The sequence below is a fragment of the Sorex fumeus genome, unplaced genomic scaffold (assembly GCF_029834395.1).
Source record: "Sorex fumeus unplaced genomic scaffold, SorFum_2.1 ptg000019l, whole genome shotgun sequence".
Lineage (NCBI taxonomy): Eukaryota > Metazoa > Chordata > Mammalia > Eulipotyphla > Soricidae > Sorex > Sorex fumeus.
Genome location: NW_026606076.1, coordinates 34,568,066 through 34,712,244, shown reverse-complemented (window position 1 = coordinate 34,712,244; position 144,179 = coordinate 34,568,066). Strand labels below are relative to the sequence as shown.

General features: G+C 47.1%; 1 protein-coding gene and 1 pseudogene across 1 annotated transcript; both read right to left on the bottom strand.

Moving 5' to 3' along the window:
- Positions 1-10,885: 10,885 nt before the first annotated feature.
- Positions 10,886-11,812, bottom strand: LOC130022088 (zinc finger protein 345-like; the record flags this gene model as incomplete). Its single annotated transcript, XM_056112820.1, is given in 2 exon segments — positions 10,886-11,559; positions 11,713-11,812. Coding segments are annotated over 2 exon segments (774 nt in total), but the record flags the coding sequence as incomplete, so codon positions are not given.
- An 18,845-nt stretch (positions 11,813-30,657) lies between these two features.
- LOC130022197 (zinc finger protein 93-like) lies at positions 30,658-127,845 on the bottom strand (annotated as a pseudogene).
- Between the last annotated feature and the right edge of the window lie 16,334 nt (positions 127,846-144,179).

The following is a 144,179-nucleotide window of genomic DNA, read 5'->3' as shown; positions in this document are numbered from 1 at the left end:
CCAGGCTTCAAATATTCCTGACCAGGTACTTGCCTGCTCAGGAAGGTTCATTTTTCCTCGTTTCCGGGATAGGATCAGGTGATCCAGACATCTGGGAGTCGCCAGGTTTGGGATAGATGGGAGAGAGATGAGCTGAACAAATAACATGTCGAGCAGAGAGTCTTTGTATTTAAGAAGCAAATAAAATTCACAAAAATACTTTGCAAACAGCCGCAAGACCATCTCTCTGAGTCCCGACGTTCATTTATTTATTCATTTACAACCCTCAGCCACATGCTAGGACCAGCCCCCCAGGATTCCTCCTGGCAGGTGCCAATGAATAATACTGGCTTCAACAGGGTCCCTCACTATTGGGGGCTGATGAGCGGCTGCTCAAAGTGATCTCGCAGTTTTACATACACATGTCTACACAGAAAGCTGCAGGACATGGCCCAGCACAACCCCTGGTTGAGAAGTTTGGGATGGTCAAGACTTCTGCCATCAGCAGGTGCGGCATCCTCAAGACCCACAGCCCCCCATGTTGATCTCCAGCCCGCGCCAAGTTGCTCCATCGCAGAGCTGGAGGTGAAGATATCCCAAGGGTAATGCACTCACACTAGAGAAACCCGTGCCATGCTAAATCCCCCCAGTGCAACCAGCAATGCTCTATATCCTCCTAAAGCCTCTGGAGCAAGGCAGACCCCAGGAACCCACTGGATATGGATGGGGGGAGTAAAAAAACAACTACAAAAGTGTCCCAAGAGCTGGCACAATCTCGTTGGTCACATTATAGGCACTGGAGGTGAGAGGACCTCGTGTTCTGCCACTAATTGGCCTTCAGTGTCCCCCTTCGACTGAAGTATCACTTGTCCTTTAAACGTGTGCCCGGAGGAGGCCTGATCCACTTGACATCACTAGGAATAAAGGTGCCCATGGAAGACTCCCGTCTGTGACATCATCCATTTCACCAAGGAGACTTAACATGCCAGGTTCCAAGTTCAGACAGACCATTATGGCAGCCCAGGTAAATCAGTGCAAGGGGGATGAGCTTGAATCAAAAAGAGGAGAGGCAAGTGCTGGAGGGGCTGGTCACAGAGTTCAGGGCAGTGAGTTAAGGTGGAGTCCCTTGGTCCTGTACTGGTCAAACATAGAACCAATGCTCCCCAAAATGTCCATCAACAAAACAAAAGCAAGGATGATTCAACGTAAAACAGACAAGTAAATTGTGAATGGCTCCTGGGACAATGAGTTTCTCTGAGAAGTCATTAATCAAGATGGGTGCAGAATTTCTGAAACCAGCCCTGAAGATGCAGAGGAACTGGCCTAGTAGCAAACCAGAGAGCTGGAGAGACACTGGACAGAAGCAAAGGCTGGAAAGAATGACAGAGAGCACTGTACAGTGAAAAATCTACCCCTTGAAAGCACACTATATAAGAACCCACAAGGAAACCCCAGGATGCAGCTCTAGAAACACATTTTCAACCAAGAATATGGGGAAAGAGGTTAGTACTGTGGCTTAATGCTTGTGTTAAACATGGTTTTCCCCAGTTCCATTCCTGGCATCCAAAACAACACAAACTCCTAAGAACTGCCAAGTATGGCATGAATTACATAAAACATGTTTCAACAAATAAATCCATGTATGGACCTACCCTAAGAACGGAGGCACATAGGAGTTAATGGGCACCAAAGTGTACTAGATCATTTTGTAGACTTCGTCTTTTGCACAGACCAAAAACAGTTTTAATCATTCTGGTGGCTAGTAGGGTTGAGATTTTACCACTTACAAACGCAATGTGTTGTCGTCTTTTCTCCTAATATAATTGAAATGAGAAGAGTAAAATCGAGGAATGTGACGACCCTTTATAGTTAGTCTTCACAGCTGATGTTTTTGCCTGCTGAGTTGGGAGTTTGGGCATTCTGCCAGGTTCCCACCATTTGTAAAATATTTTGACCCCGATATACTCAGGTCCTTCTCCTGCCTCTTCACTCAGTAATCACTATGGACATGACTAAAGAACCATAGGAGGAATCTATGACTATACCCGGGTCCTATGGATGCAAGGCAAAAGCCCTATCTGCTCTGCTCCCATTGCAGCGGCCCTAGGTGCGTTCTCGATCCTTAATGACCCCATACTTAACATTTAAGCAAAGAGAAGGGCTGAAAATCTTAAACGTGGAAAAATTTTGACCACGAAAGTTATGCTGAAACGCCATGAGATGGATCTGTGAGTGATTCCGTCCCTTTCCAGGACCATTTCTCTGAGAATTTTCCACCCTTAGGTTTGCTTCTGTGTTAAGTATGGGGTAATTAAAGATCAAGCACAGAGCTTCAAAGGGGCAGTGGTCGTAGAGCCTTGAGCGTGCGAGTCTCTCACGTGGGTGACCAGCATTCTATTCTCGCCTTCAGATCTTGTGGGATAAATGGCTGAATCACCTGGGGGGTTGAGTGGGCTGCTCCATCTTTGCCTCTCGACCAAGAGGGGTGCAGAGGATTAACCCTGAGGTGGACAGAGCAAGGCAAACCTGCAAGGTTGGAGCCATAGCACAGCGGGTAGGGCGTTTGCCTTGCATGCGGCCGACATGCCCACCTGCGTTCAATTTCTCCACCCTCTTGGCAAGCTAACAAGAGTATCTTGCCCACACGGCAGAGCCTGGCAAGCTACCCATGATGCATTCGATATGCCAAACACAGTAACAAGTCTCACAATGTTATTGGACCCACTTGAGCAAATCGATGAACAATGGGTGGACAGACTGTGACACTCTGAGCTAAAAAACATCTGAAGCCACTTTGTTATGTCTGTGATGAAACCATTTAGAAATATTTCCTGCTATTGCCAACCCACACCTCATCACCCTATGTTCTGAGGGTACCCAACCCTCTTCTACAAGGAATACGCAGCATGGATACAGCAAGATACAGCTCAGAAACACCCACGTTGGGGTGAGCTAATCCTTCAATAAGGGACTGAGGCTGTTTTGGTTTTATTTGGTTTGTTCATGGTTTGGGGGCCACAAATCCAGCAAGGCGCAGAGGTTCTCCTGGCTCTGCACTCAGGAAGCACTCAAGCATGATCGTAGGCTATATGGAGAGCCAAAGAGTGTGAGAGCTTTCTTTCACTTGGGTAACCTGTGTTCTATTCCAGTCTTCATAACTTGTGGAGTACATAACTGGTACATAACTGGACTCACTATATACAGTGCTCCTCGCCCACAGTTCAGGGGCTTCTCCCCTGGGGCAGTTTATGTCCATGGACTGAGCAGAACAGTCTCTGAGTAGCTTGTCCCAGGGGAGCGCTCCTTTGCAGCATAGACGCTCACTTCCTACTGGTACCCAACAGAAGACATCCCACCTGTCTTGGCATCCTCATGGGGCTGAAGGCATAACTGCTCGCTCGAGATGTTGTCACAGTGTGCAAGACCAGAAGAATTCCACCTAGGCTCTTGCTCCCCGAAGAAAAGCAGAGGATTCCAATTAGTGTGCTGTGCCTGATAGTCTTCTCGTCAAAAAAATTCTAGACCTGCAGGTTGGTTTCTAACATTTACCCGACTCGGTTGCAATTCTGACACGTGGATGGATTTTCCAGGCAACGACCTGACATTTCAGGAAGATGGACAAGCAAAATAGACCAACAGCAGGTCACACAGCTGTGTAATTGTTTTCCAACTCAAAGAACAGATACAGTAAGTGGAAATAACTTCCTCTGCAGAAAATTGAAGCACCAGTTTAGAGGGAAAATAAAAGGGGATGAGACTGGGTTTTGTACTACCTTAGAGTGGAGCTTAGTGGGATAGCTTAGTGGGATACACGTGCGAAGGCAATGATGCATCCCCACATAGCCGAGACAGACCTTTGAAAATATCTCATATGAAGCAAATTGCTCGCGAGGATCAATGAAGTTTTCTGTTATCTTGTTCTATTTACTTAGGTGGGGAGAGGGTCACACCAGCATTGCTCAGGGATTCCTGCTGCTGGAACTCTCAGGGCTGAGAGAGATAACTACGAAAAAAACAGTGTTTTTTCGAACAATGTTGCAATTATTCGCCAACGTGGCTTGGTACATGCTTCAGGCAACCACAAGTGAACGTCCGAGCTGGCAAAGCAATGCAGAGAAGACATCAAGGATGACCTCAAAGACAGGAGAACAGCAATGATTGTAGATGTGGCAGAAGCTGGGAAAAGCATTCGTAATGCCCGGCTGTCCTTCACCAACTACAAGACCAAGATGACTGCCCTCCGACATCCTGATGGATGGGAAGGAATGGCAGGGAAGATAGATGGTCGGCAACTACACCACCTCCACTTTGCTGATGACATCGTTCTAAAAACACCAAACATCAGCCAAGAAACACAAATGCTGACCTACTTCGACCGTGAGAGTAGAAAGGTCGGACTACAGCTGAATCTTACGAAGACAATGTTTATGAGAAACAGCCTCGTTCCTGATGCTCCATTCGCTTTCAATGGAACCACCATCTCCAAATGCAACAGTTATATATACCGAGTTCGTGAAATCAACATGATGACTTTCCTGGCACCTGAGTTGTGCAGGAGGAAGAAAGCGGCTTGGAATGCCTTCAAGAGCGTTGAAGAAATAACTAAGAGGACAAAGAACCTCCAGGTATGAGCACATTTCTTCAATTCCACTGCTCTTCCTGCATTAACATATGACTCAGAACAAAAACAGGATGAGAATGCTACTCGGGTTTCTCAAAGAGGAATCAAAAGAGCTATGCTGGAATATCACGCATCACTCAAATGAGAGATAGAATTCGGAGTTCTGATCTCCGCCAACGGTCAAGAATCAGGGACGCTCTCTCATCTGCCAAGGCATCAAAAATCAGATGGACTGGGCACGTAATGAGGTTTACAGACAACCACTGGCCTAGAAACATTACTGACTGGATTCCACGGGACATCAAAAGATCGCGTGGACACCCACCTACAAGATGGTCAGACTTCTTCGTCAAGACCCTAAATAATCGGTTTGAGGCTCTGTATGTTCCTAGAACGAACAGATGCAATTGGGCTACACTAGCATGCAGCAGACATGCATGGAGATGTTACTGGCACCGACTCCAATAAATTGATGAATAAAGGGGGATCAAGGAATATATTTTTTTAGGTTTTAGAATTACTGCTTTTATGCTTCAACACGGTTAGAACTTGAAGATACCGTCTTGAGTGAAGTTAGCCAGAAAAAGAAACAAAAACAGGATAATGTTCACTCATCTGTGGAATACCGAACACTGGATGAGGAAATGTACTGTAAAGGGGCTGCTTCAATCATCCCTGATTCCAGTGTTTAGAGAGAAAATGAACAAAGAAGGAAATAAATTTGGGGTGGAAGAGAACCAGAAGTTTACAGGGATCAGGGATTCATTTATGCCAGTGACATGAGTGAGGGGTGTAGCCATTTACCCAAAACACAGATGCAACAGAACTGAAAACAAGAGATCTAAGCTGTAATCATGAAACCTAGTCATGTGCTTGTCCAGATGACAGGCGGGGGTAGAGTGGGGACTGGGGTGGGGAGGGAATACGGGAACACGGGTGAGGGGAAGCTGATGCAGGGACTGGTTTTCGGTTATTGTACGCCTAAAACAACTATCAATAACTTCGAAAATACTGGCACTTTAATGAAAACTTTAAAAAAAATACAATAAAATACAGTTCCAGATTTCAGCACCCACTGAGGTTAAAGACCCTCTAGTCCCAGTATTAGGCGCTGATATTTTTCCTGTCATGCTGAGACCATAGATGTGGTTGTGAGGATGGAGCCGGACCCCACCTTTCAAGTCGCATGCTCGGTCCACTGAGCACTGCAATGGCATAATAGTTTTAACAAGAGAATATTATAGCACACTTGTATGCAATACCCCTGTTCTCTAAAGAAACTGCTGTAATGCCACAACCTGAACCTGTGATTTGAGTTCTGAAATCAAACAAAATGTACAATGAGAATTAGTCCAATGTTAAATGGAATGCAGTCGAATGACCAAACAGGTGGAGGACATCTCCATAGTTCTCACAGTCCAAGCAAGCCTACAGAAAGGGAAAATCTGCGGGAAGTGTTGCTGGGAGGAGCTCGGCAATCACCCAAAAACCTTTTGGGTTTTGTTTTTAATCAGATCCAGCGATGCTAGGGATACCATAGGGGATGGTGGACATCGAAGGTAGGCGGCAACTGTAAGGCGAGCACCCTCCGTGATGCATTGCTGTCCTGGTCCTAATTAGTTTCATTATGGGCTGTCACAATTTAACATGCAAACAATAAAACAATTTTTGGTGGGTACAAGCGTACAGCAGGTAGGCATTTGCCTTGCATGAGGCTGACAGGGGTTGATCCTTGAACACTGTCAAAATCAACTTACGAGAACCACCAGGAATAACTGCTGAGCATCCCCAGGCCACAAAACAAAACTAAATTTCTTCCCATATTCAAAAAACCATGGCAATGATCCAAAGGCAAAGATATGCATGGTGTCAGATTGACTGAGCGGAGTCCAGAAAGGGCACCCAACCCTTTAGGTGTACAGTCAAGCTAGTTATACAGCCGGGAACACAAGGATTACTTGACATACCTGAGAGATAAGGAAGAATGACAACAACGTGAAGAAAGCAAAGCACAGGATCTATCCGAAACGAACAGCTCCGGGGAGAAGACACCCCTACCCCATGCCACACCTCCACATCACATGTTCTAAGGATGAGAAGGGGATACTCAATGTCCAATGAGCAACTCAAAGAGGTTGTGGATTGGAGGACTCCTGGGTTGGCCACGTGCAAGGCAAGCATCCTACTTGCCCTAATATCGCTCTGGCCATTTCTAAATAAATGGGAGAAAATGGGGAAAAAATGGGAGAGCAATTACGAAGCTTCCACATTTAATTCTCGGTCATACAATGAAACACCAGTCCCTTAACTGTGCCCATTTCCCACCACTAAAAACCCAAATATACCGCCATTTCACAGCCTACCCCTACCTTTGGGGCAGATAATTTCCACATTCTTCTCTCTACTTTGATTACATTCAATATTTTGACACGAGACCCACCATTATTATTTGGGATTTTACCCCAGCACTCAGATCTGGCGAAAACGCAACAGTAGATAATTCTTTTTCGATTGGTGGTTATAAATAACATATGATTTTGGAATTCTGAAATTTTAATAACTAAATCTGCAGGGATTTATGCCAAAACCTGCTGGGTTCCAAGATTTGTTCCTGAGTCTCTGGGAATACGGCCATTAAACAGCTTTACCACGAGCCAGAGAGGTGGTTCGTGGGAATGACATACGCCCATGTTGGGGTGGGGAGGAACTGGCCGGCTCCACCCCATCCTGAGAGGCCCCACGTATCTTCCTGAGTGTGGGTCCAAACCTGACTTTCCAAAGGCCCTTGGAGGATGGAGGCCACTGAGTCGCCAAGTGGGAGCATTTGTTGGGACAGGACCAATTCCCCCTGGTGTGGACCGGGGACAGTAACCTACTGCAGGGTCCAGACACATTTCTGCTAAAAGGCGCTGGGTTTCGAGATTTTTCTCTGAATCTCTGGGATAATAGCCATTAGGCACCTTGATCATGAGCCACAGAGGTCAATCATAGGTGCCAGACAACTCGGGGTTTTGTTGGGGTGGGGAGAAAAGGGCCGGCTCCACCACCATGCAGTTAGGCCCTGCAAGTCTACTCAAAGCAGTCCCAAACCTAATCGTCCAGAAGCCATAAGAGATGGCGGCCACTGAGCCGCCAGGCATGAAGCCTATTGCCACCTGAAATACCCAGCCTCAGTAACCTCCTGTGTGAACCAGACACATTTCTGCTGCAAGCCGTTGGGTTCCGAGATTTGTTACTGAGACTCTGGGATCATGGCCAAGTGATCAAGAGCCAGAGAGTTTGTACATGTGTAGCAACTCGGGGTCTGTCACATTGAGGTGGGGAGGAAAGGGCAGAGTCCACACCAATCCCATGAGGCTCTGCATGTCTTGTCACTGCAGGCCCAAACCTGTCTGTCCAATGGCCTCTGGAAGATGGTGGCCACCGAGCCACCAAGTGGGATCAGGCGTAGATACACACCCTTTCCCCCTTGTGGTGGTCTGTCACTGGTAGCTCATTGCGGGAACCGGGAGCATCTCTGCAAAAAGCTTCTGGGTTCCGAGATTTGTCTCTGAGTCTCTGAGATCATAGCCTTTAAGCAGTTTGATCAGGAACCAGAGACCTTGCCTCCAATTATATAGCTGACCCGGAAATGGTTTGTTGGTGTGTCACGCACATACCTAACTTTTGTCTGTTTACTTTCTTGGAAGACTTTGCCCAAAGTTTTTGTTGTCTGGCCAAAGGCACAGCATCAATTTCGGAGATCTGGAAGTCTGATGGTTATATCAGGAAGCTGATGCACTCGCCTTACAGCATAGATTGACCTGCTGGTGGTAGCATACACGCATAAAGTAGAAATACTATATATGGAAAAAAACACCAATTGTGTGGTTGGACTCACTGTAAAGCAAGTAGGATGCTTGCCTTGCTAGTAAAGGTAAAGGTAAAGGTAAAGGTAAAGGCCCTCCTGTTGTTCGTCCATTTGCTCTAGCCTGCCTTGCTGATACAGGTCAAACCTGCCCATCCCATAGGAACCCAGAAACACCACAGAAAAATTCCTGAGCTGCAGAACCAGAAATAACCTTGAGCATCAAAGAATCGCTTCCAAATCCTCTGAACAAAAAAACTATTAAAATTAATCTAAAGAGGGACTGAAGTGATAGCAGAGTGGGTAGGGTGTTTGACTTGCATGTGACCAACCCAGGTTCAAATTCCAGTCACAATATGGACCCCTGAGCTTTACCAGGAGTAATTCCTGAGTGCATAAGCCAGGAGCAACCCCATGTGAAACGCTGGGTGTGACCCGAAAAGCAAAAAAAAAATATTAATCCAAAGAGTAAATTTTCAGTGGCAAATACCTCTCACTTGTCCAAACCCAAGCACAGAAGCCAATGAAAATGACTGACCGCAAAAGTGTCCCTTTCCTTTGTGGGCTGCCCGTGAACATATCTGGAGTTATGATAAGTGTTATATCTAGTCCAAAGGCTCTAAACGGGGTCCTGCAGAGTCTCGAATAGGGAGGAATGAGATGGTCAAGACCCCCACTCTCTTAAGTCTCCTCACACCAAGGCCTGAAATCCATGTTCCCACCCTCCAGTGCCATCTTGAACCTGGATGCAATCGTGGCTGCATGGGACCTCAGGATAACGCACCCTCACCCATGACACCTGAGTCACAGAACAGCCACCAATGCACCCCTTTAAAGCTCCACATCCCCTAATGCCTGGATGTCCGGAACAAGTAAAAAAAGCGTGAAAGTGCCCTACAAGCTGGCGTGACCTGCCGTTCAAGTTCACAAACAGGGATATCCAGGGGGCTCAAGCATGCCAAAACCTAACACAGGAAAGACTGAAGAATGGAGGTTTTCCTCTTTTTCCATTTTCAAAGTATTTAATGCTACATCTCGGTTGATTTCTGCCATAACTCCCGCTAACCAGCCCCTCTGGGCCAAGCCAGAAGCATAGCAAACTATAACAAAGTAGTGAGCCATGACAGCTCTGAGCAGGGAGATTTTTCTGTACCTGTTTATTCAGTCATCTTCCTCCTTATTTTCATCACCAGGACCCATTATTTACAAGTTAACACACAAGCAATTCCAAGCACTAGAATACTGGCATAGGTGCAGCCCAGGTGAAAATCAGCAGGTACCTTTCAATGACATGAGGAGAAGCCTGTTCCAAACAGGCAGGCTTACTTCCCTCTTAACTGCACTTTTTTAACACCCTTGACCATAGTGTCCAAAGGAAACTTGCTTGACTGACTTGTTCTGTTCTGTCCTTAGAGACTGTTATTAAGGGATAAAATCATTCAGTATGAACTTTTATGTTTATTAAGGTGTGAGGGTTACATGAAGCCCTTCCCACATTACCGACATATATGCAGTTTGTCTCCAGAATGAATTCTCACATAAAGAGTTAGAGAATAGCACCAAATGAAGGCCTTCCCACAAGTCTGACACTGATAAGGTTTCCCGCAACTGTGAATTTTCCTCTACTTAGAAAGGATTCAGAATGGCAGAAGGACTTCCCACATTCCTCGCATATATAAGGTTTTTCTCTGGCACGAATGCTCCTATGTACACTAAATCTGAGGCTTCTCATAAGGCCTTTCCACATTTATTACAAGTATATGGTTCCTCTCCAGTGTGTATTCTCCTATGTACATTAAGTATTGAGGCCATATATAGGCCTTTCCACATTCCTTACATATACAGTTTCTCTCCAGTGTGAATTTTCCTATGTATACTAATATTTGAGGCTGTAGCAAAGGCTTTCCCACATTCCTTACATATATATGGTTTCTCTCCACTATACGAATTCTCCTATGTACAGTCAATTGTTAAGATGGAGTAAAGGCCTTTCCACACTCCAGACATGTCTAAGGCTTCTCTCCAGTATGAATTCTCATGTGTAAAGTAAGGGAAGAGAACCGTGTTAATTCCTTCCCACATGTCTGACACTGAGGAGGTTTCTCTCTGAGATGAATTTTCATATGTGTAGTAAGTCTTGATGCTCCAGCAAAGGCCTTCCCACATTCTGTACATATATATGGTTTCTCTCCAGTGTGAATTCTCCTATGTACAGTAAGTTTTGAGGCTCTAGCAAAGGCCTTCCCACATTCCTTACATATATATGGTTTCTCCCCAGTGTGAATTTTCCTATGTTCCCTAAGAGTTGAGGCTACAGCAAAGGCCTTCCCACATTCCGTCCATATATGCGGTTTCTCACCAGTGTGAATTCTCCTATGTACACTAAGTCTTGAGGCTGTAACAAAGGCCTTCCCACATTCCTTACATATATACGGTTTCTCTCCAGTGTGAATTTTCCTATGTTCCCTAAATGCTGATGCCCAAGCAAAGGCCTTTCCACATTCCTTACATATATATGGTCTTTCTCCAGTGTGAATATTCCTATGTTTCCTAAGTGTTGAGGCTGCAGCAAAGACCTTCCCACATTCCTTACATATATATGGTTTCTCTCCAGTGTGAATTTTCCTATGTTCACTAAATGTTGAGGCCCAAGAAAAGGCCTTTCCACACTCCTTACATATATATGGTCCTTCTCCAGTGTGAATGTTCCTATGTTTACTAAGTCTTGAGGCTGTAGCAAAGGCCTTCCCACATTCCTTACATATATACGGTTTCTCTCGAGTGTGATTTCTCCTATGTACACTAAGCCTTGAGGCTACAACAAAGGCCTTTCCACATTCCTTACATATATATGGTTTCACTCCAGTGTGAATTTTCCTATATACACTAAGCCTTGTGGCTACAGCAAAGGCCTTCCCACATTCCTTACATATATATGGTTTCTCTCCAGTGTGAATTCTCCTATGTACACTAAGGCTTGAGCCTTCAATAAAGGCCTTCCCACATTCCTTACATATATATGGTTTCTCTCCAGTGTGAATTCTTCTATGTACAGTAAGTTTTGAGGCTGTAACAAAGGCCTTCCCACATTCCTTACATATATGCAGTTTCTCTCCAGTGTGACTTCTCCTATGTACAGTAAGTTTTGAGGCTGTAACAAAGGCCTTCCCACATTACTTACATATATCCGGTTTCTCTCCAGTTTGAATTCTCCTATGTATACTGAGGCCTGAGGAATGAGTAAAGGTCTTTCCACACAACTTACATTTATACGGTTTCTCTCCAGTGTGAATTCTCCTATGTATACTGAGGCCTGAGGAATGAGTAAAGGTCTTTCCACACTCCTTACATTTATACGGTTTCTCTCCAGTGTGAATTCTCCTATGTATACTGAGGCCTGAGGATTGAGTAAAAGCATTACCACACTCCTGACATATATAAGGCTTCTCTCCACTATGAGTTTTCATATGTCTCTTAAGACTAGACATGTGAATAAAGGTCTTCCCACATGTCTGATATTCATGAGTTTTCTCTCCTGTATGAATTCTCCTATGCATAATAAGATGTGATGAGTGATCGAAGGCCTTCCCACATGCTTCACATGCAACAGGTTTCGCTCCTGAATTTATATTCATATGGTCATGATGGAGTAACCCTTGACTCACACTTTGTTCTTTGGACTGACTTTTCTGGGGATTCTGTCCACTGTGGTTTTCTAAGGGAACACCACAGTGCTGAGAACATGGGGAGGCTCCCCCGCATTCCTTACACGTAGATGGGTTCTGCACATGGTGACTGTGGTTGAGGGTATGTTGCTGTGAGGGACTCACTATAAACAGTGCTCCTCTCCCTAGCAGCTTCTGCACTGGGGGATTTTGTGCCTGTGAACTGAGAATAACACAATCCAAGGAACTTTTTCCAGGAGAGGGCTTCTTCTGAGTGAGGTAGCTCTCACCATTCTGATCACCCTCAGAAGACATCCCGCCTGTCTCGGAGTCCTCATGGGGCTGAGGGCAGGATTGCTCACTCGAGACATTGTCATACAGTGCAGGATCAGAGACATTCCACTCGGGGTGGCAGCTTTCCTGTAGAACAACAGAGGATTCTAATTATTGACTTATTCACTGAGTCTTTCTGTCAAAAAACTGAGCACTTCAGATGTGGTTTCACACATATGCACCACACAAATGCAATTACCGACATATGGATTGTCTTACTATAGAATAACGTCATGTTACTGTAAGTTGGACGCACAAAATTGATGGATGCAGCGTCAGTAAATGCTGTGACTTCCCCCCCCCCCTTTAAATTAATGAAGGAATACAACTGGAAACAATTCTTTCTATAGAAAACGGACGCATCCATTTCCAGAGAAAATGAAATACAACCTCATTTGGGTTTTGTTAAAGCTTAGTGTGGAACCTGTGATGCAGGGGTGAAGACAACGCTGCATCGTCACACAGCTGAGACAGACCGCGTGGCCATTGCAAAGCTCTCACCACAGTGATGCCTTTCAGGATCAATGACGTTCTTTGTTCTTTCTGTTTTGTAGTTTCTATTTATTGGGGGTTTTATGGGTGGAGGGGCACACCATGCAGTGTCTAGGATCAGCTCTGTGGGTCTATGGTGTCTATAAGGCATGCTGGGTAAGGACCATCTATCCCTGTGCAAAGCAAGTATATTTCTCACTGCACCATCTCTTGGGCACACAAATTAGCTTTCTAAACAACTACCACTGTCAAGGAAATCAAAACTCACAGTATTTTTCTACATGGTTGATTCCAGCACCAAATAATGCTAAGGGTCCTCTACTCCAAGCATCAGGCTTTTGAATTCCTCACTGCCATTCCTAGCCCTCCACCTTATCAATCACATACTTGGTCACTCCTGCTGTAATAATAATATTTATTCTCAATTAGCGAATCTTACCAACTCACTCGTACTTGCTGACCCCATTCCCAAATCAAAGTGCTGTAATGCCAAATCCTGAAGTCGCGGTTTCAGTTCTAAAACTGAACAAAACATAAGTCAAGCACTTGTCCAAAAATGTAGCAAAATGATGCCATGTAGATAAGAGTACATCTCTGTGGTTCTCAAAGTACAAAGACCCCACACTAAAGAAAAGATTTGAATAGTGGAAAACTGTGAGGATTTTGGCAATTCTACACTAGGTTTTGTTCTTGTTTTTGAGCAGACCTGGTAATGTTTGGGGAAAAAGACTATTGAACAAATTATTGAACAGGTCATCTTCAGGCACTGCAAGGCAATCCCTGCTATACTATCATTAAGATCCAAACTAGCTCTGTTATGGTCTTACTTATTCGAAAGCCATGGAAGCAAATTACAGGATCATTCTGTGACTGACAGTCCAGGGGAATGAAGAGCAGCGTGAGTGCGGCACAGACCCAAGGATCCAGGAGACCAAGGCCCCGGTCTCAGCAGCGTGTTTCATACATGCTCAGGGCACCCATACACTGCACAGGGCCTGAGCCAGGAAGGGTCCTCAAACACTCACCCGCACACACGCCTCTCCTCCCCGACCTCAGGGCTCCTCCTTCCATCCAGGAGATCACCGGAGGCTTCCTCCCAGAGTGCCCTGCCCCGACAGAGACAGAGGCATGGATAAATGACATGGAAAAGGTGATAGGTAAATCCCCATGTTTTCCTGATAACTGGGCAAATATCTGAAAGGCATGAACAGAATGTCCATTTCCAAAATGCCACATATTTCTAGTTATTCAAGAGGTAAGACCCAAGAAAATACCACAAATACTCTAGACATGGCCATGTATATGGCCGACAGGGGGTTGATCAGTACAGTATGTTGTTGGTTTTTGTCTTGTTTGGGGTCTCCCCTGGCAATGCTCCGGGGTGACTCCTGACTCTCTATTCAGAAATCACTGCCTGTGGAGCTCAGGGAAGACATGGCATGCCGGGGATTTAACCCACATGCACTGCTTGCAAGAAAATCACTTTCCTCCGTGTACTATCTCTCTAGGCCCAGCAGCATATGGAGTTTCCTGAGCCCCTCATGAAATTGTCATGGATTTCAGTAAAACTACGTGCATAATAAATCTGGAAATGGCCAAGGGTGGCCAGAGACCCTTATTTTTTAAGCTGAAAAATATATCCAGAAAGAGAGCACAACAGGAGTTTGTCACGGCCAACCCAGTTGTGATACCCGATATCACCTAGGGTCCCTCATGCCAGCCAGGAGAGATCTCTGAGTGCAGAGTCCAGGAGCAAACCTTAAGTCCTGCTGAAGTCTCACAAGAACCATTAGAAGTAAATCCAAGCACTGATATAGGGCAGCGTCAAATGAGTTGAGAGATGAGATATCAAATCCCCTGTTGTGGGAGATAGATAGTACAGCACATAGGACAGAAGCACTGAACAGACATGTGGGTTTGATCCCAGGCAGCCCATATGGTCTTGGAGCAAGGCCAGGTGTGGATCCTGAATACACAGGCAGAAATAATCACTAATCTCTAAGGAGAAAAGAAAATGCAAAAACTGTCTGACTTGAGTAACTGGTGCAAAAGTACTGGGGGTGAGGCACCAACATTTTAAGTTGCCAAGAGGTTTCAGTTCACGGTACCCCATGGCCCCTGAGCACTCTTAGGAGTCATCCTTTAGCACAGAGCCAGGAGAACTGTGGACTGTGCCCCCAAACAAAGGCAACAGCAAAACCAATTAAACACACAAAAGTTCGTGTAGTACACAAAGTAAATTGATGCACCAATGGATGGAACTATTTAAAGGGACCTGAGCGATAACTGGGCAAATAGGGCTCTTCCCATGTACACAGTCGAAACGGGTTGATATGAATCACCCCATAGGATCTGGCGACCCCACAAGAGTAATTCCTGAGGAGAAAGCTGAGAGTAAGCCCTGAGTATCCACAGGTGAACCCTTAAAAAAAAAAACGAGGGAGGGAACAGATACCGCACAGCTAACCAACATCCCAGCCCATCACAGAGCTACTATTGGACACACAGCTGCCTCCCAACCCCAGGGAGCCCACACGGTCTGTTCAGACACCGTTGGCTCCACACTGCTCTCACCGACAGTCTGCAGATGCTGGTAGGTCTCCAGCATCAGGTCCCTGTAGAGCTTCCGCTGAGAGGCCTCCGGATATGACCATTCCTCCGGGGTGAAGTTCACAGCCACGTCATGGAAGGTCACTGCATCCTGAGTCAGCACACGGAGAGGGTGGGGGTCAAAGTCTATCTTTGCCTCATTGCCACTACTGTGAGGCCAGGACTCAGGGTCCTATATTGTCGCTGGGCCTCTCTGCTCCGAATGAACCAGCCTCCATGCACACACATGACTGACGGGCCCCAGAAATCACATAAGGCAGCTGGATCTGCTAAAGTGGGAGGACGTTATACAGAAGTTTCTTGGATGTATCTGCCTTTTCTGGTAACCCCAGGGCCAATTCAAGCACCACTGGTCCAGTGAGCACTGTAGAGAGGATCACTTGAATACAGACTTGTACAATCCAAAAGACTATCGCTGATTGTAGCAAAAACCACTGCATGCTCACCGCTGCGCCCCCACAGCACATGACCACTAGGATTGAGAACTCGACAGTCCATATAGACAACTACTCAGAGCAGTGAATGGCATGTGTGCCTGTAGGAACTCACTGCTCAGGACCGTCCCGAATCCCGCTAAAAGAGGTAGAAGCTTCTTTACCCAAACATCTCTACTGGCCTCATAGAACCTTGCCTCTTTCTCCTTGGGATCGGTGCATGCCCAGAAATCCACACACAAGATTATGTGAATGTAAGACTATACGACCTAACAGGTAGTGTTCCCAAAGTAGGAAGGACAAAACAGGAGAAAAGCACGTCTGGGGGCCCAAGTCACTGTAGTTGCCAGGGAGCAAACGGGGCCAGTACACCCCAGGGTGCTCTGAGGTACATCAGTTGTGAATCCAGAGCACAAAGTCAAGAGGACAGTTGATGACAAAAACAATGCAAAAGAAACCGAAGCAGCAGGTTGGCGTAACAGGACAGCTGTTCCGGGGACAGCACGTAGGACTGGCGATACCCAATATCCCATATGGTCCCACAAGCACTGCCAGGGGCAATGCCAGAGTGCAGCACAAGGAATGGTCCTCTCTCTGCCACCCCAAATAAAACAGAAAACCCAAGATGACCTGCAGCGTGCTGGACCTCCAGCATTCCATTTGTCACCTAGACCTGTCAGGAATGAGCATTGAGCACTGAGCTTTGAGTACTCCTCATGCACCACTGGGTCAGCCCCAAAGCCAATTAAAACAAAACAAACATACACAAAAGCAGCTTCAAACAGCAGAATGGCACGGTCCGATCGGAAGTCTCATCTTGGAATCCGCCCAAAAGAAACTCAAAACAGGTGGCCCAGGAAGCCTGGGCACACCTCATACTACCTCATGTCATTCTATCCGTCTACTCCTACCTTGGGATGGTTTATCAGAAGCCGCGTCACCATCTTCTCCTGTCACTGTTGTTCTAAGGATCAGCAGGAGGCTCCGAGCAAAGATCTGGAGAAGTAAGAACAGTGAGCACCTGAGAGCAGCACCTCCTCCCACTTCTGAGCTCAGACCAGCCACATCCTCGGGCACAGCCTCAGAATTCCACCTCTGGGAGACAATGGCAAAAGCTGCTGTCTCCACTGTGGATGCAAATTTTGTTGGCATCTGTGCTGCACTTCAGGAGAGGAGACTGGGCCCAGGCTACTGGGGAGGAAAATACAGCCTTCTCTGATCCCCGGATTCCTCTCTGGCTCCCACAGGAGAGTCCCCGTAGGACCTTCCAGGGGCCGACACTCAGCCCAAGAGCTCCCGAATACTAGCGCCCCCCTGCAGGCTGGCAGCAGTGCTGCCCCGTGGGTACCGTAGCCTGGAATGTGGCTCCACCATGTGACTTAGAGTGAACAAACCTTCAACACTCACTTACAGGGTGGACAAGGGCATGCACCTGGGCACTCTGTCCTGGGGACCTCAGTATTTACCACAATGGCAGGTGTCATCTGCTCAGGGTGAGATGAAGGGTCGGGGGTGCTTTGCAGCTTGATGTAAGGGAGCTGAAATTCATGAACCAGAAAAAGATACAGTGGTATTGTGGTTAGAAGGCAATAATGTGAACTGGGTGCTTGACTAGATGAACCGATCAATCCTTGGCATGCCATGTGGCCCCCAGTAGCGCCAGGGATAATACCTGAGCTTAGAGACTCGAGTAAGTCATGAGCATCTCCATGTATGTGTTCTCTATCCCCCCTAAAATATAAAGAACCAAAAATAGCCCCCCAAATACATTTTCATTGGCAAACCTCAGCCACCTGCAGGCCCCCTCCCCCCCACATACCCCGCATGATCGCGGCAATCACGGCAGACAATGAAGATGACCAGCAATAGGTCTCCTGCCAATAGGTGGAGGGGCTGAAGCTCTGCCCCTCAAATCTGGAGATTCTACAGAAGCGAGCTTAGGGCCGATGGTTCAAACATTGGACTGCTGGGACGGTTGGAATAGCCAAGCCCTCGAATGATTCTCGCATTCACCACTGTTGCCCCATCCCAGAGCTGGAGACGATAGTGGCGAAAGAGGCATCCCAGAATCACGAACTCACAACTGTCACTCCTGAACCCTGAGACAGCCCCCACTGCACCCCCAAAGTTCTGTGTCCCCCTAAAACCTCCATCACTCCTCAGGATCCACCTGGATGTTGGCGAACAAGTAAAAAACCAGCGCAAAACTGCCCCCCAAGTTCGCTCGGCCCCTCAGCTCAGATTGTGGAAAAGGGAAGGCGCGGGGTGTTCACAGGAGGTTGCTCGAGTCCTGCAACTAAATCCTTCTTCAGAGACCCCCTTCCAGGATGGGGCGCAAACTTACTTGTACTTTGCCAAGTGAGCAACAGCCAAAGTGTCTGATTCAGGGATAGAAAATGAACCATGACATTTATGACATCACTTATGACATCACTTCCGTTTCCATTAGGTACCTAAAAGAGCCAGAGTCTAGGCACTGAGAACCTTTTTGCCACCCAGGTGAATCTGTGCTGCAAGGGGGATGGACTCGAATAAAGGAGTGGAGAGGCAAATGCTGGACTTGTCGGTCACACACTGGGGGCCTGGGGGTAAGAGAAGTCCCCTGATCCTGCATCGAACCAACATCGAACCAATGATATCTAAACACAGTATGTTACCCTGACTCTTGTCAAATGATCCCTTAGCTCAGAGACAAGAGTAAACACTGAACACTGTAGGCTGTGGTGAATAATATAACAAGAAAAAAGGCAAATTCTACTGAAGGGGGTAAAAATGATGTACAAAGACAAATTTGAAAGTGAAACATTAAAAGAGTCAAATTTCTGGTCCTTAAAAATCCCCTATTCTTGGGGCTGGAGAGATAGCACAGCGGGTAGGGCTTTTGCCTTGCACGCGGCCAACCGGGTTCGATTTCCAGCATCCCATATGGTCCCCTGAGCATTGCCAGGAGTGACTTCTGGGTGCAGAGCCAGGAGTAATCCCTTGCATTTCCAGGTGTCATCTAAAAAAGAAAAAAATTCCCTACTTTTGATCTATGCCTGCTACAGAAACTCACACGTTCTCCTGAATCCCTATTGTTCTCTCACCATTGTTCATGCATGTATATGTGTATATATAAGTATGACTTTGTGTGATTCTTGTTTCGTGGCCACAACCAGCAGATTCAGGGCTTACTCCTATCTCTACACGCAGGAATCAATCTGGGACAGACCAGATGGGGTGCAGGGGATAGAACCTGGGATGATTGCTTGGATGGTTAAGTCCTTACCCACTGTACTATGGCTCTGGCCCTATAAGTAAATGTGCTCTTAGCACACCCAGTGGGATTCCTGAGCAAATGTCCTGACTCCTGATAACCAGAACTTTCTTGCTTAAAAAAAAACCCTTTACCCTGGCTGGATTCTAGTTCTAAACAATGTAGCTTTAACATTGGTTCATCATTTCTCCTCTGCTACAAGGAGCTGAGGCTTACTGAGTAACACCCATCCCAATCACTCCCATTTCCTTAGTATTCATCTTTAACTTCCCTGTGCTCTGCTTCCCCTATACATTATTCACCCATTTCCCATAACCACAACATGTGAATTGTAAAGTCAGATTCTTCAGAGATCTCTGGATTTTGTATTTGGAAGTGAAATTTTGACTTTCTCTTTCCTTTATATCCTCTACAGTTTACTTTAGACAAATATCATTTTTTTGCTCCTGAACAAGGACCAGTGCAGTCCCAGGTTGGGAGGATTGTGCTAGGAGGATTGGGATGGCCATGCCCCCATCCCTCAGCTTTGTATAGACAAAGGAAGGCAATATTATGCTTTTGTAACTTCAGAGTTAATTGACTGCAGATACTATATACTCTTGGGCATTTCATGTTTATGAGATTAAGCCTCAGCTGCCCTTTGTTCTTAGCACCCTAAAAGCAAGATACTGGATGGACCCAGGATAGCTGTGAGATACTCTGGCATCAAAAAGGGACAGTTAAACACCATAACATAGGAGTGAATGATCATTTACGCAGATAAACATTTGGAAGAGGAAATTCTCATGGGGAGATTAACCCAAGGAAACACTCTGTCTCCCAGGGAAATCTATATTGCTTTTATCTTTTCCTCTAGTTGTATAAGTTATCAACACTTGTAGTTGTTTGTATAAACACAGTAAGAGGCAAAGATCCCAACACTTAGTTCTCTGGGCTTTGACAGCAAATAAGGCTTTTTTTTTTTTGCTTTTTTGGGTCAGACGCAGTGATACAATGGGTTACTCCTGCCTCTGTACTCAGGAGTTACTCCTGGTGTTGCTCAGAGGACCATATGGGATGCTGGGAATCGAACCCAGGTTGGCCATGTGCAAGGCAAACACCCTACCCGCTGTGCTATCTCTCCAGAACACAGAGCAAATAAGGCTTTTAACACTTACTTCTCTGGGCTCTGAGAGCAAGCAAGGCTTTTACTGTAAATCCCTGACTAAGTCTTCAGGCCAGTTCACCTTGTATTTCCCCATGGGGATCCTGTCTCTAACGTTGTAACAGTTTCATCAAGGCCATGCACACTTGCTTTCTAGAATGTTCCATTTTGAAGCTAGGGTAGTTTTGCCACTTGCCCCAGGTCCATCCAAGTCCCACGGCAGAACGTCCCTGTTGGGGTGTTAGGAAATACAGCAACTGAAGCCTGAGTCAAGTAATGATCACCAAGCAATTATGCCCTGGAGTAGATGACTTCAGAGTCAATCAACTCCCAAATATTAGGAGCATAGCATTGATGGTCTTACTCTGTTTAACCAAAGAACATTCTGTATAGTAAGTAAAATTATAAATAATCTATTGGGGAAATAGAAAAGCAGGTACAAATAAACTACAAAGCATTACAAATACAAACTTAAGAATTACCAGAAAGTTATGGTTTATAAATAAACAAGACTGACCTGGGGAACTGAGAAAACACAAGGGAAAATACAAAGGAAATGTTTAAGGTAATCTTTAACTAAATTAGGGGTGGTAGCAAGGACATGGTAAGCTTCTCTGGGAGGAGGAAAAGGGGCAATTCACAGATGAAGCCTAAAACACTTTGGGTTAATATCTAGCAGATCACCAACAGCCTGGCCCCTGTTTCCTTCTTCGATCCTCTGTCACCCTTCACCGGCCAGGGTGGGGAGACCAATCATGGCCATCAAATGCATGCAGCACATGCCCAGACATTATTTGAACTCAACTCTCAGTACTCAGTGTAATACCGAGTTTTGCCTGATCAGGGAGAGAGGAAGAGTTGGGTGCAATTTTCAAGTTGATTTTAGGATACAGAAATTCTCCGTTAGAAAAAACAACAATGTGGAGTCAGAGACAGTAAGCTGGGAGGGGCGCTTCCCATGTGACCCTGATTGATATTCAGCATCTCATATGACCCCTAGAGAACTTAAAAAAATAAAAGAATTCCAGAGTGCTGCTCTCAAAGTAATTCCACATATGTGCCCAAAATTCAACCAAAAATAGGTTGTAAATTTTCATTTTCAAACCGCAACCACCCCAAGAACCTCGCCCAAGGGATGGTCTGGAAATCAAGGCTACTAATGAATAGTAACAGAGGGCTACAGTGTCATTTGCCATTAGGGAGATGCCCCCCCCACTGAAAAATGAACAGTCCTTTTATAGTTTTGGAGGCACCACATGCGATATGGATGAGGAAATTGACTCTGCACTCAGGCACCCGTCCTGGTCGAGCTCGGAGATCGATTTTGTGTGGGCCAGGTGCAAAGCAAACGCCCTAACCGCTGTGCTATCTCTCCGGTCCTCTAAGTGAATCTGCAGGTTTTGCAGCAGGGAGGTCCGGGCCAAAGGGTCCAGGACAGGGCCCAGCGCAGTCTCCTGCTGGGAGGGTCAGGACGGCCCAGCCCAGACGCTCTGCAGCCCCCGCGCTCAGCCCCGCGCCCACCCGCCACCGCCCCACGGCGGAGCTGCAGGGGATCCCCAGAACCACGCACACAAACCCGCGACCCCTGCGCCGCGGCACAACCCCCACTGCACTCACCAAAGCTCCGCGTCTGCCACCAAACCCTGGCAGGCACAGGAACCACCTGGATATCGGTTGAAAAAGGAGCTTAAAAGTGTCTTTAGAGCTGGCTTGGCCCCGCCCCTCAATGCAGACACCGGGAGGCGCAGGGCCGGGCGCTCACGGGAGGCCGCTAGTGACCTGACACGAAACCGGCTTTTACAGACCCCTTTGACGCCGTTGGGCCTCTTCTCCCTTCACCTGGGTAACAAACGGTTGCCAGATCCAGCAGCTTGCACGCAAACACGGAAATCCCCTGCTATGACATCACTTCCGCTTCTGCAAGCAGCCTTAAAGGGCCAGACACTAGCTCCGCAGAGAACAACTAGGAAAGAGCAGGTAAATGCTGGTTGGCTGGAGTGAAAGCATGGTGGATAGGGTGTTTGCCTTGAACGCAGCTCACCCAGGTTCAATCATCTGGATTCTATATGGTCCCATTTTGGTGTATAACACATTGTTAGGATTTTACTGCTTCCAAAGTGTTAATCTCAAAATATTTACCCTCAATGTTTGTGTAAATCCAATGGAAAGCTGAATACAATGAGTGCAGATATGCTACAGTGAGTGATGTGCTTCCTTGCATGTGGCTGACCTGGACACAAATTATGTACAGCACAGCGGGATGTGACGAACAGAATAGAACACAGAAGGGCCTGAAGAATGGAGCTTTGGCTGTCTATCCAACCTCAAAAGAGCTCACCACAGCATCCTGCTTGATCTTTGCCATGATCCTCTGCAAACCAGGGCCTCTGAGCGAAGTCATAGTCACAGCAAAGAATGAAACCATGGTGAGTCTTGACAGTACCCAGCAAAATGCAATGTTTGTACCTATTTACTTCTTATTTAATTCCTTCCACCTTGCTTTATCACTAAGAACCATTATTTACCAGTTAACATACTGGGAAGTCCACATGCAAGGACATTGTCATAACCATGGTGCAGGGGATAATCAGCAAGTACTTTTCAGTTGTGGTACTAGTATCACAGGAAGCTTTCACACATAACAGGATTATTTCCTTCCTTATAGTCCTTTTGTATCCATACCTCACGCACTTGTTGAAAATAAAATTGTTTTACCTCAGGGCCCTTTTCTGACGCTGGCCATTCTTATTATGGAAGTGATTGACCCAGCATAACTTTTATATTTACTAAAGCTTGAGGGAACAAGAAGGCCTTCCTATAGTCCTTACCTACAGGATTTTCTCCAGGATTCTCTTTAAAGTCACAGGTGCGAATAATGCGCTTTCCACTTTCTTACATAAATACATAGATTCTTACATATATATATATGTATATTTATATATAGCTTCTCTCCATTGTGAATTCTCCTATGAATAATAAAGCCCGAGGATCCAGGAAAGTCCTTTCCACACTCCTGACAGATATACGGTTTCACTTCAAAATAACTTTTCACATGCCCAGTAAGGTCTGAAGACAAACTGAACACCTTTTCACATTCCTTATGCTTATGAGGTTTCTCTCCACTGTGAATTTTCCTGTTCAGAAAGCTATGCCAATTGCATCAAAATTTTCCTGCAGTCCTTTCATATATAAGGCCTCAATCCAGGATAAATTTCTCTCACACAGCAAAGCTTGAGGATTGAGTAAAAATCTTCCCACACCACTACATATGTTTTCTTCGAGTATGAATTTCCCTATGTTTAATAAGGAGTTAGGAGGAAGTGAAGGCTTTACCAAAGTCTTTACAAACATATGGTTTGTCTCCAGTATGAAAATTTCAGTGCCTCAAAAGGATTGCAAAATACACAAATGCCTTGCCACACTCCTTACATATATATATATATATATATATATATATATATATAGAGAGAGAGAGAGAGAGAGAGAGAGGGAGATTCACTGCAATGTGCTTTTTCTTATGGACAGAAAAGTTGGAATAGTAAGTGAAGACCCTCCACAGTAGTGACACGAATAGTGTTTCATTCCCCTGTATGAACTTTCCCATGCTCAGAAAGACCTGAGAGGAAGGAAAGGCCTTTCCACCTACCTCACATATGTAAGGGTTTCCTACGAAACAGAAATTATGAAACTAAGACTTCAGGAATAAGGAAAGACCTTCCTACATTGCTCACAAGTTATCTCTCCAGTGTGAGTTTTTCTGTGTACTAAGGCTTGTGGAATAAGCAAAGACTTTCCACTCCATATATGCATGTGATTTCTTTCCAGTGTGACTTTTTCTGTGAGTACTAAGATGTGCTGAGCGATAGCACAGCAGTAGGGCGTTTGCCTTGCATGCAGCCAACATGGCCGACCCGAGTTCGATTCCTTTGCCCCTCTCAGAGAGCCCGGCAAGCTACCGAGAGTATTTCGCCCAGACGGCAGAGCCTGGCAAGCTCCCCGTGACGTATTTGATATGCCAACACAGTAACAACAAAGTCTCCAATGGAGACGTTACTGGGCCCGCTCGAGCAAATCGATGATCAACGGGAGGGCCTTTCCTTTTACATTTTTACTAAGATCTATGAGTCAGAGAAAGGCTTCGACACACTGCTTACATACATACAGACTCTCCAGTATGAAACCTCCTGTGTATAAGTTATGAGGATCCATTGATGGCCTTCCCCCAGTCCTTAAACTTAAACAGTTTCTCTCCTGTGTGGATGTTCACATAGTCCCACTGGGGTGATGCTGGACTCAAAAGTTTGTGCTCAGTGCTTACATTTCTGGGGATTCTGTCCAAAATAGGCTTTTATGGGTAAGTGATGATGCTGAGCACATGGGAAGAGTGATCTTCTGATCACCCTCAGAAGACATCCCATCTGTCTCGGCATCCCTGGGGGGATGAAGGCCAAATTGCTCACTTGAGCTTTTATCAAAGTGTGCAGGAAGAGACACTCCACCAGGACTGGCTGCATCCATGTAGAACAGAGGATTCCAATTATTAGTCTATGCCATGAGAGTTATCATGTCAAAAGAAATCAAACTCTGCAGGTAGGTAGCTGGTAGGGTACGGGACAATGAGTTTCTTGGGGAAGTAATAAATCCAGATGGGGATGAAAGCAGTGACTCCGAAGCCAACCCTGGGGATTCAGAGAGGAACTGGCCTAGTAGAAACCCAGAGAGCTAGAGACATGGAACAGGAGCAAAGGCTGGTAAAAACATCAGACAACAAGGTCTGGCCAATGCTCTACCCCTTGACAACACGTGAGGAGTGGTTATTCAGCTACAAAGAAAACCCCGGGAGGCAGGTTCAGAAACATGATTTCAAACTGACAGTATCAGGCTAGTATAGTGTGTTGCATGCAGTCAATCTAGGTACAATGTCCAGAATTCCAATTGTTCCCCTGAGCACCATCTGACACATAGATGGATGGAATTTTGCTCTATACAATCATAAAAGTTTCCTTTTTTAACCTCTAATATTAGTAAAGTGACCTGGGTGGGATCCAGGAATGTGACCAACCTAGTGAGTAATCACAGGTAAACGGAATGGTCGGCTGAGATGTGGGGAGATTGGGACCTGACCCATATTCCCACTTATAAAAGATTTCATCAAGGCGCCCCTTCATCCTTTCAAACGGCATTCTGTGCACAGTTATGTGCATCTAAACTCTCCAACTGAGACCAGAGCAACTGTAGATCTGGGAAGGGTGTTGCTTGCACATGGTCAACCTAGGTTCAATCCCCCGGATCCTGGAGAGTCTCCCGAGCACCTTCAGAAATAATACCTGAGTGCAGAGCCAGGAGAAACCACTGAGGATCACTGTGGGAAGCTGGCCCTTTAACTGACCAAGGCATACGTGCCTGTTTGATCATCCTGACCTATGACCACACAGCAGGCACAGCCTGTGCTATGTATGGTCATCTTGACCTACGTGACCCCGCAACAGGCAAAACCAGTGCTATGTATGGTTATCTTGATGTATGGTTATCCTGAGAGAACATCTGTCATGGCTGTCAGTAATAACAAGAAGTAACTATCTCGTGGCTGGTACGTGATGCATGTAAATTTTATAAATCATATGGACATGGCTCTTTGTGTATCTACCTCATGTCTGTTAAATCATATGGACATGGCCCTTTGTGTAATCACCTCGTGTCTGGTACCAGATACACATAAACCTTGTAATGCATGATAGGTGAAAACAAACCTTCCTAACCATATATGGGCACGACCTTTAGTGTAGCTGCCTCACTAATGGATATATACCCTGATTGCCCCCAATAAAGTCTGTCCCTTTTTCTCTCTGTTTCTGAGCTGCATTCTGTCTCTTGTGTTTTGTGTTCATTCGGTCGGTGCTTCCCTGCACCTACGGATCCTAGGGCCACTTCCGCGGGCCGGAGAATGGTTTTGCGGACCCCCCGCAACTGGCGCCCGCGCGGGGCGGTGTCCGGGAGATGACCTCCAAACTCCACTTCAGGAAGCGGTGGCCACCTGGACGCACGGAAAGGTGAGTGCGCACCTAATCAAAAATACCCGTCTCATTCGATGTCAAGTGGGTATTAGCCCCTGCCTCGTTATAGAGGTTGACGGGGTGGTATAAGGGGAGAATTGAGTGTTCAGTCTCATATGAGGTATATGAGACGGTCACTGGGTTGGATAAGGCTCCCCCGTGCTCCTTTGTCGTGTCCTTTGTGGAATGTGTGTGTGAGTGAATGAGCGGTCAGAGGCATCCTCGCTTCTGATTCGAGTCTGTGGTTCCACGACTGGGCACCCTTAAGGTCCCCGAAAAGGCTACGGAACCCAGTTGGGCTGCCTGCGGTTCCACGGGAAACATATGGTCTATGGTGGTGCTGACTTAGACGTCGGCCACAAGTCACCTTTGGCTGATCCACTACGGCTAAGTTTCCCATTGGCCAGGCAAGCACCTGAGTGGGCCCCTTTGTCGGGCCTCCCCCGTGTCTCTCGTCTGTTTCTCTCAGGTATTCACGCGGGGCTTCAGCCTTCCAGTGACCCATCTCCTCTCTCGTCTCTATTCATGTTTTTTCTTTTCTGCCTTCTAGTCCTCCTGTCTGTGTTACAATTGAGTGTTCAGTCTCATATGAGGTATATGAGACGGTCACTGGGTTGGATAAGGCCCCCCTGTGCCCCTTTGTCCTGTCCTTTGTGGAATGTGTGTGTGAGTGAATGAGCGGTCAGAGGCGTCCTCGCTTCTGATTCGAGTCTGTGGTTCCACGGCTGGGCACCCTTAAGGTCCCCGAAAAGGCTACGGAACCCAGTTGGGCTGCCTGCGGTTCCACGGGAAACATATGGTCTATGGTGGTGCTGACTTAGACGTCGGCCGCAAGTCACCTTTGGCTGATCCACTACGGCTAAGTTTCCCATTGGCCAGGCAAGCACCTGAGTGGGCCCCTTTGTCGGGCCTCCCCCGTGTCTTACATCTGTTTCTCCCAGGTATTCACGCAGGGAACAGCCTTCCAGTGACCCATCTCCTGTCTCGTCTCTCTTTATGTCTTGTCTGCCTTCTATTCCTTTTGTCTGTCTTACTCCCTCTCTCCTTCCTATATTTTTCATTTTCTGTTTCGTGATCTGCATATTCGTGTGTATCTGTATTTTTGAACGCTGTTTTTCCTGACCTCTGAAAATGGGTCAGAGTTTAAGCAAGAAGGAATTGTTTATTCGTGGCTTAAAGACCTCCCTTAAGCACAGGGGTATCCGGGTCAAGAAAAAGGATCTCATAGATTTCTTTCTTCTTATTGAGGAGATCTGTCCCTGGTTCCCTCAAGGGGGCACCATCGATGAGAAACGTTGGGGCCGTGTAGGAGACTGTCTTAAAGACTATTACAGGACGTCTGGTCCTGAGAAAATCCCCGTTCCGACTTTCTCTTATTGGAATCTCATTAATGAGGTCCTTCGCGTCCGACATATTCAGTCAGACGCCCACCAGGTAGTCCAAGACTCTGAGACCTTTCTTAAAGATTATCGCCCTTCTAACCCTCACTCCCGCATGCCTTCTCGCCCGCCTTCTGTTTCCCCCAGCCCCCTTGCAGAATCAGAGGAACCTCGTAGGTCCCCCTGTCCCTCCGTGTCCATCCCTACGCCCCCTGAGGAGCCACCCGAGAAACCTCCCGCCGGCTCTCAGCCCGACCCCTCTGAGTTTTTGATGCCACGCTTATATCCAGTCATCAGGGAGCCACCCGAGAAACCTCTTGCAAACTTTCAGTCCGACTGCTCTGAGTGTTTCATGCCATGCTTATATCCAGTCCTCAGGGATCCCCTCCCCAAGCACTCCCCTCCGCTTTCCTTGGACTCTGATGCCCTTCCTCCCGAGAACGTTGCTGACCTCAGGGATGCAGCCACATTCTCTCGTGCATCGGAGAGGCCCCCAGAGGTTCCCCTTGCCTCCCCCCACCGCCCCCCTCCGTACAATCTGGAAGTCTATCTCGGGGTGAGCAATTATCTTTCACCGTCCTTTGTGGGTTCCGACTTTCGTCTTGCTACCCACCGCTTGGCGCAAGAAGAGCAAGTGCTTCACTCCTTTTTGCAACAAAAGAAGGCATTCCTTGACCTCCTGGGTCAAATCAGGCAACTTGATCTATCCCCAAATGCCCCACCTGATTCACAGAGCCAGCCGCTTAAAGCTCCCCCGCAGGCCCCTCAGATCTTTCCTGCTCTCCAGTCTGATAGATCCCTCTCACCTCAAGTCCCTTCAGAGGAGGAGAGGGAGGGAGCAGCCCAAGAGGCAGACTCCCCAGAAGACCGCGAGGGCATCAAGGAGGTTCCTAATCTGGGTAGGGATGCGAGGGATCTCGAGCCAGGGGAGACCCACGCAGAAGCCCATGGGCGACAGCACTATGAAAGACTGAAATTTAGTGATATTAAAGACATTAAGGATGCTGTTACCTCCTGTGGCCCAACCACTCCCTTTAGTCTGAGCCTCTTAGAATCCCTTAGTGAGACCTGGCTCACCCCTAACGATTGGTTTTCCCTGACCCGTGCCGTTTTAAGCCGCAGAGATTATCTGCTCTGGAAGGCAGACTATCATGATCGTTGTCAGGATATGGCCCAGCGGAATCTTGCTGCAGGAGGGTCCTCCTCCTCCTGGGTACTGAGCAAATTCCTGGGTAATGCTCCCTTTTCCTCTAATGAGGTTCAGGCTCAGTTTCACCCCCGGCCTTCTCACGCAGATTCAGGCAGCAGACTTAAAGGCTTGGAAGGGACTCCCAACAAAGAGTTCCGTTGTCACCTCTCTTGCCAAAGTCCGCCAGGGCCCTAATGAGCCCTATAATGACTTTGTTGGCCAACCGGTGGAGGCTGCTGAGTGCCTCCTGGGGGGAGGCGACACTGATAACGACTTTATTGGCCACCTAGCCTATGAAAATGCTAATTCTGTCTGCCAGGGCGTCCTCCGTCCTCACAAACGGGGCAAGACCCTCTCTGACTACCTCCGCCTCTGCGCTAATGTAGACCCGGCTTCTCAAAGAATGGGACTGGCTATTGGGGCGGCCTTTAAAAGTTTGACCAATACTCCCGTGACCGCTCCGGCCAACACTAGAGTCTGCTTTGGCTATAACAAGCCTGGTCATCTCTGGCGCCACTGCCCAGAGCGGGGGAGGGCGCGTGTACCCCAGAAATTATGCCCCAAGTGTAAGAACGGGTACCACTGGGCATCAGAGTGCCGGGTTGAAGTTGTCTCTCGCTCAGGAAACTTGTCGCGGGGCCAGCCCCAGGGACCCATAATGCAGCAGGCAGCTGGGGCACTCCCCTTCCATCCCCCTCAATCCCTCCCGCCCCCAGCCATTGTTCCGCCTCAGGTTTCGATTCCCTCCTGCATGCCATCCCAGGCAGCTCCAAATTGGACCTCAGTACCACCTCCCCCACAATCCTAACCTAGGCACAGGGACCTCAGCCCGTCCCAGTCAATTTCCAAGGGCCCCTGTCTGCTGGAATGGTTGGCCTCATTATCGGGAAGGGGAATCTTATATTGGAGGGATTCCAGGTCCTCCCTGGCACTATAGATGATACTCTCACTGGCCAGCTTAGCGTTATGGCCATGACTACGTCCTCATTCCTGAGTATAGATCTGGGTGCCCGCATTGCTGAATTGCTCCTTATCCCACCCAGCGCTGCCCCTGGCGCCACCGGCCCCCCACCACAGGGGGTGTTCTGGACTCAGGTTATACAGGAGTGTAAGCCACTCCTGACCCTCACCATCTTAGGCAGATCTTTTACTGGCCTTATAGATACTGGAGCTGATACTACTATCATTACTACCAGGGACTGGCCGCCAGAATGGCCAATCTCCCCCTCTTTAACACACCTGCAGGGGATTGGCCATTCAAAAAACCCGATGTTGAGCTTGGCTGAGCTCAAGTGGCGGACCCTCAAAGGAAAGGAAGGCCACGTCCACCCCTATGTCCTCCCCGATCTGCCTGTTAATCTGTGGGGAAGGGACGTCCTGTCCCAAATGGACCTGATCCTAGTAGATACCAAAGGTCTGGATCTCTTACTTCAGCAGGGCTATCTTCTTGGCCAAGGTCTGGGAAGGCACTCCCAGGGCCTCACTGAACCCATGATGCCTTCCCCCTCTGTGGGACGACTAGGACGGGGAAATTTACCATAATGGCTGTTGACTTGCCTGTACCCCACGCTGATAAGATTATCTGGCGATCAGATGACCCTGTGTGGGTAGATCAATGGCCCCTGTCCTCAGAAAAACTGGCCGCAGCGGAGGCGCTAGTGCAGGAGCAGCTCGCTGCTGGACACATAGAACTGACCAATTCCCCCTGGAACACGCCCATCTTTGTGATCAAGAAGAAATCGGGGAAGTGGCGTCTGCTCCAGGATCTAAGGGCAGTAAACAAGACCACGGTGGTCTTTGGAGCATTACAGCCTGGCTTGCCATCCCCCGTAGCCATTCCCGCCCTATGGCACAAAATCGTAATTGACCTAAAGGACTGTTTTTTCTCAATCCCCTTCCACCCTGCTGATCGCCCTCGATTTGCCTTCAGTGTTCCGGTTACAAATTTCAGAGGTCCGATGAAGCGCTTTCAATGGAAGGTGCTGCCTCAGGGAATGGCCAACAGCCCCACCTTGTTTCAGAAGTTCGTTGCGAGTGTTCTGGCCCCGGTCAGGGAACAATGGCCAGATCTTTAGATCATCCATTATATGGACAATATCCTGCTTGCAGGTCCGCACTCAGGTGAAGTTATGCGTTGCTGCAGACTTATGATTGACACCCTGACCCATACGGGGTTTTCCATAGCTCAAGATAAGTTTCAGATGAGTGACCACTTCTCCTTCCTACGCTTTCAGATCGACCAGTCCAGGGTCAGAGTTCAAAAGGCTTAGCTCATGACTTCCAAATTGAGAACTTTAAACGACTTTCAGCAGCTGCTAGGCAATATTAACTGGCTCCGACCCTGCCTTAAACTGACACAGGATGATCTCAAGCCCCTATTTGCCACTCTTTGGGGTGACCCGGATCGTAGTTCCCCCCGTACTCTCACGGATGACGCCCAACGTGCCCTTGTCCTCGTAGAGCGCGCCATTGATGAACAGTTCATTGTTGCCCTGGACTATGAGCTCCCCTTTTCTCTGATAATCTTTGTGACCCCACACTCTCCTACAGGTCTTGTTTGGCAGACCCATCCCATCTCCTGGTTGTCTCTACCCTCGACTCCCAAACGAGTCCTCACTCCCTATTACTTCCTTGTTTCCTCAATGATTAGAGTAGGGAGGGAATATTGCAGAAAATACTTCGGCTTGGAGCCGACCACCATCATTCAGCCCTACGACCGGGACCAGGTAAATTGGCTACTCCAGAATTCCAATGACTGGCCCATAGCCTGTGTCTCCTTCCAGGGACTCATAGATAATCATTACCCTCCAGACAGACTGATTCAATTCTGCAAGACCCACAGATGGATCTTCCCCACTGTCACTAGCAATAACCCCATCCCCGGGGCTCACACTATCTTCACTGACGGATCTTCTAGTGGGATGGCAGCATACGTGCACCAAGAGAACATTGTCTCTTCTCGCACAGACTATACATCTGCCCAATTGGTGGAGCTGTCGGCCGTTTGTAAAGTTTTTCAAGACTTCCCCCAGACAGTCTTTAATCTATACACAGATAGTGCCTATGTAGCCTTTTCTGTCTTGCTCCTTGAAACTATCAGCTATATTAAGGAATCCTCTCAGGCGACCAGTTTGTTCTTACAGATCCAACAGTGCATCCGCTCCCGCCGTCTCCCCTTTTTTATAGGCCATCTGAGAGCCCATTCCGGGCTCCCCGGCCCACTATCTGAAGGCAACGACAGGGCTGATCAGGCTACTCGGCTGATTGCAGCCTCTATTGCCAGTCCGGACCCCGTATCAGAGGCCACTAAGGCTCATGCACTTCATCACCTTAATGCTAATACTTTAAGAATGATGTTTAAAATCTCTCGAGAGCAGGCCCGACAAATCGTAAAACAGTGCCAGTCTTGTGTAACCTTTCTACCTACACCCCACCTGGGAGTTAATCCCAGGGGGTTGTTTCCTAATGCACTCTGGCAAATGGATGATACTCATGTCTCTTCTTTTGGACTGTTTAGATATGTCCACGTGGTGATAGATACCTTTAGTGGGTATATATGTGCATCTGCTCAGACAGGCGAGGCCTCTAAGAATGTTATCAATCACGTCCTTTACTGCCTATCTGTCCTGGGGAAGCCTCAGTGCATCAAGACAGACAATGGCCCGGGTTATACAGGGAAGAGGTTCCAGGACTTTTGTAAGAAGCTCCAAATTCAGCATACCACTGGAATTCCTTACAACCCGCAAGGCCAGGGCATTGTGGAAAGAGCCCACTCTACTCTTAAAATGTATATCTCCAAATTGATAAAGGAAAGAGACGTATATGTTGCCTCCAGCACTCCTAAGACGCTTTTGTCCCATGTACAATTTGTGCTCAACTTCCTAAGTCTGGACAAGGATGGCCGTAGCGTTGCAGATCGTTTCTGGCATTTTAATTCTAAAAACTCCTATGCTATGGCTAAATGGAAGGATCCACTCACGGCTCAGTGGCATGGCCCGGACCCAGTCCTGATCTGGGGCAGGGGACATGCCTGTGTCTATGACATTCGCGAGGGGGCTGCACGTTGGCTCCCAGAGAGGCTGCTCCGGCAAACGGATGTTATAATTCCTTCCAGGGATCCTAAAGACCCTGAGAAACATTCTCCCTCTCTTTCAGATGTCAGCCCCAAGGATCATCCTCTTGCCTCTGACCCTGACTCTGCTGACCCCATGGAACCTTCATAAGCCCTACGCCCTGCCTGCTGAACCCCACCGGGCAATTCCTATCTGCTGGCAAGTCTTCGCACGAGACGCAGATGGAGACCAGAGTGTTCTTTCTCAGTGCGCCTTACAAACCCTCTCCTGGTTTCCTGACTTAGAGGTGGACTTCTGCTCGCTCATTCCCCTGTCATGGCGTCCCTCCTGCCGGGTTAAGTGGGAAACAGAGAACTACGCCTGCCCCGGACATAAGAGGGTCTCAGGATGTGGAGATGCCACTGATTTTTTCTGCAAGTGTTGGGGCTGCAAGACCACCGGTACTGCTTCTTGGGTTCGTTCCTCCACCTCCGATTTAATCACTCTTTCTACAGCACAGAGGTATCCTGGTACTGTCCCATGCCAGCCCCCTGCGGGTGATCGCTATTGTAAGCTTCTTCGCATTTCTTTTACGTCTAAAGGCAGGGCACTAGCCTTCTCAAGATGGGCCGGGGGTGGCCTTCTTTGGGGATTGTGTCTGTATGCTGGAACAGCCCCTGGTCTTCTCTTTGGCATTCGCAGGACCTTTCCCCAGTCTCTGCCCTAGCGCTACTCTGACGGAGCAGCCTTCCTTGCCTCCTGCACTCTGCTGATTATAAGCCACTCCCCCATCTGCTGGGAGGTGTACTTTGAACAACTACAAACATTCGACTCTCCCCATCATGCAGTTTCCTCACTCATTCAGAAGTGATGCGCTCTCCAAACCCTCTCTTGGTTCCCTAACTTAGAGGTAGACTACTGTCATGTAGCTAATAACTACAGCACCCCGGTGCCCAAGTCAGCTTGTGTTTCCAGCTGGTCCATGCCACATTTCTTGTGCCCTGGACACACGTTGGATCCTACGTGCGGGGATGACCGAGTTTACTTCTGTGCCACAAAAGCCTGTACGTCCTCCAGCACAGCCGTCAGGGCTCTCGGCACCTGCCTAGATTACATCTCCTATTCTCACCTCTCTGCTCCCGCTGGTCAATCCAGCTGTCGCCCCCCCTGCAGGCGACTCCACTTGTAGGAATTTTCGGCTTTCTTTCACCCTAGCAGGGAGAACCCTTCCCCCTTCCCAGTGGGCCGCTAACGGCCTGGTCTGGGGAGTCACCTTGAGTGGCTGGACCCCAGCAGGGCACCCGATCGGGTGGTGTCTCCGTCTTCCCTGTACCGTATCCCAAGCCCTCCCTGACGCACAGCCTGGTCCATCACCTTTGCCTCCTCCCGCACTCCATCCACCTGTCCCCGTTACAACCCCAAAGATCTGACAGACACTTCCCACAACATTTCCCCCTTCCTTCCCCTCCTCCCAGCCATTTCTGCCACCTCTCCCTTCTGGTTCTGTGGATGCCCTCAGGGCCCTAGTGGCCGCCTCCTTTGCATCCTTGAATGCGACTTCCCCAACACTTACGGAATCCTGCTGGCTTTGCCTTCAGCCGGCCCCCCCGTTTTTTGATGCTATTGGCCACAATGCTTCCTATGGTATCTCTCTTTCGCCTCCCTCGTCTTGGGGACCCCCTTTGGGACCTCGATATCCTCACCTTTCTCTATTCTCGACCTCTGGCTCCGGCCACTGCATCTGCTCCGTTCCTTCAGCCTACGTAAGCCATTGCACCCAGATCACTCCCGACACGTGTTTTCCCCCCACCTCCTGGGTAACGCCGACCGAGGATGCCTGGTGGCTATGTTAGTGACAGGCCTGACTCCTCATCTCACTGCCTCTGTTTTTGACTCCTCTTCAGAATTCTGTATGACTGTTCTGGTGGTCCCCCGTATTTTGTATCACCCAACTTCCACCCTTTATGATTACTGGTCCCCGCGCGATGTTGCCTCACCCCACCGATTCCGCCGTGAGCCTGTCTCCACCATCACCATCGCCACCCTGTTCACCCTTGGCCTTGCGGGCGCTGGCACAGGCATCGCCACTCTGGCTTCTCAGCACTCCGGTTTAGCTACACTTCGCACTGCCGTGAATGCCGATTTAGAGCGCCTTGAACAATCCATCTCTCACCTCAAGGATTCTCTGACATCTCTTTCGGAAGTTGCTCTTCAAAACCGCACAGGACTGGACTTGCTTTTTATGAAATAGGGGGGATTGTGTGCTGCCCTGGGGGAAGAGTGTTGCTTTTATGTTAACCAGAGTGTAGTGATTAAAAACTCCACGCGAGAATTAAGGGAAGGTTTAGAGCGGAGACGTCGGGAACGTGAGTCTTCTAGCTCTGGGTGGGCCCAGCACACTCTACTTCCTTACTTGTTGCCACTCTTGGGTCCCCTGACTGCCCTTTTATTGATTGCTACTGTGGGCCCCTGCATTTTTAATCAAATTACCGCTTTTGAACAGATAGCTTCTCTATATGCCGAACCCCATACAAGTACATTACCACCGCCTGGCAATGGAAGATGCTTCCCTGGACTGTGCGGCCACAAAATCTGCTGCTGCAGAGGACAGCTCGCGGGTCATAGTTGATTGGACCCATCCTTGAGTTGTTCTTGGCCAGCTCCCCCGCCCATCTCTGATCTGACACTCTGGGTATGAAAGAGTCGGACTTTACCCTATTCCATTTTTTTCAGCCACTAGGTGTCTGGCAAAGCACTGCAAGGGAGGCCTCATGGCTGCTTCCGACTCCCTGTGGAGTACACTGGGCCTGCATGGAGGTTTCCTCTGCCTAGCGCTGGCCCTTTTCTGCGGCTCCCCTCCACTAGTAGGGTGATCAGGGGAAAATGGGCTTTTTCTACTCTCCTCCCCTCCACAAAACAGAGGTATTCTGGATATTTTGGAGGGACCCAGTCAATGCTCCCCCTAGCTGGCATCTTTTATAATAAAGGAAGGGGGAGATGTGGGAAGCTGGCCCTTTAACTGACCAAGGCCTAAGTGCCTGTTTGGTCATCCTGACCTACGACCCCACAGCAGGCACAGCCTGTGCTATGTATGGTCATCTTGATGTATGGTTATCCTGAGAGAACATCTGTCATGGCTATCAGTAATAACAAGAAGTAACTATCTCGTGGCTGGTACGTGATGCATGTAAATTTTATAAATCATATGGACATGGCTCTTTGTGTATCTACCTCATGTCTGTTAAATCATATGGACATGGCCCTTTGTGTAATCACCTCGTGTCTGGTACCAGATACACATAAACCTTGTAATGCATGATAGGTGAAAACAAACCTTCCTAACCATATATGGGCACGACCTTTAGTGTAGCTGCCTCACTAATGGATATATACCCTGATTGCCCCCAATAAAGTCTGTCCCTTTTTCTCTCTGTTTCTGAGCTGCACTCTGTCTCTTGTGTCTTGTGTTCATTCTGTCGGTGCTTCCCTGCACCTACGGATCCTAGGGCCACCTAGGCGGGCCAGAGAGTGGTTTTGTGGGCCCCCCGCAGATCACTAGGTATTGTAGGATATGAGTGGTCTGCCCTTGCTCCCTGGCTGGTGAGAGCTTATGTTTGTTGATTGCCCATAACCTTTCAATTACCTTTGTTTCCTGATAAGACTTTGACTTGTAAATATTGTCTTTCTCTTCTCCTTAATGTCTTTTGCATGGTTAGCTTTTTCACAGCAATTGCTTTTTGTATGGATACAGGAGGACAGTTACAAAGACAAGCCTGAGCTTGAGAGTTGATGGTCTCCAGATAATATTACCTCCTGGACATCTGCTCTCTTGACTGAAGCCTCAGTTGCCCTTACTTCCTCAATCTCATAAAGAAGGGTTCGATGAGGGAATAGATGGACCCAGGGTAAGTGGTGAGCTAGCTACCCTGGCATCGAAATGGACCTGGCCAAAGTACCATAATGCTTATCTATAAGAGCCTGGTCATGGACAAATTCTGTCATGTATCAAAAAGTAATAACTAGACTTGGACGCTCCTGAGATTAGGAGTGATTGATCTGGCCTGAGGACTGGAGTCTGAATCTGTGGTGAAAAGTCCCCAGGAGAGTCACCAACAAGCCTAAAAGTGTCTTTTACTGTGTCCATACACAATGGTAATCATTAGGAAGTAAAAGTAAATATGTCCATTAAGTTGCTGGTCTACGGAGAGGAATAACACACCTTAAAGGCTGCTTTGCCTTCGTGGGCTGCAGGTGATGGGGAAGTCTAGAAAACCATTTTTCATTGGGCGTCCCGTGGGGAGGCGTGGATTGGGGTCGTGGTGAGAGAACAAAAAGAGCAGCTTCAGGGAGACAGAGGGAATGAAGTTATCTGAGAAAAGGGATGGTCCTCCTCCACCCAGTCCCCCTATCTTACAGTATGTAGGCGTTACACCCACCATCTGTTCCCGGTGCAGTGTAATCCCATCAATGGCCAAGACCCAGAGACCATAAAACCCTGCTCCTGGAAGAGAATGGCAGTCTCCTGCCTCCGCGTCTAGTTGTCTTACTGCGGCCTTTTGGAGGAGGGTGTGTTGAATTTCCCTCCCCACCCCGAGCAGAGCCCCGGCAGCTGAAGACCTCTTGTTCGAGCCACAACCATGCTTAAGACCACTCTCCACAAGTTCGGACGAGCCTCACACATAAAGGAACCGGCAGAGAAACCCAGGTGTGCTTGACCCGGGGCTTAGATCTCCAAGCTGCTCATATTGGAACTTGGCCTCCTCCACCCAGATCTCCCATCTTCCAGTATGTAGGCGTTACACCCTCCAACTGTCCCTGGTGCTGTGTAATCCCATCAATGGCCAAGACCCAAAGACTATAAAACCATGCTCTGGGAAGTGCGCAGCCACACAAAATTTTATTATCTAGTCTTACTCTGGAAAAACTGGCAGGCTACCAGAAGTATCCTGCCCACACCACAGAGTCTGGCAAACTCCCCGTGGTGTATTCAATATGCCAAAACCCAGTAACAACGATGGTTCTCATTCTCTTGATCTTGAAAGAGCCTCAAATGTGGCACTTCTAAAACTCTCAGGGATAGGAAGAAGGAGATATTACTGGGGCCTGCTTGAGTCAATCGATGGCCAACAGGATGACAATGATACAGTGAGAGAAGAAGGGACACAGAGTTAGAGGACGTGGTTGCTACTTAGAAAGGCTGAGAGCTGAGAGTAAGAGTGGCTGGGGAGATTGGAGAGGAGTCACAGAGAACATTGGAGAGCGAGTTAGAGAGAGGGATGGATAGAGCTGGGAGAGACAAGAGACTGAATAAACGGCAACTAATCAGCAACCACTCTGGTCCTCATTCTACTTTCATCGGTCCAAAGCAACAGCTGTCCAGGGTGGAGAAGTGGCTCGCGGGCACCAAATGTGGACAGTGAGAGAGAGCCACCAGGAGAGACCGGGAAAATCTGTTAACGTGTAAATCTGGTTCAAACCCCCACTTCTCATAGGGTACCCCAGGCCCCCCTGGATTGACTCCTGAGTGCAGAGTCAGGGGTAAGCCCAGAGCACTTCTGGCTGTGATCCGAGCACAAAAACACAAAAAGTGAACTTTGGGGACTGCAGTGATAGCACAGCGGGTAGGGTGTTTACCTTGGACACGGCCAATGCAGGTTTTATTCCCAGCATCCCAAATGGGCTCCAAAGAACCGACAGGAGTAATTCCTGAATGCATGAACCAAGAATAACCCCTCTGCATCACTGGGGGTGACCCAAAAAGCAAAAAAAAAAAGTGAATTGTGTAGTTAATCAGGAAAAAAAACCCAAATTTCTCGACTTAGCATAAAAGCATTTTTATGAAGGCTACAGAGATAGCACAGAGCACGAGTTGCTTGTCTGGCACATAGCTGACTAGGGTTCAATCCCTATCACTTCACGGGTCCCCAAATCTAGCATTATCAATGAGAACAGAGCCGGGGTAAACTCTAATCTCCACTGGGTGAAGCCAACCAAAAATAAATCAATAAATTTAGGTGCCAGAATTATAGTCTGGTAGGGTACTGGCCTTGTACACGGCTGACCTGCATAACCCGGCACCACACTGAGTACCGTTTGGTATCTTTTGGCAGCAACCAAAGGGTATGACCATATGAGCTGACAGTGAGTGGGAGGGCACTTGTCTTGAACGCAAAGGACTTAACTTCACAAATTGCATTGCCAAGGAGTGATCCCAGAGCACTGCTGGGTTTGGCTAAAGCCCGCATAGCCAATCCCCTTCCTGCCCAAATAAAGTCAATGAGGAGTTATCTTCCAACAGAAGAGGCGTGAAATCTAGTAATAAATTCTGAATGGTCAGTCCTCTGGGTTTGTTATTTTGTTTTGGGACCACATCCAGAAATGCTCAGATCTTACAGGCCAGGTTTTCAGACTACGATTTTACTCCCATGATACGTGACTTTATAAAAGAAAAAGAGGATGAAAAATTATACTTGGAATTGGAGTGATAGTACTGTTGGTAGGGCATATATGTTCGGTCCCCGGCTTCACATACAGTCCCCCAAGCACTCCCAGGAGTGATTTCTGAGTTCCAAGCCAGAAATAACACCTGAGCATTACCGCTGTGTCCCAAAAACAAAACAGAGAAAGAGAGAAAAAAATTTAAATTTAGCCCAAACGAGATTTTAAAGTCCATAATTTTGCTCAGAGCCTCCAACTCCTTCATTTCCTCCTAACAGCCATCAGTTGAAAGGGCTCAAGAAATATCACATGTAAGAACTTTTCATTAAGGTATAAACAGGAGAGAGCACACCAGACTGAAGCAGATGCCAGCCACCTGGAAGCCCAGAGGGCCTTCCCTGGTATCCAGTGTCCACTAGTTCCCTGAGCACAGAGCAGGGCACAGACCTCAAGTACTACCAGGTGTGGCCCCAAATCTCACCTCCACTGCTCCCCAAGTAATGAGATACAACCAAGGAGAGGAGCTCAGAGGGCTGAGCACCTGATTTACCTTTGGGCGGCATGGCATGGCTTCCCCTGCATCTCAGACACACAGACACAAGAGGGGGAGAGTCTCTGACTATCTCAAAGATTGCAGCAAATGGAGCAGGGGAGGGGAGGAGAGGGAAAGACAGGAGAAACACTCCAACCCCAAAAAGATGCTCAAATAATGCTCATGTGTCAAGACAAATTCTGGAGTGGGGGGGTTGGAGTCATACCTAGTGATGCTCAGGGGACAATATCACCTAGTGATGTTGTGGCAGGGATAACTCTGGTCACTGAAAGAAAGACAAACGCCCTCCTGACTGTACTACTGCACCACCACTAAGAGTGAGACATTTAGAACCTATTGCAGCTGGTCCCTGGAACACGCCTTTGTGCAAGTACTCACTTCAACAGCAGGGCACACCCCTGGTCTTGGAGAGATGGACAGTGGAGATGCTTGGAATCTGGACAGGTGAGGCAGAAATTCTTTTTTTCTGAGGAAATATAATCACGTAGGTTTAGCAAAGCTACTAAGTTGACAGGGTGCTTTTCTTTCAAGAAGCTAAGCCGGGGTCAATATGCAACAGGACATAAGCTCACCCACTCCAGCACTGCTGAAAATGATACATGAACTCAGAACCAAGAGTAACCCCTGAGCACTGAGTGCCGCTGTGGTCAAAAAAGTACAATAAATAAAGTAATGAAGACATTTCTGGGAATGGAACGATGGTACAGCAGGTAGGGAGTTTGCCTTCCATGAGGCCAACCCGGGTTCGATTCCTGAAATCCCATATGGTCCCCCAGCACTGCCAGGAGTGGTTCTTGAATGCAAAGACTGAGTGAACCCTGAGCATCGCTGGGTGTGACTCTAAAAATCCAAAATAAGAAAGTTCTGTGGAAAGAGATTAGAGACACAGTATAGCAGGTGAGGTGCTTGTCTTGAACTCGGCCAAGCCAAGTTTGAATCCTGGCATCCCCTACGGTGCCCTGAGCCCAGCCAGGAGTGATCCCTGAGTGCAAAGGCAGGAGAAGTAACTGAGTCTTGCAGTTGTACTTCCTACAGACTGAATCATTATTTCATTTAAACGCATATAGGTGTGGTGGCCAATAGTGATCCTAAATTGCATCATTAGAGGGTTTAGGGCACACTCTGGAAGTGCCCAAGCTACTTCCTGCTAAGACTGAATATTTGTTTGCAAGACCTACTGTAGCACCACCCTGATGCACCCATCCAGACCGCAACCTGAGTTGTCTTAAAGCTCCACACCTTGGGTTCCTGAGTGACAGCATAGACAAATGAGCATTTCTTTTGAAGGTGGTCACCGTGGGTTTAATTCTGGGCATCCCTTATGGTTCCTAGCACAACTAGAAGTGCTTGCTGGATTTAGAGCCAGGTGTAACCATAATGCCTCGATGGGTGTGACCCAAAATGTAAAATAAATAAATAAAAAGGAAAGAGTAGCGTCCCACCTCCCTGAACTCCCAAAACCCCCTGAATGCACAAGAACCAGTGAAAATCAAAGGCTCTGCCAAATGCTTTTGTGCCCCACGCACATAAAGAATATGCCGTGCCCCTCCCCTATCCAGCCGCGACACACCCCAACAACGACAGGACAGAGGGGAGGGTGTTTTTTCCTTTATGCTGCTGATCCAGATATGGGGTACCCTGAGCAACGCAAGTATTGACCCCTGAACACTGCCAGGTGGGGCTCAACACCCGCCACGAGGAAAAAGAATATGCCCCCAGGTCCCTTTGATGAGGGAATCCCATGCTTTAGACCTACTCCACAATCCGCCTAAGGAACCAAAGTGTGCCAGTAACGGGATGTCCCGAGGACACTGCTGGGATGACCCACCCACTCCTGTGCCTGACCAGGTGCTGGTCATTGCTGCCAAACTAAGATAACGCTGAGGATCCCTCACCTGCCCCATCAGATCTGGGGGGAGACTGAGGCTCCCTTTAGCTCTGACTCTTTCTGCTTTGTGAGGGGCCTGAGCCATGGGTCAGCAGGGAGGGCGCTGGCCTCGTATCCCAACACCCCGAAGGGTCCTCGGATCCCCGGGGGGGGGGGGGTCCTGAGCACCACCGAGTAAGGGTCTAAAAGACATTTAAAAAAACAACTTTTTTTCCCACTTTTGTTTGTTCGGTTATTGTCCTTGTTTCTGGAACTTTCAGAACCACCTTAGTGCTTCCAATTCGTTTTTCTCCTCGATCATGTGCTTCCTCTATCCATCCCCCTTTTTGGGGGGTCTGGAGGGCTTTGCCCAGGGATTTCTGCAGGCTCTGGGCTTACTCCAGGCCGTGATCGGACGCTGTTGGGTGCCGGGATCGAACCCAGGCAGCTGCGTCCCCCCATTACGCATCTTCCTAAATAAGTTCTCCTCAGTAAAAACGACCAGATTTCCCTCAAAATCAGTTTATAAACAAGATAAAGCTTTCAGAAGGAGCGCTCTTTGCGTCCCGATGAGGGGCCGCCACCCCGGGCCACCGCCACGGAGCGACCACTGCCCACAAGACGGAGACCTTGGACGTTCAGGCGCTCAGAGCGATCACTCGGGTGGACGTCAGGGAAACCGACCTTCGGGGACCTCCCTGCCCCCCTAGCTGCCCCCTCACCCGCCCCTCACCTTCCTCAACCATGCGACCCGCAGGCACTTCCGTACCAAACGCCAAGGCCGGCGGATAAAGGTTGCGGATTTTGTGACATCTCTTGCACGTTCGCCCAGAGCCTTAGAGGGCCAGGCTTCAAATATTCGTGACCAGGTACTTGCCTGGTCAGGAAGGTTCATTTTTCCTCGTTTTCTGGATAGGATCAGATGATCCAGACATCAGGGGGTCACCAGGTCTGGGATAGATGGAGAGGTATGAGCTGAACAGATAACATGTCGAGCAGAATCTTTGTATTGACGAAGAAATAAAATTCACAAAAATACTTTGCAAACAGCCGCCAAGACCATCTCTCTGAGTCCCAACGTTCATTTATTTATTCATTTACAACCCTCAGCCACATGCTAGGACCAGGCCCCTAGGATTCCTCCTGGCAGGTGTCAATGAAAAAGTCTGGCTTCAACAAGTTCTCTCACCATTGGGAGCTGTGGAGCAGCCGCTCAAAGTGATCTGGCAGTTTTACATACACACGTCTACACAGAAAGCTGCAGGACAGGGCCACACACAACCCCTGGTTGAGAAGGTTGGAATGGTCAAGGCTTCTGCCATCAGCAGGTCCAGCATCCTCAAGAACCACAGCCTCCGTGCTCAGCTCTGCATCCTTGCCATGCTGCCCCAATGCAGAGCTGGAAGTGAAGATGCCCCCAAGGACAATGCACTCACACCCGAGACCCCTGTGCTATGCTAAATCCCCCCAGAGCTCCCAGCAAAGCTCTATATCCCCCTAAAGACAAGGGAGCAAGACAGACCCCAGGAAACCACTGGATATGGATGATGGGGAGTGAAAAACAACCACGAAAGTGCCCAAAAGCTGGCGCAATCCCGTTGGTCACATTACAGGCACTGGAGGTGAGAGGTCCTCATGTCCTGCCACTAATTGCCTTCAGTGCCCCCCTTCGACTGAAGTATCACTTTGTCCTTTAAACGTGTGCCCCGAGGAGGCCTGATCCACTGGACATCATTAGGAAGTAAAGGTACACATGGAAGACTCCCTTCTGTGACATCATTCATTTCACCAAGGAGCCTTAAAGTGCCAGGTTCCAAGTGCAGACAGACCAGTGCCATACCAGGTGATTCAGTGCAAGAGAAATGAGCTCGGATAAAGGAGAGGAGAGGTAAGTGCCAGAGGGGCTGGTCACAGAGTTCAGGGCAGTGAGTTAAGGCAGACTCCCTTGGTCCTGTACTTGTTAAACATGGAACCAATGCTCCTACACACATGTCCATCATAAAAACAAAAGCAGATTGATTCAAAGTAAAACACTCAAGTAGGTTGTGAATGGGTCATGGGACAGTGACTTTCTCTGGGAAGTCATTCATCAAAATGGGTGCAGTGACTCTGAAGCCCGCCCTGAAGATGCAGAGGAACTGGCCTAGCAGCAACCCAGAGAGCTGGAGAGACACTGGACAGGAGCAAAGGCTGGTAAGAACATCAGAGTGCACTGTACAGTGAACAGTCTACCCCTTGAAAACACACTATATAAAAATATACAAGGAAACCCCAGGACACAGCTCTAGAAACACATTTTCAACTAAGAGTATGGGGAAAGAGGTTAGTACTGTGGTTTAATGCTTGTGTTGTTACTGTCACTGTCCTCCCACTGTTCATCGATTTGCTCGAGCGGGCCCAGTAATGTCTCCATTGGAGACTTTGTTGTTACTGTGTTTGGCATATCAAATACATCACGGGTAGCTTGCCAGGCTCTGTCATGTGGGAGAGATACTTTCAGTAGCTTGCCGGGCTCTCCAGGAGGGGCGGAGGAATCGAACTCAGGTCGGCCATGTTGGCTGATTGCAAGGCAAATGCCCTACCGCTGTGCTATCGCTCCAGCCCATGCGTGTGTTAAACATGGTTTTTCTGAGTTCCATTCCTGGCATCCAAAACAACACAAACTCCTAAGAACTGCCAAGTATGGCATGAATTACATAAAACATATTTCAATAAATAAATTAATATATGGACCTACCCTAAGAACTGAGGCACATAGGAGCTAATGGGCACCAAAGTGTACTAGATCATTATGTAGAGTTGGTCTTTTGGACAGACCAAAAGCAGTTTTAATCATTCTGGTGGCTAGTAGGGTTGAGATTTTACCACTTGCAAATGCAACGTTTTGTCATCTTTTCTCCTAATATAACTGAAATGAGAAGAGTAAAATTCAGGAATGTGACGACACTTTATAGTTAGTCATCACAGCTGATGCTATTGCTTGCTGAGATGGTAGTTTGGGCATTCCGCCAGGTTCCCACCATTTGTAAAGTATTTTGATCAAGGGGCCTGTTCCATCCTTTCATAGAACCATCAGAAATCTTTCTGTGCACAGTCAAGTCCATTTCAACTATCTCTAATCCACCCCATTACAGAATAATGACAGAGTCACTATCCTAAACTTTTCAGAAATATTTATCCTCAATGTTAAGGGAAATCTAATAAAAATCTGAATACAACAGTACAGTGCAGAGCTGATACAGCAGGAAGGTGCTTGATGGCACAAGACTGATCCGGATTCTAAGTCCAGATCCCCATAAGTATATCTATGTCCTCCCTTGCAGGTATGGATGAGCTCAGACCCAAGAGTGCGGCCTGAGCAAAACAGGTGTGACTCCTCAAAACATAACAGAGGAAGGCCTGAAGTGTGAACGTTTGCCTCTTTTTCCATTCCAAAGGATTCACTGCAACATCCTGGTTGATCTCTGTCATAAACCCCGCCAACCGGGGTCTCTGCCTCAAACCAGAGTTCAAGCAAAAACGAGACACTGGGCTGGAGTGATAGCACAGCGAGTAGGGCGGTCTCATTGCATGCAGCCAACCCAGGTTCAATTTCAAGCATTCCATAGGGTTCCCTAAGAACAGCCAGGAGTAATCCCTGAGTGCAGAGCCAGGAGTGACCCCTGTGCATCTCTGGGTTTGACAAAAAAAAAAAAAAAGAAAACAAAAAGAGTGACACTGACAGCTGTGTTCGAGGGGTGGTTTTTTTACCCATTTACTTAATTCTTATTTAATCAGTTTTCACCTGGATTCCATCAGCAAGACCCATTATTTAAAGGGGCTGGAGCAATAGCACAGCGGTTAGGGCGTTTTCCTTGCATGCGGTCGCCCCAGGTTCGATTCCCAGCATCCCATATGGTCCCCCGAGCACAGCCAGGAGTGATTCCTGAGTGCAAAGCCAGGAGTAACCCCTGTGCATCTCCAGGTGTGACCGAAAAAGAAAAAAAAAGAAAAAAAGGATCCATTATTTACAGGTTAACATCAAGTCCAAGTGCTGGGACACTGGCATAGGAAATAGTAACCATTAGTATTATTATTATGGTTTGCTATATAAGGTAACTCAGGAGGTTAATTCAGGTTCATAAGGAACTCAGGCATTAGTAGGCGTATGAAAATACACAGAGGCAAGAACTCTTAAGAGTATACAGAATGGGAAGATCTTTGTGTTTCCCTGAATTGCAATCATCAGCAATTCTCTTTTCCTCATAGTACTAAAGTCACTAGTTTAATTTGAACTTGACAACTGCAACATAAAGAATGAACTAGGAGTGTATATTTAAGACATCAAAAGGTTGAAGTCGAGTGTTTGCCATAGGATCCCCCAAGCACGACACTCCCAGAGTAATTCCTGAGTGCATATTCAGGAGAAACCCCTGAGCATCACCCAGGTGGGACACAAAAATGAAAAAAAAATCGTCAAAGGGCAAGCCGTGAGGAACCCGGAGATAATGGAGGCCTTGTGTATCCCACCGAAGGCCTGGGGGAGATTGAATAATGCATTCAAGGTAAATTGAAATTCAGATTTTAGCGACTACTGGGCGTTTGTCTTGCAGGGGATGATGGGATATGATCCGTTTCCCTCCCAGGCCCACCTGCAGTGATCCTGCCTGAGTAGCCATAAGTAACTCCTGGGCATTTCTGGTTGTGCCTTACCCCCGTCCAAACAAAGAAGTATTTGTTTTTTGAACTGAACAGAAAGCGCTATGTCAGGGGGATCATATTTATGAATGACAGATGTGAGCGATTTCAGTGATCCCTGTGATCAATGTTTTCTCTGCCTGTAGATGGTTTTTCTGAGGTCACCTACAGTATCACATGGACCCCTAGTACCACAGGGAGTAATCAGCTACCTGGGCAGCACTGGGAGCCTTAGGATATGCAACTTAGGGGAGAGAAACACAGTCAGCAATGCTCAGCGCTTATTTATTCCTGCCTTTGCACTCAGGAGTCACTCCTCTGGGGCCAGGGTTGAGGTCTCCTAAAGTCCTAACATCCAGCTCCTCCTAATGGTTTGGACGGAATTGATGTAGGCATGCAGGCAGATAGGGAAGGTTCCCCCTCCCAAGGCAAAGGCAGTAAATTTCCTGGGAATAGCTCTGAAGTTGTGAAGGCCAACCTTGCAAAAAACAGGAATTAAGGCCTGATCAAGCCCTCACCTGTGGCCAGCAACAGAACCAGAGAAGCTTCTGCTGAAACAAAAGGCCAGGAAAGGAATTTCAAAGAAGATCATCACCACTCCCAACCTGCCTAGGCAACCTCCTTATCAACGGGACTTCGACCTAGGTAAAAGCCTAGATTGGATTCCCTTCTGTTCGAGGGAGACCGCTCATTGGCTTTCCCAGGCATTTGCAGGAGCAGGGCAAGTGGGGGATCCCTGAATGTGGGAACCATTGTCGGACTCCAGAAGGATGTGGAGCCCGCCACCACTGCTTCCAACCCCCTCCCCGAAATTATATAGTCAGATCAGGAGATGTGGACCCGGTGAGGTGGGGTGGGGGTTGGGGGATGACCCCAGACCTCAATGGGGGAGCACCCCAATGGTTCTGCTTCATTCTTGAGGGGTCCTTGTGACAAGAGGAGGCCGCCTCTGGTGTATTTAACTCTCCTACACCCGCAAAGGGCTGGAGGGGATGAGAGTGTCCAGCATCTTCCGACCCTGCCTGCGTCCGACTGGGCCTTGTGTCAGAGAATAAACTGGGGATCTGTGTCCGGGTGTCCCTGCTGCTTGGGGCTCGCCCCACTCACTCTATGTGTGGAGGCACACCCAGTGGGCAGTGCTCCAGAGCCAGCTACCCGAGAGCGAACAGGGTGACACAGGAGAGCCTGGCCTCCCCGCAGTATGATGTGTCCAATCAACTCAGTTCTAAAAGTCTCCAGACTCCATGTCCACATATCACAGCACCCAGAATTCCTGAGGGTGCCATCTTCCGTCCAGAGTTTTGAGGTTCCTATACACATGAGAATTCCCATGTCTTCTGTTCTTCGTGGAGGAGGGTGGCAGAGGCCAGATTTAACTCCAGCATCTCCAGATGTCTGGGGTAAAGGTAACAGCCATCTGAGGAACTAGGGTGTGTTAAGAAGAATTTTAATTAACACAGAAATATTGAGCCTAAAACTGGGCAATCTCCTTCTGTGTAAAATCTAAATACATCACTTCTTCCAGGGAATTTTTTTTTGCTTTTGGGGTAATAATAAGCAATGCTCATGCTTTACTCCAGGCTCTACACTCAGAAATTACTCCTTGTGGTACTTGGGGGACCATATCGGATGCCAAAGATTGGACACAAGTTGGCTGTATGCAACACAAACATCCTACCAGCTCCACTGTAGCTCTAGCTCCGAGGGTTTTTTTTTTTGGAGGGGGGGACTGTTTCGGTGTGTGCCCACAGGGTTCTGGGAAACATCGAGTACCTGGGATTGAACCTGGTCGGTTACAAGCAGAGTGAGATTATTTCTCGTTGTACAGTTCATTTTGAACAAGAAAAGTTATGAGCCCTCTTTGCTCTGTCTGTGGCCCAGCTCTTTGGAAAGGTCTCCAGGTATAGTCAACCCCACGTGCCATCACCCCACATTCTGAGCATGTCCCAACCCTCTTCTACAAAGAAAAGAGTTCAGGGATACAGCAAGATACAGATCAGAACCCACCAAGTTAGGGTGGGGGAATCTGCCATCACGGGACTGAGGCTGTTTTGGTTTGATTTGGTTTGTTCATGGTTTGGGGGCCCAACACCAGCAATGCTCAGGGTTATTCCCGGCTCTACACTCAGGAATTACTCCGACATGATGGTGGGCTGTACGGAGAGCCAAGGAAAGAACCAGGGACCTGTGACTGCAAGCCAAGAGCAATAACCGCCCTCCTCCCGCTGCAGCGACCCAAGCGGCTTACCTGATTAATGACCCTATATCTAACACTCAAGCAAAGAGAAGGGCTGGAAATCTTAAGCGTGGGAAAGGTCGGCCCGCAGCAGTTCTGTGAAGCGCCACGAAGTGGAACTGTGGGCATTTCCGTCCCTCCCCAGGCCTGTTTCTCTTAAGAATTTTCCACCCTTGGGTTTGCTTCAGGGATAAAAGTATGGGATAATTAAGGATCAAACTAGCCGCTACCACAGGTGTTGCTGTACAAGAACCTCGTGAGTGCTTTCTTTTACTAGAGTAACCTGGGTTCGATTCCAGTCTTCAGATCTTGTGGGGTACATATCTGAATCTTCTTGGGGGTGGAGTGAGTTGGTAACACTTTTTCTCTGGACCAGAAGGGGTGCAGAGGATTGAACCTGATGTGGAAAGAGCAAGGCAAAGTCATTTGTTTTCATTTTTGTTCTCTTCACTGAGCTAGAAACCTTCTGTAGCCACTTTGCTATGTCTGTGACCAAGCCAATGAGAAATGTTTCCTGTTAAGGGCAACCCACACCCCAGCACCCCACATTATGAGGGAGCCCAAACCTCTACTATAAGGAAGATGCAGCATGGATACCACAAGATACAGCTCAGAAACCCCTCGTAGGGGTAAGGGAATCCTCCAAGAAGGGATGGAGACTGTTGTGGTTTTATTCGGTTTGTTCATGGTTTGGAGGCCACAAATCCAGCAATATGAAGAGGTTCTCCTGACTCTGCACTCAGGAAGCACTTTGGCATGATGGTGGGGCTGTATGGAGAGCCAAAAAATGCGAGTGCTTTCATTCACTTGGGTATCTGGGTTCGATTCCAGCATTCAGATATTGTGGGGTACATATCTGGAATCACTATAAACAGTGCTCCTCTCCCACAGTCCAGGGGCTTCTCAGCTGGGGCAGTCTGGAACCATGGACTGAGCAGAACAGTCTCTGAGTAGCTTGTCCAAGGGGAGAGCTTCGTTGAAGCGTGGGCGCTTACTTCCTACTGGTAACACACAGAAGACTTCCCACCTGTCTTGGCATCCTCATGGGGCTGAGGGCATAACTGCTCACTCGAGATTTTTTCACAGTGTGCATGACCAGAAGAATTTCACCTGGGCTGGTTGCTACCCGAAGAACAGCAGAGAAGGATTCCAATGACTGTGCTGTGCCTGATAGTCTTCTCGTCAAAAATATAGTAGACCTGCAGATTGGTTTCTAACATTTACCCGACTCAATTGCAATTCTGACACGTGGATGAATTTTGCAGGCAACAACATAACGTTTCAGCAAGATGGACAAGCAAAATAGACCGACGACAGGTTACATAGCTGTGTAATTTTTTTTCCAACTCAAAGAACAGACACAGTAAGTGGAAATAACAACCTCTACAGAAAATTGAAGCAGCAGTTTAGAGTGAAAATAAAAGGGGGCTGAGACTGGGTTTGGTTCTAGCTCAGTTTGGCGCCTGGGATACACATGTGAAGGCAATGATGCATCCCCACACAGCCGAGACAGAAGACCTTTGAAAACATCTCACCTGAATCAGATACCTCTCCATGATCAATGAGTTTTTTGTTACCTTGTTCTATATACTAGGTGGGGAGAGGGTCACATCAGCATTGCTCAGAGATTCCTGCTGCTGGGGCTCTGGGAGCCATGTGGGGTGCTGGGATGGAACCAAAGCTTTTTTCCTGGTGCCAAGCAAGTGCCTTCCTACTGCAAAACCACTAGTGCTGAACCATTGAGTTCATTTCATCAATCACACTTGTACTTCCTGTCTATCAAATGTAAAGTCACAGTATTTACCCTAAAATAAAAAGAATTTTGGGTGGGTTGGTGTCATAGTAGAAAGGTAAGCATTTGCATTGCACACAGTCAGCCCAGGTTCAATCCCAGGCATCCCATATGGTCCCCCAAGTACCACTAGGAATAGTTCCTGAGCGGAGAGCTAGGATTAACCCCTGAGCATCGCTGGATGTAACCCCAAAAGCAAAAAATAAATAAATAAAAATATATATATTTTAGGTTTTAGAATTACTGCTTTTATGCAGCAACACGTTTGGAACTGGAAGATACCGTCTTGAGTGAAGTTAGCCAGAAAAAGAAACAGAAACAGGATGTTGTCACTCATCTGTGGAACACCAAACACTGGATGTGGAAATGTACTGTAAAGGGGCTGATTAAATCATCCCTGATTCCAGTTTTTAGAGAGAAGCCAAAGAAGGAAAAAGAAGGAAGGATAAAGAAGGAAAGAAATTTGAGGTGGAAGAGAACGAGAAGTTTACAGGGATCAGGGATTAATTTATGCCAGTGACATGAGTGAGGGTTGTAGCCATTTACCCAAAACACAGATGCAACAGAACTGAAAACAAAAGATCTAAGCCTTAAGCACTGAAACCTAGTCTTGTGCTTGTCCAGATAACAGGCGGGGGTAGATTGGGGACTGGCATGGGGAGGGAATACGGGAACATGGGTGGAGGGAAGCTGATGCAGGGATTGGTGTTCAATTGTTGTACGCCTAAGTACAACTATCAATGACTTTAAAAATCCTGGCACTTTAATGAAAACTTTAAAAAACAATACAATAAAATAATTTTCCAGATTTCGGCACCCACTGAGGTTAAAGACCCTCTAGTCCCAGCATTAGGCTCCAATATTTTTCCTGTGATGCTGAGACCATAGATGTGGTTGTGGGGATGGAGCCAGACCCCACCTTTCAAGTTGAATGCTCGGTGACTGATCACTCCAATGACATACTATTTAGTTTTAACAATAGAATCCTACAGCACACTTGTATGCAATTCCCCTGTACCCAAAGCAAATTGCTGTAATGCCACATCCGGAACCTGTGATTTGAGTTCTGAAATCAAACAAAATGCACAATGAGAATTAGTCCAATGTTGAATGGAATGCAGTTGAATGACCAAGCAGGTGGAGGACATCTCCATAGTTCTCACAGTCCAAGCAAGCCTACAGAAAGGGAAAATCTGTGGGAAGTGTTGTTGGGAGGAGCTCGGCAATCCCCAAAAAAGCCTTTTGGGTTTTGTTTTTAATCAGACCCAATGATGAATGGGATACCACAGGGGATGCTGGACATCGAAGGTAGGCGGCTTCTGTAAGGCGAGCACCCTCCGTGATCACTGCTGTTCTGGTCCTAATTCGCTTCACTATGGGCTCACAGTCACAATTTAACATACACACAATAAAACATTTTTTGGTGCTTACAATCGTACAGCAGGTAGGCATTTGCCTTGCATGAGGCTGACAGGGGTTGATCCTTGAACACTGCTAAAAGCAACTTACGAGAACCACCAGGAATAGCTGCTGAGAATCCCCAGGCCCCAAAACAAAAGAAAACTCAATTTCTTCCCATATTCAAAAAACCATGGCAATGATCCAAAGGCAAATATATGCATGGTGTCAGATTGACTAACCAGGGACTAGAAAGAGCACCTGACCCTTTAGGTGTACAGTCAGGCTAGTTATACAGCCGGGAAACAAGGGCCTTGAAACACATGGACTACTCGACATACCTGACAGATGAGGAAGAATGAGGAAGAATGACAACAAAGTCAAGAAAGCAAAGCACAGGATCCCTCCGTAATGAACAGCTCCGGGTAGAAGACACCCCTACCCCATGACACACCCCCACATCACATGTTCTAGGGATGAGAAGGGGACACTCAATGTCCAATGAGCAACTCAAAGATGTTGTGGACTGAAGGACTCCTGGGTTGGCCACATGCAAGGCAAGCATCCTACTTGCGCTACTATTACTCTGGCCATTTCTAAATAAATGCACACAAACGGGAAACAATGGGAGAGCACTCACAAAGCTTTCAGGTTTAAGTCTCGGTCATACAATGAAACATCCGTCACTTCACCGTGCCCGTTTTCCACCACTAAAAACCCAAGTGTACCGCCATTCTACACCCTCCCCCTACCTATGGGGCAAATAATTTCCACATTCTTAACTCTACTTTGATTACATTCAATATTTTGACATGAGACCCACCATTATTATGTGGGATTTTATCCCAGCACTCAGATCTGGCAAAACCACAACAGTAGACAATTCTTTTTCGATTGCTGTTTATAAATAACATATGATTTTGGAATTCTAAAATTTTAACAACTAAATCTGGAGGGATTTCTGCCAAAACCTGCTGGGTTCCGAGATTTGTTCCTGAGTCTCTGGGATTATGGCCATTAAACAGCTTTATCACTAGCCAGAGAGGTGGTTCATGGCAATGACTTAGGCTCTTGTTGTGGTGGGGAGGAATTGGCCGGCTCCACCCCATCCTGAGAGGCCCCACGTATCTCTTGAGTGTGGGGCCAAACCTGACTTTCTAAAGGCCTTTGGAGGATGGAGGCCACCGAGCCACCAAGGGGGAGCCTTGGGGGGACAGCACCAATTCCCCCAAAGTTGACAGGAGACAGTAACCTACTGCAGGGTCCAGACGCATTTCTGCAAAAAGGCGCTGGGATCATGGACATTACGCACCTTGATCTCGAGCCACAGAGGTCAATCGTGGGCGCCAGACAACTCGAGGTTTCATTGGGGTGGGGAGAAAAGGGCCTGCTCCACCACCATCCTGTTAGGCCCTGCATGTCTCCGCAATGCAGTCCCAAACCTAACCGTCCAGAAGCCATTAGAGATGGCAGCCACTGAGCCGCCAGGCACGAAACCTATTCCCACATGAAATACCCAGCTTTGGTAACCTACTGTGGGGACCAGACACATTTCTGCTGAAAGCCGCTGGGTTCCGAGATTTGTTTCTGAGACTCTGGGATCATGGCCGTTAAACAGAGTGATCAAGAGCCAGAGAGTCCGTACATGGGTAGCGACTCAAGGTCTCATTGAGGCGGGGAGGAAAGGGCAGAGTCCACCCCAATCCATGAGGTCCCGCATATCTTGTCACTGGAGGCCCAAACCTGTCTTTCCAATGGTCTCTGGAGGATGGTGGCCACCGAGCCACCAAGTGGGAGCAGGCGGAGATACACACCCTTTCCCCCTTGTGATGGTCTGTCACTGGTAGCTCATTGCGGGAACAGGGCACATCTCTGCAAAAAGCCACTGGGTTCTGAGATTTGTCTCTGAGTCTCTGGGATCATACTCTTTAAGCAGTTTTGATCAGGAACCAGAGATACCTTGCCTCCAATTATATAGCTGAGCCGGAAATTGTTTGTTGGTGTGTCTCGCACATACCTAACTTTTGGCCGTTTACTTTCTTGGAAGACTTTGCCCAAAGTTTTTTGTTGTATGGCCAAAGGCACAGCATTAATTTTGGCATATGTGGAAGTCTGACAGTGCCATCAGGCTGCTGATGCACTTGCCTTACAGGCACAGATTGAACTGCTGGAGGTACTATACACCCGGGAAGTAGAAATTCTATATATGGAAAAAACACCAATAGTGTGTTTGGACTCACTGTAAAGCGAGTAGGATGCTTGCCTTGCTTATCCAGGTCAAACCTCGCCATCCCATAGGATCCCAGCAGCACTGCAGAATAATTCCTGAGCTGCAGACCCAGAAGTAAAACTTCAGCATCAAAGAATTCCTTCCAACTCCCCTGAATTAAAAAAGCTATTAAAATTAATCCAAAGTGGGGGTGAAGTGATAGCAGATCGGGTAGAACGTTTGACTTGCACATGACCAACCCGATTTCGAATCCCAGCAAAAATATGGTCCCCTGAGCTTTACCATGAGTAATTCCTGAGTGCATAAGCCAGGAGAAACCCATGTGAAACTCTGGGTGTGACCCAAAAAGAAAAAAAAAATTCAAAGACTAAATTTTCAGAGGCAAATAACTCTCACTTGTCCAAACACGCCCCAAAGTCCCAAACCCAGCACAGAAGCCAATGATAATGACCGATGACAAAAGTGTCCCTTTCCTTTGGGGGCTGCCCATGAACATATCTGGAGGTTCGGTAAGTGTTATGTCAGAGTCCAAAAGCTCCAAACAGGGTCCTTGACAGTCTCGATTATGGAGGAATGAGATGACCAAGACCCCTACTATTTGCAGGCTCCTCACACCAAGGCCTGAAATCCATGTGCCCACCCTCCAGTGCCATCTTGGAACTAGATGCAATCGTGGCTGCACGGGCCCTCAGGATAACGCACCCTCACCCATGACACCTGAGCCACAGAACAGCATGCAATACACCCCTCAAAAGCTCCACATCCACTAAAGCCTGGATATCCAGAACAAGTAAGAAACAAGCGTGAATACACCATAGAAGCTGGCGTGAACTGGCGCTCAAGTTCCCAAACCGGGATTTTCAGGGTGATCAAGCATTCCAAATCCTAACACAGGAAAGACTGAAGCCTGGAGGTTTTCCTGTTTTTCCATTTTCAAAGTATTCAATGGTGCAACTTGGTTGATTTCTGCCATAATTCCCGCTAACCGGCCCCTCTGGGCCAAGCCAGAAGCATAGCAAACAATAATAGAGTAGTGAGCCATGACAGCTCTGAGCAGGAGGGTGTTTCTGTACCTGTTTATTCAGTCACCTTCCTCCTTATTTTCATCACCAGGATTCGTTATTTACAAGTTAACACACAAGAAATTCCAAACACAAGAATACTGGCATAGCTGCAGCCTGGGGGAAAATCAGCAGGCTTCAGCAAAGGACTTCCCACATTCCTTACATATACACGGTATCTCTCCACTGTGAATTCTCCTATGTACAGTCAATTGTGAGGATGAAGTAAAGGCCTTTCCGCATTCCTTACATATATATGGTTTCTCTCCAGTGTGAATTCTCCCATGTACACAAAGGTTTGAGGCTTCAGCAAAGGACTTCCCACATTCCTTAGATATATTACGGTTTCTCTCCAGTGTGAATTATCCTATGTATACTGAGGCCTGAGGATCGAGTAAAGGCCTTTCCACATTCCTTACATATATACGGTTTATCTCCAGTGTGAATTCTCCTATGTACACGAAGGCTTGAGGATTCAGCAAAGGTCTTCCCACATTCCTTACATATATAGTTTCTCTCCAGTGTGAATTCTCCTATGTACAGTAAGTCTTGAAGCTCTAGCAAAGGCCTTTCCACATTCCTTACATATATACAGTTTTGCTCCAGTGTGAATTCTCCTATGTATACTGAGGTCTGAGGATCGAGTAAAGGACTTTCCACATTTCTTACATATATATGATTTCTGTCTAGTGTGAATACTTCTATGGATACTGAGGCCTGAGGACTGAGTTAAGGCCTTCCCACATGTCTGACATTCATGAGTTTTCTCTCAAGTGTGAATTCTCCTATGCATAATAAGATGTGATGATTGATCGAAGGCCTTCTCACATTCTTCACATGGAAAAGGTTTCGCTCCTGAATTTATATTCATATGGTCATGATGGAGTAACCCTTGACTCAGACTTTGTTCTCGGGGCTGACTTTTCTGGGGATTCTGTCCACTGTGGTTTTCTAAGGGAACACCACAGTGCTGAGAACATGGGGAGGCTCCCCCACATTCCTTACACGTAGATGGGTTCTGCTCACGGTGACTGTGGTTGAGGGTATGTTGCTGTGAGGGACTCACTATAAACAGTGCTCCTCTCCCTAGTAGGTTCTCCACTGGGGAATTTTGTGTCTGTGAACTGAGAATAACACACTCCACGGAACTTTTTCCAGGAGAGGGCTTCTTCAGAGTGAGGTAGCTCTCGCCATTCTGATCACCCTCAGAAGACATCCCGCCTGTCTCGTCGTCCTCATGGGGCTGAGGGCAAGATTGCTCACACGAGACATTATCATACAGTGCAGGATCAGAGACATTCCACTCGGGTGGCAGCTTTCCTGTAGAACAACCGAGGATTCTAATTATTGACTTATTCACTGAGTCTTCCTGTCAAAAAAACTGAGCCCTTCAGATGTGGTTTCACACATATGTACCGCACAAAAGCAATTACTGACGTATGAATTGCCTTATTATTATAACTTCATGTTTCTGTAAGTTGGACACACAAAATTGATGGATAGAGAGTCAATAAATTCTGTGACTTTCCCCCCTTTAAATTAATGAAGGAATACAACTAGAAATAATTCCTTCTATAGAAAATGGATACATCCATTTCAAGAGAAAATGAAGTACATCCACAGTGGGTTTGATTAAAGCTCAGAGTGGAATCTGTGATGCAGGGGTGAAGACTATGCTGCATTGTCACACAGCTCAGACAAACCACACGGCCTTTGCAAAGCTCTCACCACAAGTGATGACTTTCAGGATTAATGAAGTTTTTTTTTCTTTCTGTTTTGTAGTTTCTATTTATTGGGGGTTTGGCTGGTGGAGGGGCACAACATGGATTGTCTAGGATCAGTTCTGTGGGGCTATGGTGTCTATAAGGTGTGCTGGGTAAGGACCATCCATCCCTGTGCAAAGCAAGTATATTTCTCACTGCACCATCTCTAGGACGCACAAATTAGCTTTCTAAAAACAACTACCAATGTCAAGCAAATCAAAACTCACAGTATTTTTATACATGGTTGATTTCAGCACCTAATAAAGCTAAGGGTCCTCTACTCCAAGCATCAGGCTTTGGAATTCCTTCCTGCCATTCCCAGCTCTCCACCTTATCAATCACATACTTGGTCCACTCCTGCTGGCATAATAATATTTATTCTCAATTAGCGAATCTTACCAACTCACTCGTACTTGCTGACCCCATTCCCAAATCAAAGTGCTGTAATGCCAAATCCTGAAGTCGCGGTTTCAGTTCTGAAAGTGAACAAAACATGCAATTCAAGCACTTGTCCAACAATGTAGCAAAATGATGCTATGTAGTTAAGAGTACATTTCTGTGGTTCTCAGAGTCCAAAGAGTCCCACACTAAAGAAAAGATTCGATAGTGGAAAACTGTGAGGATCTTGGCAATTCTACACTAGATATTGTTTTTGTCTTTGAGCAGACCTGGTAATCTTCAGAGAACCAGGTTACTGAACACATTATTGAACAGATCACCTTCAGGCTCTGCAAGGCACTCCCTGCTGTACTATCATTCAGATCCAAACTATATCTGTTATGTTCTTACTTATTCGAAAGCCATGGAAGCAAATTACAGAATCATTCTGTGGACTGAAATTCCATGGGAATAAAGAGGAGTGTGAATGTGGCACAGACCCAAGGTTTCAGGAGACGAAGGCCCCGGTCTCAGCAGCGTGATTCATACATGCTCAGGGCACCCTTACACTGCACAGGACCTGAGCCAGGAAGGGTCCTCAGACACTCACCCGCACACGTCTCTCCTCCCCGACCTCAGGGCTCCTCCTCCAGCCAGGAGATCACCGCAGGCTTCATCCCTGAATGCCCTGCCCCGACAGAGACAGAGGCATGGATAAGTGACAGGGAAAAGGTGACAGGAAAATCCCCATGTTTTCCTGATATAACTGGGAAAATATCTGAAAGGCATGAACCGAATGTCCATTTCCAAAATGCCACATATTTCTAGTTATTTGAGAGTTAAGACCCAAGAAAATATCACAAATATTCTAGACCTGGCCTTGTGTATGGCCGACAGGGGGTTGTTAGGCACAATATGTTGTTGGTTTTTGTCTTGTTTGGGATCTGACCTGGCAATGCTCAGGGGTGACTCCTGACTCTGTATTCAGAAATCAATGCTGCTGGTGCTCGGGAATGACATGGGTTGCCGGGGATTTGACCCACGTGCGCCCCTTGGAAGAAAATCACTTTCCTCCCTGTAATGTCTTTCTAGGCCCAGCAGCACATGGAGTTTCCTGAGCCCCTCATGAACTCATCACGGATTTCAGTAAAACTAAGTGCATAATAAATATGGAAATGGCCAAGGGTGGGAAGAGACCCTTAATTTTTCAAGCTAAAAAATGTACCCAGAAAGAAAGCACAGCAGGAGTTTCTCACAGACAATCCAGTTGCGATACCAGATATCACCTAGGGTCCCTCATGCCAGCCAGGAGTGATTCCTGAGTGCAGAGTCCAGTAGCACACCCTAAGTCCTGCTGAAGTCTCACAAGAACCATTAGAAGTAAATCCAAGCACTGAAATAGGGCAGCGTCTAATGAGTCGAGAGACGAGATATCAAATCCCCTCTGGTGGAAGAGAGATAGTGCAGCACATAGGACAGAAGCGCTGCACACACATGTGCCTTTGATCCCATCCAGCCCATATGGTCTTGGAGCAAGGCCAGGTGTGGATCCTGAATACACAGGCAGGAATAATCCATAATCCCTAAGGAAAAAAGAAAATGCAAAAATGTTGAGTGGCTGGTGCAAAAGTACTAGGGGTGAGTCACCAATATTTTAAGTTTCCAAGAGGTTTCAGTCCATGGTACGTATGGCCCCTGAGCACTCTTAGGAATCATCATTTAGCACAGAGCCAGGAGGACTGTGGACTGTGCCCCCAAACAAAGGCAACAGCAAAACCAATTAAACATACAAAAGTTCGTGTAGTATACAAAGTAAATTGATTCACCAATGGATGGATCTATTTCAAGGGACCTGAGCGATAACTGGGCAGGTAGGGATCTTCCCATGGACACAGTCGAAATGGGATGATCTGAATCACCCCATATGGTCTGGCTACCCCACAAGAGTAATTCCTTAGGACAAAACTGAGAGAAAGCCCTGAGTATCCACAGGTGAACCCTAAAAAAAAAAAAAACAGGGAGGGAAGAGCTACTGCACGGCTGTCCAATATCCCAGCGCGACACAGAGCTACTGTTGGACACACAGCTGCCGCCCAACTCCAGGGACACCAAACGGGTCTCTTCAGACACGGTTGGCTCCACACTGCTCTCACCGACAGCCTGAAGATGCTGATAGGTCTCCAGCATCACGTCCCTGTACAGCTTCCGCTGAGAGGCCTCCAGGCATGACCATTCCTCCAGGGTGAAGTTCACAGCCACGTCATTAAAGGTCACTGCGTCCTGAGTCAGCACACGAAGAGGGTGGGAGTCAGAGTATATCTTAGACTCATTCCCACTACTCTGAGGACAGGACTCAGGGTCCTATATTGTCGCTGGGCCTCTACCCTCCGAATGAACCAGCCTCCATGCACACGCATTGTTGACGGGCCCCAGAAATCACATAAGGCAGCTGGATCTGCTAAAGTGGGAGGACGTTATACAGAAGGTTCCTGGATGTATCTGCCTTTTCTAGTAACCCCAGGGCAAATTCAAGCACCACTGTTCCAGTGAGCACTGTAGAGAGGATCACATAAATACAGACTTGTACGATTCAAAAGACTATCCCTGGGTGTAGCAAAAAACATTGCATGCTCACCACTGCACCCCCACAGCACAGGACCACTAGGATTGAGAACATGACAATCCATATAGACAACTACTCAGAGCAGTGCATGGCATGTGTGCCTGTAGGATCTCACTGCTCAGGACCGCCCCAAATCCCACTCAAAGAAGGTAGAAGTTTCTTTACCCAAACATCTCTACTGGCCTCAGAGATCCTTGGCTCTTTCTCCTTGTGATCACCGCACACACAGAAATCCACACACAAGATTATGTGAACGTAAGACTATATGACCGAGCAGGTAGCCTCTCCAAAGTAGGAAGGACAAAACAGGAGAAAAGCAAGTCTGGGGGCCCAAGTCACTGTAGTTGCCAGGGCCAAAACGGGGCCAACACACCCCAGGGTGCTCTGAGGCCCGTCATTTGTGAATCCAGAGCACAGAGTCAAGAGGACAGCTGATGACAAAAACAATGCAAAAGAAGCCGAAGCAGCAGGTTGGCATAACAGGACAGCTGTTCCGGGGACAGAATGTGTGACTGGTGTTCCCCAACATCCCATATGGTCCCACAAGACTGCCAGGGGCAATGCCAGAGTGCAGCACAAGGAATGATTGCGAGAGTCCTTGCTCTGCCACCCCAAATAAAACAGAAAACCCAAGATGAAACCTTTGGACCTCCAGCATCCCATTGGTCACTAGACCTGTCAGGAATGAGCATTGAGTACTGAGCTTTGAGTACTCCTCATGCACCACTGGGTCGGCCCCAAAGCCAAATAAAACAAAACAAATGTACACAAAAGGAGCTTCAAACAGCAGAATGGGACGGTCCGATCGGAAGTCTCATCTTGGAATTCGTCCAAAAGAAACTCAAAACTGAAGGGCCAGGAAGCCTGGGCACTCGTGGTACTAACTCATTTCATTCTATCTCTCTACCCCTACCTGGAAACGGATTATCAGAAGCCGTGTCACCATCTTCTCCTGTCACTGTTGTTCTGAGGATCAGCAGGAAGCTCCAGGTGTTGTCTGCTCAGGGAGAGATGAAGAGTCACAGGTGCTTTGCAGCTTGATGTGAGGGAGCTGAAATTCATGATCCGGAGAAAGATAAACCAGTATTGTGTTTAGAAGGAAATAATGTGAATTGGGTGATTGACTAGATGAACCGATCAATCCTCTTCATCCCTTATGGCCCCTAGAAGCTCCAGGGATAATACCTGAGCTTAGAGACTCAAGAAAGACATGAACATCTCCGCATATGTGCCCTCTCCCCCTCAAAAAATCTGAAGAACCAAAAATAGCCCCGCAAATACATTTTCATTGGAAATATCAGCAACCTTGCAAGTCTCCTTCCCCCACCCCCGCCTGACCCGGGCTCTCACGGTAGACAATGAAAATGACCATCAACAGGTCTCCTGCCATTAGGTTGAAGGGCTGAAGCTCTGCCCCTCAAATCTGCAGATTCTACAGAAGCGAGCTTAGGGCTGATGGTTCAAACATGGGACTGCTGGGTGGGTTGGGACAGCCAAGCTCCTGGCTGAGTCCCACATTCACCCACTGTTGCCCCATCCTGAGCTGGAGACGATCATGGCCAAGAGGCCCCCCAGGATCACGCACTCACAACTGCGACCTCTGCACCCTCATACAGCCCCCACTGCACCTCCAAAGCTCTGCATTCCCCTACAGCCTCCACCGCACCTCAGAATCCACCCGGATATCAGGGAACAACTGAAAAACCAGCAAAAAATGCCCCACAAACTGGCTCAGCCCTGCCGCTCCCAGTGTGGAAATGGGAAGGTGTGGGGTGCTCATAGGAGGCTGCTCGAATCCTGCCACAAAATACACCTTCAGAGTCCCCCTTTCTGGATGGAGTGCAAATTTACTTGTCCTTTGCCAATTGAGCAAAAGCCCCAGTGTCTGTGTCAGGAATGGAAAATGAACCATGACTTTTATGACATCACTTATGACATCACTTCCGTTTCCATTAGGTACCTAAAAGAGCCAGAGTCTAGGCACTGAGAACCTTTTTGCCACCCAGGTGAATCTGTGCTGCAAGGGGGATGGACTCGAATAAAGGAGTGGAGAGGCAAATGCTGGACTGGTCGTTAACACACCGGGGGCCTGGGGGTAAGGAGAAGTCCCCTGATCCTGCATTGTCACCAATTGAACCAATTATACCTAAACACAGAATGTTACCCTGACTCTTGTCAAATGATCCCTGAGCTCAGAGACAAGAGTAAACACAGAGCACTGTAGGCTGTGGTGAAAAATATAACAAGAAAAAAGGCAAATTCTACCGAAGGGGGGAAAAATAATGTACAAAGACAAATTCGAGAGTGAAACACTAAAAGAGTCAAATTTCTGGTCCTTAAGAATCCCCTATTCTTGGGGCTGGAGAGATGGCACTGCGGGAAGTTTGTTTGCCTTGCATGCACCCAACTCGGGTTCGATTCCCAGAATCCCATATGGTCCCCTGAGCATTGCCAGGAGTAACTCCTGAGTGCAAAGCCAGGAGTAAACCCTGTGCATCGCCAGGTGTGATCCAAAAAAAGAAAAAGAATCCCCTATTTTTGATCTATCCCTGCTACAGAAACTCACACTTTCTCCTGAATCCCTATTGTTCTTTCACCATTGTTCATGCATGTATGTGTGTATATATTAGTGTGACTTTTTGTGATTTTTGTTTCGGGGCCACAACTGGCAGATTTAGGGCTTACTCCTCGCTCTACACGCAGGAATCACTCTGATACAGACCATATGGGATGCACGGGATAGAACCTGGGTCGACTGCTTGGATGGTTAAGTCCTTACCCACTGTACTATGGCTCCAGCCCTAAGTAAATGTGCTTCTAGCACACCCAGGGTGATCCCTGAGCAAATGTCCTTACTCCTAGAAAACCAAAACTTTCTTGCTTAAAAAAAAAAAAACCTTATAGCACAGCGGGTAGGGCTTCTGCCTTGCACGCGGCCAACATGGCCGACCCAAGTTCGATTCCTCCGCCCCTCTCGGAGAGCCCGGCAAGCTACCGAGAGTATTCGATATGCCAGACACAGTAACAACAAAGTCTCCAATGGAGACGTTACTGGGCCCGCTCGAGCAAATCAACGATCAACGGGAGGGCCTTTACCTTTACCTTTACCCTGGTTGGATTCTAGTTCTAAATAATTTAGGTTTAACATTGGTTCATCATTTCTGCTCTGCTACAGCGAGCTGAGGCTTACTGAGTAACACCCATCCCAATCACTCCCATTTCCTTAGTATTCATCTTTAACTTCCCTGTGCTCTGCTTCCCTTATGCAGTAATCACCGATTTCCCAGAAACACAACCTGTGAATTGTAAAGTCAGATTCTTCAGAGATCTCTGGATTTTGAATTTGGAAGTGAAATGTTGACTTTATCTTTCCTGTATATCATCTGCAGTTTACTTTAGACAAATGTCCTTTTTTGCTCCTGGACAAGGACCAGTGCAGTCCCAGGTTAGGAAGATTGTGCTGGGAGGATTGGGATGGCCATGCCCCAAGCCCTCAGCTTTGTATAGAAAAAGGAAGGCAATATTATGCTTTTGTAACTTCAGAGTTAATTGACTCCAGATACTATATACTCTTGGGCATTTTCATGTTTATAAGACTTAAGCCTCAGCTGCCCTTTGTTCTTAGCAGCCCAAAAGCAAGAGACTGGATGGACCCAGGAGAGCTGTAAGCTACCCTGGCATTGAAAAGGGACAGGGAAGCACCATAACAAATTCCATTATGACACAAACATAAGCAACTGGATAAGGATCCTGCTGTGGTTAGGAAGGACTTACCTGTCCTGCGGAGTATATTCTGGGAGCTATAGGAAATATCCCCAATAGATACACCCTATAAACTTAATAGATCTCTTACTGTGTCCATTCAAAATGAACAGAACGAGTAAGTGCAAATTTCAGATGAATGTTTCAAGGAATAACAACTAAGAAAAGGGGAAAGGGTGTTGCTCCATTCGCTCTCTCCTCTTTAGAAAGAAAGAAGGCAGCCACATGGGAGCCTTGTGGACAGCAGGTATGAGTCAGGGGTGAGGGGGCAACTAAAACCTCTGGGGAAGGGGGGCATTCAGGCCTGTCCTTTACATCCTACCAATATCACCAGTTGTCTCCCACGAGCGGCTTTCCGCCACGGCCATGACTCCAGAGCACAGAAACCTATCTCTTAATTATCTGACTCTCAGTAGAAGTACTTCCAGGGTTAATAAGTAATATAGCAGAAATTCAAAATATCATTTAACTCTTGAACCCAGCTGTAGAAAGCAAATCATTTCACAATGCTTTTTCAGCATGGCTCATTTGGGGGGGTAAACTCTAAATAATAATGGTGCAACTTTTATTGAAACAATGAAGCTAGTCAAAGTAGATAGAGTGTTTACTAGAATTCATCTGCCTCACAGGCATTGGGGGGTGGGAGTTTATTGGGATTCTTCGTGGTGAAAAATAAGTATTGGAAAAGGGAAATGTGATTGATATTTGCATGACCGAGACCTAAACCTGAAAGCTTTGTAACTTTTCCCACAGCGATTCAATAAATAAATAAATTTAAAAATAAAAAAAAAAACAGAAGTTCGTGTAGTACACAAAGTAAATTGCTTCACCAATGGATGGAACTATTTAAAGGGAGCTGAGCGATAACTGGGCAGATAGGGATCTTCCCATGGACACAGTCGAAACGGGATGATCTCAATCACCCCACAGGGTCCGGCTACTCCACAAGAGTGATTCCTAAGGACAGAGCTGAGAGTAAGCCCTGAGTATCCACAGGTGAACCCTATAAAAAAACAGAGAGTAGGCCCTGAGTATCCACAGGTGAACCCTATAAAAAAAACCAGGGAGGGAACAATTACCTCATGGCTTTCCAACATCCCAGCCCATCACAGTCACAGCTACTGTTGGACACACAGCTATGGCCTAATCCCAGGGAGCCCAAGCGGGTCTGTCCAGAAACGGTTGGCTCCAAATTGCTCTCACCTACAGCCTGCAGATGCTGGTAGGTCTCCAGCATCACGTCCCTGTAGAACTTCTTCTGAGAGGCCGCCAGGCATGACCATTCCTCCGGGGTGAAGTTCACAGCCACGTCATGGAAGGTCACTGCGTCCTGAGTCAGCACACAGGTAGGGTGGCAGTTAGAGTCTATCTTAGTCTCATTCCCACTCCTGTGAGGCCAGGATCCAGGGTCTTATATTGTCACTAGGCTTCTGCCCTTTGAATGAACCAGCCTCCATGCACACGCATGGCTGACGGGCCCCAGAAATCAAATAAGGCAGCTGGATCTCCTAAAGTGGGAGGATGTTATACAGAAGGTTATTGGATGTATCTGCCTTTCCTGGTAACCCCACGGCCAATTCAAACACCACTAGTCCAGTGAGCACTGTAGAGAGGATCACCTGAACGCAGACTTGTACGATCCAAAAGACCATCCCTGGGTGCAGCAGAAACCACTGCACACTCACTGCTGCACCCCGACAGGTCATGACCACTAAGACTGAGAACTCGACAGCCCATATAGACAACTACTCAGAGCAGTGCATGGCATATGTGCCTGTAGGAACGCACTGCTCAGGATCGTCCCAAATCCCTCTCAAAGAATGTTGAAGTTTCTTGACTCCAACATATCTACTGGCCTCAGAGATCCTTGGCTCTTTCTCCTTGGGATGGGTGCATGCCCAGAAATCCACACACAAGATTATGTGAACGTAAGATTGTATCACTGAGTGTAAACTCTTATCACGCCGAAGGTTGTATGTTCACGGGCTCACTGGACGGCACTGTTTCACCGCCTGCGTTCAGTGCTCTTGAGCCACTGTGTGTGGCCTGGATCGGAATGCCTGTTGGCCAAGGGCAAACGGAAGAAAAAACGGGGGCCAGGCCGGTCTATATCAATAGTAGTTTATTCCAATCCTCTTCACTCCTGTCTTTCTCTGCCTCCTTCTCTCCTGGGCCCCAGTCTTGGAAGCTCTCTCCTTCTGGCTCTGACTCTGGATCTCTGGAGCCCGAGCTCTCTCACTTCTGACCCCTTTTCCGATCTTACGTCTTAGTTTATATAGCCGTCACATAAGGCGGTGACATAAAGGTGGGTTGAATACTGACGAATCAACAAAGAGAGGTAAGGCCACTCCTCCAGGAGATTAACTCAAGGATAAAATCTCATCTACAGAGATTACTTCAGATTACTAGGAGATCCACCCAAGGGTGGGATCCCAACAAGGGTGTGTTCTTCCTTCAGTTAGTAATCTACTTAAATAGTTGAAATAAATCTACTTCTAATATTTCTAGCAATGTCACTCTTTATGAGCACAGTAAGAGATATAAATTTAGATTGGTTCTTCCTGAGAACATCTCACTATACATTTCGCAGTCCTCAGGCCAGGTTAATCTTCCTAGCTCCAGCAGGGTCCTAGTCTCGTCGTTACTTACTTTTGGATCATGACAGCATTTGTCCATGACCATGCCCTCAACTTATAGTTGAGTATCGTGGCTCTTTGGCCTGGCCCATTTCGATGCCAGGGTAGCTCACTGCTTGCCCTGGGTCCATTCAGTCCCTCGTCGGGACCCTGCTTTTGGTGTGCTAGGAACTAAGGGCAACTGAGTCAAGAAATAAGATGCCCAGGAATAAATATTATTCGGAGTCAATCAACTCCCAAGTTAGAAAGCATAATATTAACTGTCTTCCTGTGTCCACACAGAAAGGACATTGCTTACAATACAAGTTCAGAGTTCTTAGATGGGTGTGACCTGACAAACCTAAGCTACCTGAGGAAGGACAAAAGAGTGTTATCCTACAACTGAGAAGGAGAGGCTCTCCATAGCAGGAAGGACAAAACAGGCAAAAGCAAGTCCTGGGGCACAAGTCACTGTAGTTGCCAGTGTGCAAATGGGGCCAGCACACCCCAGGGTTTTCTGAAGCCCATCAGTTGTGAATCCAGAGCACAGAGTCAAGAGGATGGCTGAGCACAAAAACAATGCAAAAGAAAATGAAGCAGCAGTTTGGCTTAACAGGGCAGCTGTTCAGGGACAGCGTCTAGGACTGGTGATCTCCGCCAACCATATGATCCAACAATCACTGCCCGTGCCAATGCCAGAGTGCAACACAAGGAATGATTGCGAGAATCCTTTACTCTGCCACCCCAAATAAAACAGAAAACCCAAGACAAGATCTTTGGATCTCCAGCATCCCATTGGTTGCCTAGACCTGTCAGGAATGATCATTGAGCACTGAGCTTTTAGTACTCCTCATGTACCGCTGGTTCGGTCCCAAAGCCAAATATGAGGCGGTCCGATCGGAAGTCTCATCTTGGAATCCGTCCAAAAGAAACTCAAAACAGATCGCCCAGGAAGCCCGGGCACTCCTGCACTACTTCATGCATTTCTGTCCTCTACTCCTACCTTTGGCCAGTTTATCAGAAGCTGCGTCACCATCTTCTCCCGCCACTGCTGTTCTGAGGATCAGCAGGAGGCTCCGTGCAAAGACCTGGAGAAGTCAGCACAGTAAGCACCAGAGAGCAGAACCTCCTCCCACCCCTGAGCTCAGACCAGACACACCCTCATAATCCCACCTCAGGGAGACAATGGCAGAAGCTCCTGTCTCCGCTGGGGATGCAAATTTTGTTGGCATCTGTTCTGCACTTCAGGATAGGAGCTGAGGCACAGGCTACAGGGGAGGAAACGACAGCCTTCTCTGATCCCCGGATTCCTCCCTGGATTGCACGGGAAAATCCCTACAGGCGCAGCCAAGGGCTGACTCTGAGTCCCGGTGCTCCCGAGTACTAGCGCCCCTGCAGCTGGCAGCAGTGCTGCCCCCTGGGAACTATAGCCTTGATGAGGCTCTGCCATGGGGAAAGTCACAGTGGACAAAGCTTCAGCCACTCTCTTGCAGACGGGACAAGTACATGCGCCTGGGCACTCTGTCCCGGGGACCGAGATCACTTGTGGGTACAGTTGGGTCAGAGGCACAGCCCTGCTCTTTCACACTGGACCTCTGCCTTATGGGTCCTGATTTACTCTATCCCTGAAACGGCACATCTGCGTGAGCCTCAGCCAACACTTGCTCCTGCCGTGCAAGAATATATTAGAAAACCGCACAAACACTTGGTTGTATAGAAAAATAATTCAAATCACCAGGGCATTTACTAAGGACCATAATATTGTCAGGAGTTAAGACCTGAGCACTGTAGATTATGATCAACACACTGCAAAAACGGGCAAATTCGACACACAAGTAACAAACAGAATTCATGTGCAAAATAAGAGGGAAGAACATTTAAATAGTCAAATAGCAGGTCCTTAGAACTTTGTTTTTCTGAATGATTTTCCATGAATTCTTATTATTCTCTTTTTCTGTGATCATAAGTTTGCTGTGTACATCTGTGTGTGTGTGGGGGGGGTGCGTGTTTTTCGTCTTTGAGTCAGAACCAGCATTGCTCAGGGAGTATTCCTAGCTCTGCACTCAGATTTCACTCCCAGCGGGTGTGGGGACCAGTCGGATTCAAGACACAGAACTTGGGTTGACTGTGTGCAAGGCAATCACCCTACTTGCTGTACTTTTGCTCCGCCCCTTCCTATGTAAATTTCTCCCAAAAATGCCAGGAGTGAGTCATGAACACAGCTCTCCCTCCCCCCCACACAAAAATCTTCTTTCAAAAAATAAGCATTAAAATCCCCTTTTTCCCTCAGTATTTACCCCAATTCCAGGGGTTGTCTGCTCAGGGAGAGATGAAGGGTCAGGGCTGCTTTACAAGTTGATGTGAGGGAGGTGAAATTCATGATCCGGAAAAAGATACACCATTATTGTAGTTGGACAGACAGTAATGTGAGTTGGGCGTTGGACTAGATGAACCCATCAATCCTCTGCATCCCATATGGACCCCAGCAGCACCAGGGATAATTCCCAAGCTTAGAGGCTAGAGTAAGTCATAAGCATCTCCAGGCATGAGCCCCGTCTCCCCCCAAAAATCCAAAAAATCAAAAATAGCCCCCTAAATACATTTTCATTGGAAAACCTCAGCCACCTGCAGTCCCTATACCTCCCCACACCCACATATCACACATGATCCCGGCTCTCACGGCAGACAATGAAGATGACCAGCAACAGGTCTCCTGCCATTAGGTGGAGGGGCTGAAGCTCTGCCCCTCAAATCTGGAGATTCTACAGAAGCGAGATTAGGGCCGATGGTTCAAACATGGTACTGTTGGGAGGGTTGGGACTGCCAAGCTCCTGGCTGATTCCCGCATTCACCCACTACTGCCCCATCCTGGAGCTGGAGACGATCGTGGCCAAAGAGGCACCCCAGAATCACGCACTCAAAACTATCACCCCTGAACCCTGAGACAGCCTCCACTGTACCCCCTAAGCTCTGCGTCCCCTAAAACCTCTACCACACCTCAGGATCCACATGGATGATGGCTAACAAGTGAAAAACCAGCACAAAAGTGCTCCCCAAGCTGGCTGGGCCCCTCGGCTCAGAGTGTGGAAATGGGAAGGCACGGGGTGCTCACAGGAGGTTGCTCGAGTCCTGCAACTAAATCCTTCTTCAGAGTCGCCCTTCCAGGATGGGGCGCAAATTTACTTGTCCTTTACCAAGTGAGCAACAGCCACAATGTCTGTGTCAGGAATGGAAAATGAACCATGACATTTATGACATCGCTTATGACATCACTTCCGTTTCCATAAGGTGCCTTAAAGAGCCAGAGTCTAGGCACTGAGAACCTTTTTCTGCCACCCAGGTAAATCTGTGTTGCAAGGGGCGTGGACCCGAATAAAGGAGTGGAGAGGCAAATGCTAGAGTGGTCGGTCACACACTAAGGGGTCTGGGGGTAAGAAGAAGTCCTCTGATCCTGCAGTTGTCACCAAACAGTGAACCGAAGATATCTAGACACACAATGTTACCCTGATCTTGTCAAATGATCCCTGAGCTCAGAGACAAGAATAAACACTGTGTACTGCATGCTATGGCGAAAAATATGAGAACGAAAAAGGCAAATTCTACTGAAGGAAGGGAAAATGATGTGCAAAGATAAATTCTAGAGTGAAACATTTAAAGAGTCAAATTTCTGGTCCTTAACAGTTCCCTATTCTTGATCTTTCCCTGCTACAGAAACTCACAGTTTCTCCTGAATCCCTATTGTTCTTTCCCCATTTTGCATCTTTCTTAATTGTATGTGCATATATGTGTATATACAAGTGTGTCTTTGTGTGATTTTTGTTTGGGGGCCACAAACGGCAGATTCCGGGCTTACCCTTAGCATTACACTCAGGAATCACGCTGGTACGGAAAATATGGATGTAGGGGATGGAAACTGGGTTGATTGCTTGGATGTTTAAGTCCTTACTCACTGTACAATGTCTCTGGCCCTAAGTAAATGTGCTCTAACACACTCATGGTCATCCCTGAGAAAATGTCCTTACTCGTGAAAACCCAAAACTAAGATAGCAACATGCTTAAAAAAAACACAACCCTTTACCCTTGTTGGATTAGAGTTCTAAAAATTTAGGTTTAACATTGTTCTATCATTTCTCCTCTGCTACAAGGAGCTGAGGCTTACTGAATAACACCCATCACAATGCTCCTGAATCACTCCAATTTCCTTAGTATTCATCTTTAACTTCCAGGTGCTCTGCTTCTCCTATGTATTAATCACCCACTTCCCCTAACCAGAAACTGTGAATTGTAAAGTCAGATTCTTCAGCGATCTCTGGATTTTGTATTTGTAAGTCAAATTTTGACTTTCTCTTTCCTTCATGTCCTCTGCAGTTTACTTTAGACAAATATCCTTTTTGCTCCTGGACAAGGACCAGTGCAGTCCAGGTTGGGAAGATTGTGCTGGGAGGATTGGGATGGCCATGCCCCCAGCCCTCAGCTTTGTATAGACAAAGTAAGGCAATACTAGGCTTTTGTAACTTCAGAGTTAATCGACTGCAGATAGTATGTACTCTTGGGCATAATCATGTTTATGAGACTTAAGCCTCAGCTGCCCTTTGTTCTTAGCACCCCAAAAGTAAGAGATTGGATGGACCCAGGAGAGCTGTGAGCTACCCTGGCATTGAAAAGGGACAGGGAAGCACCATAACATAGGAGTGACTGATCATTTACACAGATATTTGACAGAGAAAATTGTCATTCACCCAAGGAGACACTCTGTCTCCCAGGGACATCTATGTTGCTTTTATCTTTTCCTCTAGTTGTATAAGTTATCAACACTTGTAGTTTGGATGAACACAGTAAGAGACAAAGATTCCAACACTTAGTTCTCTGGGCTTTGACAGAAAATAAGGCTATTTTTTTGCTTTTTTGGGTCACACCCGGTGATTCAAGGGGTTACTCCTGGCTCTGTACTCAGGAGTTACTCCTGGTGTTGCTCAGGGGACCATATGGGATGCTGAGAATCGAATCCAGGTCGGCCACGTGCAAATCAAACACCCAACACGCTGTGCTATCTCTCCAGCACCCAGAGCAAATAAAGCTTTTAACACTTACTTCTCTGGGCTCTGAGACCAAGCAAGGCTTTTACTGTAAATCCCAGACTAAGTCTTCAGGCCAGTTCACCTTGTCCTTCCCCATGGGGATCCTGTCTCTAACGTTGTAACAGTTTGTATCAAGACCATGCACACGTGCTTTCTAGAATGTTCCATTTCGAAGCTGGGGTAGTTTTGCCACTTGGGAACTACAGCAACTGAATCCCGAGTCAAGTAATGATCACCAAGCAATTATGCACTGGAGTAGATGACTTCAGATTCAATCAACTCCCAAATATTAGGAGCATAGCATTGATGTTCTTACTCTGTTTAACCAAAAAACCTTCTGTATAGTAAAAATATAAATAATCTATAGGGGAAATAGAAAAGCAGGTACAAATACATAGCCCTTCAACTGCAAACCAGTACAAATACAAAGTTGAGAATTACCAGAAAGTCATGCTTTATAAGTAATTAAGACTGACCTGGGAAACTGAGACAACGCGAGGTAAAACATAAAGGAAAGGTTAAAGATAAACTTTAAACTAGGGATGTTAGCAAGGACATGATAAGCTTCTCTGGGAGGAGAAAGAGGGGCAATTCATAGATGAAGCCTAAAGCACTTTGGGATAATATCCAGCAGATAATATCCAACAGCCTGGCCCCTGTTTCCTTCTTCGATCCTCTGTCACCCTTCACCGGCCAGGGTGGGGAGACCAATTAGAGCCACCAAAGGCACGTAGCACATGTCCACACATTATTTGAACACAACTCTCAGTAATCATTGTAATAGCCGAGTTTTGCCTGATCAGGGAGAGATGAAGAGTCGGGGTGCAATTTTCAAGTTGATTTTAGGATACAGAAATTCTGTGTTACAAAAAACAACAATATGGAGTCAGAGATAGTAAGCTGGGAGGGGCGCTTCCCATGCTGACCCCGATCGATATTCGGCATCTCACATGACCCAGAAAGAACTTAAAAAAGAAAAAAAGAATTCCAGAGTGTTGCTCCCAAAGTAATTCCACATATGTGCCCAACATACAACAAAAAATAGCCCCAAAGTAAATTTTCATTTGCAAACCGCAACCACCCCTAGAACCACGCCCAAGGGTAGGTCTGGAAATCAAGGCTACTAATGAATAGTGACGGAGGGCTACAGTGTCATTTGCCATTAGGGATCTGCCCCCCTGCCCCTCAAAAATGAACAGTCGTTTTATAGTTTTGGAGGCACCACCTGGGATATGGACGAGTAACTTGACTCTGCGCTGAGGCACCCGTCCTGGTCGAGCTTGGAGGTCGATCTTGGGTGGGCCAGGTGCAAAGCAAACGCCCTAACCACTGTGCTATCTCTCAGGTCCTCTAAGAGAATCTGCAGGTTCTACAACAGGGAGGTCTGGGCCAAAGCGTCTAGGACAGGGTCCAGCACAGTCCTGTGCTGGGAGGGTCAGGACGGCCCACCCCCGACGTCCTGCAGCCCCCGCGCTCGGCCCCGGCCACCCGCCACCGCCCCACGACTGAGCTGCAGGGGATCCCCAGAACCAGGCACTCACATCCGCGAACCTTGAGCCCCGGTACAGCTCCCACTGCACTCACCAAAGCCCCGTGTCTACCACCAAACCCTGGCAGGCTCAGGAACCACCGGGATATCGGTTGAAAATGGAGCTTAAAAGTGTCCTTAGAGCTGGCTTGGCCCCGACCCTCAGTACAGAGACTGAGAGGTGCGGGCGCTCACAGGAGGCCGCTAGTGTCCTGCCACGAAACCGGACTTCACAGACCCCTTCCTCGTAGAACAGCCTCTTCTCCCTTCGCCTGTGTAAAAAATGGACTCCCCATCCAGTGTCTTGCATTTAAACACCATAAACGTCCTGTTATGACTCACTTCCGCTTCTCCAAGCAGCCTTAAAGGGCCAGACACCAGCTGCGCAGAGAACAACTAGGAAAATGCACGTAAATGTGTAAGGCTGGTTGGCTGGAGCGAAAGCACAGTGGATAGGGTGTTTGCCTTGTATGCAGCTGACCCAGGTTCAATCATCTGGATTCTATATGGTCCCATTTTGGTGTATAACACATTGTTAGGATTTTACTGCTTCCAAAGTGTAAGTCTCAAAACATTCACCCTCAATGTTTGTGTAAATCAAACGGAAAGCTGAATACAATGAGTGCAGTTATGCTACAGGGAGTGATGTGCTTCCTTGCATGTGGCTGACCTGGACACAAATTATGGACAGCACAGCGGGATGTGACTCCCAGAACAGAACACAGAAGGGCCTGAAGAATGGAGGTTTGCCTGTCTATACAATGTCAAAAGGGCTCACCACAGCATCCTGGTTGATCTCTGCCATGATCCTCTGCAAACCAGGGCCTCTGAGCCAAGTCAGAGTCACAGCAAAGAATGAAACCATGGTGAGTCTTGAAAATACCCAGCAAAATACAATGTTTGTACCTATTTACTTCTAATTTAATTCCTTCCACCTTGCTTTATCACTAAGAACCATTATTTACCAGTTAACATACTGGGAAGTCCACATGCCAGGACATTGTCATAACCATGGTGCAGGTGATAATCAGCAAGTACCTTTCAGTTGTGGTACTACTATCACAGGAAACTTTCACACGTAACAGGATTATTTCCTTCCTTACTGTCCTTTTGTATCAATCCCCCACCCACTTGTTGAAACTAAAATTGTTTTTCCTACGGGCCCTGTTCTGACGCCGGCCATTCTTATTATGGAAGTAATGGATCCAGCATAACTTTTATATTTACTAAAGCTTTTGGGAACATGAAGGCCTTCATATTCCTTACCTACAGGATTTTCTCCAGGATTCTCTTTAAAGTCGCAGGTGTGAATAATGTGCTTTCCACGTTCTTACATAAATATATATATATTCTTACATATATATAAATATGTAAATTTATATAGAGCTTCTCTCCAGTGTAAATTCTCCTATGCATAAAACGCAAGAATCCAGGAAATTCCTTCCCAAACTCCTGACAGATATAAGGTTTCACTGCAAAATAACTTTTCACATGCCCAGTAAGGGCTGCAGACAAACTGAACACCTTTCCACATTCCTTAAACTTATGAGGTGTCTCTCCACTGTGAATTTTCCTGTTCAGAAATCTATGCCAATTGCATCAAAATTTTCTTGCAGTCCTTTCATATATAAGGCCTCAATCCAGGATAAATTTCTCTCACACAGCAAAGCTTGAGGATTGAGTAAAAATCTTCCCACACCACTACATATGTTTTCTTCAAGTATGAATTTTCCTATGTTTAATAAGGAGTTAGGAGGAAGTGAAGGCTTTGCCAAAGTCTTTACAAACATAAGGTTTGTCTCCAGTATGAAAATTTCAGTGCCTCAAAAGGATTGCAAAATACACAAATGCCTTGCCACACTCCTTACATACATATATATATATACATATATATATATATATATATATACATACATATATATATATATATAGAGAGAGAGAGAGAGAGAGATTCACTGCAATGTGCAATGTGCATTTTCTTATGGACAGAAAAGTTTGAATAGTAAGTGAAAACGCTCCCACAGTAGTGACACGAATAGTGTTTCATTCCCCTGTATGAACTTTCCCATGCTCAGAAAGACCTGAGAGGAAATGAAAGGCCTTTCCACCTACCTCACATATATAAGGGTTTTCTACAAAACAAAAATTATGAAACTAAGACTTCAGGAATAAGCAAAGGCCTTCCGACATTGCTCACAAGTTATCTCTCCAGTGTGAGTTTTTCTGTGTACTAAGGCTTGTGGAATAAACAAGACTTTTCACTCCGTATATGAATGTAGTTTCTTTCCAGTGTGACTTTTTCTGTGCAAAGTAAGATGTGTTGAGCGATAGCACAGCGGTAGGGCGTTTGCCTTCCACGCAGCCAACATGACCGATCTAAGTTCGATTCTCCGCCCCTCTTAGAGAGCCCGGAAAGCTACCGAGAGTATCTCGCACGTACGGCAGAGCCTGGCAAGCTCCCCGTGACGTATTCGATATGACAAACACAGTAACAACAAAGTCTCCAATGGAGACGTTACTGGGCCCGCTCGAGCAAATGATGATCAACGGGAGGGCCTTTACTTTTACTTTTTTACTAAGATGCATGAGTCAGAGAAAGGCTTTGACACATTCTTTACATGCATACAGACTCTCCAGTATGAAATCTCCTGTGTATAAGGTATGAGGATCCATTGAAGGCCTTCCCTCAGTCCTTACACTTAAACGGTTTCTCTCCTGTGTGGATGTTCACATAGTCCCACCGGGGTGATGCTGGACTCAAAAGTTTGTCCTCAGTGCTTAAATTTCTGAGGATTCTGTCCATTATTGGCTTCTATGGGAAAGTGATGGTGCTGAGGACATTGGAAGAGTGATCTTCTGATCACCCTCAGAAGACATCCCACCTGTCTTGGCATCCATGGGGGGATGAGAGCCAAATTGCTCACTTGAACCTTTATCAAAGTATGCAGGAAGAGACATTCCACCAGGGCTGGCTGCATCCATGTAGAACAGAGGATTCCAATTATTAGTCTATGCCATGAGAGTTATCATGTCAAAAGAAATCAAGATCTGCAGGTAGGTAGCTGGTAAGGTACGGGACAATGAGATTCTTGGGGAAGTAATAAATCCAGATGGGGTTGAAAGCGGTGACTATGAAGCCAGCCCTGGGGATTCAGAGAGGAACTGGCCTAGTAGAAACCCAGAGAGCTGGAGACATGGAACAGGAGCAAAGGCTGGTAAGAACATCAAAGAACAAGGTCCGGCCAAAGCTCTACCCCTTGACAACACGCGAGCAGTGGACTCTCAGCTACAAAGAAAACCCCAGAAGGCAGTTTCAGAAACATGATTTCAAACTGAGAGTATCAGGCTAGTACAGTAAGTTGTATGCAGTCAATCTAGGTACAATGTCCAGAATTCAAAATGGTCCCCTGAGTACCATATGACTCATACCTGGATGGAATATTGCTCTATCCAATCATAAATGTTTCCTTTTTTACCTCTAATATAAGTAAAGTGACGTGGGTGGGATCCAGGAATGTGACCAACCTTGTGAGTAATCACAGGTAAATGGAATGGTCTTCTGGGATGTGGGGAGCTTGGGAGCTGATCCATATTCCCAGTTATAAAAGATTTCATCAAGGCGCCCATTCCATCCTTTCAAACGACATTCTGTGCACAGTTACGTGCATCTAAACTCTCCAATTGAGACCAGAGCAACTGTAGATTGGGGTAGGGTGTTGCTTGCATATGGTCAACCTAGGTTCAATCCCCAGGAATCTGTAGAATCTCCCGGAGCACCATCAGAAATAATACCTGAGTGCAGAGCCAGGAGAAACCACTGAGGATCACTAGGTATTGTAGGATAATTGTCGTCTGCCCTTGCTCCCTAACCAGTGCGAGCTTATGTTTGTTGATTGCCCATAACCTTTCAATTACCTTTGTCTCCTGATCAGACTTTGACTTGTAAATATTGTCTTTCTCTTCTCCTTAATGTCTTTTGCATGGTTAGCTATTTCAGAGCAATTGCTTTTTGTATGGATACAGGAGGACAGTTACAAAGACAAGCCTGAGCTTGAGAGTTGATGGTCTCCAGATAATATTACCTCCTGGACATCTGCTCTCTTGACTGAAGCCTCAGTTGCCCTTACCTTCTCGATCCCCAAAAGAAGGGTCCGATGAGGGACTAGATGGACCCAGGGCAAGTGGTGAGCTAGCTACCCTGGCATCGAAATGGGCCTGGACAAAGTACCATAATGCCTGGTTATGGAAAAATTCTGTCATGAATGAAAAAGTAATAACTAGATTTGGACGCTGCTGAAATTAGGAGTGATTGATCGGCCTAAGCACTGTAGTCTGAATCTGTGGTGAGAAGTCCCGAGGAGAGTCACCCACAACCCTAAAAGTATATATTACTGTGTCCATACAGAATGATAATCATTAGGAAGTAAAACTAAATATGTCTATTAAGTTGCTGGTCTAAGAAGAGGAGTAACACACCTTGAGGGCTGCTTTTCCTTCGTGGGCTGCAGGTGATGGGGAAGTCTGGAAAACCATTTTTCATTGCGCTTCCCGTGGGGAGGCGGGGATTGGGGTCGTGGTGAGAAAAGGAAAAGAGCAGCTTCAGGGAGACAGGGGGAATGAAGGACACTGAGAAAAAGGTTGGTCCTCCTCCACCCAGATACCCTATCTTCCAGTATGTAGGCGTTACACCCACCAACTGCCCTCAGCGCTGTGTAATCCCATCAATGCAAGATCCAGAGACTATAAAACCCTGCTCCTGAAAGAAAACACGCAGTCTCCTGACTCTGCGTCTGGCTGTCTTATTGGGGTGCTATGGAGGAGGGTGTGTTGAGTTTCCCTCCCCACCCCGAGCAGAGCCCTGGCAGCTGAAGACCTCTGGTTTGAGCCACAGTCCCACAAGTTCGCACGAGCCACACGCATGAAGGAACTGGCAGAGAAACCCAGGTGTGCAGGACCTGGGGCTTAGATCTCCAAGCTGCTCATATTGGGACTGGGCCTCCTCCACCCAGATCTCCCATCTTCCAGTATGTAGGTGTTACACCCACCAACTGTCCCTGGTGCCGTGTAATCCCATCAATGGCCAAGACCCAAAGACTATAGCACCGTGCTCTGGGAAGTGCGCGGCCACACGAAATCTTATTATCTAGTCTTACTCTGGAAAAAATGGCAGGCTACCAGAAATATCCTGCCCACACCGCAGAGTCTGGCAAACTCCCCGTGGTGTAATCAATACTCCAAAAACAAGTAAAATGATGGTTCTCATTCTCCTGAACCTGAGCGAGCCTCAAATGTGGCACTTCTTAAAATCTCAGGGGTAGGAAGAAGGAGACATTGCTGGGGCCTGCTTGAGTCAAGCGATGAACAACAGGATGACAATGATACAGTGCGAGAAGAGACACAGAGTTAGAGGACATGGCTGCGACATAGAGAGAAGGCTGAGAGCTGAGAGTAAGAGTGGCTGGGGAGATTGGAGAGGAGTCACAGAAAGCGTTGGAGAGCGAGTTAGAGAGAGGGTTGGATAGAGTTGGGAGAGACAAGAGACTGAATAATCAGCAACCAGCCCGGTCCTCATTCTACTTTCATCGGTCCAAAGCAACAGCTTTCCAGGGTGGAGAAGCGGCTCGAGAGCACCAAATGTGGACAGTGAGAGAGAGCCGTCAGGAGAGACCAGGGACATCTATTAACGTGTAAATCTGGTTCAAACCCCCACTTCTCATAGGGTGCCCCAAGCCCCCCTGGATTGACTCCTGAGTGCAGAGTCAGGAGTAAGTCCAGAGCACTTCTGGCTGTGATCCGAACACAAAAACACAAAAAGTGAACTTTGGGGGGCTGGTGCGATAGCACTGAGGGTAGGGTGTTTACCTTGGACACGACCAATGCAGGTTTTATTCCCAGCATCTCAAATGGTCCCCCAAGATCCGCCAGGAGTAATTCATGAATGCATGAGCCAAGAATAACGCCTGTGCATCACTGAGGGTGACCCAAAAAGCAAAAAAAAAAAAAAAAAGTGAACTGTGTAATTAATCAGAAAAAAAAATAATGCAACTTTCTCGACTTAGCAAAGAAGCATTTTTATGATGGCTACAGAGATAGCACAGACCACGAGTTGCTTGTCTGGCACATAGCTGACCAGGGTTCAATCCCTATCACTTCACAGGGTCCCTAAACCTAGCATTATCAATGAGAACAGAGCCGGGGTAAACTCTAATCTCCATTGGGTGGAGCCAACCAAAAATAAATCAATAGATTTAGGTGCCAGAAGTATAGTTTGGTAGGGTACTGGCCTTGTACACGGCTAACCTGTATATGCCGACACCACACTGAGTACCGTTTGGTACCTTTTGGCAGCATCCACAGGGTATGACCATATGAGCTGACAGTGAGTGGGAGGGCACTTGTCATGAACGCAAAGGACTTAACTTCACAACCTGAATTGCCAAGGAGTGATACCGGAGCACTGCTGGGTTTGGCAAAATTCCACATAGCCAATCCCCCTCCTGCTCAAATAAAGGCAATGAGGATTTATTTGCAAACAGAAGAGGTGTGAAATCTAGTAATATATTCTGAATGGTCAGTCGTCTGGGTTTGTTGTTTTGTTTTGGGACCAGATCCAGAAGTGGTCAGAGCTTACAAGCCAGGTTTTCAGACTATGAATTTACTCCTATGGGTAAGGTAAGGTAAAGGTAAAGGCCCTCCCGTTGATCGTCGATTTGCTCGAGCGGGCCCAGTAACGTCTCCATTGGAGACTTTGTTGTTACTGTGTCTGGCATATCGAATACTCTCAGTAGCTTGCCGGGCTCTCCGAGAGAGGCGGAGGAATCGAACTCGGGTCGGCCATGTTGACCGCTTGTAAGGCGAACGCCCTACCCGCTGTGCTATCGCTCCAGCCCTATGGGTATGTGATTTTATAAAAGAAAAAGAGGATGAAAAATTACACTTATAGCCAGAGTAATAGTACAGTTGGCAGGGCATATGTTTGGTCCCTGGCATCACATATAGTTCCCCAAGCACTGCCAGGAGTGTTTCCTGAGTGCCAAGCCAGAAATAACACCTGAGCATTACTGCTGTGTCCAAAAAAGAAAAAAGAAAAAAAAGAAAAGAAAAATTAGTTTTAGCCCAAAGAGATTTTAAAATCCACGATTTTGCTCAGAGCCTCCAACTCCTTAATTTTCCCCTAACAGCCATATGTTGAAAGGGCTCTAGAAATTTCACATGTAAGAACTTTCCATGAAGGCATAAACAGGAGAGAGCACACCAGACTGAAGCAGATGACAGCCACCTGGAAGCCCAGGGGGCCTTCCCTTGTATCCATTGTCCACTAGTCCCCTGAGCACAGAGCAGGGCACAGACCTCAAGTACTACCAGGTGTGGCCCCAAATCTCAGGTCCTCTGCGCCGCAAGTAGTGAGATACACCCAAGGAGAGGAGCTCAGAGGGTTGAGCACTTTATTTACCTTTGGGGGACATGGCATGGCTCCCCCTGCATCCCAGACACACAGACACAAGAGGCGGAGAGTCTCTGACTACCTCCAAGTTTGTAGCAAATGGAGTGGAGGGGGGAGGGGAAGACAGGAGGAACACTCCAACCCAAAAAGATGCTCAAAGAATGCTCATGTGTCAAGACAAATTGTGGAGTGGGAGGGCTGGAGTCATACCTAGTGATGCTCAGGGGACAATATCACCTAGGGATGTTGTGTCAGGGATAACTCTGGTCACCGCAAGAAAGACAAACGCCCTCCTGGCTGTACTACTACACCAGCCCCTAAGAGTGAGGCATTTAGAACCTATTGCAGCTGATCCCTGGAAAACCCCTTTCTGCAAGTACTCACTTCAACAGCAGGGCACATCCCTGGTCTTGGAGAGATGAAAAGTGGGGATGCCTGGAATCTGGACAGGTGAGGCAGAAATTCTTTTTTCTGAGGAAATATAATCACATAGGGTTAGCAAAGCTAGTAAGTTGATAGGGTGCTTTTCTTTCAAGCAGCTAAGCCGGGGTCAATATGCAACAGGGCATAGGCTCACCCACTCCAGCACTGCTGAAAATGATACACGAACTCAGAACCAAGAGTAACCCCTGAACAATGAATGCTCTGTGGTCAATAAAAGTACAATAAATTAAGTAATGAAGACATTTCTGGGGCTGGAACGATAGTACAGCAGGTAGGGAGTTTGCCTTCCATGGGTCCAACCAGGTTTCGATTCCCAAAATCCCATATGGTCCCCCAGCACTGCCAGGAGTGATTCTTGAATGCAAAGCCTGAGTAAACCCTGAGGATCGCTGTGTGTAACCCTAAAAATCGAAAAAAGAGAAATTTCTGTGGAAAGAGATTGGAGACACAGTATAGCAGGTGAGGTGCTTGTCTTGCACTCGGCCAAGCCAAGTTTGAATCCTGGCATCCCCTACGGTGCCCTGAGCCCAGCCAGGAGTGATCCCTGAGTGCAAAGGCAGGAGAAGTAACTGAGTCTTGCAGTTGTACCTCCTACAGACTAAATAATTATTTCATTTATACGAAAAAAGGTGTGGTGGCCAATAGTGATCCTCAATTGCATTATTAGAGGGTTTAGGGCACACTCTGGAAGTGCCCAAGCTACTTCCTGCTAAGATTGCATATTTGGTTGCAAGACCCACTGTAGCACCACCCTAATGCACCCCTCCAGACCGCAACCTGAGTTGGCTTAAAGCTCCACACCTTGGGGCCTGAGTGACAGCATAGACAAATGAGCATTTCTTTCGAAGGTGGCCAACCTGGGTTAAATTCTGGGCATCCCTTATGGTTCCGAGCACCACTAGGAGTGCTTGCTGGATTTAGAGCCAGGAGTAACCACAATGTGACCCAAAATGTAAAATAAATAAATAAAAAGGAAAGAGAAGCTCCCCAACTCCATGAACTCCCAGAACCCACTGAATGCAAAAGAACCAGTGAAAATCAAAGGCTCTGCCAAATGCTTTTGAGCCCCAAGCATATAAAGAATGTGCCCCTCCCCTCCCCCCATCCAGCCCGGCCACCCCCCAAGAACCACAGGACAGAGGGGAGGGTGTTTTTTCCTTCATGCTGCTGACCCAGATATGGGGTACCCTGAGCAACCCCAGCTGTGACCCCTGTACACTGCCCGGTAGGGCTCAACACCCCCCCACGAGGAAAAAGAATGCGCCCCCAGGTCCCTTTGATGAGGGAATCCCATGCTTTAGCCCTACTCCACAATCAGACTAAGGAACGAAAGGGGACCAGTATCGTGATGTCCTGGGGACACTGCTGGGATGATCCACCCACCCCTGTGCCTGACCAGGTGCTGGAGTCTCCCTGAAACTAAGATAATCCTGAGGATCCCTCACAGGCCCCATCAGATCTGGGGGAGACTGAGGCTCCCTCTAGCTCTGACCCGTTCTGCTTTGTGAGGGACTGGACCGATGGGTCAGCAGGGAGGGCACTGGCCTCACATCCGGACACCCCAAAGGGTCCTCGGATTCCCCGGGAGGGAGTCCTGGGCGCCACTAGGTAAGGGTCTAAAACACATAAAAAAATTAAAAATATTTTTTTCACTTTTGCTTGTTCAGTTATTGTCCTCAATTCTGGAACTTTCAGAACGACCTTCGCGCTTCAAATTCGTTTTTCTCCTCGACCACGTGCTTCCTCTACCCACCCACCTTTTTGGGGGGGTCTGGGGGCTTTTCCCAGGGGTTGCTCCTGACTCTTGGCTCACCACAGGCCGTGATCGGACGCTGTGGGGTGCCGGGATCGAACCTGGGCGGCTGTGTTCCCCCCTTATGCATCTTCCTAAATAAGTTCTACTTAGTAAAAATGACCCTGTTTCCCTCAAAATCAATTTATAAACAAGATAAACCTCTCGGCAGGAGCGCTCGGTGTGTCCCGGGTGAGGGGCCGCTAACCCGGAGCGACCCCGCCGCCTACCTTGGACATTCAGGCGCTCAGAGCGACCACTCCGCGGCTGGTGAGGAAACTGACCTTCCGGGACCCCCCCTGCCCCCTGGGTGCCCCTTCACCTGCTCCTCACCTTCCGCAACCACGCGACCAGCCAGCACTTCCGCACAGAATGCCAAGCCCAGCGGATAAAGGTCGCGGATTTTGTGACGTCACCGGCACATTCGCCCAGAGCCTTAAAGGGCCAGGCTTCAAATGTTCCTGACCAGGTACTTGCCTGGTCAGAAAGGTTCATTTTTTCCCGTTTCAGGGATAGGATCAGATGATCAGGACATCTGATGTTTGCCGGGTCTGGGACAGATGGAGAGTGACGGACTGAACAGATAGCACATCGATCTTTGTTTTGACGAAGGAACTAAAATTCACATTCTTTGCAAACAGCCACCCAGACCTTCTCTCTGAGTCCCCACGTTCATTTATTTCGCACTGAAAGTCCAGGTCTTGAGTAGCTTCAACTGTTTATTTTCACAATGATAGGAGAGAGTCAGAAACTAAGTGAATCACGTGGCTCAGAAAGGGGTCAGGGGTAGCCCAGAAGGAGACTCGGATTGGTGATGACTGGGAAGATATTTGTGTAAGCAAAAATCCCTGTGTCTGTATTTGTGTGTGTTCAGAGGAAAGGGTGCTCTCCAGTTATTCCTTGAGAGCTGTGTGTAGCAACTTTTCAAACAGTGCTCAAGGTCTACATAGCTGTGAATTCTACATGGATCAGACAAATGAACGGGAAGTCCCTTAACTGCTGTGCAGCTAAATAGTCTTTTAATATTTAGTACTAGATGATTTATTAAGCTATAATTCTTCAAAATTTGTACCAGTGGGAATGAATAACTGTAGAGTAGTTATACAGGAGAAAGCCTCTTTTTCAGACATGTTGATCTCTTGATCTATTGTTTGGCTATGATGATTTGGTGCTTGTTACAGTAAGAATATGAAATTTATTTAGTTTACAAGTTTACAAAACCAAAGCAAACACACTGAAGTGAAGGGTAGTATGAGAAGTTAATTTAGCAATGCAAGGAACTTTTTGCAGGAGCCTGAGCGACAGTACAATGCGAAGGACGCTTCATTTGCATGTGGTTCATCTGGTTCAATGCCCTGCATCTCAGATGGACCTCAAGGCCCACCTAAAGTGATCCCTGAGTAAAGGGCCGTGGTAATCCCTGAGTATCATGAGGTGTGGCCCAATAACAAAAACAGAGAAAAGGAAAGGACGTAGAGAAACAGCAAAATGCAGAGCTGTCAAACATCCTGGCCTGTCAGAGTAAAGGTCACAGACCCAGCCCAGTACCCAAGATGCCTTATGGGTCTGTCCTGGCACATGCTCCCACGCAGCTCTCACCAACAGTCCGCAGATGTTCATAGGTCTCCAGTATCACATACCTATAGAGCTTTCTCTCATATACAGCCAGGCACATCCACGCCTGGGGTGAAGGTGACGGCCACATGGGTAATTTCTTAAGGTTTTGAGCAGTGATTTCACCACCCAGTGAAGCTAAGAGCCTCAACCCCAAGCATTAGGCTCTAGATTTCCTCTCTGTAGTGTCCAGCCCTTCACTTTAAAAAATCACATGCTTGGTCCACCGAGTATCCTGTCGGCATAATATCTGTTCAAAATTTTACCGGCTCACTCATACTCAATGACACCATTCCCATATCAAATTGCTGCAGTGTCAAATCCTGAGTCTGCGGTTTGAGTTCTGAAATCAAATGCAATACGCAGTATAAGAATTCATTGAAAGAAATGTAGTTGAATGAGGCAGTGTGGGTGGAGGACATCTCCTTGGTTCTCACAATCCAAACAGGCACACAGCAAACAGAAGATCTGATTAGACGATGGGTGTGAGCAGCATGGCAATCCACACAAGATGTTCAGGTTTTGCTTTTTGACCAGACCCTGTGATGTTGGGGACACATATGGGATGCAGGTTATTGAACAAGGTCAGCGGAGTACATGGTAAGCACAGTCCCCACTATACTATTACTCAGGGCCAAACTAGCTTTGTTATGGGATCACTCATTCACTATTTACAGAAAAAGGCGAATGATATTTTGCAGGCACCCGACCAATGTAGGCTGTGCAGCCAGGCTGCTAATGTACAGACTGGGGGGGACACCAAGGGCTGTGATTCGTATGCACTAACACATCAGGATGAATAATAACAATGCCCAGAAACTAAAGTGCAGGATCATAATTGAGGGAGAGTCCAGACGAGTGAAGAGCAGTGTGAGCACAGCACAGAGCCCTGGATCCAGGAGTTCGAGGCTCCCGGGGTCAGCAGCGTTTTTCACTTGCACTCAGGGCACCCCCACACTGCCCAGAGCTCCACCAGGGAGGGTCCTCAGACACTCACCTGCACACATGCCTCTCCTCCCTGGTCTCAGACCTCCTCCTTCCAGCCAGGAGGTCACTGAAGCCTTCACCAAGGGAATGCCCTACCCCCACAGAGCTCGAATCACAAATTAGTGACAAAGCATCCGTTGCCATAATTCCTGACAGTCAACAAAGGTGGGTCCCATCAAGGGTCTTAGATGGACCTGGGGAGAGCGGCAAAGCTACCCAGCATCAAAACGGGACAGTCTAGAAAGCATAAAAGCACAGTCTTCATGAAAGTCTTGTAACTTAAGGAAACGGACCTCCAAGGGGTAGGAAAACCTGATCCAGCCTGAAAACTTTCAGTAGTACCCTTGCTTGCCCTCAGGGCTGAGGTTGTAACTAATCCAAATAACTGCAAGTGTTCATAAATAAACTTATTTGTTGAATATGTACAACTACAGGGAAAAAATAAAACCCACAGAGATGCCAGACAGAATGTCTTCTTGAGTTAATCCCAAAAGAATTACCCCCATTGCAACATTTTATATCTGCAAATGACCCTCACAGCTAAATGCAGTCCTGTATCCCACCCCCCTCAGTTGTTCTGTAAGTATGCTTTCAGCTCTGCATGAAATGGGCCATTTTGATCATCAATCTGTGGTTCCTATCTCTTTGTTTCTCCACTTTCAGGGAACAAGTGAAAAAAAAGTGTGAAAGTTCTCCCCAAGCTGGTGCAGACACCCCCCTTATAGTGCAAAGACAGGGAAGTGTGGGGTGCTCACACGAGGCCTTGTCTCCTGCCGCAAAATGGCCTTCACAGTCAGCTTTCCAAGAAAAAACCCTACTATGTCTTTTACCCACAAGAACAATGACAGCTGGGCCCTGTGTCCAGGATACCAGCAACTGGAGGCCCTGACTTCACTCTAGCTGAGTGCAGAGTCAGGAGTAAACCCAAGCATCCAAGCAAGGACAAGGATGGAAAGCCCCCCAAATTTATCACTTAACTTCTGTTAATCGTTGATTTGCTCGAGCGGGCGCCAGTAACGTCTCCATTTGTCCCTGTCGCGTGCTAGTGTAGCCCAATGGCATCTGTTCGCTCCGGGAACATGAAGGGCCTCAAACCGATCGTTCATGATCTTGACAAAGAAGTCTGACCATCTGGAAGGTGGGCGGCCACGCGGTCTTTTGACATCCCGTGTAATCCAGTCGGTAACAGCTCTAGTCCAGCGGTCGTCTTTAAATCTCATTACGTGACCAGCCCATCTGATTTTCGACACCTTGGCAAATGAGACAGCATCCCTGATTCTTGATCATCGACGGATGTCAGAACTCCGGATTCGTTCTCTCATTTGAGTGAAACGTGATATTCCAAGCATAGCTCTTTCTATTCTTCTTTGGGAGACCTGAATAGCGTTCTCATCTTGTTTGCGTAGGGCCCAGGTCTCTGAGGCATATGTTAATGCAGGAAGAACAGTGGAATCAAAGAGATGTGCCCGGAGCCGGAGGTTCTTCGTCCTCTTAGCTATTTCTTCGATGTTCTTGAAGGCGTTCCAAGCCGCTCTCTTCCTCCTGCGCAGCTCGGGTGCCAGGTCATTTGTCATGTTGACCTCTCGACCTAGGTATACATAACTGTTGCATTCGGAGATGGTCGTTCCATTGAGAGCGAATGGGGCGTCAGGAACGAGGCTGTTTCTCATAAACATTGTCTTCGTAAGATTCAGCTATAGTCCTACCTTTCCACACTCACGGTCAAAGTCGGCCAGCATTTGTGCCGCTTGGCTGATGTTTGGTGTTATTAAAACAATGTCATCAGCAAAGCGGAGGTGGTGTAGCTGCCGACCATCTATCTTCACTCCCATTCCTTCCCATTCCAGTTGTCGCATGATGTTCTCAAGGGTGGCACTGAAGAGTTTCGGTGAAATGGTATCACCCTGCCGCACCCCTCTCTTGACATCAATGATCACTTCTTTGTAGAATGGTGAGATCCTGGTAGTGAATCCGCAATACAGCTCACGGAGGATCCTGATGTATTGGGCTTGAATGCCATGATTGGCTAGGGCTTCAATGACCGCTTCTGTCTCAACAGAATCAAAGGCCTTCTTTAAATCAATGAATGTTAAGCAGAGCGGCATCTTGAACTCCCAAGAAACCTCAATGAGCTTGGTTATTGTGTGGACATGGTCGATGGTGCTGAATCCTTTGTGGAACCCAGCTTGCTCGCATGGTTGTCCTTCATCTAGTGTTCTGCCAATCCTATTTAGGATGACTCGAGTGAACAACTTGTAGATGACAGACAATAGGCAGATCGGGCGATAGTTGCCAATGTCATGGATGTCTCCCTTCTTGAACAGTAGTACGGTCCTGCTGTTTTTCCATTGGGATGGAAACTTGCATTCAGACAGGTAGCGCGTGAAGAGCCGAGCCAGTGTATTGATGAGTACTGATGGCAGGTTCTTCAGGTGTTCAGGTCTGACCTTGTCTGGGCCGGGTGCTGTTTGTTTCTTTACCGACGAAATGGCGTGTCGGATTTCGGAAGGGAGAACATTGGGAACGACATATCCATCCTGTGGAATTTGGTATGTCGGCAAGTGGACATGGTCATCGAAGAGATTTGAGTAGAAGCCATGGATAATCTTCTCCATTGCCATTCTGGAGGATGTGATGGATCCATCAGGACGTCGGAGGGCAGTCATCTTGGTCTTGTAGTTGGCGAAGGACAGGCGGGCGTTACAGATACTTTTCCCGGCTTCTGCCGCATCTACCAGTACTTCTGCTCTTCTCTCTTTGAGGTCTTCCTTGATCACATCTCTGCACTGCTTTGCGAGCTCGGACGTTAGCTTGCAGTTGCCTGAGGCATGCGCCAAACCACGCTGGCGAATTAGCTCAAGAGTTTTTGAAGATAGGCGATTTTTTGTGGCTATCTCTCTCTTGGCGTTCCTCGCACATTCATGGAGGTGCTGAACCAGTCGACACTACTTCCACTACCCAGCCGTCGCCACACTCCAGGACGCTTTCCGGACCCGCGCGGCAGCTCCGGCCGAGACCCATGCACAACTGAAGACCCACAGAACAAGATAAGTGGAACTCTCTGAGACCTTGGACTCCAGGCTCGGCGGACCCAGGGACAGAGCTTCTCTGCTTGCTCTCACCACCACAGGTGACAAAGGGATTCTAATCAGGAGCCCCACCCTACCCTGCCCTGTCGGCTTCCATCAACCACCCAGGGATCAAATTGTGCACAGGAGACCCACCCTACCCAGATAAATACCTCACTGGCAGATTTCCACTCTCGACACTACTTCCACTACCCAGCCGTCGCCACACTCCAGGATGCTTTCCGGACCCGCGCGGCAGCTCCGGCCGAGACCCACGCACAACTGAAGACCCACAGAACAAGATAAGTGGAACTCTCTGAGACCTTGGACTCCAGGCTCGGCGGACCCAGGGACAGAGCTTCTCTGCTTGCTCCCACCACCACAGGTGACAAAGGGATTCTAATCAGGAGCCCCACCCTACCCTGCCCTGTCGGCTTCCATCAACCACCCAGGGATCGAATTGTGCACAGGAGACCCACCCTACCCAGATAAATACCCCACTGGCAGATTTCCACTCTCGAAACTACTTCCACTACCCAGCCGTCGCCACACTCCAGGACGCTTTCCGGACCCGCGCGGCAGCTCCGGCCAAGACCCACGCACAACTGAAGACCCACAGAACAAGATAAGTGGAACTCTCTGAGACCTTGGACTCCAGGCTTGGCGGACCCAGGGACAGAGCTTCTCTGCTTGCTCTCACCACCACAGGTGACAAAGGGATTCTAATCAGAAGCCCCACCCTACCCTGCCCTGTCTGCTTCCATCAACCACCCAGGGATCATAAAACACTAAATACCATCTTCTGGAATTGTCGTACCATATTTGATAGGGTTCAAATATGGTAACACCTACAAGGGTGATTAGAGGTCACCCCAAAAGCCTCTATACCTCTCGGAAAGACTGGCAAGCTACCGAGAGTATTCCACCCGCACGGAAGAACCTGGCAAGCTATCCGCTGTGTATTCGATATGCCAAAACCAGTAACTACAACTGGTCTCATTCACCTGACCCTGAAGGCTTCACCGACATGGCAGCACTGAGAAGGATGAGCAAGGAGAGGCCGACAAAATCTCAAGGCCGACCTAGGCTGCCACAACGAAGGAAGACAAAAATGATCGTCTGTACTTTCAATGCACGTACGCTAGCATCAGATGCATCCATCGAGGACCTGATGGTACAAGCGCGAATGATCAAGTACGACATCATTGGTCTGACCGAGACAAGAAGGCACGAATCTCACCATGCCGTTTTCGACACCGGAGAAGAATTGTTCCTTGGAACATGCGATAAAAGAGGTGTTGGAGGCTTCGGTGTCCTTGTCAACACAAACTTGGCCAAGAGCATTGATTCATTCGAATGCCTAACAACCCGAATAGGACGTTTACATTTGAATAGATGTGACTCACTGCCTGCAGTTTCTATCTTCATTGTCTACGCACCAACATCTCATTATGATGAAAGAGAAACCGAGAAGTTCTACATGGAGCTAGAGAAGTTCTATAAAGAAGACCACACCTTCTACAAGATCATTGTGGGTGATTTTAATGCCAAGATAGGACCGAGAAGATCAGCTGAAGAACTTCACATCGGGACCCATGGCCTAGAATGGAACGAACAGGGTGAGAGACTGTCTGAGTTCATCATGTCGACCAAGACCATTCATGGTAACTCACAGTTCCAGAAGGCAGAATCTAAACGATGGACATGGGAGTCTCGCGGTGGACGATTCCACAACGAAATAGACCACATCATATTCAATCGACGGTTTTGCCTGACTGATGTCGCTTTGTCCCAAATTTATATTAAGCTAAAGACAAAGGGGAGGGCAGCAGAGGGTAGCTGGTATTACAGCAGGTGGGGCAATGGTTTTGCCAATGTTCAGACTAGGTTTGAACCCCGACAACCCCATACTGTCCATCACCAGCCAGGCATGATCCCTAAGTGCAGAGACCAGGAGCAAACCCTGAGTCCTGCTGGTTTGGCCCAAAACAAATTTTTAAAAACCTAAAAGAATCCAATGAAGGCAGGGCGGCAATGCACAGGATTCGGAAACCTGCTTTGCATGCAGGAACTTCTGATTTGATGCTGGGCACCACCTGATCTCCCAAGATCACGTGAGGTGACCCCAGCCACTGATAGGATGCTGGGATGAGGGTGTGAGACTCTAAGAAATAAATGATGTTAGGGGCTGTAATGACAGCATAGCGGGCAGGGCTTCCATCCAAACCACCGAAGTTCGAATCTTAGCATCCCATATCGTCCCTGAGCACTGCCACGAGTAAATATTGAGGGAAGAGCCAGGAGTAACCCCTGATCACCACTGAGTGTGGCCCAATAGCCAAAATATAAATGAATGGAATTTAAAAGTTTCAAATGAGAGAAAATAAAAATTCCAAGTGTGTCCTTGAAACAATACCAAGAGCAAAAGCAAAACAAATTGGTTTGTTTTGAGTCACACACAGCAATGCTAGGGTTTATTCATGGCTCTGGGCTGAGGAAATAGACCCGGTCATGCCTGGGGACCATATTGGATGTCGAGGATCAAACCAGCAGTGATTCCTGAGTGTAGAACATGGAGTCACCATGTGCATCACCAGCTGGCCCTCAAGATGAAACAAAGAAAGCAAAAAAATTAAGTTGGACTCATAATAAACTCACAGTTGTGAGTATCTCACAACTGGGGAGATATTCCAACAAGTCGGGGATCACCTGTAACCTGCACACACTTTGCCATCCCACTCCATACGATGCTGACCACAGACGACCACAGCTCTCTCAGGCATAAGACAGGAAGGCGGGAAAAATCAAGATTTGCCTGATTTTTGATTTACAATGATTCTCGGCAATATTATGATAGATCTCTGCCATAAACTCCTTCAAAACAGGGCCTCTGGGCCAAGGCAGAATCAGAGCAAAGACTGAGACAATGGTGAACCTTGGCAGTCCAAAGTGAGGGGTGGTTATCCATGTATGTATTTAATTTACTAATGAGAAAAATCCCCAACTGCTAATAAAATTTTAGGATTAAAATGGATGAGAATTTGTACAGTGCTTTGGGAAGTATTGCCATTTTGACAATATTAATTCTCCCGATCCATGAACAGGGGATACTTTTCCATTTCCTTGCATCCTCTTATTTCCAGAAGCAGCGTTTTGTAGTTTTCTTTGTACAGGTCCTTTACTTCCTTAGTTAAGCTAATTCCTAGGTAGTTGATTTTCTGGCGTACAATTGTGAACGGGATTGTTTTCTTCATGTCATTTTCTTCTCTCTGACTATTTGAGTATAGGAAAGTCATGGACTTTCGGGTATTGATTATATAGCCTGCAACTTTACTATACAAGTCTATCATTTCTAGGAATTTCTTGGTAGAGGTTTTAGGGTTATCTAAGTATAGTATCATATCATCTGCGGATAATGAGAGCTTGATTTCTTCCATTCCTATTTGGATGCCCTTAATATCTTTTTCTTGCCTAATCACGACTGCAAGTAGTTCCAGTACTATATTGAACAGTAGCGGAGACAGTGGGCATCCTTGTCTCGTCCTTGATCTTAGGCGGAAGGCTCTAAGTTTTTCCCCATTGAGGATGATGCTTACTGTAGGCTTCTGGTAGATGGCTTTAACTATATTGAGGAAAGTCCCCTCTATCCCCAGTTTGTCGAGGGTTTTCATCACAAACGGGTGCTGGATCTTGTCAAATGCTCTCTCTGCATCTATTGATAAGATCATATGATTTTTATCTTTTCTTGTGTTGATATGATGGATTATGTTGATTGATTTCCGAATGTTAAACCATCCTCACATCCCCGGGATGAATCCCACTTGGTCATGGTGGTCATGATGAAAAAATGGTGGTCATGGTGAAAAAATAGAGTCACTAAATTTACATACTTCGAGGCCAGCCGCACACTCTAGGGGTAAAGGCAGCTCAGAAAGAGAAGAGAGTACCAAATAAAGGGTGCTCAGAAGATCCGCCCAGGATGGGAGATGCATGCTGAAAGTAGACTATAGACCAAACATGATTGCCACCCAATGCCTCTTCTGAAACCACAGCACCCAAAAGGAAAGAGAAAACAAAAGGGAATGCCCTGCCACAGAGGCTGGTGGGGGATCGGGGACTAAGGGGATTGGGGGGTGGGAGGGATACTGGGATTAGTGTTGGTAGACAGCTCTGCCACAGAGGCGGGTGGGGAATGGGGGGACTGAAGGGATTGGCTGGTGGGAGGGATACTGGGATTAGTGGTGGTGGATAATGGGCACTGGTGGAGGAATGGGTACTAAAACATTGTATAACTGAAACCCAAGCACAAAAATTTGTAAGTCTACAACTGTACCTCATGGTGTTTCACTAATAATTTTTTTTTAAAAAATCACAAGCAAAAGCTTATGAAGATTACTAAGAGAATAAAGATGTTTGAAAGGATGGAAGGGGCCCCTTGATTCAAATGACTGAAATATGTTGGGAATATGGGTCAGTTCCCCACATCCCAGCACCCCCCAGGCTCCCCACATCCAAGCAGGACCTTCCATTTACCTGTGATTACTCACAAGGTTGGTCAAGTTCCTGGATCCCACCCGTCAGTTCAATAATATAAGAGAAAAAAAATAAGCATTGTATTTGGAATGAGCAAAGTTCCATCAATCTCGTAGTCACCAAAATGATATAAAGGATTCATATCTGTTTAAAGGCCAAAAAGGCTCCAAAGTGACTGGAATGGTTTGCTGCCTATTATCCTCCATTCTTAGGGTCGGAATATACTCTAGGTTTTTATAAATACATACATGTACATAGATATCGCGATCATGATCACGACCATCCTGTTCTTCGTCGATTGCCTCGAGCAGGCCCCAGTAATGTCTCCTTCGTCCTACCCCTGAGATTTTTCAAAAAGTGCAATATTAAAGGCTCTTTCAGGGTTAGGAGAATGAGACCCATCATTGTTACCGGTATTTGGCATATTGGGTACACCATGGGGAGTTTGCCAGTCTCTGCAGTGTGAGCAGGTTACATTCGGTAGCCTACCATTTTGTCCAGGGGGCCAGTTGGTGGGTGTGACCCCTACCTACTGGAATATGGAGGATCTGGGTGGAGGATGCTCAGCCCTGATCCAATCAGGCTTGGAGATGTCAGCCCTGGGACCCGCATGCCTTTGTTCCTCTGCCAGTATCTTCATGCGTGTGGACAGTGGTCTCAGCGTGGTGGTGACTGCTTCTGGAGGTCTTCGGTTGCCGTAGCCCTGGTCAGGCGGGGAGGGAAACTCAACTCGCTCCCCTCCAAGGGGCCCAGGCGGGGACAGCCAGGCACGGGGGCAGGACACTCTGCCGTACATATGTATAAATATGATATATATGTATTTTATATGTTATATTATGTATAATACAAATACTCCATATTATATATATGTCAAAAAAGCTGTCCTCCCGTTGTTCATCTATTTTGCTCGAGCGGGCCTAAAAACGTCTCCATTTTGATACTACTTGTTACTGTGTTTAGCATATTGAATATGCCATGGGTGGCTTGCCAGGCTTTGCTGTGCAGGTGAGATACACTCGGTAGCTTGCCGGGATCTCTGAGAGGGGCGGAGGAATCAAACTAGGGTACGCTATGTTGGCTGCTTGCAAGGCAAACACACTACCCACTGTGCTATCGCTCCATGTATGTGTTATATATATATATATATATATATATATATATGTGTGTGTGTGTGTGTGTGTGTGTGTGTGTGTTTGTGTATATATGTATGTATGTTTGTTGGTGGTACTCACCTGGCAGTGAGTAGAGCTTACTCCTTGATTTTCACTTTGATGGTGCTCAGGGGACCATTTGGAATTATGAGGATTGAACCTAGATTGACCACATGCAAGGCAAGCGCCTACCCCACTGTACCATTCCTCTTGTCCATACTCTGGATTTGAAAGTGTGTTTCTGACACTGCCTCCTGTGGTTTTTCTTGTAGGCAAGAGTCCACTGGTCTAGCGTTTTCAAGAGGTAGCATGTTGGCTGGACAGTGTTCTCTTATGGTCTTTACAGGCTTTTCCCCTTTCCAGTGTCTGTCCAGCTCTCTGGGCTGGTGCTAGGCCAGTTCTTCTCTGCATTTCCAGGGCTGGCTTCAGAGTCACTGCTTTCACCCAATCTTGATTACTTCCTCACGAAACTCAATGTTAGGTGCCTTGTACCAACTTGCCTCTGTGACCTTGAATCAACCCACATGTTTTTTATTTTCCTGATGGACTGTTTGTGAGAGCATTGTTTCAATGTTTGACTATCTGGTACAGGATCAGGGCTCATGTCCTTACCCCAGGCCCCCACTGTGTGAACCACCACTCCAGCAGCTGCCTCTCCACTACTTTATCCAGCCCAGCCCCCGTAAAGCACCAATTTACCTGGAAGGGGACCAAGGGCCTCTCTGCATCTGGACCATGGTCCTTTAAGGATCCTGTCTGGTGCGGAAGTGATGTCACAGAACCGGTACTTTCAACATCCTTTCTATTCTAGTTGTGGTTGCCTGGCTGAGGCTGCCATTGGTCTCGTGGGTAGAGGAGGAATTGGCAGCTCGTTTGACAGGGGGACTGTGGAGGCTGATTTTGTGGCAGGACACTAGCAGCCTCCCGGTCTCCTGCACTGTGAGTGCAGAGCTGGGCCAGCATGGGGGGTGCTTTTGCCCTTGTTTTTCACTCGTTTCTAATATCCTGGAGGTTCCTAAGGTATGGCAAAGGGTTTAGTGGGACCCAGAGTCTTTGGGCAGTGGAGTGGGGGCTGTGCTGGGGTTCAAGGTTTGCAAGTGTGAGCAATTGATAGTGGGAGGGTCCCCTTAGCCAGGATCGCCTCCAGCTCCGGGAAGGCTCAGAGGTGGGTGAGTGCGGGGCTGAGGGAACTGCACAGGGCGGAGCTTAGCCCTCTCAATCCTGCCAGCACTGGGCCAAGCTGGGCTGTTTCCAGAGCCTTTGGCCCTGGCATCACTAGTGTAGAACCTTCAGATTCACTTCAAAGGGCAGGGCCCCAACCCCCTTGCAGCAGGAAACCCAGTTCTCCTCTGTCCTTTGATTAGCTGTTGTGATGGGAAAAGGCCACCCAGTGGCTCATTCCCTGTGGGTGGGTGAGGTTTGGAAGTAAAACTTTTTTTCTTTGTTTGTTCTTTTCTTTTCTTTTTTTCTTTCTTTTTTTTTCTTTTTGGGTCACACCCAGCGGATGCACAGGGTTTACTCCTGGCTTTACACTTAGGAATTACTCCTGGCGATGCTCAGGGTACCAGATGGGATGCTGAGAATTAAATCTGGGTCGGCCGCATGCAAGGCAAATGTTGTGCCGGCTCTGCTATTGCTCCAGCCCCTTCATTAATTTTTTGGTTTGGCTTGTGTACCATATATGGAGATGCTCAGGGTTTACTTTTGGCTCTGCAGTTGGGAATTCCTGTTGATGGTACTCGGGGATCATATGGGATGCCAGGGATTGATCTGGATTGGCAACGTGCAAGGCGAATTCCCTTACCCGCTTTACTGTCTCTCGTCCCAACTTTTATGTCTTTTTTTCTAAGTCAATAATTTCTGCTTCCTAAGGGCCAGTTGCAAAGCACTATGAGCACTGTTCTGTGTGACACTGTCCCAACATATAAACATAAACAAAAAACCCCAAAATCCTCATTGATCCTGACATTGATTCAACTAGGTTAGATGATTTCAATGGCCCCTGCATTCTCAGCTTTGTGGGGACTCAGTCTTGCCTTCATACATGCATCCTGAGCTCCATACTGAGCTACAACCAAACCCAGACTCGGGTGTATTTTTATTTTCTTAAAACTGGTGCTTCCTTTTTCAGTATAGAAATTATTTCCACTTAATGTGATCTTCATTGAGTTAAGAAAAAAATGTACACACGTTTAATGACAACACTTTTGTCAATTTTGCATGTCCTTCTTACAAAACTATTTGGTCATTCCAGGAAAAGCCATATATGTGTCAATAATTGTATTTCCATGGTGGAAATGTTAGACATCAATCCTGCAGGGTTCGACACTTTTTTTACATGAAGACTCTCAAGAAATGAAGAAAAATTTGGAATCCTCCTCTGCTCTTCTCCAGGGAAGCAACCAGCCTCAGTGGAATGTCTCTGATCCTGGGCACTGTGACAGTCTCGAGTGAGCAGTGGTGTCTGCATCACTGTGGGGATTTTGAGACAGGCAGGGAGTTTTCAGATGGGAAAAGTCCCAGAGCTGTTAGCAGCATGAACACAATTTAATTCAGCCACCACACAAGTGTGATCATCTGAATATCCACACAGGAGAGAAACTGTAGACATGTAAAGAATGTGAGAAGACTTAGATGGATCCTCATACCTGATTACACATAGGAGAATTCATACAAGAGAGAAACGCTATTCATCCAAGGAATATGGGAAGACCTCAAGACTTGGTATGCATAGGAAAATTCATTTAGAGAAAACTTATTCATGTGAGGATAAAGAATGTATGAAGACCTTTATTTCCTTCTCAGGAGTTTCTGTGCATAGGAAAATTCATGCAGGAGAGAAACCTTACTCGTGTAAGGACTGTGGGAAGACCTTTACTTTGTACTCAGAACTTACTAAGCACAGGAAAACGCACACTGCAGAGAATCCTTATATATGTAAGGACTGTTGGAAGACATTCACTTACCTCTCACTCCTTATTATATATAAGAACATTCATACTGCAAAGAAACCTTATGTATGTAAGGCAAACAGGAAGGCCTACATTATGTCCTCAAGCCTTAGAGATCACAGAAAATTTCATATGGTAGACAGCTTACATATGGAAGGACTGTGGGAAGGCCTTCATTCAAAGTTGATGTCTTCCTAAACGGAAAATTTCATACCAGAGAGAAACCCTATACATGTTAAAAAGGCCTTTGCTCTACATTCAAGCCTTAGTATGCATAGGAAAATTCATAGTGGAGAGAAGTCTTACATATGTCAGGAATGTGCAAAGGCCGTCACTCAACCCTCAACTCTTACAATCCATAGGAAAATACATACTGCAGGGAAAACTCATGTTTGTAAATGTAGGAAGGCCTTTGTGTGCCTCTCTAGCCTTTGTAGTCATTGTAAAATGCACATGGGGTGAGTTGACCCCGAAGTACTATCCCCAAGTTCAGAACAATCCCCCAGGGAAGACACATTTTTTTAGACCAGGAGGTTTGGGGGGCTCCAAAAGTGCAGCCAAGAAGCTGAGAATCCAGCATGACAAGCTTCCCGTGACATCAACCTATAAGGGAAAAGTACTCGGTGATTATCACCAGGGCAGGGTTATAGTTATGCCAGTGTCCTGGCATTTGAACTTCACATGTATGTTAACTTGTATATAACAGCTTGGTGATGTAAGGTGGAAAGTGACTATATAAGTACCAGAAATAAATAGGAAAAACCTCTTGAAGCTACAAAAGCTTTTAAAAATGAATGAGACAATCTTACCAGCCCTACAACCAGATATAACAATGTTCACATAAATTTGTTTTCTACATCTATTGATATTAATATTGCAAATTTGTTATCTCCTAAATTTTATTTATTGTTTTGGACTTTTGGGTCACATCTGGCAATGCACAGAGGTTACTCCTGGCTATGCACTGAGGAATTATTCCTAGTGGTGTTTGGGGGACCATATGGTATGCTGGGAATCGAACTCAGGTCGGCCGCATGCAAGGCAATTGCCCTACCCACTGAACTATCGTTCCAGCCCTGTTTCATCAATTTTAATATAGAATTGTATCAACAATTGGTGTTTTAATTTTCTTTAGTAAAGTAAATGCCAGACACAGTAACAACAAAGTCTCCAATGGAGACGTTACTGGGCCCGCTCGAGCAAAATCGATGATAAACGGGAGGGCCTCTACTTGGGCTGGAGCGATAGCACAGTGGGTAGGGCGTTTGCCTTACAAGCGGCCAACATGGCCGACCCGAGTTCGATTCCTCCGCCCCTCTCGGAGAGCCCGGCAAGCTACCGAGAGTATTCGATATGCCAGACACAGTAACAACAAAGTCTCCAATGGAGACGTTACTGGGCCCGCTCGAGCAAATCGATGATCAACGGGAGGGCCTTTACCTTTACTTTTTACTTTTAGTAAAGTAAATAAATAACCACCCCTCACTCTCGACTGTCAAGGTTCACCGCTGGACCATCCTTTGCTCTGATCCTGACATGACCCATAACACTGTTTTCTTGGGGGGGGGAGGTTTGGAAGAGACCAACTGCAGTGCTGCAGGGAATCGTCTTCAATCAAAAATCAGCCAAACCTTCATTCTTCAGGCCTTTCTGTGATATATTGTAGGGCGCTGTGCTCAGGCCCTACACCTGGCTCTCAGCTAAGAGCTACATTCCTGGGAGAATTCTCATATGTTGTGGAGCACTGAGGTTGGAATACAGGATATCTGACATGCACATTTTCCACTCTTGCATCTTTGCATATCTTGTATTCTGGGATTTTTATTTTTTGAAGACTCAAATCAGTATTGAGAATGTTATTTCCAAAAACTGTCATCTTAAGAAAATGTTCCTGGAAATCTTTCATAGGGAGGATGGAAGACAGTTTAAATTCATTTTATTGTGCATAGAAGAACTTGTGCAAGTTTTTTAAAGGGTTAAGGGGGTCCCTGGAGTGAAATATTTTACAAATGGTGGGGCTATGGGAGAGACCTCAAGCTTTCTCCATCTCAGCAGGTAATTTCATTCAGCTGTGCTTATTGATATACAGGGTGTTCACATTCCTGGATAACACTCCTTTCTCATTTCAGTACTATTAGAGATAAGGAAACCAGAAACATTTAGTTTTGCTTTTTTTTGGGGGGGGTTATACCTGGCGATGCACAGGGGTTACTCCTGGCTCTGCACTCAGGAATTACCACTGACGGTGCTCAGGCGACCATATGGGATGCTGGGAATCGAACCTGGGTTGGCCGCGTGCAAGACAAATGCACTACTTCCTGTGCTATCACTCCAGCCCCAGAAACATCTACTTTTGGAAGCACTAAAATCCCAATAATCTAGTGTCCACTCAAATGCTAAAAGCCACTTAGATAGCAAACCTATAAAATTATCAGTAAGATTTGCTAACTCTGAACTCTGTGTATAAATCCATTCTCGAATTGGTCCTTATGCTAGGTTTTATGTTTTTAGATAATATTTTTATTTGGGGACCACACCTGGCACTCATTAGGGGTCACTCTTTGACTCTTAGTCAACATTTGGGATGCCAGGGATGGAGATTGAGTTGACCAAGTCCAGTGGAATAAACTATTCCCACCTGATCCATACTTTGCGTTTGAAAATGTGTGTTTCTGAAGCCTCCTCGTGGAACATTCCTTGTAGGTAGGTGTCCACTGCTGGCGTGTTGTCAGAGGGTAGAGCGTTGAATCTATAGTGTTTTAGATACTCTTAGCAACCTTTTTCTCCAGTTCCAGTTTCTCTTCAACTCTCTGGTGGCTGCTCTCAGGTTTATTCTGTTCCTCTCCAAGACTGGCTTTGGAGTCACTGTTTTCAGTCCCATCTGAATTATTACTTCCCTGAGAAACTCGCTGTCCCCACCTGTTACCTACCTGCCAGTTGGTGAAACAAACTGCTTCATTTTTCTTGATGGACATGTATATGAGTGCATTGGTTCGATGTTTGACTGACCAGTGCAGGATCAGGGCTTCTTACTCCCCAGAGACCCATGGTGTGACTGGCCTTCCCAGCAGTTGCATCCCCCTCCTTTTTGTGACCCTGCCCCTTGCAGAACAGGATCCCCTGGGTGTCCCAAAAGTAACTCTCTGCACCTGGAGCCTGGCCCTCTTAAGGCTGCGGGTGGAAACGGAAGTGACGTCACAGACAGGGCCTTCCTGGGACCTGTGTTCTTGCTGACAGATGGTTCAGTCAGTCCCACTATTGTTACGTGGGTGAAGGGCGGCCTGGGACTTGTGGGAGGCAGTTCTTGGAGGCCAATTTTGGGGTAGGATGGGGTCAACTCTCCCTCTCTGCACTTTGAGCGGCACGCTAGCGTGGGGGACGCTTTCACCCTGGTTTCTCACTTGTTCCCCAACATCCAGGTTTTACTGAGGTGTGGTGGAGGCTTTAGGGGGACGCGGAGATTTGGGGGTGCTGTGGAGGAGGCAATACTGAGATGCAATGTTACAGGTGTGAGTGCGTGGTCTTGGGGGGCCACTGAGGCCACGATGGCCTCTAGCTCCGTGATGGGGCAGTGGGGGGAGCTGTATGAGCTTGGGTTTGAGCACGGGGGTGCAGGACCTGCACAGGGCGGGGGGCTTGACTGTCCCTATCCTCCCGGAAGTCCCATATTGAAATGTTGGCCCTAATCTCGTAGCTGAAGTACCTCCAGACTTGAAGGGCAGAGCCTCACGCCACCCTCACCCTTCTCCCCCGATGGCAAGGGTCACCTTGCTGTTCATCATTTTCATTGCCGCCGCGTTGGTCCGTGACATTCGGGGGCAGTGGACCTGCAGGTGGCTGGGGTTTAAAAATGAACATGTTCTCTTGGGTCAATTTTTGGTTTGGGGTTCTTTCAGGGGGGGGTGTTGGGGGGAGGGGGCATTCCCAGAGTGCTTAGGGCTACCTCTGGCTCTGGGCTCAGGTATGATTCCTACTGGTTTTGCTGCAGGACATCGGTATGCGGAGAATTTACCGGGTCAAGGCAAGTGCCATACAGACTTCATTGTCTGTCCAACCACAATATTGGTGTTTTTTTTTTTTTCAGATCACGATTTTCATCTCCCTCATGTCAAGTTGCAAAGCATCCTCCACTCTTCATCTCTTCCTGAGCGGGTGACCCGAGACTATTGGGATAAATACTAGGGTAAAGATTTTTGTTCTTGTTTTTTAAATTTTTTCCTTTTTTTGTTTGAAGGAAGATACTTGTTTATTTGTGTCTGTGTGTGTGTTGGGGGGGAGCTTTGTACAGGACTCCTGGTATTTTTGGTAGAGATTTATATAGGAAGGCATGGAGCAAAAGTACAGCAAATACTTGCCTTGCACACAGTCAACACGGGTTCTGTCCCCTGCATCCTAGTGATCCCCAAAGCTTCCAGAAGTGAAACCCTGAGTGCAGAGTTAGAAATACCCCCTGAGCAATGCTTGTTCTGGCTCAAAGGAAACATGCACACACACACTTGTACACACAGGAAACTTGTGATTGCAAGAAAAGAGAATAATAAGGATTCTGGGAAAGTATGGAAATACCAGAAAACAGAGTTTTCAGAACCCACTCTTTTACTATTTAAATGTTCCTCGCTAGTTTGTCTTTGAACATGATTTTTGTTTGTTTGTTTGCTTTGCTTTGTAAGAGTTGTCCTGTTGTTGCTGTAGTTTTGGCCACTCCCTGTAGGGATCTGCGCTTACTTCTAACTCAGCTCATAGATCACTGCAGCCAGGGCCCAGCGTGGCCAAGTATCGTACTTGGGTCAGCTGAGTGTAAAACCACTCTGCCCCCGAAATGGAATATTTACAGTATAAATAGACTTGGGAAGTTCCAAATGTCAGGTACATTTCATATTATGGTCCTTAGTAAAGAAATGCCTTGGTTATTTGGATTTATTTTCTATAAACCTGGTGATTGCACCATTTTCAAATATATTCCTGCACAACAGGAGCGAGCAGAGGATGAGACTCACGCAGATGTGCTGATGCGGGATTAGAGTAAATCAGGACTCAGATGGGCCCAGGTCCAGCGGGACAGAGCACGGCTGTGCCTCAGGCTCATCTGGACCCAGAAGTGACCTTGTTCCCCTGAACAGAGTGCACAGGCGCATGTCTATGTCCACCCTGCAAGAGAGTGGCTGAAGGTTTGTCCACCCTACTTCCCAGAGGCTTTCCCCATGGCAGAGCCACATTCCAGGCTGTAGTTCCCAGGGGCAGCACTGCTGCCTGCCTGCAGGGGGTGCTGGTACTCAGGAACTCCTGAGGCCCCGAGCTGGACCTCTAGGGAATTTTTTGTGCTCCATGGAGGAATCTGAGGATCATAGAAGGCTCCCATTTCCACTGCTTTCACCCCATCTTTATGACTTCCTCACGCAACTCAATGTCAGGTGTCTTGTACGAACCTGCCTGTTTGACCTTGAATCAACCCACATGTGTTTTTCCTGATGGACTGTGTGTGAGAGCATTGCTTCAATGGTTGACTAACCAGTACAGGATCAGGGTTTTTGTCCTTACCCCCAGCGCCCCACTGGGTGACCCACCACTCCAGCAGCTGCCTCTCCACTACTATATCCAGTCCATCCCCCTTGCAGCACGGATTCACCTGGTGGGCACAGAGGGTCTCTGCATCTGGACCATGGCCCTTTAAGGCTGCTGGCGGAAGCAGAAATGATGTCATAGATGGGCCCTTCAGAAATTCTACTCTAGTGGTGGTTGCCTGGCTCTGGCTGCCATTGGTCTCGTGGGTAGAGGAGGAACTTGCGCCCGGCTTGACAGGGCAACTGCGAAGCTCATTTTGTGGCAGAACGCAAGTGGCCTCAGGTGAGCGCCCCACATCTTGGCACTGTGAGTGGTGGGGCTGCGCCAGCTTGGGGGGCACTTTCGCGCTTGTTTTCCACTGTTCAGGATTTCCAGGCTGTTCCTGAGGTGAGGTAACGTGAAAGCTTTCTGGGGACCCAGAGGCTTTGGATGATGGTTGCTATGTCAGGCGCAGGGGTCGCAGGTGTGAACAAGTGATCCTGGTGGGTCCCCTTGGCCAGGATCTCCTCCAGCTCCTGAAAGGTTCAGAGTTCGGTGGGCCTGGGGCTGCAGGACCTACAGAGGGCGGGACTTGGCCCTCCCGAACCTGCCAGCACCAGGCTGCACTTGACCCTGTCTGGAGCCTTTGGCCCTGGCATCATTAGTGTGGCACCTTCTGATTCACTTAGAAGGGCAGCGCCCCAGCCGCACTGCAGCAGGAGACCCAGATGTCCTCTGTCTTTTGATTGACTACCCTGATGGGGCGGTGCCACCTGGTGATAGAGAGGGGCCACCCAGTGTCTCTGTCCTTGCAGGTGGGTGGGGTTTGCAAATGGAACTTTTTCATAAATATCATTTTGGTTTGGCTCTTGTACCACATGTGGAGGTTGTCAGGGTTTACTTTCGGCTATGCAGTCGGGAATCCCTGCTTGTGGTACTCAGGGAACATAAGGGATGCTGGGAATTGATCTTGGTTGGCTGCATGCAAGGCAAGTTCCCTACCCACTTTACTGTCTCTAGTCCCAGCTTTTGTATATTTTTCCCTAGGTCCAGAATTGCTCCATCCTAAGGTCCAGTTGCAAAGCACCCCACACATGTGATCTCTCCCTGAACAGATGACCCCCAGCTGTTGTGAGTACTGGGGGTAAAGTTTTGTTTTTCTTTTTTAAGAGAAATAGTTGATTTCCAGGGAGTGTGGTGGTGTTGGGGAAGCTTTTCTCAGGGTCACTCCTGATGTGGTGGAAATAATTCATTTAGAAAGGGCCAGAGCAATAGTACAGCAAGTAGGGTACTTTCCTCGCAAGCAGTCAACCCAGGTCTTTCTATGTCTAGTAATCCATATACTTCCTGAGCCCCATAGGACTGAACCCTGATCCCAGAGCTGCAATAATCCCTGAGCACTGCCAGTTGTGGTCCAAAAGTGAAATGTATGTGCATGCACACACACACATATGCACACAGAGGATGTGAGAGCAATGAGAGAGAAGAGTAGTATTCACAAAAAAACATGAATTTCTGCAGTATATAAAAATACAGAAAAAGGGGACGGGGATGCACAGCTAGCTTGATCCCCTAGAACAACTGGTTGTTCCCCTGCATCTGCGCAGGGCGGGGAACTGAGGCACATCTCGCGGAAACAAAGCCGAACGACTCCGGGAACTCTCTCCTCATTTGAACAGGTTCTGCCCAGTGCCCAGCGCCTGGGACCCGTTCTGGAGCCGTGGCCGCTAATGTGGCCGCGATTTATTCTCCCACTACATATCCCATAGGAACCATAAGTTACCCTCTTGGAAGAAATCTTCTCTAGGTTAACTCAACCACTAGAAACACATTAGCCAATAACTTGTTAAGCCTATCTCAACTCACTCTGCACATCAAGCAGAATAGTAACAGTGAATGAGAAGGACTAAACCACACTTGTCACAATGGTAAAGCAACGCAAAATCCTGCCAAACTTTCTTATTGAAGAGGCTAGCCCAGAAGACAACAACAGTACTGTAGTGTTAGACAACCTCTCTGACAAGGAATTCAGAAGGGAGCTACTTAGGATGCTTAGGGAACTACAAGAAACAATGGAAAGCAATGCCAATAAAAAACAAGAGGATTTGAAGGCAGAAATGAGGAAAATGCAAACGGAAATGTCAGACCTGAAAAACCTGGTAGGCGAATTGAAAAACTCAGTGGAAGGCCTCAGCAACAGAGTAACAGCTGCTGAGAACAGAATCAGTGACCCTGAAGATGAAGTTCAGAGACTCTCCAGAAAAGAGCAGAAAATGGAAAAGATACTCACAATTCGGGAACAGATGGCAAGAGAAGATCGTGATGAAGCCAAGAGGCGTAACATAACTCCACATATTAGAGTTCCAGAGGGACAGGAAGAAAACCTTGATGAAGAAGAAACTGTCAAAGACATCATTGCTACAACGTTTCCACAGCTGAAGAAAACTTGTGACCACATTCAGGATGCTCGAAGGGTACCAGCTAGAACAAATCCGAATAACAATACCCCAAGATACATCCTGATCAAAATGACCAAAACCTTAGATAGAGACAAAATTCTGAAAGCAGCAAGATCAAAGAAAGAAATCTCCTACAAAGGAGCATCCTTAAAATTCACAGCTCATTTTTCTGATGAAACCCTCATGGCCTGAAAACAGTGGTGGGATATAGTGGAAAAACTCAATGAAATAAATGCCTCTACAAAAATACTTTACCCAGCGAGACTCTCATTCATAACAGAAGGAACAACACACAGTTTCACAGACAAACAACAGCTCAGGAACTTCATAGACTCAAAACCATGATTACAAGAACAACTAAATTGGCTACTTTAAGGCAAGACAGGCCCCTCAAATACACCAAATTTCAAAAGAACAATGGGACAAAACCCCATAACAATAATCTCTCTCAATGTCAGTAGGCTAAACGCACCAATTAAAAGACACAGAGTGGCAGGATGGATTAGAAAATTGAACCCAACATTCTGCTGCCTGCAAGAAACACATCTCAATAGTCAAAGCAAACACAGACTGAGAGTCAAAGGCTGGAAAACAATCCTACAGGCAAACAGCTCCCATAAAAAAAGTTGGGGTAGCCATTCTAATGTCAGACGACATTGATTTCAGAGTGAAGAAGTTCACAAAAGAGAGTGAAGGCCATTTCTTACTAATTAAAGGTTCTGTACAACAGGAAGAACTTACAATACTAAATGTATATGCACATAATGAGGGACCAGCAAAGTACTTAAAACAACTACTCATAGATTTGGAGAAAAACATCAATATAAACACAATAATATTGGGACATTTCAACACCGCTTTATCACCTCTTGATACATCAACCAGACTCAAGCTTAATAAGGACATACTTCATCTGAGGAAAACAATGGAAGAAAGGGACTTACTAGATATATACAGGACACTTCATCCTCAAAAAGCTGAATACACATTCTTCTCAAGCGTACATGGAACATTTTCGAAGATAGACCACATGCTGAGCCACAAAACATACCTCCATAAAAATAAGAAGATAGAGATTTTATCAACAATCTTCTCAGACCATAATGCGCTGAAATTAGAAGTAAATCACACACACAAACAGAAAACTAAATCAAACACCTGGAAATTAAACAGTGCACTATTGAACAACGAGTGGCTTAGAAAGATAATCAAAGAGGAAATCAAAAGATTCCTAAAAACGAATGAAAATGAGGACACAAGTTACCAAAACTTATGGGACACAGCAAAAGTTGTCTTAAGAGGAAAGTTTATAGCCCTACAAGCATTCCTCAGAAAGGAGGAGTGAGCCCACATAAATAACCTAACATCACAGCTTAAGAGGTTGGAGAAGGACCAACAAAAGGAGCACAACCCGAACAGGAAGAAGGAAATAATAAAAATCAGAGCAGAGATTAACGAGATGGAAACACAAAAAACAATTTGAAAGATCAATGAAACCAAGAGATGGTTCTTCAAGAAAATTAACAAGATTGATAAGCCTCTAGCAAAACTCAAAAAGAAAGGGATAGAGAAAACCTTTTTAATAAACAAAATCAGAAATGAAAAGGGTGTCATTACAACAGAAACTACAGAAATTCAAAGGATCCTCAGGGAGTACTTTGAGAAGCTTTATGCCACGAAACATCAAAACCTCGAGGGATTGGATAAATTTCTAGACTCCTACAGACTCCCAAGGCTGAACCAAGAAGACCTGGAGTACCTGAACAGACCTACCCCATCAAGGAAATTGAGATGGTAATAAAAAGTCTCCCCAAGCACAAAAGTCCTGGCCCGAATGGATTCACTAGAGAATTCTTTCAAATACTTAAAGAGGAGTTACTCCCAATCCTGTTTAAGCTTTTCCACGAAACTGAAATATCAAAAACACTTCCGAAGAGTTTCTACGAAGCAAATATTACCCTGATACCAAAAGCAGACAGCGATTCTACAAAGAAAGAGAATTATAGGCCACTATCCCTGATGAAAACAGATGCAAAGATCCTCAACAAACTACTAGCAAATAGAATCCAACTACTCTTCAAAGAGAACATCCACCATGACCAAGTAGGATTCATCCCAGGGATGCAAGTATGGTTTAACGTTCAGAAATCAACCAACATAATCCACCTTATCAACAAAAGAAGAGAAAAATCATATGATCATATCAATAGATGCAGAGAAAGCATTTTACAAGATCCAGAACCCGTTTATGATGAAAACCCTAGCCAAAATGCATATAGAGGGGAATTTCCTCAACATAGTTAAAGCCATCTACCACAAGCCTACAGCAAGCATCATCCTCAATGGGGAAAAACTGAGAGCCTTCCCTCTAAGATCAGGGATGAGACAAGGATGTCCACTCTCTTCACTGTTGTTCAATATAGTACTGGAAGTACTTGCAATAGCAATTAGGCAAGAAAAAGATATTAAAGGCATTCAGGTAGGAAAGGAAGAAATCAAGCTCTCACTATTCGCAGATGCCATGATACTATACTTAGAGAACCCTATAACCTCCACCAAGAAACTCCTAGAAACAATAGACTTGTATAGTAAAGTTGCTGGCTATAAAATCAATACCCAAAAGTCCATGACTTTCATACGCAAACAGTGAGAGAGAAGAAAAAGACATGAAAAAAACAATCCCAATCATAATTGTTCCCCAGAAAATCAAGTACCTAGAAATCAGCTTAACTAAGGAAGTGAAGGACCTGTACAAAGAAAACTACAAAACGCTACTTCAGGAAATAAAAGAGGACACAAGGAAATGGAAAGATATCCCCTGCTCATGGGTCAAGAGAGTTAACATTGTCAAAATGGCAATACTTCCCAAAGCATTGTACGAATTCAATGCAATCCCTATAAGGATACCCATGCCATTCTTCAAAGAAATAGAGCAAACACTCCTGAAATTCATATGGAACAATAAGCCCCCACGAATAGCTAAAGTAATTCTTGGGAAGAAAGACAATGGGAGGAATCAACCTCCCTAACTTCAAACTCTACTACAAAGCAGAAATAATTAAAACAGCATGGTACTGGAACAAAGGCAGAGTTGCAGACCAATGGAACAGGGCTGAATACACTTACATCTCCCCTCAATCACATGATCATCTAATCTTTATTAAAGGTGCAAGAAATGTGAAGTGGAGTAAGGAAAGCCTCTTTAACAAATGGTGTTGGCAAAACTGGATGGCTACATGCAAAAAATGGGCTCAGAACTCTGCCTAACACCATGTACAAAAGTAAGATCAAAATGGATTAAAGACCTCAACATCAGACCGGAAACCATAAGGTACATTGAAGACAAAGCTGGCAAAACCCTCCATGATGTTGAAGCTAATGGTATCTTCAAAGATGTCACACCACTAGCCAAGCAAGTGAAAACAGAGATAGATAAATAGGACTATCTTAAACTAAGAAGCTTCTGCACCTCCAAAGAAACAGTGACCAAAATACAAAGACAGTCTACAGAATGGGAAAGGATATTCGCTGAATACACATCTGAGATGGGGTTGATATCAAGGATATATAAAGTTCTGGTCGAACTCCACAAGAAAAAAATATCTAACCCCATAAAAAATGGGGCAATGAAATGAACAGAAACTATCTCAAAGAAGAAATCCGAATGGCAAAAAATCACATGAGAAAATGCTCTACATCATTAATCATCAGGGAAATGCAGATCAAAACCACAATGAGATACCATCTCACACCTCAGAGACTGTCCCACATCCAAAAGATCCACACCGGTGCTGGCGCCGATGTGGCGAGAAAGGGACACTCCTTCACTGTTGGTGGGAATGCCAACTGATTCAGCCCTTTTGGAAAACAGTATGGACCATTCTCAAGAAATTAGAAATTGAGCTCCCATTTGACCCAGCAATACGACTCCTGGGAATATATCCCAGAGAGGCAAAAATGTATGGTCGAAGTGACATCTGCATTTGTTTGTTCATTGCAGCTCTCTTTACAATAGCTAGAATCTGGAAAAAACCCGAGTGCCCAAGAACAGATGACTGTTTAAAGAAGCTTTGGGACATCTACACAATGGAGTACTATGTAGCTGTTAGAAAAGATGAAGTCATGAATTTTACATACAAGTGGTACCATGTGGAAAGTATCATGCTAAGCAAAATGAGTCAGAAAGAGAGGGATAGACATAAAAAGACTGCATTCATCTGGGGAACATAAAGTAACAAAATAGGAGATTAATACCCAAGAATAGCCAAGATCAGTACCAGGAGGATTACTCCATGTCTTAGAGGCCAGCCGGGCACTCTAGGAAAAAGGGCAGCTCAGATAGAAAAGGGAGCACCAAATAAAGGGTGTTTGGAGGATCCTCCCAGGAGGGGAGATACACGTTGAAAGTAGACTATGGACTGAACATGATTGACACTCAATGTCTCTTTTGCAGACCACAACACCCAAAAGGAGAGAGAGAACAAAAGGGAGTGCCCTGCCACAGAGGCAGGGTGGGATGTGGGGAATGGGGGGTGAGAGGGATACTGGGATTTCTCGGGGTGGAGAATGGGCACTGGTGGTGGGATGGGTACTCGATCATTGTATAACTGAAACCCAAGCACAACAACTTGTAAGTCTACAACTGTACCTCATGGTGTTTCACTAATAAAACAAAGACAAAAAATTGATGAGAAAACAAACTTGCAATAACAGTAGATAAAGGTAAAGGTAAAGGCCCTCCCGTTGATCATCGATTTGATCGAGCGGCCCCAGTAACGTCTCCATTGGAGACTTTGTTGTTACTGTGTCTGGCATATCGAATACTCTCAGTAGCTTGCCGGGCTCTCCGAGAGGGGCGGAGGAATCGAACTCGGGTCGGCCATGTTGGCCGCGTGCAAGGAGAACGCCCTACCCACTGTGCTATCGCTCCAGCCCAACAATAGATATAGAAAATAAATTTATGTGAACATTATTATATTTGATTGCAGCATTTTTAAGACTCTAAGAATCTTTGAAGCTTTTTGTTGCTTCAAGAGGTGTTTACGTATTTTTAATTTTTATTTAGTCAAGTTCTTCTTAACTTTCATCACCAAAACCCATTATTTACAAGTTAACATTCATGTGAGTCCAAATGTGACACTGCTAAAGCTGGAGCTCAGGTGATAATCAGCAAGTACCTTTACTTATAGTAATGAAATCACCGGAAGCTTGTCACACGCTACCTGGATTACTTCCCTCTTGGCTGCACTCCTGCAGCCCCCTAACACTCCCAGTCCAAACAAAACTTATCTTCCCTAGGGGCATTCTTCTGAATGTGGGGATAGTTATTAGGGATTGACTCATCCAGTGTGCATTTTATGATGTCTAAAAGGCTTGAGAGGTTTGCAAAGGCCTTCCCACATTAACGAACTTAAGATTTCTCTCCAGTATATGTTTTCATATGGGTTGAGTGAAGATCTTGCGTTTTTCTTAGATATTTAAGACTTCTCTCCACTATGACTTTTAAAATGCATAGTAAGGCTACAGTGTAGAGTGAAGACCTTCCCACATGTCATTTATATGGTTTCTTTCCAATGTGATTTTTCTTCTGTGCTTAGTAAAACAAGAAGTTTGAGTGAAAGCCTTCTCACGGTCCTTCTATATAGAGAGAGAGTCTGTCTCCAAGATCAATTTTCCTATGATTCTATGGCTTGAGAGGTTAATGTAGGCCTTTCTGCATTGCTGATACATGTAAGTATTCTTTCCATTATGAATATTAATGGGCTGGAGCGATAGCACAGTGGTAGGGCGTTTGCCTTGCATGCAGCCAACATGGCCGACCCAAGTTCGATTCCTCCGCCCCTCTCGGAGAGCCCAGCAAGCTGCCGAGAGTATCTCGCCCACACGGCAGAGCCTGGCAAGCCACCCGTGATGTATTCGATATGCCAAACACAGTAACAACAAAATCTCCAATGGAGACGTTACTGGGCCCGCTCGAGCAAATTGATGAACAACGGGAGGGCCTTTACTTTACTTTACTTTATGGATATTAATGTGTGTAATGAGGAGGAGTAAATGAATGCATTCCCACAGTCCTTACATATATAAGTGATGCCCCGAATTCATCTCAAAGATGGTAAAAGTGATTCGATCCTAAGGTTCTCTGCTCCAAATCCCTGGGACAGGCACATGCCCAGAACTGCAAACAGAGCATTGTTGGAACATGATTCTGTGTGAATGAGCAGGCAAGGCTCTAAGAGCAGGAAGGACAAAATAGGAAAAAACACATGTCCTGGGGCCTGAGACATTTGTAGCCATCAGTGTACATACATAAGTAGCACATCCGGGTTCCCCTGATGCCTGTCAGGGGTGAATTCGGAGCACAGAGCCAAGAGGAATCCCTGAGTACCTCCATTGTAGCACGAAAATAAACATGAAAGAAAACAAAGCAGCAGGATGGAGTAACAGGACTCTGGGTCTGTGGACAGCGGTTAGGGCTGGCAATACCGCCATCCCTTATAGTTCCTCAAGAACTGGCAGATGGAAATCCTTTGTATAGATTCAGAAATAACCTGAGAATAACTGGGTTTGACCCCTCCCCTTCAACATCTTTCAAAAAAAACCCAAACAAACAAATAAGTCTAATCAGCATTGGACCCCTGGCACCCTATATGGCCGGTTCCCCAGTCCTGAGAGGAATGATCCTTGAGCACCACTAATATGGCCCATTCAAATCAACAAAAAAATAAAACAGTGACCTCAAACAGAGAGCTGATCAATCAGGCTAGGAACCGGATCCCCCGTCTCCTTCCTGAAACAATCAGAGACTATCGGCCTTGGAAGCCTGTGCTACATGTCACTGCACTGTGTCATCTTCTCACTCTCCTGCCTGAAGATGACGTGGCAGAGGCCATCTCACCATCTCCTTCCTGTTTTTCCTGTGGACCAACAGGAGGCTCCGTGCAAGGACCTGAGCTGTGGGCACCAGAGGAGCACAACCAGCCCTGTCCCCCACCTGACCAGAAGTCCCTGCATTGGAGTCAGAAAGGTAGTGACCAGCCGGATGTTTGGACACTGGCTCACAGAACCATCCACGGGGAGACACTGCCAGATGTTCCTGTCTCTCAGGGGACAGAGAAGTGAGTTGTGACCCAGTTTCTGTCAGGACAGGAGCGGTTGAGGCCTACAGTGGAGGAAAATGCTGCGCTGCCCAAGCCCGCGATTCTACCCTGGGAACCACACAGTAAGGTCCCTAAGACTAGAGACTAACTCTGAGGCCAGGAGCTCCCACGCAGCTGCAACCCCTGCAGGTCCCAGTGATCACAGCACCATTTTTCGTTCTGCCGTGGGGCCAGCAACAGGGACAAAACTTCAGCTGCCCTCTTGCAAAAGGGAAGGGACACAGGTCTGGGCACTCTCTTCCAGGGACCAAGGTCACTTCTGTGCTCGGGTAGGCCCCAGGTAATCCCAGCTCTGACCCTCTGGACCAGGACCCATCCTGGTCGTGATTTACTGAAATCCCCCTATCAGCACAGGAGCCTCATCCAGCTTCAACATGGGAGACTGCCGGGAGGGTCGGGACAGCCAAGCCCCCCGCCCTGTGCAGGTCCCGCACCCCCATGCTCGGCCCCAAGCTCAGCCCCTCTCCCCCGCCCACCCACCGCTGCCCCATCACGGAGCTAGAGGCCATCGTGGCTTCAGCGGCGCCCCCCCCCCGGACCACGCACTCGCACCCGCAACATTGCACCCCAGTACAGCCCCCACCGTGCCCCCAAAAGCTCCGCGTCCCCCTAAAGACTCCACCACGCTAGCACATCGTTCACAGTGCAGAGACGGAGAGTCGCCCTGTCCTGCCCCAAAATTGGCCTTCAAGAACCGCTTCCAGCCAGTCCCAGGCTGTCCTTCACCCACGTAACAATAGAAGGACTGACTGAACCATCTGTCAGCAAGAATACAGGTACCAGGAAGGTCCTGTCTGTGACATCACTTCCGTTCCCACCCGCAGCCTTAAAGGGCCAGGCTACTGGTGCAGAGAGATCCTTTTGGGACACCCAGGGGATGCTGTGCTGCAAGGGGCAGGGCTCACAAAAAGGATGGGGAGGCAACTCCTCCATTGGGAGGCTTCAGAAACACACATTTTCAAACAGAAAGTATGGATCAGGTGGGAACAGTATATTGCACTGGACTAGGTCAACTTGATCTCCATAGCTGGCATCCCAAATGTTGTCTAAGAGTAACCACTAATGAGTGCCAGGTGTGGCCCCCAAATAAAAAATATTACCTAAAAAAATAAAACCTAGCATAAGAACCAATTCCAGAATGGAGGTATACAGAGTTCAGAGTTAGCAAATCTTACTGATCATTTTATAGCCTTGCTATCTAAGTGGCTTTTAGCATTCGAGTGGCCACTAAATTGTTGGGATTTTAGTGCTTCCAAAAGTAAATGTTTCTAGGGCTGGAGTGATAGCACAGCAGGTAGTGCATTTGTCTTGCACGCGGCCAACCCGGGTTCGATTCCCAGCATCCCATATGGTCGCCTGAGTACTGCCAGTGGTAATTCCTGAGTGCAGAGCCAGGAGTAACCCCTATGCGAAGCCAGGTGTGACCCTCCCCCCCCAAAAAAAAAGGAAAGTAAATGTTTCTGGTTTCCTTATCTCTAATAGTACTAAAATGAGAAAGGAGTGTGATCCAGGACTGTGACTACCCAGTACTGTCAGTAAGCACAGCTGAATGGAACTGCCTGCTGAGATGGGGGAAAGCTTGAGTTTCCTCCCATGACCCCACCATTTGTAAAATATTTCACTCCAGGGACCCCTTTTACCCTTTAAAAAAACTGACACAAGTTCTTCTATGCACAATAAAATGTATTTAAACTGTCTCCCATCCACCCTAATAAAGAAGATTTCCAGGAACATTTTCTTAAGATGATAGTTTTTGGAAATACACATCCTCAATACTGAGTTGAGTCTACAAAAATAAAAATCCCAGAATACGAGATTTGCAAAGATGCAACACTGGAAAAGGTGCTTATCAGATACGCTGACCTGTATTCCAACCTCAGTGCTCCACAACATATGAGAATTCCCCCAGGTATGTAGCTCTGAGCTTAATGCCAGGTGCAGGGCCTGAGCACAGCGCCCTACAATAAAACACCGAAAGGCCTGAAGAATGACGGTTTGGCTGATTATTTGATTGAAGACGATTCCGTGCAGCACTGTGGTTGGTCTCTGCAAAACCCCCCAGAAAACAGGGTTTTTGGTCCATGCCAGGATCAGAGCAAAGAATGGTCCAGCGGTGAACCTTGATGGTCCAGAGTGAGGGGTGGTTATTTATTTAACTTACTAAAGAAAAATAAAATACCAATTGTTGATACAATTGTATATTAAAATCGATGAGACAGGGCTGGAACGATAGTTCAGTGGGTAGGGTAATTGATTTTCATGCGACCTATGAAGGTTCGAATCCCAGCATCCCATATGCTCCCCCAAGCACCTCTAGGAATAATTCTTCAGTGCATATCCAGAAGTACCTTCTGTGCATCGCCGGATGTCACCCAAAAGGCCAAAAAAATGAATAAAATAAAATTTGAGATAACAAGTTTGCAATAATAATATCAATAGGTGGAGAAAACAAATTCATGTGAACATTGTTATATATGGTTGTAGGGTTGATAAGATTGTCTCATTAATTTTTAAAAGCTTTTGTTGTTCAAGAGCAAAGGCATTTTTAACATGTATGGAGTTTCTCTCTGGTATGAAACTTTCTGTTTAGTAAGACATCAATTTTGAATGAAAGCCTTCCCACAGTACTTCCATATGTAAGCTGTCTTCCATATGAATTTTTCTGTGATCACTAAGGCTTGAGGACATAATGTAGGCCTTCCTGCTTGCCTTACATACATAAGGTTTCTTTCCAGTATGAATGTTCTTATTCGTAATAAGGAGTGAGAGGTAAGTGAATGCCTTCCAACAGTCTATATATATATATATATATATATATATATATATATATAAGAATTATCTTCAGTGTGCGTTTTCCTGTGCTTAGTAAGTTCTGAGTACAAAGTAAAGGTCTTCCCACAGTCCTTACATGAGTAAGGTTTCTCTACTGCATGAATTTTCTATGCACAGAAACCCCTGAGAAGGAAATAAAGGTCTTCGAACATTCCTTATCCTTACATGAATAAGTTTTCTCAAAATGAATTTTCCTATGCATACCAAGTCTTGAGGTCTTCCCATATTCCTTGGATGAATAGCGTTTTTCTCCTGTATGTATTCTCCTATGTATAATCATGTATGAGGATCGATCTAAGTCTTCCCACATTCTTTACATGTCTACAGTTTCTCTCCTGTGTGGATATTCAGATGATCAGACTTGTGTGGCGGCTGACTCAAATTGTGTACGTGCTGCTAACAGCCCTGGGACTTTTCCCATCTGAAGACTTCCTGCCTGTTTCAGAATCCCCACAGTGATGCAGGCACCACTGCTCACTCGAGACTGTCACAGTGCACAGGATCAAAGACATTCCAATGAGGCTGGTTGCTTCCCTGGAGAACAGCAGAGGGACTTTACAATTATTTCTTGATTTCTTGAGGCTCTCCATGTAAAAAAAAAGTCGAACCCTGCAGATTTGATGTCTAACATTTCCACCATGGAAATACAATTATTGTCACATATGTGACTTTTCCTGGAATGACCAAATAGTTTTGCAAGAAGTTCATGAAAAATTGACAGAAGTGTTGTTATTAACATGTGTCCATTTTTTTCTCAACTCAACGAAGAACACATTAAGTGCAAAGTATTTCTATACAGAAAAAGGAAGCACCACTTTCAAGAAAAGAAAAATACACCCGAGTCTGGGTTTGGTTGTAGCTCAGTATGGAGCTCAGGACGCATGTACGAAGGCAAGGCTAAGTCCTCACAAAGCTGAGAATGCAGGGGCCATTGAAATCATCTAACCTAATTGAATCAATGTCAGGATCAATGAGGATTTTGTTTTTTTGTTTATGTTTATATGTTGGGACAGTGTCACACGAAACAGTGCTCATAGTTCTTTGCAACTGGCACTTAGAAAGCAGAAATTCTTGATCTAGAAAATAAGACATAAAAGTTGGGACGAGAGACAGTAAAGCGGGTAAGGGAATTTGCCTTGCATGTTGCCAACCCAAATCAATCCTTGGCATCCCATATGATCCCCAAGTACCATCAACAGGAATTCCCAATTGCAGAGCCAAAAGTAAACCCTGAGCATCTCCAGATATGGTACACAAGCCAAACCAAAAAAATAATGAAGGGGCTGGAGGAAAAGTAGTGGCGGCACAGCATTTCCTTGCATGTGGCCGACCCAGATTTAATTCCCAGCATCCCATCTGCTCTCCTGAGCATCACCAGGAGTAATTCCTGAGTGCAGAGGCAGGAGTAACCCCTGTACATCACTGAGTGTGACCCAAAACGAAAAAAATAAATAAATAAATTGGGCTGGAGCTATAGCACAGCGGTCGGTCGATATGCCAGGTTTCAGAGGGATAAGCCCTACCCTGTGCAGGTCCCTCAGCCCAGCACCCACCCACCTCGGAGCCTTTCCCTAGCGGGAGGCGATCCTGGCTAAGGGGACCCTCCCACGATCAATTGCTCACATGTGCGAACCCTGCACTCCAGCACAGCCACCCTCCACTGCTCAAAGCCTCTGGGTCCCCCTAAAGCCTTTGCCATACCTCAGGAACCGCCTGGATATCGGGAACGAGTGAAAGAAAAGAAAAAGTGGGAAGGCTTTCATTCAAAATTGATGTCTTACTAAACAGAAAGTTTCATACCAGAGAGAAACTCCATACATGTTAAAAAGGCCTTTGCTCTTGAAGCAACAAAAGCTTTTAAAAATTAATGAGACAATTGTCGGCTGTTAGCAGCACAGACACAAAAGTATGCATTTGCCTTGCATGCAGCCAACAAGGCCAACCCGAGTTCGATTCCTCTGCCCCTCTCGGAGAGGCTGGCAAGCTACCGAGAGTATCTCGCCCACACGGCAGAGCCTGGCAAGCTACCTGTGATGTATTCGATATGCCAAACACAATAACAACAAAGTCTACAATGGAGACGTTACTGGGCCCGCTCGAGCAAATCGATGAACAACAGGGGGGACAGCAAAGAAAGAAAGAAAGAAAGAAAGAAAGAAAGAAAGAAAGAAAGAAAGAAAGAAAGAAAGAGAGAGAGAGAGAGAGAGAAAGAAAGAAAGAAAGAAAGAAAGGAAGAAAGAAAGAAAGAAATGAAAAGAAAAGAAAAAGTTTCAACTTGCAAACCTCTCCCATTCAGAGGGAATGAGCCACTGGGTGGTCTTTTCCTACCACAACAGCCAATCAAAGCACAGAGGAGAACTGGGTTTCCTGCTGCAAGGGGGGTCTGGGGGCCTGCCCTTTGAAGTGAATCTGAAGGTTCTACACTAGTGAAGCCAGGGCCAAAGGCTCTGGAAAGAGGCAAGCTCAGCCCAGTGCTGGCAGGTTTGAGAGGGATAAGCCCTGCCCTGTGCAGGTCCCTCAGCCCAGTACCCTCGGAGCATTTCCCTAGCGGGAGGCGATCCTGGCTAAGGGGACCCTCCCACGATCAATTGCTCACACGTGCGAACCCTGCACTCCAGCACAGCCCCCCTCCACTGCCCAAAGCCTCTGGGTCCCCCTAAAGCCTTTGCCATACCTCAGGAACTGCCTGGATATCAGGAACGAGTGAAAAACACGGGAGAAAGCGCCCCAAAGCTGGCCCAGCTCTGCCACTCACAGTGCAGGCGACTGGGAGGCCACTAGTATCCTTCCACAAAATGGCTTCCACAGTCCCCGTTAAAGGAGCCGCCAATTCCTCCTCTACCCACGAGACCAATGGCAGCCTGAGCCAGGCAACCACAACTAGAATAGAAAGGATGCTGAAAGTACCAGTTCTGTGACATCACTTCCGCACGCGCCAGGATACTTAAAGGGCCATGGTCTAGATGCAGAGACCCTCTGTCCCCATCTAGGTGAATCGGTGCTTTAAGGGGGCTGGACTGGATAAAGTAGTGGAGAGGCAGCTGCTGGAGTGGTGGTTCACACAGTGGGGCGCTGGGGTAAGGACAAGAGCCCTGATCCTGTACCAGTTAGTCAAACATTGAAACAATGCTCTCACAAACAGTCCATCAGGGGAAAAATAAACATGTGGGTTGATTCAAGATCAAACAGGCAGGTTGGTACAAGGCACCTGACACTGAGTTTCGTGAGAAAGTAATCAAGATGGGGTGAAAGCAGTGAACCTGAAGCCAACCCTGGAGATGCAGAGAAGAACTGGCCTAGCACCAGTCCAAACAACTGGACAGACACTGGAAAGGGGAAAAGCCTGTTAAGACCATAAGAGAGCACTGTCCAGCCAACATGCTACCTCTTGAAAACGACTGACCAGTAGAATCTTGCCTACAAGAAAAAACACAGGAGGCAGTTTCAGAAACACACTTTCAAATCCAGAGTATGGACAAGAGAGGTAGTACAGTGGGATGGGTGCTTGCCTTGTATGTGGTCAGTCTGGGTTCAATCATCATAATTCCAAATGGTCCCCTGAGTACCGTCAAAGTGAAAATCAACGACACAGCTCTGCGCACTGCCAGGTATGTACCAACAACAAACATAGCGATAGCACAGTGGGCAGAGCGTTTCCCTTGCAAGCGGCCAACATAGCGTACCTGAGTTCGATTCCTCCACCCCTCTCGGAGAGGTAGGCAAGCTACCGAGAGTATCTCGCCTGCACAGCAAAGCCTAGCAAGCTACCTTTGGCGTATTCGATATGCAAAACACAGTAACAAGAAGTCTCAAAATGTGATGTTACTGGGCCTGCTAGAGCAAAATACATGAACAACGGGAGGACAGTTTTTTTTGACATATATAATATATGGAGTATTTGTATAATACATAATGTATATCATAGAAATTAAATATATATCAAATTTATATCTATGTACATGTATATACACAGAAAAACCTAGAGAATATTCCAACCATAAGAATGGAGGATAATAGGCAGCAAACCATTCCGGTCACTTTGAAGTCTTTTATGGCCTTTAAACAGAACTGAATCCTTTTCATCATTGGGGTGACTACGAGATTGATAGAACTTTCCTAATTCCAAATAAAATGCTTCTTTCATTTCTCTGATATTATTGAACTTATGATTATTATGATAGCACAGCGGTAGGTCGTTTGCCTTGCACACAGCCAACATGGCCGACCCGAGTTCAATTCCTCCGCCCCTCTCGGAGAGCCCGGCAAGCTACCGAGAGTATCTCACCCGCACGGCAGAGTTTGCAGGCAGAGCCTGGCAAGCTCCCCGTGCTGTATTCGATATGCCAAACACAGTAACAACAAAGTCTCCAATGGACACGTTACTGGGCCCGCTCGAGCAAATCGATGAACAACGGGAGGGCCTTTACCTTTACCTTTTTATTATTGAACTGACGAGTGGGATCCAGGAACCGATCAACCTTGTGAGTAATCACAGGAAAATGGAAGGGCCTGCTGGGATGTGGGGAGCCTGGGGAGTGTTGGGATGTGCTGAACTGACCCATATTCCCAACATTTGTCAGACATTTGAATCAAGGAGGCCCTTCCATCCTTTCAAACATCTTTCTACGCACAGTAAAGTTCATTTAAACTGTTTCGAGTAGGGGCCAAAGAGACAGGACAGCAGGGCGGACATTTCTCTTGCATTACCTTTAACAGGGTCCCAGAGCAACACCAGGAGTAATCCATGAGTATTTCTAGGTGTGACTCAAAAAGATGGCGCATGCTCAGAACTGCAAACAGATAAGCGAGTGAATACGGGACTGTGTGACCGAGCAGGCAAGGCTCTCCAGAGCAGAAAGGACAAAATAGGGGAAACACATGTCCTGGGATCTGAGCCACCATAGTTGCTAGGGTGAAAACAGGGCCAGCACACCCTAGGGGACCCATGAGTGCATCAGGTGGGAATCCAGAGCACAGAGCCAAGAAGGCTTGGGCACCTCCACTGTGGCACAAAAATAAACAGGAAAGAAAATATAGCTGCGGTATGGAGTAATAGAACAGAAGGTCGGGCTGTGAACCCAATCTTCCCATATGGTCCCCCAAGCACTGCCAGGTGTAACGCCAGAGTGCAGGGCCAAGAATAATCCCCAGAATAACTGGGTGTAGCCCTCCAAATAAAACAAAATACCCAGACGAAAGCGTTTGACCCCCAGCACCCCATATGGCTCCTGAGACATTTCAGGAGTCATCCTTAAGCACTAAGGTATGAGTACTCTTTAATCCGGGTGTGGTTCAAAAGCCAAAAACAACAAAACTGAAACAAACATGGCCTCGTACAGAAAGAGTCGGGCCCTCCGACAAGGAGGCACAATGCAGGATCCTTCCTGAAACAACTCAGAGACGTTTGGCCCAAGAAGACTGAGCGCTCCTGTCACTGCATCACCTTCTCTTGTCACTCTCCTCCCACCTAGGGATGGGGTATCCGATGGCATGTCACCATCTTCTCCTGCCTCTGATTTTCCCAAGGATCAGAGACCTGAAGGAGGAGTCAGAGCAGTGAGCACTGGAGAGGAGCACAACCCCCAACCCTCACCAGCAACACCCTCGGGCACTGGCTCACAGACCCGCCTGGAGGATACTGCCTAATGCTTCTATCTCCCCATGAGAATCAAAATGGGTTGGCATCTGTGTTGCCTTTCACGACACAAGCTCTGGGCTTGGTTACAAAGGAGAAAACTCAGCCCTGTCTTGGCCTGAGGACTCCTCCCTGGGTCCCACAGAAGGCTTTCACATGCACAGCCAGAGGCTGACCCAGAGGCCAGATCACATGACTCAGCGCACCCTGCAGGCTGGCAGCAGGGCTGCCCCCCACAACCATAGCCCAGAATGTGGCTCTATCATGGGGACAGCCCTCTTCCTCTTAAAATAACCCAATTTCTACACACATACATACACAGTCACACACACCCTTTACCCCCAGTACTCACCTCGATAAACAGGAGTCCAGACAAGGCTTTGCAACTTGATGTGAAGAAGGAGAAATTCCTGTTCTGGCAGACAGTAAAACTAGCAAGATACTTTCCTTCTTGACACCACTCAATCCTCTGCGTCCCTATGCATCCCTATGGCCTCTAGAGCACTCCAGGAAGAATTATGAGCCAGGAGCCAGAGTAAGCCCCCAGAGTATTTTCGGACATGCAGAGCCCTCCATTCCCCACACCAAAAATAGCCACAAAAGGAAACTAAAACCCCTGTCACCTGCGGATCCACTACTCCGGATGGCCCCATTATACCAAGGAAGCCATTGAAAAAGCCGGGCAGTAACAGGGTCTCTTGGCATTGCGGGAGCTGCGACTCTGCCCAAAGTAAATCTGGAGAATTTACAGCAGCGAGTCTGGGGCCAAGGTCCCAACGTAGGTCAGCTGGAGGTCAGAATGGCCAAGCCCCTGCCCTCGGCAGGTCCCTAACCACCAAAGCCCATAGCCCCCTTGCTCAGCCCCGTACCCACCCACCGGTGCTCCATCACAGAGCTGGAGGCGATTGTGGCCGCAGGAGAACCTCAGGATCACTCACATCCTGCTCCCTTGACCCCGTCAAAGATCCACCGCACCTCAGGAACCACCTGGTATCAGGGAACAAGTGAAAAACAAGTGCAAAAGTGCCCCCAAGCTGGCGAGAACCCGCAGCTCAGTTTGGACACGGGGAACTGCCAGGCGCTCACAGGAAATTGTCCCCATTCTGCCAAAAAGTTGGCCTTCAGAGTCCTACTTTCTCCCAGGGGCCCTACTCTGTCCTTTACCCATGTGAATAATGACACTGACCCAGTTTCCAGAAATAGAAGCACCAGGAAGGGCCCCCTGTGATGTCACTTCTGCTTCCACAAGCAGCCTTAAAGAGCCAGACTCCAGATGTGGAGAGAACCTTTATGCACATCCAGGTGGATCTGTGGCACAAGGGGGATGGGCTCACATAAAGCGATGGGGGCAGCGGCTGTACTGGGCGGTCACACAGTGCAGGGCTAGTGACAGGTAATAAGCCCTACTGGGCAAATATGAGCCAATGCTCTCACACTCAGTCCATCAGGAAAAAAGCAGAGGGGGTTTATTCAAAACAAAAGAGGCAGATAGGGAGCAGGTGGGGCATGGGACAATGAGCTTCTCCAGGAAATCATCCATCAAGGTAGGGTGAAAGCAGTGACTCGAAGCCAGCACAAGAGCAGAGAGAAACTGGCCTAGGAACAGCCCAGAGAGCTGGAGAGACGCTGGATCAGGATCAAAGGCTCGTAAGAACATCAGAGAACACTGTCCAGTCAAAGGTCTATGATTGACAACACGTGAGCAGTGGACACTCATCTACAAGGAAAACCCAGGAGGCAGTTCCAGAACCCTGAGTGGGGCTGGAGAGATAACACAGCAGGTAGGATGTTTGCCTTGCATGCGGCCTGCCTAGGTTTGATTCCCAGCAACCCATAGGGTCCCATGAGCACTTCCCAGAGGAACTCCTGACTGCAGAGACAGAAGTAATCCCTTTTCATTGCCAGGTGTGACCCAAAAAGCAAAAAAAAATAGTAGACCCTAAGCAACTCTGGATGTGGTAGACAAGTCAAATCAAAACAATGATACTGAAAAAGTGTCATTTGCAAAACCCAGCCTCCAGCAGGGATCAAGCCATCATGTTGTCCTGCCATTTCACGACAGTCAAAGGACACACAACAACAGGGGGGCTGGGGCCCCGCCGTTTGAAGTGAATCTGAAGGTTCTACACGAGTGAGTGATGCCAGGGCCAAGTGCTCTGAAACAGGGCAGAGCAAAGTCCCATGCTGGGAGGGTCGAAATAGCCAAGCCCTGCCCTCTGCAGGTCCCGCAGGCCCCAAGCTCAGCCCCTGCGCTCAGCCCTACGCCCACCTGCTGCTGACCATTCATGGAGCTGGAGGTGATGCTGGCCAAAGGGGACCACCATGATCACCCACACACACCACTACCCCTGCCCCCCCTAAAGCCTCTGGTTTCCCCTAAAACATCACTCATGCCTCAGGAAATGGCTGATATCAGATATAAGAGAAACACAAGCACAAAAGGGCCCCCCACGCTGGAGTGGCCCTGGCACTCACAGTGCGAAGAACAGGAGGCACTGGGCGCTCACGGACCCCCACTCACGTCCTGATAAAAAATAGGTCTTCACAGTCCCCCTTCCACAAAGTGCCACCATTTCCTCTTCTACCACCAGACCAATGGCGGCCTGATCAGGCAACCACAATGGGGAGAGAAAAATATCTGAAGGTCCCTGGCCTGGGACGCCACTTCCACTGCTGCCAGAACCTGAGCCTTAAAGGGCCCTGTTCCAGATGCACAGACCCTTTTTGCCCACCCAGTTGAATCTGTGATCAAGGGGGATGGACTGAATAAAGGTGTGCAGAGGTGGCTGTGGAGAGTGGTGGGTCACACAGTGGGAGGGTGGGGATAAGAAGACCCCTGATTCTGTACTGCTCAGTCAAACAATGACCCAATGCTTTCACACACAGTCCATCAGGAAAAATGCAGCTGGGATGATCCAAGGTAAAACAGGAATGTTGGTACAATTCACCAGATGCTGAGTTTCTTGGGGGAGTAATTAAGATGGGGTGAAAGCAGTGACTGCAAAGCCAGCCCTGGAGATGCAGAGAGGAACTAGCCTAGAAACATCCCAGAGAGCTGGAGAGACACTGGAAAAGGAGGAGAGGGTGGTAAGAACATCAGAGAGCTCTGTGTGGTCAACACACTACCCCTTGAAAACACCAAACCAGTGGACTCTTGCCTAAGAGAAAAACCGTTTCAGAAGCACAGTTTTAAATCTAGGCTGTGGGGCAAAGTTTAGTACAGTGGCTTGGGCGCTTGCCTTGCATGTGGTCAATTTGGGTTCTACCCTCATAATTCCAAATGGTCCCCTGAGCATCATTGAATTGCAAAGCCAGGAGTAGGCCCTGAGCACTGCCAGGCTGCACCAACAACATCATATATTCCGACCCTAAAAATGGAGGCTAATGGGCAGCAAGCCATTTTGGGCACCTTGGAGCCTTTTTTGTCCTTTAAGCAGATCTGAATCCATTTTATCATTCTGGTGTCTACTACACTGAGGGTACTTCGCTAACTCTAAATACAACACTTAATTTTTTCTGTAATATTATTAAACTTGATGGGGGGGATCCAGGAATGTGACCAACCTTGTGAGTAATCATAGATAAATGGTACGGCCTGCTGGGATGTGGGGAGCTGACACATATTCCCGGCATTTGTCAGACATTTGATGCGAGGGGCCTCTTTCATCCTTTCATATGTCTTTCTAAAATCAGTATTCTCTGAGTATTTCAAGATATGACCCAAAAAGACGGGAAAAAAAGTTCAAAATTTAAAAACAAACTGTTTTCACGGCACTTCATTAAAGAACCTTGCCAGGACCATTTAACTAAGATAACACTTTCTGAAACATTTATCGTTTATACTTACACAATGCTAAGTATTGTGTTTTGCCTAACCGATGTTGCTGTTGTTCCAAAATTCCAAACGGGATCAGACCACCGTCTTCTTCGTGCAAAATTCTACCTCACAGAACGAGGAGAAAAGAATGCAAGGTTTAAGAAGAGGACTCCCAGAACGACCACCAACTGGGAGCTCTTTGGCTCTGTTGCGGCAACATGGGAAGATGCCGTCATTGACAACATTGATGAGGAATACGATCGAATGATTCAGCACCTCCATGATTGTGCGAGGAATGCCAAGAGAGAGATAACCACAAAAAAAACCACCTTTCTTCGAACATTCTTGAACTTATTCGCCAATGTGGCTTGGCACATGCCTCAGGAAACCACAAACGAACGTCCGAACTGGCAAAACAGTGCAGAGAAGCCATCAAGGATGACCTGAAAAACAGGAGAGCAGCAGTACTGGTAGATGCGGCAGAAGCTGGGAAAAGCATTCGTAATGCCCGCCTGTCCTTCACCAACTACAAAACCAAGATGACTGCCCTCCGACATCATGATGGATCTATCACATCTTCCAGAAGGGCAATGGAGAAGATTATTCATGACTTCTACTCAGATCTCTTTAATAGCCACGTCCACTTGCCCACATACCACATACCACATGATGGATATGTCGTTCCCAATGTTCTCCCTTCCGAAATCCAACATGCCATCTTGTTGGTAAAGAAACAAAGAGCACCTGGCCCAGACAAGATCAGACCTGAACACCTGAAGAACTTACCATCAGTACTCATCAATACATTGGCTCGGCTCTTCACACGCTACCTGTCTGAATGCAAGTGCCACCCTCAAGAACATCATGCGACGACTGGAATGGGAAAGCATGGGAGTGAAGATAGATGGTCGGCAACTACACCACCTCCACTTTGCTGATGACATCATTCTAATAACACCAAACATCAGTCAAGTGGCACAAATGCTGAACGACTTTGACCGTGAATGTGGAAAGGTCGGACTACAGCTGAATCTTACGAAGACAATGTTTATGAGAAACAGCTTGTTCCTGATGCTCAATTCACTCTCAACGGAACCACCATCTCCGAATGCAACAGTTATATATACCTAGGTCGAGAAATCAACATGATGAATGACCTGGCACCTGAGTTGCGCAGGAGGAAGAGAGCGGCTTGGAATGCCTTCAAGAACGTTGAAGAAATAACTAAAAGGACAAAGAACCTCCAGCTACGAGCACATCTCTTTAATTCCACTGTTCTTCCTGCATTAACATATGCCTCAGAGACCTAGACCCTATGAAAACAGGATGAGAACGCTATTTGGGTCTCTCAAAGAGGAATCGAAAGAGCTATGCTTGGAATATCACGATTCACTCAAATGAGAGATAGTATCCGGAGTTCTGATCTTCGTCAACGCTCAAGAATCAGGGACGCTGTCTCATTTACCAAGACATCAAAAATCAGATGGGCTGGACACGTAATGAGGTTTATAGACAACCGCTGGACTACAGCCATTACTGATTGGATTCCACGGGACATCAAAAGATCACGTGGACGCCCAACTACAAGATGGTCAGACTTCTTCGTCAAGACCCTGAATGATCGGTTTGAGGCTCTGCATGTTCCTACAACGAACAGATACCATTGGGCTATGCTAGCACACAACTGGGATGAATGGAGACGTTACTGGCACCCGCTCGAGTAAATCGATGAATAACGGGGATTAAGTGATTAAGTGAAGTGATTAAGACTTACACAATGCTAGCCAGTATCTGAACACATTGGAGGCAGTGATGGCATGGGGGAAGGAATTTGAACACAGCCCACCTGATTTCCAACCACAGTGCCCCATAATGATCCTGAGTCCCCCAGGTAGGGATGACTGATCTGAGAGCGAGAAGTAGGACTCAGCTGGGTGTGGCTCCAAAGAACCTGAATCAGGAGGCCCTGAAGAACGAAGATATGTCTGTTTCTCTGCTATAATCCCCCAAATCAAGGGTCAAGTCACGGGTCTGGAGCGATAGTCCAGGGGGAGGGCTTTTTCCTTGCATGGGGCCAGCTCAGTTTCAATCCCTGCCATCCCACATGGTACCAAGAAACCACCAGGAGTAATTACTGATTGTATAGGCAGGAGTAACCCCTGAGCATCGCTGGGTGTGAACCACAAAGCAAAAAGAGAGTCAAGCCAGAGTCACTATAAAGAATGAGACAGTGGTGAGGCTTGACAGCCCTGAGCACAGGGGATTTTTTGCCTTTTAATTCACTTTCCTCCTGGCTTTCACCAGAAAATCCACAAAGTACATGTTAACATACACATCAAGTTTAAATGCCGGAACCTTTGCATAGACTTTCCCTTATAAACTGACATCCCAAAATGTTTGTTAAACACTAAAGGATTATTTCTATCCTAGCTGCACTTTTGTAGCACAGCATCCCACGGTACAAAGAAAACAGACTTTATCAAAGGGGGTCTGTTTTGACATTAAAAATTGTTATTAGGGCATTGACTTACGTCATATGAATTTTCTGATGTTTCCTAAGACCAGAAATAAACAGAAAGGCCTTCCCACATTCTTGACATATATTAGATTTCACACCAGTGTGAACTGCCCTATGTACATTTAGGCCGGAGGCCTTATGGAAGGCCTTCCCACATTCCTTACAAACAAAAGGTTTCTCTCCAGTGTGAATTCTCACATGACCAGTAAGGGTTGAGGAAGAAACAAAGGCCTTCCCACACTCCGTACAAACATAAGGTCTCTCTCCAGTGTGCTTTTTCATATGCCGAGTAAGACTTGAGGATTCAACAAAGGCCTTCCCACATACCTTGCATCCATAAGCCTTCTCTCCAGTGTGAATTCTCATATGATGAGTAAGGCTTGTGGGATAAAGAAAGGCCTTCCCACATTCCTTACAAACATAAGGTCTCTCTCCAGTGTGAATTATCATATGTCGGGTAAGTCTTGAGGATAGAACAAAGGCCTTCCCACACACCTTACAAACATAATGTCTCTCTCCGGTGTGACTTCTCATATGCCTATTAAGGCTTGTGGATGCAACAAAGGCCTTTCCACATACCTTACAGTCTTAAGGCTTCTCTCCAGTGTGTTTTCTCATATGACAAGTAAGTTGTGAGGGATAACAAAAGGCTTTCCCACATACCTTATATCCATAAGGCTTCTTTCCTTTGTGAATTTTTATATGACGACTAAGGTTTGAGGAATAAATAAAGGCCTTCCCGCATTCCTTACATCCATAGGGCTTCTCTCCATTGTGAATTCTCATATGCCGAGTAAGGACTGAGGAATAACTAAAGGCCTTCCCCCATTCCTTACATATATAAGGCCTCTCTTCAGTATGAGTTTTCATAAGCCCAGTAAGGGTTGAGGATCGAGTGAAGGCCTTTGCACGTGCCTTATATTTAGGAGGTTTCTCTCCAGTATGAATTTTCCTGTGTCTAGAAAAGTGTGAAGAGTAAGCAAAGACCTTCCCACATTGCTCACACAAATATGCATTCTCTCCAGTATATATTCTACAATGTTTTAAGAGGTCTGAAGGTCTACTGGAGGCCTTTGCCCAGTCCTTACATGTATGTGGTTTCCCTCCTGTGTGGATGTTCATGTCATTACAAAGAGGTGACGCTGGATTCAAACCATGCCCTTGCTGCCGACATTCCTGGGGATTCTCTCCACTTTGGGTTTCAAAGGGAACATCACGTTCCTGGGAACACGGGGAAGCTCCCCCACATTCCTTACTCTTGGACAGCATTAATCCATGGTGACTTTGCTTGTGGGCCTTTCGGTGTGAAGGACTCACTATAAACAGTGCTCCTCTCCCACATTCTAGGGACTGCCCCAATGTTGGGGTTTGTGTCTGTGGACCAAGAACAACAGACTGTGTGAACCTTTTCCTAGTGGAGGGATTCTTCATAGTGAGGTTGCTCTCTCCATTCTGATCATCCTCAGAGGCTATCCTGCCTGTCTTGGCATCCCCGTGTGGCTGAGGGCACAAATGCACACTTGAGACTTTTTCATATTGTGAAGGATCAGAGACATTCCACTCGGGCTGGCTGCTTCCCTGTAGAACAGCAAAGAATTCCAATTATCGTTCTATGCCTTAAGAGTCTCCATGTTAAATGAAATTGATACCTGCAGATTGGTTTCTAACATTTGCACCACACCAATGCAATTCCCGACAGGTGGATGGCATTAACATGGACTAACCTAATGTTTCTGTAAGACACACATGGAAAATTGATGAATGAGAGGCCATTAATTTGTTAAATATTTTTTTCAACTCAATGAACAGGCAGGAATAACTCCCTCCACAGAAAACTGATGCAACAGATTCAAAAGAAAAATAAAACACACTAAACTCTGGGTTCAGTTCTATCTCACTGTGGAGCAAAGCCCGGAAAGCATTTGTGAAGAAATGCTGCATCCCACACTGCTGAGTCTGACCACAGGAGCCATTGAAAACATCTCACCACAGGCAGATTCTTTTCAGGACCAATGACTTTTTCTGTTCTGTATTTTGCTTTCATTTGGGTGAGGGGGTACACCATGGAGTGTCAGGGATTATTCCCGGTAGGTCTCTGTGAAACACATGGAGCAATGTGAATGGACCAGTTTAAAAGACCAGCTCCTTTCACGATTACCATTTGTAGATACTTTCTATCAAATAAAAAAGCACGGCATTTACATGAAACATATTATAATTTTCCTTCGGTTTTGAGCAGAGATGTCAGCACCCAGTAAGATAAGGGTCCTCGCTCTCAAGGATCATACTCTGAATTTCCTTCTGTCCATTCCCGGCACTGCACTTTAAAAATAACATGCTGGTCCACTGATATTTTCCATTCGTACTATAATATTGATTCCAAACTTGCAAATCTTACCGGCTCACACATACTCGCTGACTGAGTTCCCAAATCCTGAAGCCATGCTTTGAGTTCTGAAATGAAACACAATATACAATGTAAGAATTCTTGAAAGAAACATCCTTAATCAGGCAGTACAGTTGGTGGACATCTCTATTGTCCTCACAGTCCAAAGGATCCCACGGAAAAGGGAAGGTCCCTGAGGAGCATTGCTGCGAAAAGCTTGACAATCCTACAAGACATTTTTTTCTTTTTTGTTTGTGGAACATACGCAGTGATGCTCAGGGAACTATATGGGATGCTGGTTATTGAACCAGGTGGACACTGTGCAGGACAAGCGCATTTCCTGCATTACTATCACTCAGAGCCCAAATAGCTTTATTATGGCCTCACTTATTAACTAAACAAAAGAGGAAAAATTTTTTTGAAAGTACAGCAACAATATAGGCTCTACAAATAGGCTGGTAAGGGAAAGACAGAGGGACCAAGAAGTGAGAATTTCATAGAAATTCTGGAAGAAGAGGAAAAATAATGTCAAAGCCAAGAAATTAAAGCGCAAGATTATTCCATAACAGACAATCCGTGGGAGCGAAGAGCAGCGTGAATAGAACACAGATGACAAGATCCAAGAACCCAAGGATATCAGGGTCAGCAGCTCGTTTCACATGTGCTCAGGGCACCCACACACTGCCGAGGGCCTGAGCCACAGAGGGTTCTCAGACACTCACCTGCACGCATGAGTCTCCTCCCCGGCCTCAGGGTTCCTCCTTCCAGCCAGGAGATCACCGCAGGCTTTACCCCAGAATGCCCTGAACCTCTCAGAGATGGAGAATGGATTAGTGGCAAGGAAAACGTGACAAGTAAACCCCATGTCTCCCTATAAAAATGGAGTCAATTACGGGAATGGCATGAACAGAATCTGTACTTCTAAAATGCTCCCGATTTGGAGTTATCCAAGAGCTAAGATTCAGGTCTGAATTTAAGAGAATATGGGGCCCCAGAAAACATCACAAACAGTATAGCCCTGGCATTGCAAAGGGCCAACAGGTTTTTTCCCCACAACGGGGGTTTGATCACAACACAGCACATAGTATTTTTTTCTCTAGTTTGGGATCTTCACCTGGGGATGCTCAAGGCTTCTCCCTGACTGTGTATTCAGAAATCACCTTTTGTGGTGCTGGAGCATCACATGGGATGGTAAGGACATAATGCATGTCCGGATCTTGCAAGACAAGCACCGTGTCCACTGTACTGTCACTCAAGGCTCGGCATCACATGCAATGTACTGAGCCTGCGTGAACTGATGCCTGGGTGCAGTAAACCCCAAAGCTTAACAAATCCAAAGATGGCCAAAGACGACCAAAGCCCCGAATTGGTTATAAAAATAAACATAAAAGGATGCAGACAGACAGCACAGAACGTCAGGCACTGGCCTTGCTCAAGGTCAATAAAAGTTCTATCCTGACTTTCAGAAGGGTCTCTCGAGTCAATTGCTTGATCCCTGACTATATAGTTCAGAGGCAAACCCTTAGTTCTGATGAACAGAGAACCACTGGAAGTGACCACGAGCCCTGAAATAGAGCAGCATCTTATGGATTGAGGCCCTAAGAAATAAATGAACTGTGTTGGGTGCGATATGACAGCAGGCAGGACACAGACAATGCACACACGTACAGAATTGATCCCCAGCAGCACACACTGCCCCGGACCACAACCAGGATGAATAACTGAATACTCAGCCAGAAATAATCCCTAAGTGTTTGTAAGTATAACCCCAAACCAAAGCAAAACAAAAATAAAAGGGAATGCCCTGCCATAGAGGCAGGGTGGACTGGGGGGATGGGCGTGGAAGGGATACTGGGATTAGTGGTGGTGGAGAATGGGCACTGGTGGAGGGAAGTGTAATTGATCACTGTATTACTGAAAACCAAACACAAAAATTTGTAAGTATACAACAGTACCTCACTAATAAAAATGAAAAAAAAATAAAACTAAAGTAAAATAAATAAAAAAAAATTAACTGAAGTTGTGGGCCAGGTGCAATAGTACTAGGATTAAGACAGCAACCTTTTTGGCTGCCAAGCGTGTTCAATCCCCAGCACCCCATGGCCCCTGAGCACCCTCAGTAGTGATCCCTCAGCACAGAGACAAGAATATTCAAGTTGTGCCCCAAATAAAAGCAAAACCAAAATACATAGAAATTATGTGTAGTACAAGAAATAATCAGAGAACTCAGCATTGGCAGGAACCAGGAACATATTAGAGAGACCTGAGCGATGGTCCAACATGTGGGGAGCTTGCTATGCACGGGGCAAGCTCGATCCCCAACACTCCAGATTCATTAAAACCCACAAAGAGTGATTCCTATGGACAGAGCTTAGAGTAAGCCCCGAGCATCGCCAGGTGAGTACCAACAAAAAAAACAGGGAAGGTACTAGAGGAATAGCTACTGCATGGCTGTCCTCACCAGGACATTCACAGCTACTGTTGGACACACAGTCACGGCCCAGCACAGGGAGCCCACACAGTTCTGTCCAGACAAGGTCGGCCCCGCACTGCTCTCACCAATGGCTGACAGGTGCTCGTAGGTCTCCAGCATCATGTCCCTGTAGAGCTTTCTCTGAGATGTATCCAGGCATGTCCACTCTTCTGGGGTGAATCTCACAGCCACGTCGGAGAAGGTCACCGTGTCCTGAGCCGATATACAAAGAGGGGCAGGAGTCAGGGTCTGTCCCCACTATGTTCCCTGGGCTGTGAAGCCAGGACCCCCAGGCCCTAGAGGGGCTTGGGGTCTGTCCCCTCGGGAAGATCCAGTCTCCACCTGAACTCCTGGCAGACGGGTCCCAACTTCTCTCTAAGACAGCTACGTCTGTAAAAATGTGAGAATGCTCTACTAGAAGGTTCTTGAAGGTGGCAGGCTTGCACATGAACCCAGGAATTCAAGCACTGCTCCTGTGAGCACTCCAGAGAGTACAAACTGAGCATACAATCATTGTGACCCAAGTGAGTAACCCTGCTTTCAGCTCAAAACACAAAACATACACCCCCTGCATCCCACAGCCCATGCTCTAGGGAGAAGGGGACACTCAATGTCCAGCCACTGACTGAAAGCTGTGCATGCACATATGTGCCTGTTGAACTCTGATCATGGTTCAGGGCCACCCCAAATGTCTCTCAAAGTGTCTTAAGCCTAAAAGCTCTGATGGCCCCAGAGATCCTTTGCTCTGTCTCCATGGGACCAGCACATGCCCAGAACCACAAACCAAACAGCCAATGAATGCTGAACTGTGTGATAGACCAGGAGAAGCTCTCCAGAGAGAGAAGGACAAAATAGTGGAAACACGTATCCTGGGGCCCGAGTTCCTTTAGCTGCCAGGGCACAAACAGGGCCAGCACACCCGGGGACCCATGATGCACATCAGGTGGAAATCCGGAGCACAGAGCCAAGAGGAAGCCCTGAGCATCTCCCCCGTGGCAAAAAAATAAATAAGAAAAGAAACAAAGCAGCATGACTGTGTAACAGGACAGTGGGATGGGGATAGTGGGTAGGGCTGGTGATCCCCGCCATCCCATAGGGTCCCCTAAGCAGTGCCAGGTAAAATGCCAGAGTGCAGAGCCTAGAGTATAATCCCCAGAATCACTGTGTGTGGCTCCGAAAACAAAACAAAATATCCAGACACCAGCCTTTGATGCCCAGCACTCCATATGGTCCCTGAGAGATGTCAGGAGTCATCCGTGAGCACCAGTAATCTTTGAGATGCTGTGGTCCCAAAGCCAAATGCAACAAAACTGACACAAACGTGGTTTCATACTGCAGAGAGCCAAGTGCTCCGACAAGGTGGCAGGATCCTTCCTGAAGCAACTGAGACAGACAGCCCGGGAAGCCTGATGCTCCTGTCACTGCATCACCTCATTTTGTCACTCCTACCTGGCGTCGGTGTGTCCGATGACATCTCACCATCTTCTCCTGCCTCTGTTTTTCCTGAGGATCAGAGACCTGGAGGAGAAGTCTTAATTGTGAGCACTGGACAGGAGCAAAATCACCAAGTTCTGACCAGTCACACCTCGGGCACTGGTTCAGAGACCTGCCTGTGGGACACTGCAAAATGCTTCTGTCTCCCCAGGAGAAGCAAAAGGGGTTGGCATCTGTGCTGCCTTTTGCAACACAAGTTCTGGGCTGGGCTACAAGGCCCAGCCTTGGTCTTGGGACTCCTCCCGGATCCCACAGAAGGTTCTCTCAGGCCCAGCAGGAAGGACTCTGAGGCCAGGAAATCCCATGCATCAGCGCCCCCTTCTGGCCCTGTGAGAGAGCCACCATTTGGGCTATGATTGCATGGGGGAGCCCCTGTCTTCTTTAAAAAAAAAAAAAACAGGGGCTGGAGTGGTCAAACAGTGGGTAGGGCGGTTTGCTTTGCAAGTAGTCGACTTGGGATCAATTCTCAGCATCCCATATGGTACCCTGAGCACCACCGGAGTACTTCTTGAGAGCAGAACCAGGAGGAACCCCTTGCATCACCGGGTGTGAACCAAAAAGCAAATAAATAAAAATTTTTTTTAAACTTTCTACAGGGGCTGGAGCGATTGCACAGTGGGTAGTGTGTTTGCCTTGCACACGGCCAACCAGGATTCAATTCCCAGCATCCCACATGGTCCCCCAAGCACCGCCAGGAGTGCTTCCTGAGTACAGAGCCAGTAGTAACCCCTGAGCATCGGCTGGGTGAGAGCCAAAAAGAAAAAATGAATAAATAAATAAAAAACTTTCTACATACATACACTTTTACCAGCAGTACACAAACACACACAAGCGCACACGCACACACACCCTTTACCCCCGTACTCACCTCGATAGCCAGCGGTCTGGGTAGGACTTTGCAACTTGATGTTCGGAGGCAGATAATCCTATTCCAACATACAGAAAACCTGTTAGGATGCTTGCGTTGCTGACACTAATCAATCCTCTGCATCCCCATGGCCCCCAGAGCACTGCCAGGAATAACATCTGAGGCCAGAGCCAGAGCACGCCCTCAGGGTATCTCCAGGAAAGCAGAGCCCCCCATTCCCCATGCCAAAAATAGCCCCAAAAGGAAATTCTCATTGGCAAACCCAGACACCTGCAGATCCACCATCCCAGCCTGACCCACAAGGGCAGCCAGTGAAAAAGCTGGACGGCAAAAGGGTCTCAAGCCTTTGGCGGGGTGGGGGGGGGGAGCGGCTCTACCCCTCAAAGTGAATCTGGAGATTCTACAGCAGCAAACTGGGACAAGGTCCCAACATGGGTCAGCTGGAAGGTTCGGGAAGGCTAAGGCCCCGCCCTCGGCAGCTCCTGCACCCCAAGGACCTCAGCCCCTGGACTCAGCCCCGCACCCACCCGCAGCTGCCCCAAACGCAGAGCTGAATGCGACCATGGCCACAGCATAACCCCCAGGATCATGCACTCACACCCGCAACCCCTGCATCCCACTATAGCTCTCTACGAACCTCCCAAAGCTCCGCGCTCCCCAAAAGACCCCATCATACTTCAGCAACGGCCTGGATATCGGGGAACACAAGAAAAACAAGCGCGAGAGGCTGGAGTGGTCCCGCGGCTCATAGGGCGAAGACGGGGAGGCTCGGAGCGCTCACGGGAGGCCACCCCAGACCTGCAGAAAGAGAAAATTGGCCTTCAGAGTCCCGCTGCCTTACTGGGGCCCTACTTGTTCCTTCACCCAGTGACCAAGGACTCTCTGACCCGTTTCCAGGAAGAGAAGCACCAGGAAGACCTCGCTGTGATGTCACTTCCGTTCCTGCAAGCAGCCTTAAAGGGCCAGGCACCAGATGTGTAGAGAACCATTATCTCCACCCAGGTTAATCAGTGGTGGGAGGGGGATGGATTTGAATAAGGGAGTGGAGAGGCAGCTGCTGGAGTAGCTGGTCGGAGTGGGAGCTCGGATAACAAGTCCCCTGATGCTTTACTGGCCAGTCAAATGTGGAGTCAATGCTCTCACACACAAGGCCATCAGGAAAACTGCAACAGGGTTGATCTGGGTAAAACAAGCAGTTAGGGAGTGAGTGGGGCACAGGACAGTGAGTTTCTCAGGATTGTTAATTTTTTAGGGGGGGTTGATGTGGGCCCGTGAGGTTCTGGGGAACATTAGAAATGGCTAGGATTGAAGCTCATTTGTCACAAGGAAGGCAAGTTTCCATTTTTAAAAAAAATTAAATAAAGGGCTGGAGAAATAGCACAGCGGGCAGGGCGGTGTTTCTGTACCGGATTATTCAGTAAACTTCCTCCTTATTTTCATCATCAGGACCCATTATTTACAAGTTAACACACAAGCAATTCCAAGCACTAGAATATTGGCATAGGTGCAGCCAGGGTGAAAATCAGCAGGTACCTTTCAATAACATGAGGAGAAGCCTGTCCCAAGCAGGCAGGCTTACTTCCCTCTTAACTGCACTTTTTTTAACACCCTTGACCATCGTGTCCAAAGGAAACTTGCTTGACTGACTTGTACTGTTCTGTCCTTAGAGACTGTCCTTAGAGATTTAGAAAGGCAAGTGGGGAGCTTATACGATGCTGGAGATAAATACCAAACCCATCAGGAGCTAGGCAAATTCCCATGCACTGGACTATCTCTCTGGCCCCTTTTATTGCTTTTAATCTGCATTTTCATTTAAAGTATTTTTAGAACTTTTTGGTGGCATAATCAGTTCTTATAGTAACACAAAAAACAAGTCACTTAGAATGTTTACATCCTCACTCATTCACTGACACAGAAGCTCTGTTCACCTTTCCACTCTGATTAAACTTTGTTTTCTGAGTTCACTTTTCTTTTATTAGTCTTCCCCCATCTCTTTATGCATTTCTTATTGATTTTTAACTTTTCTCCCAAATGTCCTTTTTCATGTATTTTTCTTAGCTCCTATGATTTAATAACCAAAGTATTAGAACTATTGGGGGAGGCAGCCACAGTGCAGTGGGGAGGGCTCTTCCTGTGCATGCAGCTGATGCAGGTTTGAACCCTGACAGCCCATAGGGTCCCTGAGCCACCACAACTGATTCTTGAGTGCAGAGCCAGGAGTAAGCCCTGAGCAATGCTGAGTGTGGCCCAAAAATAAACAAAATGAAATTAGAACTATCTTATCTAGTTCAGATTATTTAAATGATTCTAGGGTTGTTTAGGGATTTCTTTAATTTTAGAGTTTTTAATTTTGGTAAGAATTTTCTATCACAATACCAGATGTTCTGATTCATAAATATTTTATGTAGTCAAATGTCTTTTTCTGTCTTCCAAAAATGGGGCTGGAGTGGTAGCACAGCGTGTAGGGTATTTGCCTTGCACGCGGTTGACCCTGGTTCAATTCCCAGCATCCCATATAGTCCCCTAAGCACAGCCAGGAGTAATTCCTGAGTGCAGAGCCAGGAGTAACATCTGTGCATTGACAAAAAAGCAAAATCATATCAAAAATATTTTTCTACCATTTTAAATGTTATGACCAAGAATTTTTTGAACCAATTAGAATTATTTTATATGAGTAAGATTGCTGAAAATTCTTTAACTTTGCAACTCTTTTATGACTTGTGTTATCATAATGATAGTTTTCTTTGGAGATTTCAATTATTAACCAATGTAGATACTTCATTAACAGTGAATCAAGACATCTAATTATTTATATTTTTCAACGTTTAACTTCTTTCTTGGTTTATCATACTATTGAAGATACAATGAAATAAAGTGATCTTCAGTGTATTTTAGTATAGATCATATGTTCATACTTATGTACATACTCAGGGATCACTCCTGCTGGGGCTCTGGGAATATGTGGTAGCAGGGATCAAACCCAGGACAGCTGTGCACAAGGCAAATATCCTCCCCGCTGTGCAATTGCTCTAGGCCTTTTCCTATGCTATTTTGAAAACATTGTATATTACTTACATGCATATTTTGTACTTCATTTAATAATTGACTGAAACAGATTCTTCTTTAAATAATCCTGTGCTCCTTTCACTCATGACTGTGCCTATATTGGACATGTTGTGCAACATTTGCTTCTATCTAGCTGAAAAATAACATCAACCCAAATGAAAATGAAAAAAAAATGAGTTTAATTCCTATTCCTAATGACAATATTTTTTCTTTCTTTGCCACACCTGGTGATGCTCAAAGTTTCTCCTGGCCCTGCACTCAGGAATTACTCCTTCCAGTGCCCAGGGAACCATCTGGGATGCCAGAGATTGTACCCGAGCTGGCTTCAAGCAAAGCAAATGTCTTGTTCTGCACTATGGCTTCAATATGGATGGCAACTTTCTATATTGTGAGCAGAGTCAGAATGTGTGAGGAAGGCCACAACCAGAGTGAGATGTGAGGATAAACGAATGTCAGAGTGTGTGAGAGGGATGGGTACTGAAAATAGCTTTCCTCCAATTCCACCAAAATGAAGCAGGGGTTGGGATAGGCAGTGCCACAGAGATCAGAATCTATGAATCTGTGGAGGGAAGACAGTGATTTGGGCTCAAATAACTTTTCAGCCACACAGGTTGTAGGTGGATGAATAATGTTTCAAAATGAGTTACTGAGAATCAACTGGAAATAGGCTTGTTATCAAAGGGAACATTCCAGTCCTCGGGGGTATATTTAAGGGGCAGAAAGGAGAGAGACTCACACATTCAACAAGGTTTTCTGTGTGTGTGTCTGTGTGTGTTTAATTGAATCACTGTGAGATAAAGATACAAGCACCTTTGCACTACATCAAGGCCATTCCTGGCAGTGCTTGGGGGACCCTGCACGATGGTGGGGATCGTGCTGTCACACTGGCCCCGGTCTCCTGAGACAAGCACTTCTACCTGAATAGCTGCATTTGGGTCCCGGGCCTGCTCTACAAAGATTGTTAGGGCACAATTTGGGATCTCCGACGCAGACAAGGACCATGCAGGAATGCAATCAGCAAGCAGGCAGTTTATTGAGCTGGCTAGCCAGGGTCAAGCCGTCCCACCGACACGCAGGTCCAGTAGGTTAGGCAAGACCCCGAGCTTCTTCAGAAGGGAGCACTTATAGGCCTATACTGGCCGTTACAGCAGATTTGAAGGTCTCAATTTATGTAAGTGCCTGCTCCGGGCTTCACGTGATATCCGGGTCCGAGGGACAAGCCCGGACCTGTGGCAACTGTTTTATTAGTCAACCACAAGGTCTTTTATGAAATTAGATTATACCTTTATATGGTCATAGGTCAGGGCCCCTTACATTCCTCCTGGAACAAGCAGAAAATAGAGGTCTGAGTGGAAACTATACTATCTTCATTGTCCTTGGCCCAGTCCGAGGCTGTCCTGTCCTAACAAGATATGTGAGGCCAGAGAGATAATCCAGTGGGGAGGTGCTTGCCTTGCTAATATGGCTCCATTCAACGAGGGAAGGTCAGTCATGTTGTTAAGCCGCAGGTGGGCTGAGAGGAGAGAGGCTGGCTCGCAAGAGAGGGCAGGGCACCCACAGACATGGTGGCGGCTTGGGGGCCATGTGTTCTGGAAGGACCCACTGGCCTTCCGGGTACAAGTTTCAGCCTCATTGGGGCCTGAGCAATGATTGGGGTCAGTGACTGGGAGAACAGGGACAAGCGTGCCAGCCACAGGAACAGACTCTCCTGAAGCTCGGAGTCAGAAGCTCTGCTAGATTTTTAAAATTTCTGTGTGGGGGGTGTGTGTGGGGTGTGTGTGTGTATGTGTGAAGCAAGATAGTTTTCTTTTTTCTTTATCTTTTTGGGTTACACCAAATGATACTCAGGGATGACTGCTGGTTCTGCGTCCTGGAATTACTCTTGGATGTGTTCAGGGGAACACTATGGGATGCCAGGAATCAAACCCAGGCCTGCTGTGTGCAAGTCTGTGTGTCCTACACACTATATCATCACTCGGGCCCCAACAAGATAGTTTTATAGAAACTAACATAGAAAGGTTTAGAGAGAAGCACACGCTGGGGAGAGAGCACAGGCGTCTCCAGCGGGAAAGAGGCTCAGTCGGGCAGCAGCGAGGTCCAGCGAGGACACACTGGGCTTGCACACGACGACTGGGGTTTGACCACGGGCACCCCATAGTACCCCCTGTGACCCGCCTGGAGTGATCCCTGAGCACCGCTGGGTGTGCAAAAGCAAAACTAAAACCAAGTGCAACCAGGAGGAAGAGCTGGGGCTGGCCAGCTTGTTCCTGGCGGCCCTCTGGCTCCCGACTCCTGTCCGGGCACCCGCAGTTCTACGCGGATGCTGACGGCGCCCGGGTAAGCGGCGAGCAGCTGACCTTCCTGTGCCTGCTGAGCACCAGAACCTGGCAGTCCTTCACAGGCCTGTGCCAGAACAATGCCGCCAGGCTGGACTTGGCGGCAGGGAGCCAGGGCCTCGCGCTGCACTCCCGGGAGGCCACAGGCCAGAAGCTGGGCCTCAACCAGATAGCTATTTGGCGTTGGCCATGCTCCGGCCCCCCTAGGACAGCTGCTGGGTCAGCGGAATGGGCAGTGGGAATGCACAGGGGGGTCCCTGCGCCCGGGGAGGGGCCAGGCCAAGACCCTGCTGGAATGCAGCGCCCCCAGGGAAGGGTTCTCCCACTGCTGGATGTGGTGGCTGCCGGTTTTGGACAGCCTGAACAGAAGTTCGGCTTCCAGCAAGGGCCCGTTTGCTTCAGTAGCTGAGAGTCTGGGGGTGGCAGAGGAGAGGGAGGGACAGATGGGACGCCCCCACAGGGGCACTAATGGTGATGAGGCCTCCAGAAGCCCTATTTATCTTCTCTGGCAACTGCCTCATGGTCAGACAAGAGGAATCTCCTTCCTTCTTCAGCCCGTAGGGGGAACTCTTAGCCTCCCCACTCCTCTCTTGGGGGAGCAGCTGAAGTTTAGCTGGAAGTTTAACACCCCTACATTGCATACAAAGAACTTTCAGCTCGGAGCTGATACAGCCCTCCTAAACCTGCTTCTAAACCTGCCTCCCGTTCTGTTCCCCAAAATATCTGGTGCTTCCAGACCTCCTTGTTGACCATCGGATTCCCTACTGTTCGAGGTAGACTGCTGTTTGGATTCTTCAGAAATTGCTGGGAGCAGGGCAGGTGGGGGTCCCCGAGTGTGGGAACCAAAGTCAGACTCCAGAAGGATGTGGGTCCCCTGGCGGAGCTGTGTGCCCCCCCACCTCAGCCCAACTCCAGACGTTGCCCCACCCCTGCCTCCGAATCCTTTCCCCTGAATGATATAGCCAGATCAGGTGTGGACCATGTGGGGTGGAGTGGGGGTTGGGGGATGACCCTGACCCCAATGGTGCTGCCTTCATTCTCAAGGAATCCATGTGCCAAGAGGAGACGCTTCATTGTTACTGGTATTTGGCATATTGGGTACGCCACGGGAAGTTTGCCAGACTCTGCTGCGTGGGCAGGTCACATTCAGTAGCCTGCCAGTTTGTCCAAAGTAGGAATGAGATGATAAGCTGTCGCATATGCGGCCGCGTGCCTCCGGGGGCTGGTTTTTATAGTCTCTGAGTCTTGGCCACTGATGGGATTACACGGCGCCAGGGGGCCAGTTGGTGGGTGTGACCCCCGCTTACTGGAATTTGGAGGATCTGGGTGGAGGATGCTCAGCCCCAATCCGAGTAGGCTTGGAGATCTCGGCCCCGGAACCCGCGTGGCTTTGTCCCTCTGCCAGTACCTTCATGTGTGCAGAGAGTGGTCTCAGCATGGTGGTGGCTGGTCCTGCAGGTCTTTGGCTGCCAGAGAGCTGGTCGGGGCAGGGAGGAAAGCTCAACCCGCTCCCCTCCAATGGCCCCGGCAAGAAAGCCAGGCATGGGGGCAGGAGACTGGCGCCGTGTAATCCCATCAATGGCCAAGACTCAGAAACTATAAAAACTAGCTCCTGGAGATCTTATTATGACATCTGATTATCTCATTTCTATTTTGGACAAACTGGCAGGCTACCGAATGTAACTGAATGTAAACTCCCCGTGGCATACCCAATGTGCCAAATACCAGTGACAATGATGGGTCTCATTCTCCTAAAGAGCCTTGAATATAATCTCAGGGCAAGGATGAAGGAGACGTTACTGGGGCCTGCTCGAGGCAATCGATGAAAAACAGGATGGTCGTGATATCTATCAGAGAAGCAAAGAAATGGGCTGGAAAACTTAAGCATGGAAAAAGTCAGGCAGTGGTAGTTCCGCCGAAACACCACGAGATGGCACTGTGGACGTTGTTGTCCCTCTTAAGGCTCAATTCTCTAAGAATTTTCCATCCTTGGGTTTGCTTCAGTGTTCAGTATGGGGTAATTAAGGATTAAGCAAGCCGCTTCCACAGGTGCAGTGGTAGGAGAGCCTGTGGTTGCTTGTCTTTCACTTGAGTAATTTGGGTTCGATTCCAACCTTCAGATCTTTGTGGGGTGGATACCTGAATCGCCTCGGGGGTCAAGTGGGTTGCCCTCGCTTTGTCACTGAACCTCGAGGGGTGCAGAAGATTGAACTGATCCTTTAATGAGCAAGGCAAGGTTACTTTCTCACATTTATTGTTCTCTCTGTACAAGAAAAATGTACATAGAATGCACATTGTGATGCCTGTGACTGAGCCCTATGAATGTTTCCTATTATGGGTAACCCAAACCCCATCACTCCACATTATGAGGGTTCTCTAACCGTCTTCTACACAGACACGGGGAATGGAAGAATATACAATTCTGACACCCTCAAGTCAGGGTGAGAGAATTCGCCATCAAGGAACTAAAGCTCTGTGTTTTACTTTTCTTTCTTGTTTGTTCCTTTATGGTTGTGGCCACACCCGGGTATGCTCACGACCTTCTCCTGGCTCTGTACTCAGTAATCACAATGGACTTGACTGAAGAACCGTAGGGGAAGCCTATGAAAATACCCGAGTTCCACGGATGCAAGGCAAAAGCTGTATCCGCTCTGCTCCCGTTGCAGCAGCCCAAACTGCGTGCTGGATCCTTAATGACCTCATACTTAACATTTCAGCAAAGAAAAGGGCTGAAAATCTTAATCATGGGAAAATTTGGCCCAAGAATTTACGTTGAAACGCCACAAAATGGAGTTGTGGGCATTTCTGTCCCTCTCAAGGCTCGTTTCTTTAAGAATTTTCCATCCTTACTTAGGTTTGCTTCTGTGTCAAGTATTGGATAATTAAAGATCAAGCAAGGAGCTTCAAAGGGGCAGTGGTAGGAGAGTCTTGAGGGTGCGAGTCTTTCACATGGGTGACCAGCATTGGATTCTCACCTTCAGTTCTTGTGGGGTACATAGCTGAATCACCTCAGGGGTCATGTGGGCTGCTCCATCTTTGCCTCTGGACCACGATGGATGCAGAGGATTGAACCTGATGTGGACAGAGCAAGGCAAAGCTGCAATGTTGGGGCCATAGCACAGGGGGTATGGTGTTTGCCTTGCATGTGGCCGACATGGACGACCCGAGTTGGATTCCACAACCCCTCTCGGCAAGCTACCAAGAGTATCTTGCCCGCACACCAAAGCCTGAGAAGCTACCTGTGTCATATTTGATATGTCAAAAAACAGTAACAAGTATCACAGGGTTACTGGGCGCTCTCCAACAAATCCATGAGCAATGGGAGGACAGTGACACTCTGAGCTAAAATACATCTGAAGCCACTTTGTTATGTCTGTGACCAACCATTTAGAAATATTTCCTGCTATGGGCAACCCGCACCACATCACCCCACATTCTGAGGATACCCAACCCTACACTACAAGAAAGACGCAGCATGGATACAGCAAGATTCAGTTCAGAAATGCCCACGTTGGGATGAGGGAATTCTCCAATAAGGGACTGAGGCTGTTTTGTTTGTATTTGGTTTGTTCATGGTTTGGGGGTCACAAATACAGGAACCCACAGAGATTGTCCTGGCTCTGCACTCAGGAAGCACTCCGGCATGATGGTGGGGCTGTATGGAGAGCCAAAGAGTGTGAGAGCTTTCTTTCACTTGGGTAACCTGGGTTCCATTCCAGCCTTCAGATCTTGTGGGGTACATAACTGGACTCACTATAAATAATGCTCCTCTCCCACAGTCCAGGGGCTTCTCCAATGGGGACGGCTTGTGTCCATGGACTGAGCAGAACAGTCTCCGAGTAGCTTTTCCAAGGGGAGCGCTTCTTCGCAGTGTGGGCGCTCACTTCCTTCTGGTCACCCACAGAAGACATCCCACATGTCTTGGCATCCTCATGGGGCTGAGGGCGTAATTGCTCACTCGAGATTTTGTCACAGTGTGCATGACCAGAAGAATCCCACCTGGGCTGGTTGCTATCTGAAGAACAGCAGAGAAGGATTCCAATTACTGTGCTGTGCCTGAGAGTCTCCTAATCCAGAAAATTCTAGATCTGCTGGTTGATTTCTAATATTTACCCAACTTGATTGCAATTCTGACACGTGGATGGATTTTCCATGCAAAGACCTAACGTTTCAGCAAGATAGACAAGCAAAACAAACCGACGGCAGGTCACATAGCTGTGTAATTTTTTTTTAACTCAAAGAACTGACATACAAACAAAACAAACACAAACACTGTCCTCCCGTTGCTCATCTATTTACTCGAGCGGGACCAGTAACGTCTCCATTTTGAGACTTGCTGTAACTGTGTTTGGAATATTGAATACGTCACGGGTAGCTTGCCAGGCTTCGCCACGTGGGCAAGATACTCTCGGTAGCTTGCCAGCCTGTCCGAGAGGGATGGAGGAATCGAACCCGCTCGGCCGGGCTTGCTGTGTGCAAGGCAAACACCCTACCGCTTTGCTATCACTCCAGCCCAAGATACAGTAAGTGGAAATAACTACCTCTGCAGAAAATTGA